Source organism: Elephas maximus, chromosome 8 (assembly GCF_024166365.1).
Source record: "Elephas maximus indicus isolate mEleMax1 chromosome 8, mEleMax1 primary haplotype, whole genome shotgun sequence".
Taxonomy (NCBI): Eukaryota; Metazoa; Chordata; class Mammalia; order Proboscidea; family Elephantidae; genus Elephas; species Elephas maximus.
In genome coordinates, this window is record NC_064826.1 from 132,172,075 (window position 1) to 132,316,253 (window position 144,179).

A 144,179-nucleotide genomic window follows, 5' to 3' on the forward strand; every position below is an offset into this window, starting at 1 on the left:
ATATATATATATATATATATATATATATATATATATATATATATATATATATATATATATATATGTGTGTGTGTGTATATATATATATATATATATGGAATATATATGGAAACCCTGATGGCATAGTGGTTAAGAGCTATGGCTGCTAACCAAAAGGTTGGCAGTTTGAATCCACCAGACACTCCTTGGAAACCCTAAGGGGCAGTTCTACTCTGTCCTTGAGGGTTGCTAATGGGTATATATATTATATATATATATATATTAACTCATTTAATTCTCATTAAACTTATAATGCAGATGCAGTTAATGTCAGATAAAGTAGAGGATCAACAAAAATGAGGGAAACCCTCAATGAGATGGATTGACATTATAGCCACAACAATGGACTTAAACATACCAATGATCATGAAGATGGCACTGGACTGGGCAACATTCCATTCTGTTATACAGAAAGTCACATGAGTCAGAGTCAATTTGATGGCAAATAACAACATTACTATCCCCAATTTAAAATAAGAATGTTGAGGCATATAGAGGTTAAAGTGACTTGCCCCAGATCACTCAGCTAGTTCATGGTAGAACAGGGTTATGAATGCAGGAAGTCATAGTCCAGAGACTGGGCTATTAACCACTAATATACTGCTGAACTTTAATATCAATTTTTAAATTGTATTTTTGCATCTGTGCTTATAAATTAGTTTTTCTAAGAGTTCTTACTTTTTATTCTGTCCTTATGCAATTCTGGTTTACACATTTACCTAATCCTTTAGCAAAATGCTTTTTTTTTTTTTTTTTTTGATACTTACAAACAATTTATTTAAGAGAGCAATTATCTCTTCTTTGAAGATTTGGTAAAACTCACCTTAATGACATTTTTGTTTTCCTTGATGAGGGGATGGTTAATAATTTTTGACTTCCATGTCTATCTTTCGTAATTACTGATATACTAACTGATACATCCATTCTTTCTGGACCGATTTAGGAGATTACAAATGGTCCTCTAATATTACCTATTTTATCTAGTTTTCAAATGTATTGATATAAAATCAATTGCATGTAGCATATTTTATAATACTAACACCTTCTATATCCCTGGTGGTGTAGTGGTTAAGTGTTCAGCTGCTAACCAAAAGGTGGGCCATTTGAATCCACCAGGGGCTCCTTGGAAACACTATGAAGCAATACTACTCTGTTGTATAGGGTTGCTATGAGTTGGAATTGACTCAACGACAACAGGTACTTTTTTTTTTTTTTTTTAATGTTAGCATAATATTCCTTTTTGCTTCCTGATATTATTTATTTCTTAAACCTTTTCTATTAGTCATTGATAATTGTATCAGTCAGGCAATGACACAATAATTCTCTACCTCAGTGCATACAACAATTTTTTTATTTCCCTTCATGTCTGCGCACTGTCACGTGCTCAAGCCAAATATCAGAGGGATAGAGCTGCTTACTCTGCATTTTCCATTGGGAGGCTCTGCAAAATCTTATGGCAAAGGCTTTGATCATATAATTCTATACAAAAGAGGGAGTAAAAAGTTGGGAACAATAATCCAAACTACTGCAGTCAGTTTTACCAAAATTATACTGTTTGCAAAGAACCAGTTTTTAATTTTATTACTAGTTCTATAGATGTTTCCTTATTCCAGTTCATTAATTTTATCATTTGCTTTTTATTTATTCCTTAATTATACTGTCTTTTTGTTTGTTTGGTACCAGTTTACCTGTTGTGTGGAGTCAGCAGCCCGTGGAAGTTTATTTCTGAGGCTTGTTCTTTCAGTCAACTCTCACTCTGCTGATCTCTTACTCTGTTTGGTAATTTTACAAGGTGAGCTCAAATTTGCCTGATCTCCACTGAGAAAATCCTGAGGGGCTTGGGTGAAGGGCGAGGTGCTTTCTGTCCCAATGGTGCCCTAGGTTGTGATGAGCAGGGATATTTGGAACAGAATTTTTCATTTTGGCTTTTCCTAGATCACATAGAAGATCCTAGATATATGAGAGGACTTTTGGTTAGACATTCTCAAGGGAGGATCATTTCCCCGACTGGAGCCAAGATTTTCTTATTGTCCCTTTGTTCACAGGTGCCCCCCTCCCCTCCCCAATCCACCCTTTCTCTAAGTCTGTAGGATATGTTGTTGTTGTTGTTAGCTGCCTTCAAGTTGGCCCTAACTCATGGCAACCCCATGCACTACAAAAGGAAATGCTGTCCGGTTCTGGCCATCCCCATGATCAGCTGGGGATCGGACCATTGTGATCCATAAGGTTTTCATTGGCTGATTTTCCAAAGTAGATAGCCAGGCCCTTCTTCCTAGTCCCACGTAGTCTGGAGGCTCTGCTTCATCTTCATCATAAACACACAAACCTCCCCTGACAGAGGTGTTGTGGCTGCACATGAGGTGTACTGGCTGGTAATCGAACCCAGGCCTCTGGCATGGAAGGAGAGGATTCTATCACTAAACTATAGACTTCTGATTTTATGAAATTCTCTCAGTTCCAAAAACCCACTTTTCTGAGAGACTCGTCCATTTGTTGTATGAGTTGAATGTCCTTTGTCCTCTGAACCTTTGGGCTCTTTAAAATTGAGTACATGGAATCAGGAAACAGTCCTCAGAGGGATTTTTTTTTTACCAGGGAGCTCCTCTTAGTGCCTGGCAGGCTCCTCGTAACAGGAATCTGGAAGAGCTGCTCAATGGGGCATGGGGACCTGAGTACACAGGGCCAATGACCCTTGGAGAAGCTAAAACACCAATCACAAGGCAGAGTCAAAGGGAGGTAGCCAGTCCCCACGCCACACCAGGGAAAAAGCAAACCTCTCGAGTTTTTTGGTGAGACTAAATGTTTCAAAGTGTGAGTATGCATTTGGGGGAGGGCAGAAATCAAAGGCCACAGCACGTACTTGAAAAAGGCCACTTGATCAGACTCTGGTGATAAGAACTGGACATCCTGGAGACCCAGGCCTGGGAGGAACAATGAGCAGGTCTAGTATTGGTCCCATTCATAATCCTGCTTCTCTCCTCACCCTTTCTGGGTCTTCCTGTGTGTCCAGCCTTGGGTTGCACCCTAGGAACAAGGAGGTGAATCAAACACAGCTTCTGCCCTCGAAAAGTCCAAACACTGGGAAGTGGGCACAGCGTGAGCTTGATCCCGCGAGAAGTCAAGGGAGCACTCTGAGGGCATGATGCTGGAGGATTAACTTGCTCCTTAAATGTTTATAAAGACTCAGCTCTGCTTCCAGGCACTCTCCTGGTGGGGATAAAACAGTCAGAGAACAAGACTCCTGTCCTGATGAAGTTCACATTCTAATGGGGTGGGATGGTCAGTAAATAAGCAACCTGATAAATAGGACAATTTCACATAGACCTAAATAATAGACAGAGAATGAAAACAGGAAAATCATCATTTAGTAATGGACTGGCGACAAAATTGAGTGGTTAGGAAAGCCCTTTCTCTAGAGATGATATTTAAGCTGAAATCTGGATAACAGACAGCTCCGCAAACATAGAAGGAAGTGTGTTCCAGGCAGAGGGAGCAGTGGCGTAAACAAGTCCAAACTCAGCTTTGAGTCTAAGCTGTCTACAAATACTCCTCCCTTTGTGCCCAGGCCTGTGACTTGCCCAAAGGAGGTATTGAATAAGGCATTCTCGTTCCTTTAAAGAAACGAACAAGAAGAGGAGGAATGCAGTGACTCAAGGTTTAGGCCTTTAAGTCATCTTTTTCCGTGTGATTCTGTGGAGCAGTAGAGGGAGAGCTGCGAGGAGGAGTTTGGGGCATTACAGTGGAGGCAGCAGCATTGTGCTGGAGCACCCGCCAGCAGCCCTGGGGAGCTTCCCGGCCTACACAAGTCCTAACAACAGTTGTTTATTAATCTGAAGTTAAAGGCCAGGCCAGCACTGTCACTGATCATCAGGTCTGACATCGCTGCTGCATCTGTCTGTTGCCTGGGCTGGACAGTCACTTCCCGGCCACTGCCTCCATGCCCTGCGGGAGCTCCAGTAAGCCATTTCTGGAGGACAGAACTCTGGGCTGGGCCAGGAGTCTGGCTACCTGACCTGGTAAGGTCTGAGCAGGGGCTTTAGTGGGCTGTCAGCCTCTCCTTCCAGGACCTCAGCTGGTCTCTGACCTGGGATATTGGTGTCCTTTCTGGATCCACTTGACCATCACAAACTGAAGTGCTATCTTTTTAGTCGAAGGAAAAAAAGAAGGGGGGTGTGCCAGCAACATGTTCAGGCCCTGGCCTTAGCCTCCAACACCATGAGGAGAGGGAAAAGAAAGAGGACAGGAAGGTAGGAAGAGGAAGAGTGTAGGAGGATGTGTTCCAGAAAGTTCCCTTCCAGCTGGCCACCATTCCTGGAGCCCTGGAGGTAGGGAAGGGCTAAGGTTGCTGGCAGACTAGGGGAGGTGAATGTATATGCAGTAGTTATGCTGCCAAGGCAGCTTGGATAAAAAGCCAGAGTGGGGTATGGGGAGAGGTCCATGGGGGTGGGCTGCCAAAATTCCCTGGAAGAGGAGGCAGTCGAGCAAAGGCTGGATGGGGATGGACAAATGGACAGGGGCACAGAGCTTGGAGGTAGCTGTGCAGCACACAGAGAATCCTTCCAGGGGAAGGAGAGTGAGCTGGCACCCTGCCAGGCCAGGGCGAACAGAAATTTTGAGAGCCCCATTCTACACGGCAGAAATGGCCTCTCTTGGAAAATCTCAAACCAAGGGAGAGAAGCAAAGCCAAGATTCATCTGGCCAAGTCCAGTGACGGAGGGAAGGGTCCATTCTGGGGGTCAGAATGCTGCCTCAGGGAACCTTGGGTTCTGGGCTCCAGCAAGTGCCTGCTACCAAATGATGAACTGATAAAAGGTAGTTGACTGTCTGCTGGGGAAATAGCCAGGTTTTGGAGGTGGTTTGGGTCCTGCATGGAAAACAGCAATTGTTGTTTGAAATGAGGAAGTGTGTGTTGTAGACCAGGTCCAGCCAAGGAAGGGAGCCTTGTGGGACCTGTGCTGGCCTGCTACAGTTTGAGGCAGACCCAACGGTAAGGGAAGAAGAGGGAAACAGGCTCCCTTGGCCAACAAGAAGGAGGTCAAGAAAGGGAGGGGCCAAAGCTCACACAGGCAGTGGGGTCTGTTTTCCTTCTGTGCCAGGCCACCAAAGACAGGCTCGTTTGTAATTTCTAGACCCTGTGGGCTAACCCATAAAACCTGTCCTAACAGGTATGCTGGAGCCCAAGGGAGAATGGGCCCCCACTGCTCTTGCGTCTACCTGGGTTTTAGTACTGATCTAATGTTTACTTGCCTGTCTCCCAAGTAGCCTGAGGATAACTCAGAGTGAAGGGTTGTGTTTCCTGTCCTGAGCACAGCACCAGCACACCAAGGTGGTAGCAAATGTTTGTTGACTGAACAAGATGAGATGGCATTATTTTCCCTTTCTCCACTCTGAGGTAAGGACAACATTCCTGTTTCCATGGCTCCCTCTCCTCCTCCTGTGTGTGGTGACAGCATCCTGCTCAGGAAAAAAAGCCTGTGAGGATGCCCAGAAGACCTGCTAGGCAGTTGCCTGAGGCATCCCTGTCACCAATGGCACCCCGGGCACAGATGGGCGAGATGGGCCCAAGGGACAGAAAGGAGAACCAGGTACAGGGTGGGCTTCTCTATCCCCCTAAATCTTTATGTCCCCTACCAGGGCTCGAGCATGGAGACAGGGAAGCTGGCCTTTATTGTGTGGCCGATGATGGTTCCCTCCACAACAGTGATGCTTCTCTGGCTCTCCAGGACCCACATTTACACACAGGAACTGATGGTGTGGGCTGTACATCGAGAGGGTTTGTCCTGCCTGCTCAGGGAGCTGGTCATGATGGCCTTCCCCTGGTTGCAGGAGGACTTTCTTCTTTGGGCCACCAAAGCTCACTGGAAGCTACGACCCAGAAAATGGGCCCAGGGCTGCCAATTCCTGGGGTCAATATAAATTGAATATCGAGTTTTTGGAGGAAGAGAATGAATGTTTGGGTCATGTCTCCTTTGCCTTTCAACAGGCCAACGGCTCAAAGGCTTGCAGGGCCCTCCTGGGAAATTGGGGCCTCCAGGAAATACAGGGCTCCCTGGGGTTCCAGGCCCAAAAGGAGATCGTGGAGACAGATCAGGTAAGGAACCTACCCCAGCAGTCAGGGCTAAGGAGACACAGGGCCCCGGGAACTTGGGTACTGGTGGGAGAAGCCCCTTCTCCTCCTTCAAATGCTGGATTCTGCTTCCAGACCCTCACCTTTGGCCTCTCAGCACTATTTGGGGCTACAGAGAATTCCCACTCGTGCTTGCTTACAGACTTCCAAACCTCAGGGCCACTCCCTCACCAGGCCTCTGGCAGAGATGGCTGTTCTTCAGCTGAAACAGGCCAGTGTGGCTCCAGGCTGGGAGGTGCAAACGGGCCCTCCCGGGTGCTGGGTTTATGTCTGTTGTCACAGGGAGGTAGGAGAACGGTCTGTCTCTTAGGACCCTGGATAATGGGGAACTATCATAGCAGCAACTTAATTCAGAGTAAATTGAGCAACAACGGCCCCCTTGATAAAAAAAAAAAAAAAAGTAACCTCCTTATTAGTATTCACCCACCGGCCCATCATAATAATAAAAGTATTTAAAAAGTTTACCTGGGATGAGACATTAAGGACAATCACAAAGAAAAATTTTCAAAAAGGAGACTAATGAGCTAGGTCTTTCTTTGTAAATTATTATAATACTGCAATATTTAAGCAGTATGTAAAAAAAAAATTTTTTTTTTTATGTAAAGAAAAGGGTCCAGAACACTAGTTTTCAAGTTTTTTAAAGTTACTGGGAATACAGGAATACAGTTATTTTCTTTCCTTTTGCTTTGCATTTTCTTGAATAACCATACTTTTTGTTAAGCATGAATAAATAGCAAAATACTTTCCAATTTAGGGTCTCCTCAATAAATACCTTTCTCCCTGTTGCTTTGTAGTTGCTGAGGACAAACTGGTGGTCTTAGAGAGACAGATAAGGAGCCTGAAATCAGAACAGGACCACACCAAAAAGCGTAAGCTTTTTCTCTGCTCCTGATGTCTTCTTGGTTCTCATTTCTTTTTTCAGGATGTTCCAGATTTTTAGGAGAGTGGGAAAGAGCTAACATTCCTGAACACTTATTATATACCAGTGGCTATGGTAGGTCTGCATTTCCTCATACTATGGTTTTGTTCAATCTTCTCACCAACCCTATTCATGGGTGCCTGCCATTTTGTTTATAGGCGAGGAAAGCGGTCCAGGAGGTGAAGGTAAGTACATCATTCAAGGTCACACAGCCAAGAAGTAGCAGAGGAAGTACTGGATGGAGGTCTGTCATCTCCAGAGTCTTGACTTCTTCCTCAGCAGCCATTTTTCTCAGATCACTGTCCAAGCTTCTTTCTAATCTGGTGCCCAGGCTTGGTGGTGAGGCCCCAGTGTGTTTCTCTGTGTCCATCTGTGCGGTGGTGGGTTTTAATAGATGTTTGTCTCCAGGCTGGAATATCCTAGAAGAGTCCAGGCTGTCTGCCAAGAGCTGGGTATCCCTCCCTGGCCCTATGACTAAGGCCTATTTCCTTACTGGCTCTGACATGACCTGGTTGGGCATGGGGACTATCTTTCAGAGTTCTAACTCAAGCTGACCTTAGCCTTTGTGCCAGAAAGTTTCTCCTGAGGAGCCCTGTCCAGGGAAAGACTTTTTCATCCACTCTTCTGGGCTGGGCTCCAACATTAGTCAACCTCACCCACCCTTTGTGATTTCAGTGCAAATCTTCTCCTTGGGCAAAAAGTCTAGGAAGAAGTTCTATGTGACCAATGGTGAAAAGATGACCTTTTCCAAAGTGAAGACTCTGTGTACCTTGCTCCTGGCCACCAGGGCCACCTCCAAGAGTGCTGAGGAAAACAAGGCCATCCAGAATGTAGCCAATGACAACGCCTTCCTTGGCATCACAGATGAGGTGACCGAAGGCCAGTTTACGTAACAGGAGGAAGGCTGGCCTACAGCAACTGGAAGGATGATGAGCCTAATAACTATGGCTCAGGGGAGGACTGTGTGATCCTGCTGAAGAATGGGTCCTGGAATGACATCTCCTGCTCCTCCTCCTTCCTGGTGGTCTGTGAGTTCCCAGCCTGAGGGGTACATCCCTCAGCTCCTGCTGGGCTTCCTGCTAAGCTCTCTGTAGCTTTGGAAGGTAATTCAAAGCCAGTTTTTCCATACTCAGTGTTGGGTCATTCCTTTGTGGTGGTGGAGGAAAAGGCAGGGGACGCATTTGATGATGGGATGAAGAAGTAAGAAGAGACTGACACTGGGGAATGAGAGTTTCTGGTCCCATCCCTGGCAAATGATATCTTCCACTCCCACTCAAGAGCACAGGATTGAATCAGAGTCAGCCATGGAAACAGCCACATCAAACCCTCTCCTGTACAATGAGGACACTGCAGCCCACAGAGGGACCCACTGTGGGCCATACCTGTGTCAGTGTTGTCACTAGAGCTCAGTCTATTCCTTTGTCTCCAAGGGTTGCCACTACTGATGCTAAAGTCTCCTGCCCTAAGCATCTTCCCAGGGCTAGTTCAGCTCTCTCCATCATATGGGTATTATTTTCAGCTATTCACAAGCTGCCTCAGGAAGCCTCTTACCACCTGACTACAACATGCAACAATGTCTCACCTGACTAACAATGACTAGTCCCAGTTGAACTTGAGGACTGTCATAGTCAGATTTTCTGAGAAACAGAACCAGTATGACATATATATATATATGTATATATATATATATATATATATATATATATATATATATATATATATATATATATATATATATATATATATATATATATATATCTAGGAATTGGCTTATGCAATTGTGAGAGTGGGCAAGTCCAACATCTGTAGGTGGGGTGACAGGCTGGAAACTCTGGCATTCTTGTGCCTGAAACCAGAAGGTCAGGTGGTGGGAGGGAGAGAGGAATTCTGGCAGAATGTCTATTTATAGTCTGGAGGTAGAGTCCTCCCTGAGGAAACATATTCAGGCCTTCAGCTGATAGGATAAGGACCACCCACATTAGAGGGGAGGAGGGTGGTGGGTAATCTGCTATACTTCAGGTCAATTGATTTAAATGCTAATCACATGTAAATAACTTCATAGCAACATCTAGACAAATGTCTGGCCTAATAACTGGACACCATAGCTTAACCATGTTGACACATAAAATTATCCATTACAAGGACAAAGAGCAGCCTTTCTTTCCTGTATAATTTTAGAGACTGGTTAGATATCATGGTGCCTGCCAGCATCATGGGATGCTAGGCTAGGCTTCTATCCACAGGACATCATCTGTCTCAGCATCCCTTCCCTTTACCATAAGATCCTCATCCCACTATAAGCTCAATGGTTCTGTTATCAGTAGAGACAAGAGAAAAAAAACTCTGCAAAAGTGAGATTCACAACCTGTGGGGCCAGTCATGCAGCACCAGCCAGTGAGCAAATGGAATCCCCTTCTAAGCAGCATCTGGTGTTGACTCAGACTCAGTACTGTCATGGCCACAGGTATTTCTCAGTAAGCTTAGGGTGGGGCTAAGATGACATAGAGCCAGTGCAACAAACTAGGAGAAGAGAATGACTTCCAGGACCGAATGCCATTCACAGGGGAGCACTGGTGTTTCAGTGATAAAATTCTTGCATTCCACACTGGGGACCCATGTTTTATTTCAGGCCAGTGTACCTCATGCATAGCCACCACTCATCTGTCAATGGAGGTTTGCATGTTGCTATGATGTTGACCATGGAGGCCTGGTGGTGCAGTGGTTAAGAGTTCAGCAGCTAACCAAAAGATCGGCAGTTCTAATCCAACAGACACTACTTGGAAACCCTATGGGACAGGTCTACTCTGTCCTATAGGGTTGCTACAAGTTGGAATTGACTAGACAGCAAAGGGTTTTTATTTTATTTTTTTGTATGATGTTGAACAGGTTTCAGTGGAGCGTTCAGACTAAGACAGACTAAGAAGAAAGGCCTGGTGATCACTTCTGAAAATCAGCCAATAAAAACTCTACAGTTGTTCATCAAAAGATTTTACCAAAAGAGTGGAAAGATAACCTATATATTCGGAGAAAATTTTGGGGAACCATATAACTTATAAGGGTCTAATACCCAAAATATAGAAAAACTTCCACAACTTAACAACAAAAAGATAAACACACCAATCCAAAAATGGTCAAAGGACTTGAGCAGCATTTCACCAAATATGATATACAAATGGCCAACAGGCACATGAAAAGATAGATGTTCAACATCATTGACCATTGAAAACCAGAAAAAACAAACCTGTTGTTGAGTTGATTCTGACTCATAGCGGCCCTACAGGACAGAGTAGAACTGTCCCATAGGGTTTTCAAGGCTATAAATCTTTGTAGAAGCAGACTGTCAACATCTTTTTCCCTTGGAGTTGCTGGTGGGTTTGAACCATAGACATTTAGGTTAGCAGCCGAGCACTTAATCACTGCATCACCAGTGCTCCTCATTAGCCACTAAGGAGATGCAATCATAACCACAATGAGATACCATCTCACACTGATTAGAATGACAAAGATTAAAAAAAAGAAAAGCAATAGGTATTGGATAGGTTGTGGAGAAACTGGAACCCCCATGCATTGCTGGTGGTCACTGTGAAAAACTGTGGTTCCTCAAAAAGTTGAACATGGTACTACCATATGACCCAGCAATCTCAATCCTAGGTGTACACTCAAAAGAAGTGAAAGCAGAAATACAAATAAACATGTACACCAAGGTTCACTGCAGCACTTTTCACAATAGATAAAATGTGGAAACCACTGAAATGTCCATCAACAGATAAATGGATAAATAAAATATGGTATATATTTTTTTATATACACATAGTGGAATACTACTCAGCTACAAAGAGAAATGAAGTCCTGATGCATGCTGTAGCATGGATGAACCTTGAAAACATCATGCTGAGTGAATTAAGTCAGTGACAAAAGGACACATACTGTGTGATCTCACTTTATATGAAACAAGCAAATACCTAGAAATCAAAATTATTAGTGGTTACCAGGGGTGGGAGGGAGAGAAAAAAAGGGGAGTTTTTGCTAAGGGGGAATTGAGTTTAAGTTAATGATGCTGGAATAATTTGAAGGGAAAAAGAGCTCTATGGATCACAACAGTCCTATCCACAATTGATTATGGGGGATGGTGCAGGACTGGACAGCAGTTCCTTCTGTTGTGCATAGGGTTTCCATGAGTTGGGGGCCAACTTGACAGTAGCTTACAACAACATTCACAAAATGAGACTGGAAATATCTCATGAATGGGCCAAGAGCCACTTTAACTTAGTGAAATGCTTTTATTAAAATTATTTTTCCATCTTATTTCTCTTTGTATATGAACTGCCAGGGAAAGCCACTCACGCTTGGTAAGTGTTGATGAACATTTGCTGAATGGGTACACTAAAGAACTACCAAATGGAGAAGTGGGCTGGACACTGAGAAATGAATGTTGGGCAGCTGCTGTCCCTGACGTCTGCTTCTTCTGCAGGATAGGCAGGTAGAGGTGGGGGTCTGGCTGGGATGTGCTGAAGGCTGTGGGACTAGCAAGGTAAGGGTGGCAGGATCTGTGTCCTAGGACTCTAGCACACCTAGACTGTCTGTGACATCACTGAACTGTCAATCCCACCAGCCTTTTCTCTAAGAACCACACTTGCAGCCAATGAAAGGACAATTTTAATGATGCAGAGTGGAGCAGTTCACTATTTTCAATTCAAATCCAGACTGCTTGCCAAAGGAAGAGGAGATAACTTAAAATATAGAAACACATGTGAAACAGTCAGCTATGGCAAGGAGAAAAAAAGACCAGAAGCTGTTTAGGAGGAAGAAAGACATACATCTACCACCAACTGTACTGAGAGAATGACTGTAATCAAGCATCAAAATTGTCTGAATTTTCTCATAGCCAAGACAAAAATGAGAAATCTGACAGGCAGCCCTTAACTCTATTTGAGAAAAGGGCTAGAGTCCTAGTCTACTCTGAGATGAAAGCCCTTTTGTGTACACCATGCATACTTTCATCTTCAGTTGTAAAGCTGTAGAAGATGCGGGTCTGTGCTTTACTTGGGTCATTTCCAGCATGTGATGATTGCCGCTCAATCAGGGCACCTCAATAAGGACCTCTAGAACAAGCTCAAATTCTTCCATTCCCCTTTCAGCTTTCTTCTTTTAGTTCTTTCTCTGGTACTTCCTTCCCGCTATGTTTCTCAATCACTAGATCCTTCTTTGAGAGTTTTCTATGCCACCCAAGACCCCATTCTTCTCCCTTGCCTATGAGCCAACCCCTTTGAAGAACCTTGCTGATTCTCTCTTCTCTCTGCCCACCTTGCAGGATATGCAGGCACCTCCCCAGGCTCCTGGATGGGCAAGGCTTGCTTTTCCCTGATCCAACACCTGAAAATCTTTTCAGAACTCCTCTCTCTAACTGAGCCTCTCTGCCACCATTCTGCCCCTCAACCTAGAATTGAGAGAGATCACTTCCCAATATTCGTGTCCCAATTTTCATCCGCAAGCAGTTCATTTCTCAGTGCCTGACATTCATTTCTCAGTGTCCAGCCCACTCATTCATTTGGTAGTTCTTTGGTGTACCCATTCAGCAAATATTCGTAAACACCAAGCAGGAGGGGCTCTCCCTGGTAGTTCAGATACAAAGAAAAATAAGATGGAAAAATAATTTTAACAAAGGCATTTCAGTAAGTTAAAATGGCTCTTGGCCCGTTCATAAACACAGGTTATCTCAAGAGAAATTTCAGTTAATCTAAAGATACAAGATTCTCATGACAGTCCAAAGACAGAAACTGTAGTTCCTCCAGATCGCTCAGGACCTGGAACAAGAGGGTAACAGTCACTTTCTCTCTATCTATCTCAAGGACTGTGAGCAGGAAGTTTCCTTTACTCAGGGACCTACAATAATTGACATCTCTTGCATGGGAAACCCAACAAACCCAGGCTGGGGACTCCAGGGATGGACCCCAGGGTCCTTGGAACCTCAGGAATGGTGATGACTCTGAGAAACCTCTTGAGTCCTTTGTTCTGATGAAACAGGAATCTCTGCCATATCATTCCATGCTGAAATTGTCCTGGTTTTGGGGCTAGAAACTGGAAAACACCTCTGACCTAGTCTTCCTTAGCTGCCTCTTAAACATGACGGCCTTGCCTCAGAGCATGCCTGGAGAGGAAGCTTGTGTTCAGACCTCTGTGGAGCTTGGACTGTGCCTCTGGGGCCATGCCAGAGGAAGAAGAAGGTCTGGCCTCCGTGTGCCACATCAGGGCTGAAGGAGAGGCAGCTGAGTTGGTGGGAAGTTCAGGATTTGGAAGCAGGAAACTACACTTTGAGGCCAACTCCCTGACAAAAACCCAGTGGCAATGGAGAAGGCACGTTGGCTCCCTAGGCCTCAGTTTCCCTGTCTATAAGTTGGTCTCTAAAAAAAGTTGGCCTCAAAGTGTAGTTTCCTGCTTCCAAATCCTGAACTTCCCACCAACTCAGCTGCCTCTCCTTCAGCCCTGATGTGGCACACGGAGGCCAGACCTTCTTCTTCCTCTGGCATGGCCCCAGAGGCACAGTCCAAGCTCCACAGAGGTCTGAACACAAGCTTCCTCTCCAGGCATGCTCTGAGGCAAGGCCGTCATGTTTAAGAGGCAGCTAAGGAAGACTAGGTCAGAGGTGTTTTCCAGTTTCTACAGATTACGACTTAATTGTCACATGGAATCAGACCTGCAGAGCCCATTTCAGGAGCAAGGCTGCAGAATCTGAGCATAATTTTCAGTGTGTTACCTGCCTACGCTGGTCAAACTAATCATGGTTTGAGCACTTACCAGCTATTTCTGAATTGTATAGAAAGCCACTCAGGGTAAGTTAGCATGGCCAATACACCTTGCCCTTGGGATGAGGATTAGGTTTAAATTATGTGTGTAAATCAATGTACCCCTGCAAAGTGCAGACACAGCCAGAGTTATCGTTGCTTGCTTCCTCCACCAGAATGAGAACTCATGACATTTGGGGTGAGGCTCCAGCTAAGGTTCTGGATCCTGGAGTTGTGGGGCCTTGTCTCTGCAGGACACTCTCTCTTTGTAGTCATAGCTCGTACTGTCTGTGTGAAAGTAGTAATTGCTGTTACTGTGGGCTATGCCCAGGCCAGAGGATGGTGCTAGGGTACCAGCTGAAGGCTCAGCAGTCACATTTCTCAAACCTCCGTCTTGCCCATACCAGCCTGTATACCCTCTCTGTGGCTGTCAGAGCTCTAGCCAACACACAGGGTCTCCATCAGAGCCAGGGATCCATAGTCCCTAGAACAGCCTCCTTGGTAAGTGTGTCATGGTGGAGCCTCTGGACCAGGAAGCTGTTTGCTCGTTATTGTGTAACTGGTCTGTGCTTTGAAGCCTGCCAGGAATCGGGGATTTTTTTTCAATAGTCAGGAAGGGATCTTATGTCATCATGGGGATGTTGGGAAGTGGACTTCTTTAAGCAGAGTGGCTGCTGGGTTGCTTGGAAGATGGGAGGAGCCTAGGGTGGGGCTTCCTGGGGGAAACAGCACTCCCAGCCCTGGCAGCAGAGGGTTGTGGTGAGTGCCTGTGTGAGGAAGGATGGTGTCTCCAACTATGAACTAAGGGTTTGTTCAGGCAAATGCAAGTGCCATACTCACAAGAAGTGGCATATAAGCATTCATTTATGAGCTAAGCAAAGCCTCAGTCTAGGCTCATCATGACAACTCAGAGTACATGTACTCCTCGCATGTTCTGCAGAGTGGTCATCCCAGCACCATGTGACCAGCAACATTGCTTGTGCTGCTTGGCAAAATCCCAGGGTCGTGGCCACACTGAATCAAAATTTCAGACATCTGTTCTATCAGCGAGGTCCCCAAGTATTGGTTGATTGGCAGGTTTGAAACCACTGCCGGAGCAGCACATTGACCATAGCCACATTCTGCCGGCTTCTCACCATAACAGGAGCCCCTGCACCCAGGAAGCTAGGGCTTTTCCACACCTTGTAGGCCACACGTGAGGTGAAGGGGGCCTTGTTTAACTCTATAGTGCCAGACCCCAAGTAATCCCCTCAACTGATCCACACTACTGAAAACAAACCTCTGACCGAAATCCTTCCGTATGCATGTTCAGGGCCTTACTGCTGTCTCAGGCACTGAGAAGCGAGCAGCAGTTGGAATAGCTCTGGCGAGTAGCAGGACATGTGAGGTAGCAGGCGAGACCCTGAGTGGGGAATTGTGTGTATTCGGGCTTGGGAGTGTTTGTATGTGAGCAGTATTGTGCACGTGTGAGTGTTCATCGAGTGTCTGTATGGAGACCAACAGATCTCAGTGTCCTGGTGTTGGGAGACTCAGCTTCTCCTCCCCCAGCCTATGTCCAGGCCTCTGTGCACGCCCCTCACAGAGGTGCATTGGCTCTGGTGGTTTCCCAGGCTGGAGTTTCTCCTCCTGCAGCCTGTGTCCAGGCCTCTCTCTGCACAGCTCATGGAGGAGCATTGGCTCTGGAGGTTGCCCAGGCTGGAATTCCAGAGGCTTTGGGTGAGACCTGTAGGTGTCTGGTCATGGACAAGAGGGTTAGAGGGGCCACAAGTGGTCCCAAATGTGTGCTGGGACATCTGGATGCTAACATGATCCTCCACCCCTGCCAGGTCTTAGATCTTATGTCATCATCAGCTCCCACTCCCACCCCAAAGTCCTCCACCGACCACTGAGTCTAAGGTGCCCCAACTCCAGTGTATCAGTCGTGGTTCTTCAGAGAAATGGAATCTGTTGATTTAAAGAACTGACTCATGCAATTGTGGGGGCTGGCAAGTCCAAAATCCATAGTATAGGCTGATAGGCTGGAAACTCAGGTAGGAGTTGATGCTGCAGTCTTGAGTCTGAAATCTATAGGACAGGCTGTAGGCTGGAAACTCAGTAGAATTTCTATGTGACACCCTTGAGGCAGACTTTCTTCTTCCTGCGAAACCTCAGTTTTTGTTCTTAAAACACACTTAAAACTGATTGGGTAAGCCCCCCCCGCCCCCATTATCAAGGATAATCTCTTTTACTTAAAGTCAACTGATTGTAGATGTTATCCACATGTACAAAACTCCTTCAACGCAACATTTAGACTAGTGGTTGATTAAATATCCTACCCAAGTTGACACAAAATTAGCCATCACACTCAGTCACCATAGCATTGCCCCATTTTACTTTCTTCTTAGCAATTACTATCATCTGAAATCATCTTGGCCATTTTCTGGTTTACCTGTTCAAGCCATGTCAATACAGCAAAGTCATTAAGAGTGAGGCTCTGGAGTCAGACAGCCTGGGTTCAAATCCTGGCTCCACAACTTTCCAGCTGAGTGACCCTGGGCAAGACACCAGCCCTCTCTGTGTTTTAGTCCCCTTTTTGGTAAAATGGGGATCATCTCAGTGCATACGTCCCAGGGCTGTTGTGAGAAAGAAGTGCGCTGATACATGTAAAGCAGTGAGGGCAGTACTGGCCTACCACAAGACTACATCATTCACGTCTGCTGTTCCAGTGCCTACCAAAGGGCTGGGAGCCACACAGACACTCAGTAATGAATGAATAAGCAAATGAATGAATGAATGAATCTGAGTCCTCCCACAAATGTATCATTTAACTCCCTTCTCTGGCGCTTGGCTCAGTCCCAAGCTGGATCCCAGGGAGGAAGCAGCAAACTCACTTTGGAGTAAGGTCAAACAGTCAGAAACCCTGCATGTCGCACAGCCTCCTTTATGGGCAGTCCTCATGGATGGTGCTGGGTTTCCTTTGCCAGGCAGCTGTGGCCTGGTGAAACAGGGCTATGGCTTGGTGCTGCCTTCTGCTGGATGCCTTCTATTGGCTGGCCAGCAAACCCAGAAAGACAACAGTGGGCCAGGTGAGCGTCGGGGTCCCATGAGCCCCTTGTTTGCAACTTTGGGTGCTCCTGCTAGTCTCCTTGGCACATTTCCCTGGTTTCTATACCCACTTGGAATGCCTTTCCCTAAATACCGCTTCCTCAGAGCAGACCCAGATGCATGTTTCCACAGGATGACCACAGGTCTGACATGCTGGGCTCTAGCAGTCCTCACTGTCCAGCAAGCCCTCAGTGCTGGCAGAATTCCTGCCTGTGCGTCTGTCTGCTTTCCACACTTAGACTGTGAGCTCCTTAGCTCAGGACCCACGCCTTCAACCACACTGTCCTCCTTGTCTATTCTCTCTCGGATCTGGATTCAGGGCAATTTCAGAACCCACTCTGGGGCATAACTTCACTGCTATGCTTGCCTGGGCCCTGTGGAGGCTGGATCTGTGGGCTTGTCACCTGGTCCCTCTGGGACTTTTGGGGTATTTCTCTGAAGCAAGTCAGAACCAGTCTGTGGGCACCTTTTTCGCAGAATCGGTAGGGAGAGAATCTAGACATTTCTCTAAATCAGGTTCTTTTGGAGAATGCTACTGTTTCCTTATTTAGTGGGTGACCCCACATTCTCAAAAGTACAGAGGAGTTCATGTTGGGACCTGTAACTAAGAAAACCGTGCAGACTCTGCCTTGGGGTGCACAGAGGGCTGGTAGGGTCTCCTACACGTCTTAAAAGAGATGACGTTATTGTTCCACTGGCCAAAAACACTGCCCTTGTTTCTTGTGCTTGGGCTTCTGAAAGCCCCACTGAATGGAAGCAACAGGATTCTTACAGAAGTCCCAGAAGGTTCCTTCACTCAGGTTATTGATGAGGCTCGGGGCTATCCCCTGATCAGGTTCTCTCAGGTCCTGCAGAGCAGCGCCCACTTAAGCCAAGAATGGCAAACAGTAGCACCCACACTGCCCCTTTCTTACCCATGTCTTATTTGCAGTAAGACCTTCCTAGGCCCCCTGAGGAATGTGCCTCGTGGGCCTCTACTGGAGAGTTGTTTGTTCATCATTGTGTAACTAGCTTGAATGTCAGAAGCTGCCAGGAACTGGGGATTGTTTCAGTAACAAGAGAAAGATTTCAGCCAAGTGTTTGGCACATGTTGTTGGGAAGTGCAGTTTCTTTTTAGAAATGCTGCCCTAGGTATGAGGTGTGGCTGCAAGAGTACTGGGAAGAGGGGTGGGGCTTGGGGGTTTCAAACAAAAAGGGCCAGAAAGGGCAGCCCCTGGTCCCCAGGAACAATGGAGACAGTTGTTGGTTTCCTGTTTGGAGGGGAGGGATTTGTTGCTCCTTCCAATGGGCCTGTGGAAACCTGGCGGTGTAGTGGTTAAGAGCTACAGCTGCTAACCAGAAGCCCAGCAGTTCGAATCCACCAGCCGCTCCTTGGAAACTGTAGGGGGCAGTTCTATTCTGTCCTATAGTGTTGCTATGAGTTGGAATTGACTCAATGGTAATGCATTTGGTTTTTCAGTTTTATGGGCCTGTGGTTCATCCAGGCAAGTGCAGGGGTGATTCGAGTTTCATAAATCATTTTTGCAACAGGGTGTCAATGACATCAACTGAATATATAGGAATCTTAGACCTGTACATTTATAGACCAAAAGCACAGGCTTTGGGCTCAGTGACCTTGTTCATGACGCAGCTCTACCACTGACACTCCCTGTGACCCAGTCCTCTCCCTTCTCTGCACCTTGGTTTTCATATTGGTAACATGAGAAGGGAGATCAGGTTATCTCAGAGTCAGAGTGCGGAAAGAACATTCCTGGACTTTCCAGGCAAGGGGAGGATTAGGGGTGAATTTGAGTATTAGATAGACACCATCTGCTCCAAATGTCATGAGATTTCAGATTGATTTAAGATTATGCAGCTGGTACTTCCTCCCAGGAGCCAAGAAACAACCATATTAATGCAGACGGAGAGAGTACCTGGTCAGTGCCAGGAGGAGAAGGGGTCCCCATGGTGCCGGGCAGACCACTTCCCGCTCCCCTATCCGATCCTCACAAAGCTACCCAGTGATACTGTGCCACCTCCTGGGCTCAGCCTTGAAGAGAGGCAGCCACAGGGGCTCCAGCCTGCATTTAATGGAAGAGTTCTGACTTAGCAGGATATACTTTGGGAAGGGTGCCAGTAGAAGGAATCTGAAGCCCTGAAACAGGATGAGATCACCCTGGGAGTGACTGCAAGCAGAGATGAGAATGAAGAATTGTGCCTCTGGCACTCCACCACTAAGTAAGTGCTCAAGGAGAGGAAGAGGAACCAGCAAAGAAGACCGATAAGAAGCAGCTAGCAGGATCAGAGTAAAAGGTAGGAGTGGAGTCCTGGAAGCCAAGAGGTGGCCTTGAGTGGGAAGGAAGTAGTCAGTTGGATCAAATGCAGCTGATAGTTCAGGGACAGTGAGAGCTGAGGAAGACTCACTGGATTTTGGGACAGAAAAAAAAAAAAAGAAGTCCCAAAATCTTATCCCTTGCAACTGGGAAAGCAGGCTGACCCATCTCTCCCTTGGCAGGTCTTCAGTACGTGAAACCAAAAAACCAAACCAGTTGCCACAGAATCAGTTTTGACTCATAGTGACTCCATGTGTTGCAGAGTGGAACTGCTCCATAGTTGTGACCTTTTGGAAGCAGATTGCCAAGCCTTTCTTCTAAGTTGCCTCTGGGTGGGTTTGAACCACCAACTTTTTGGTTAGTAGCTGAGTGCTTACCAGTTTGTGTCACCCAGTGTGTGAAGCTGGCCTCTTTCTTTAATCTGACAAAGTTGTCCGCAGTAGCCCTGCCTTCTGGGGTTACTACGTGGCTCTGTGGAAAAGCCCTGGTGGGAGAGGCAGTCAGTCACTTTTTTATTGGGATGTAGGCAGCACAGAGATCTGGGCCCTAACTCTCTGGCCAGGCTGTGGAGCCAGGCATCGCCCACCAGCCGGCAGCTCAGAACTCGCAGACCACCAGGCGCTGCTCTCCGCAGGACTTGTCGTTCCACTTGCCGTTGGTAAGGATCTCCACGCAGTTCTCTGCATCACCGTTGTTGTTGGGCTCTCCTGGGGCCCAGTTGGAGTAGGCCAGAGGCTCCCCTGTAGGGTAGGTGAAGCTGCCTTCTGTCTTGGTGTCAGTCATGCCCAGGAAGGCTGCCTTGTTGTAGGCCATGACCAGCTGCTGCACAGCAGCATTCTCAGCCGCAGAGCGTGGAGAAGCCACCTGCCCACCTGCCTGTGTGCACATCTGCTGCACATCTTTGAAGGACTTCTCAAAGCCGCCTGTCTTGAAGATCTTCTCACTGACACCCCGGCCATTGGGGAAGAGCTCCACTAGGAGGACAGGGGAGCAGGTTGGGGCTGTGGCAGCCCCTGGCCAGGGCTCAGGAGCTCTAAGACTCTAAGGTGAGACACATGGTTCCAGAGCAGCCCCATGGCACAACACACCCTGCATCCTCACAGCAGCCTTGGGAGGTGGTACAGTGGCCCCCCATTTCCAGAGAACACTGGAACTCAGAGAGGTTAAATAAGAGGCCCAGCATCACACAGCTGTCTAACGTGGAGTTAGGTCGTTCTAACCCCAAAGTTCAGATGTGCTATCTCCAGTTCACCCCGTGTTGTATGCCAGAATTAGTATTTTGATTACTGTGTAGAACTGGGGAAACATGGTCCAGAGAAATGACACCAGGCAGCACAGGCCAGTCTCTGAGCACACAGCAAACCCATGCAGCCAGCCCTCTCTCACCCCCATAGGTCAGAGAGGCTCTGTGCCCTGGGATGTGGTGGAGGGAGAGGAGAGGGCAGGGTTGGATCGCTGAATGCTGTGATGTGCTAATCTGTGGTCTGCGTGTGGGTGATGCCCCAGCCAGCCAACCTCACCCCAAAGCAGTGGGTGAGGGGATGAGGGCTTCCGAGAGGTGTGTGTGTTTGTGCATCAAAGAAGGGATGGGGCAATGCTGAAGTGATCCCTAGCTGAGAGTCAGAAGGCAGATCTATCCAAGTGCTCGCTTCCCTTTTCAGAGTTTCTCATTCCTCACCTCTGAATTGGGGGCTCACTGCACAGTGACTTGTGTGACATGTCCAATAATCTTTTTATCCCCCGTTCTAACCCTGTGGCTTCTGGGCCCCAGCGTGGTAATCCTCGGCAGAGGCCACCCTGACCTCACGGGGCTGGCCAGAGTCCAGGCTGCACACTGACCCACTGTCCTTCTCTGAGTGGCTTCAACAAGGGCTCAAGGGCAGGTCCTCCACAGGCTCAGGATGGCGCCCGGAGCAGTCCTGGACAAGGTCAGAGCAGGAGTGTGTGTGCTGCTCCTGGGTGTGTGATCTGTGTCTATGGTGAGTATGCACGTGCACCAAGGAGTGTGCCCACACACTTATCTGAAGGTGCAACAGCACGCTGCGGTCCACCCAGATGCATGTGCACATCTGCATGTGCAACATACGTGTGTGTGCTCACATATGTACCAGTACGTGCAGTGATTATGCTTAAGTACACACGTGTTTGCATTATTGTGTGTGTGTGTGTCTGTGTGTGTGTGAGTGTATGTCTGAATGTGTTCACGGAGCAGGGGAGGGTGAAGCACCGGATCTTGAAGTTCCTATCCATGAGCATGAATACTTAGGAGCTAATCCTACAACCCAGATTCAGGGCTCCCTTGGGCTATGCAGCAATACCTTAGGGCTCTCCCCAACCTGGCCCCACAGAAGGAAGAAAGGCACCCTGGGCTGGGTGTCCCCTTGCCTTTGTGCTCAGGTTCTATCACAGGGACCAGTACGGCAGACGTAGCAGAGAAGGTCTGTCCAACTGAACAGAGCTCGGCGCTAATCCGGCTTGGGGCACGGGTGGAATGATGCTGCGGGGGTTCAAGAGTCTGAGAGCCTTAGGGTCCATGCTTCTGCCAGCTCTGTGAACTGATAACATAGTTCTCATCCCTCTCACTTGTCCCATGGACCTACCTCCAGCTCCTGAAGCGTGCAGCTGCCTTGTTTTACCCTGCCTTAGCCCTCTCCCTGCCCCAGCCCCGGGTCCAGCCGGAAACGTGGTTCAGCCGCATTCCCACTCTAGACCCACGCCCAGGCCTGCCTCAGGCCAGCCAAAGGTCTAGCCCAGCCCAGGGCCAGGCCAAGGCCCAGGTCTGGTCTGGGGCCAAGCCTGACCCTGGTTCAGGAGCAGGAGCTCACCTTTCTTATACTGCAAGAAGCTGGACTGGAGGTGCCGCACCTGTCCCTGCAAGGCCTCCACTTGCTGCCGCAGAGCAGCCACATCTGCAGCAGAGAGGGCGCTGAGTGAAGACTCGTCCAGGACAGCCGGGAAGGGCTCAAAGCTGGGCCTCAGAGAAGGTGCCCAGTTGCAGGCGCATATTGGGGGGGAAGGCACAGCTGGCCCCCGCTGCCCCCAGGATTTCCTGTGGTCTACTGTGAAGTAACTGGTAGGGCGCCCCTGAGCAGGTCCCTGTCCATTATTGACATCACACCAGATAACGTTTCGACTCCAAATTCTGGGAATAGGATTGCACCTTCCTGTTGTTTATCAGTAATACACATTCCCTAAGTACTCCCATTCATTGGGTTATTTGATGCTCAAAGCAGTCCTATGAATTTGAAAGGCAGCTACGGTTTTCCTATTGGTCAGATGGAAAAAATACCCAAGTTTGGCTTCCAGCTAGTACTAGGGGCTAAGACCAGAGCTTTGTTCTCCTGCCTTCCAGCCTGTCAGCCTTTGCTGCATTCATCCACCCCCTGTAATCCACAGGACAGACAGCCAGGAAGAGGGGGTATGCCCTCCCACGGGCGCCCTAGTGGCGGCTCTCAGAGACAGGGGGTTACCTTACCTGGAAGACCACTGTCTCCCTTGGCACCTCTGTCTCCAGGAACGCCTTTGTCCCCCTTTAGTCCTGGGGGACCCCTGGCACCTGGAGGTCCCTGTGGACCCACAGCTCCAGCAGGCCCTGGACTCAGAGGAGAAGAGCTATGTGAGCTGGATACCCATTTCCCAGCTTTGCACCCTCCTTGTACACTGTCCTTACTGCCTAGGAACACATCCTCCCCATGCACAAACTGTCCTCAGAACCCAGCCATGCCCTCTCCCTACAAACCGACTATCACCCCGTCACCCAGCAATCCACCTTCCCAGCACACTGACAGTCCCTGTCACCCAGCTGTACACCTCACCAGCACTGTCTCCGTCACCCAGCAGTCTATCTCCCCTGCACACTGGCTGTCCCCATCACCCAGCAGTCCACCTCCCTAGTACACTGACTGTCCTCAACACACAGTGGTCTACCTCCCAGCACAATAACTGTCCCCATCACCAAGCAGTCCACCACCCCAGCACACTGACTGTCACCGTCACCCAGCAGTCCACCTCCCCAGCACACTGACTGTCACCATCACCCAGCAGTCCACCTCCCCAGCATGCTTACTGTTCCTATCACCCAGGAGCCTACCTCCCCTGCACACTGACTGTCCCTGTCACCAGCAGTCTACCTTCCCAGCACACTGACTATCCCTATCACCCAGTAGTCCACCTCCCCAGCACACTGACTGTCCATCACCCAGCAGTCCACCTCCCCAGCACACTGACTGTCCCAGCAGTCCACTTCCACAGCACACTGACTGTCCCTGCCATCTAGCAGCTCACCTCCCTGTACTGAGTGTCCTCACTGCTCAGCACTGCACTGTCTGTGGCTACAAAGTCTTAGAGCCCAATGGTGCATCCTCCTTGAGTATAAATCCTCCCCGTTACCCAACAATGCTGCCTCTGACTTTGGTGGTTTTAGTGGTGGTGGAAAAGGAGGCAGTGACAGCTCCATGTGAGCACATGGGAACAGGGGCCCGGTCCCAGCTCACCTGCTGCCCCAGCATTTCCAGTGGCTCCACGCTCACCAGGGGCTCCTCTCTCTCCTTTAGAACCTGTAGGGCCTCTAGTTCCTGCCAAGCCCTGCATGCCTTGGGCTCCTGCTTCTCCTGAGTAAGGGACAAATAGGGACAAATACTCCTGAGAATGTGTTTGGCACGTATCATTTCCTTAGCAGTGGAGATTTTCTCCCACAGGCCAGGGTGAGAGAGAACTGGAGAGATTGTGCTCCTTGCTGTCCAGAGTCCTCTGTGGAGGGTAAGAAAGTATTGTCAATGTGGGTTTGTGGGGAGACACAAGCTCAGGGATCAGCCGATCTGTCCCTTCATGAGCCGGCAGGAGCCCACAGCAAGGCCTTTCCTGTGCTAATGGTTTGGGCTGTTCTTGGCACTTCGAGCATGCCATAGGGCCCAGCAGGGACTTCCACTAACACTCCTCCCTTCTCCCTCAGACCCACGACCTACCCACTACCTACCTTTGGGCCCAGCATCTCCTTTTGGGCCTGGTTTGCCTTGAGGTCCTATGTTCCCCTGACTCCCCGAGGGGCCCTCTTTTCCAGCTGGACCAGGCACACCTGGGGGTCCTGGAGGTCCTGGAGAAGAGGGCCAGTCTACTCAGTGACACGGAGTCATCTTGGAAGTGAAAGTGCACGATGAGAGCAATAATAGAGGTCAGACAGGCAACATCATCCTAAAAGAGTGCCACCCAACAGTAGCCCCAGTCTGCCCTGAAATCAGCTAGTGCTCCCTTCAGAATGACTTTCTTCCTTTTTTCTGGGCTGTTCTCTGCTGGCATGTCCCTGGAACATGAGAGTTCGCCCTCTACTGGCAGAGAGTAGCACCACCTGGAGCCACCTGTATTCCCTACCCAGTTGCTCACCACGTGATCCAGAGTCTCCCTTTGGTCCAGGTTCTCCTGTGGAGCCATTATCCCCTTTGGGCCCAATTGGGCCAGTTGGTCCAGGCATCCCTGTTTGTCCTACAGCTCCTGGCAAGCCTGTAGCAGTGGGAAAAAAAAAAAAAAAAAGGATATAAACCTGGCCCTAGGCCCAGGAGGAGCCAGCTGCATTCCTTTAGCAGCTGCAGGACATAGACATTACATCTCCACCTCCACACACCTTGTGGAATGGGTATGGGCACCCTCATTTTATAGGTGAGAAAATAGGCTTTCCTGGGGTCAGACTAGTGGGCTGGATTCAAGCTCAGGCCTGTCCCACTTGCTGTGCGGTGCTCCTTCCCCTGCCCCAAGACCATGGCATTGACCACAGGCAATCTGCCAGCATTTACCCTCGGGTATTGGCTCCTTGCTCTCCCCTTCCCAGAACCAGCGTTCATATCAGAAATGGCACCTGACAGGTGGTGCTAACTTGTTCATTCGGTTGTTTGTCCATTTGCTCATTGTGTGGTTCTTTTGTTCATTAAGAAACCATCCATGGAGCACCTACTTTATGCTTACCACTGAACAAGATGCAGAGATTAGCGCCAGGACCTGATCTGCAACAGGTTTGTAGCAGAATTTTAAGCCGCGAGACAAGGGTAATAAGTGAGGAAAACCATGCATGAAACCACCCCCCCCCAAAAAAAACCTGTTGCCGTGGAGTCAATTCCAACTCACAGCAACCCTATATGACAGAGTAAAACTGCCCCATAGGGTTTCCAAGGAGTGCTTAGTGGATTCAAACTGCTGACCTTTTGGTTAGCAGCTGTACCTCTTAACCACTATGCTACCAGGGTTGTAGTTGGTGCTAATCCCTCACAGCCCTCATCCTGCCCAGCCCCAGCACACTCCCATCATATAGATCTGTCTTTCTGAAGGAAGAAATACCACTTAAGGGCAAGAGAATGTAGAGATTTGTGCAGAGGGAAGGTGACATTTCAGACTTGGAATCTGTGCTCCTGTGGCAGAAGAGAGTGTGTGGTGGGAGGGGCCACTGTGCTGCTGGTGATGAAAGGCTCTGTTGGGCATTGTGTCCAGCTTTCTGTACAAATCCGCACTTGGGATGAAGTAGGCAGATTGAATGAACTACTGAATTTAGCTCTGAAGTACAGAGCTGGACAAAGAAATGCAAGCTTCTTAATGTATTAGGGAAAATCCATTTGATCAGGCGTAAGTATGGGGTCTCATCCTTTCCCACCCTTCATGTGGAAGGGTGATATTCAAAATCTCTACCTACACAGGAACTGTTCAATCAGAATGAACAACTGCTGAATGCTGGAGCCAGTTTGGGAGAGCCCAGCTACCTGCTCTGCTAGTTCTTGGGGTGGGGGAGATCCGGGGGATTCTTGGGAAGAGTCAACGCAGCTGGGGTGATGGAGGGAGGCACTTGAAGGCTCAGGGCAGCAGTCCTTTGCCAACCGGTCAAGAAGTGTTTATGTGGACTTCATGTTTGCAGGAAATCCATCTCCTTGGAAAGGAGGAAGTCTATCTGCAAGATTTCCATAACAGAGTATCCAAAGCTCCTGGGTTGGTTACAATTCCAATGCCTACCCTCTCCCTGCCAGGAAAGCCCAAGGTCCCAGCTCTACCTGGATCCCCCTTCTCGCCCCGGGGGCCCTCTCTTCCATCCCGTCCATCACGACCAGGCAGGCCACTCTCCAAGGGGCTACACATGACCAGGGTGCAGGCGTTAGACACTGTTTTCTGGGAATAGATCTTCACTTCTGCTCCCGGTATCCCTGAGAGCTGTGTGAGCAGTAACAACGTAGAGAGAGGCAGGAGCAGCATGGCCTGGGGAGATGAATAGGAAGACAATGGACATTTTCTTGGGAAAAGGATATGGGTTGGGCTTGGCCCAGCTCCTGGAGGCCAGGAGAAGCCTGCCATGCCTCCTCTTCCTTGCCATCAGGGTTCCAAAAGCAGCTTAGGGACAAGGTAGGCACACAGTTTGGCCTTGGAGGGTATGAGTCATCCAGCTGGAGCTCTGACATGGTCCCAGCAGTCTCCACCTGTTCTCAAGCATCGGGTGCCATCCATTCTTGTGCCTTCTCTTGGGCACTGCCATCAGACAGTAGCCAGGCTGGAGCATACTTCTGTCACAGCAGAAAGGATCCACTGAGTGCCTTTGGGTAGAGTGCTTCCCCTCCCAGGAACTACTTCTCCCTAAATGTACAATCAAGGCAGCTGGCTTAGCTCAGAGAAGGCAGCTTCCTCTCACTAACTGCCTTGGATGGAGTAGCGCTGGTACCCACAGCTCTGTCCTGAGAAGGAGCCAGAATCCTGATGGTTTATGATGTTCATCCCCAGCACAGGCTGAGGGTATGGCTGTGCATTTGCCAAGAGATGTGCCATTCCTGGCCTCAATGCTGTCTCCACAAGGGAATTCCTAGGGGGAACCCAGTGAAAGTTTTCAGAGGTACAAATTAGGTACTCTAAAGACCCTGGGACACCTGGAGTTGTGCCCAGACCACCTTAGAGGGAGGGGGCAGGTGAGGTTGGCAAAACAGTCAGGTGAAAGGCAAGTTTGGGTTGGGAGCTAGGGGGGTGTGGGGCAGCTGTCCAACAGGGCATCCAGGTATCACCTGAGAGGGTCTTAGGAACCTGGCTACAAGTAGAATCTGGATGGGGGCCAGAACCTGGATCATTCCCGATGTTGGGCATCATTTGTCTCCCAGGGTGAACCTGGAATGTTAGGAGAGTGAAAGAGTCATGAGGGTGGGGGGTGGGGGTGGGGAGCAGAGTCTGGGAGCAAGGCCTCAGGGACCTTGGTGTGAGGGGGATGTCTAAAGAAAACGGGGTCATCAGGTAGGCTGGGTGGAAGCAAGGGAGAGGCTTCCTGGCCAGAGAAGTGCTACCTTCCATGGCTACTGGTGATTTGGGGCTATAATGACCCCTGTTTTGGGCTAGCCTCCCTCAATTTTGACTTCGAAATTACTTGGGTGTCCTAGGAGTCTCTAGAAACCTGTGAGCTGCCCAGCAAGCTCAGAGGACCGGCAGCAGCTGCCTTGCAGTACTCTTTTGACAAAGGCTCAGTCATGAGCACCAGGGCCAAGTCCAGGCCAGAGGGAGGGCAGTGTCCCCTGGCCCGCAGCCGCCTTGGATCTAGGGAAGAATGAAAGGCATCCTGCAACCTGTCCACTAGCTCAGGATGATGCAGAAAGCACACAGCCCATCTTAGCAGGACGGGGTGTGGAAGAGAGTTGAGAGGTTTTCTGACCTGAGATTCGCAGAGGTGACTTAGCTGGGGCTGCGGAGGGAGTGGGCAGAGCCATGGGCCCCTTTAATACAAGCAGTGTTCAGTTTACACTAAGCTTTCAGAGAAATATTTTATGTAAAAAAAAAAAGATATATTTTATAAGATTTTATATAAAAAAGATATTATTTGTCTGAAAATTGGACCAGAGATCTAGTCCAAGAAGCGTATTTTATAGGTAACGATTTGAGGCTAAGAGAAGCACGTTTATCTCCCACAGGCACCCAGGTGGGCTTAGCAGCCAGGTCTGTGAATACCTATTTTTTTCCCTCATGCTGCCCTTCTTTCTGAAGAAATCAGGGACAGAGAAGGAACCAAGAGGGATGTTGAAATTGTAGTTTCCACTTGAGGCCTCCCTATGGTGGCATCAGAGTCTGGGTGGGCACCACATCCTACCCACCTATCTGTCCCAGCACAGGAAGCAAACCTCCCACAAAGACAAGGCACCCAAGTGGGAGGCAGAAGAGCCCCTTATTATCCCACTTTGCCCTGCCTTCCACATCCACAGGCTGTACACCAGAACAGGTGCACAGACCCTCCCTTCTTCACACCTGTAAGATGAATGGCCCAGTTGGGCAAGAGCATATCACAGGATATGGGAAAAATAAAATGGACAGCAGGCACAGGGACACTCACGAGTTGCTTCCTCCAGGGTTTCAGGATCTCCAGGCGAATTAGCCTTTTCTTGGCAGACTATTTATGGTTTGTAACCTGAGCCTCCCAGCCCTGGCTTCTGAGAACCCCCTTCAAGAGGTAAGTTAATTTTCTTCCTTGTTGCCTCACTTGCTCTCACCTCCACGTGGGTTCTGGAAACCTGCCACTCACATTTATCACTAATCACATACCATCCTAGAGTTTGTAAAGCACTCTCAGCCATGATCTCATCTGCGCCCTCTATAGCCCTGTGAGTGAGGGTCTCATCAGTGTCTGTATTTCACACAAGTCCAGGAGTCCGAGGGCCAGAGATGACTGAGTTTCACAATGACCTACAACAATTGCAAAAGCAACTTTCAGCTGCTGCTCCCAAGAGCCAGGACTTGCTGTGCCCACTTCTCTTCCTCCTTCACCTTAACAGCACTACCCAGATACTGGGAAAGAGCTGGGAGATTCTTGGCATAGAGGGCAGGGGTGGTAGCCTATTGGGGGCAGGGCTTGGGGAAGCTGCCACCTGGAAGAGGTCACTTTTGTTCTTCCTGTTCTAGGCCTCTTGTCTCTTGTAGGACAGGCTTCCCTTAGCAGGCCTGTTTTGCCCTGCCTAAGGCATGATTCGCTCCATCTTCTCAGCTGGTGTTTTTTTCTTTTTAAGGCATGATTCTCTCTATCTTCTCAGCTGGTGTTTACCCTATGCATCACTCTAAGGGCACTTTGGACCCCTACCCCTGAACCCTGATTCCCTGTTGCAGCCACCCTCAGGGCAGCTCTTCTTGGGTGCATCTAGATTCCTCTGACTTTATTTCCACCTTCATCAGCCTTTGCCTAGGTCATATATCAGCCAACTTACGTCTCCAACCCTTTCCTTTGGCCACCCCAATGGTGCCACTGCTTTGTTCCCAGTTTTTGATGCTCCTTGAGGATCTCCTTGCATATTTTAGACTACAATGGTCTCTCCAGTTGATACAGAAATGTCTACTGCAACTTTTTGAAGCAGGGTCCCATAGCAGAGTCACCTGGGCCCCTACTGGTAGAGCTCTTTCACTGTCAACACCCAGCGCTCTCCATTCTAGGGTATACATGTACTTCCTGGAGGCCAGCATGGGGCCTGCACTGAATCACTGCACCCTTCTTACAAAGACTAGTTGTCAAATCTTATCTTGATGGCTGGGTACCTTCCTTGTTTATGGTTATTCTTATTTCTGGATCCCTATACTCTTCTTGTAATCTGGCTTCTATTACCGGCCATCTCCTAGCCAGTCAAATATGTCTCTCACAACACCCTGGAGCCCCATTAAAACAAATCGTGTGGTGTTTCCATTGTCTAACACCACTCTCCAGCAAAGTCTAGTTTTATTTCTGATACAACTCAGATCCTTATGTTACAGTGATAGACTTTGCTTCCCTGAGCTACACCAACATGGGTGAGAAGAACGGGGTTTTGAATGGTGATCACAATGGCCTTCACCCAGAGGACTTCTGGAGCACCCTCTCTTTCCAAGAGAAGATCTGTTGTTGTTGTTGTTAGTTGCTATCAAGTCGATGCCTACTTATAGCAACTTTATGTACAACAAAATGAAACCTTGCCAGGTCCTGCACCATATTCACAGTCACTGGTATGCCTGAGTCCGTTGTTGTGGCTACTATGTATTTTGAGTGCCTTCCAACCTAGGGGGCTTATCTTTTGGCATTATATCAAAAAATACGTGTTGTGGTCCATAGGGTTTTTATTGGCTAATTTTTGGACGTAGGTTGCCAGGCCTTTCTTCCTGCAGCCTTAGTCTGGAAGTTACACTGAAAAACTGTCCACCATGGGTGATCCTGCTAGTATTTGGAATACCAGTGGCATAGTTTCCAGCTTCATGGCAACAAAAAAGCCACCCCAGTAGGACAAACTGACAGACGTGTGGGGGAAGACAGGGTCCAGGACGACCGTACGGTCTCTTCAGTAGCTCGCCACTGGCGCTGTCCTGCGGTTTCATCAGTATCTGCAGCCTGTAGTGAATTTCATCGGCTGCATTTTTTTGTTGTTGGAGCTAAGCTGTGGCCTCTGATATTTGCTTACCAGCTGCTTATGCACATCACTGTGAAACTCTCAGCTCAGGGAGCCCATTACACACTTTTTCACTGCTATCCCATAAGGGCAACTTCAGACACTAGTTGTCATTCAAGACAGCAGTTCTGGACTCCCTACCTTAGCTTGATATGCTTTTGTTTGATCTGGGTCCCTGGCTCCAAACTCTTGGCCTTGTGGCCCTGTTATCAGTCCTCACCCCTGGGTACTGCAGGATCTGTGTTCTCACTTGCCGTCCCTGGTATTTGGACCTTGATTCTTCCACATTTCTGGCTTGACACTCTTCTCTAGCCTCTAACCTTATTTTCTTGAAGACTTTCTGGGCTCCATGCCTGGGCTGGGCTCTATCGATTAGAGTCCCACCAAGGCCTTTGACTATTTCTGAGCTGAGCCAGCACACCTTAGCTGTGTATTCAGTGATTGGGGAAGAAGGTGGGAACAGATGTCTAGCATGATGGGTACTGGCCCAGCCTGACTTCTGGAGATGAAAATGCATTAACACTGACTGACCCGTTCCCTTATAATTCCCTTGAAGTGTCATCCTATCCCCTTCCATGAAAGAGTTCCAACAATTCCAGCCCAGTGAACATGCCCACTTGTTTTAGCCATCCTATGCTGTCTTCCTTTGTGATTTGTGTTTTCATGTTCTTTTCCTATTAGCTCAGTGAGACTGCAAGGGTTTGAAGAGTTGGGTCACATATTTTTGTTTTGTTAATTTTATTTATTTTGTTGTTGAGAATACACACAGCAAGACATACACCAATTTAGTTTCTACATGTACAAGTGAGTGATATTGATTACATTCTTTAAGTTGTGCAACCATTCTCACTCTCCTTTTCTGAGTTGTTCCTCCCCCATTAACATAAATTCACTGCCCTCTAAAGTTCCTGTCTAATCTTTCAAGTTGCTGTTGTCAATTTGATTCCATATAGTTTCTAAAAGAGCATAATGCTCAAGGCAGACATTTTTACTAGTTAAGCTAAATGATTGTTTGCTTTTAAAAAGACTTCTGGGGATATTTCGGTTTAAGGTTTAAAGATTATCTCAGGGCAGTAGTTTCAGGGGTTCATCCGGCCTCCACGGCTCCAGAAAGTCTAGAGTCCATGAGAATTTAAAATTCTGTTCTGCATGTTCCCCTCTTGCTGAGGATTCATCTATGGAATCTTTGATCAAAATATTCCGATGGTAGCCGGGCACCATCCAATTCTTCTGGTCTCATGGCAAAGGAGGCAGTTGTTTATGGAGGCAGTTAACCACACATTTCATATCCTCCTCTTCCGGACTCTCCTTCTTCCTCTGTTGCTCCAGATGAAGATACCAATTGTTCTGCCTTGGATGGCTGCTTGCAAGCCTTCAAGACCCCAGGCACTACACAATGAGCTAGTAGGCAGAACGGAAGAACTAAACTTCCATTGTATGTATGTATGTAACATATTTTGTTTATCCATTCATCTGCTGATGAGCATTTAGGCTGTTTCTACCTTTTGGCTATTGTGAATACAGCTGCGATGAACATCAGTGTAAAAGCCTCTATTTAAGTCTCTGCTTTCAAATCTTTTGGGTACATACCTACAAGTGGAATTTCTGGGCCATATGGTAGTTCTATTTTTAATTTTTTGAAGAACCACCACACTTTTTTCCACAATGGCTATGCCATTTTACATTCCCACCAGCAATGAATAAGAGCTCTAATTTCCCACAACTTTACCAACATTTGTTATTTTCTGTTTGTTTGTTTGTTTTTTTTAATCTTAGCCTTCCTAAACAACAACAACAAAGAAAACCCAAACCCATTGCCACTGAGTTGATTCCAATTCATAGAGACTATAGGACAGGCTAGAACTGCCCCGTAGTGTTTCCAAGGAACAGCTGGTGGATTCAAACTGCTGACCTTTGGATTAGCAGTTGTAGCTCTCAACCACTGAGCCACCAGGGCTCCTAGCCATCCTAGTGGGAGTGAAATTGTATCTCATTGTAGTTTTGATTTGCATCTCTGTAATGGCTAATGATGTCGACCATCTTTTCATGTGTTTGTTGGCTATTTGGATGTGCTCTTTGGCTAAATATGATTGGGTTGTCCTTTTGTTGTTGTCAAAGTTTTACATATATTTTGGTTATTAGATTCTGATTGGATATATGGTTTCCAAAGATGAGTTGAGTCACACCTTAAAACATTCCTTGCCATAGCTTGCAACTAGATTGCAAGGAGAAACAGAGTATTAAAAAAAAAAAAAATTCAATTCCAACTCATAGTGACCCTATAGGAAAGAGTAGAACTGCCCCTAGAGTTTCCAAAGAGCAGCTGTGGTTTGAATTGCCAACCTTTTGGTTAGCAGCCAAGCTGTTAAGCACAGCGCCATCAGGACAGAGTATAGGAATCCTGAAATAAGAATCACTATATCTCATGTTCTGCACATTCTAGAGGCTGAATAGAATAAACTTGTAATCCCCTGTTTCCCTTCCCCACCTACCACACAAGAAAGACAGATTTACTTACTTTCAGGCACTGTCTACTGATTCCATCCAATCTGGTCAGCAGACTTTGCTACAATTGTCACTGGGCTCCACCTTATCCATGTGTGTGTTCTATGAATGTTGTTGTTGTGTGCCATCGAGTTGATTCCAACACATAGGGACCCTACATGACAGAGTAGAACTGCATTATCAGGTTTTCAATGCTGTAATTTTTACAGGAGCTGATTTCCAGGTCTTTTCTCCTGTCGAGCTGCTGATGGGTTCTTACCACCAACCTTTCGGTAGCAGCCGAATACTTACCCGTGCGCCACCAGGGCTCCTTGTTCTATGAATATCTGACCTTATAAAGACAACAAAGAGAGAGTGCCTGAACTCAGTTTTAGGATGAGAATCCAGGACATGTTACTCTTGTTTCCTTAAATGTGAACACATTCACTAAAGGAAAACACTTTATGGTATGGCTCTGGATTCTTCATCTAGCTCTTTCAACCAGACAAAGAAAGGTTAAAGGGAAACATCTCTGTCCACATCCTGCCTGGCATCCTTTAGTCTATCCTGACTCATCTCAAACTATTCAAAACTCTGTCTTTTAATATACCTATTAATATTGATCATTGAATCAAAAACAGAAAAAGAAATACTAAATGAATGTTAGCAGGAAGTAAAGAGAAGCAACTATATTCATTTCACACAAAATAGAATCAAATTTAAAAGCATGACTTGAAAACGTGGTTTTGTGAGTCCTTCTAATTTCATATAAAAATAATCTATATACTTACTTGTGAAAGTTTTGGATGAAAATTATGGGAAAAAATTAAAAATCACCAGCAACTCCATCTCCTCCTCAAAGGTAACAAATTTTAATATTCTGGTGATCATGCTTTCACAAATCATTCTGTTTTTGTGTGTGTGTCCTGGGTATGTGTGTCTGTGTGAACAAACAAATAAACACATAAACATTCTTATACATATATTTCCAAAAAAAAACCCCAAACCCATTGCCGTTGAGTAGATTCCGACTCTTAGCGACCCTGTAGGACTGAGTAGAACTGCCACATAGGGTTTTCAAAGAGCGCCTGGTGGATTCAAACTGCCGACCTTCTGGTTAGCAGCCATAGCTCTTAACCACTACACCATCAGGCTTTCCATATATATATATACTTACATACAGCAATATTCATTACATCATAAGAATTATATAACACATGCCTTTCTAATTTTCTACAGTTATTTTTGAGTGATCACCTCATTTTCCTATCCCCTATCCATGTGTCCTGTGTCCCATCTCATTTTTAACTCTACCATCTCCAACAACAAAATAAGTAAAGTTTTTCAGGTGGGACTCCTCTCATTCATTTCTCTATGCTTCTACAATCATTCACTGTATGTACATATAAAAACATGTCTGTGTTAGGAAGTGTCATTTTAATGGGTCATATTAAACTCACTTCTATTTAATTTTTCTTTAAATTTTTTTTTATTTTGGTGAAAGTATACACAGTATATACAACACATCGACTATTGCTACATGTACAATTCAGTGACATTGATTATATTCAAATTGTGGTACCATTCTCGCTATCCTTTTCCAAATTATCCCACCACCATTATCTTAAACTCACTGCCCCCTAAGCTTCCCATCCAACCTTTCAAGTTGGCATTGTCAATTGGATCCCACACAGATAATTCTTTAAAACAGAATGGTGTTCAAAGCAACATAGTTTACTAATTAAGACAAGCTTTTTTTTTTTTTTTTTTTTGATTCATGGGATAGTTTTGGCTGACAGTTTAGAGTTTAAAGATTATCTCAGGGTAATTATTTTGAGGATTTATCCAGTCTCAATAGCTCCAGAAAATCTGTATTCCATGGAGAATTTAAAATTCTGTGCTGCATCCCCCCCCCCCCCCTTGGATCAAGGTTCTTCTACAGAAACTTTGATCAAAATGTTCAGTACTAGTAGCTGGGCACCATCAAGTTTTTCCAGTCTTGTGGCAAAGAAGGCAGGTGTTCATGGAGACAACCAGACACACATTCAATTTCCTCCTTCTATTCTTGACTCACCTTCTTTCTCTGTTGCTTCAGGTGAATAAAAATCACTGTTAAAAGCTTGGAGCACTGAGTCTCTGTTTACAGTGATGGAAAAATTGCATTGATTTGGGTGTCGCTCAGCTGATTAATATAACTGATATCAATAAGTTGTACACTTGTAAAAAGTTGAATTGGCAAATATTGTGTGATAGATATATTTACAACAACAACAACAAAAACATAATAGAGCAGCTGCTGAACCTGCTTATGTACAACCAAATAATTCACGGGACTTGGTTACTTGGTTTGGAGACTTAGGGTCATGGTTTCATGAGACATCCCAGTTAATTGGCCTAAATCATATTTAGTGCTTCTGTTCTATTTCCTAGTTCATTGCATAGTGTCTGGATTCTTAAAACTTTGCAAGCAGCCATCCAAGGTCTCTATTTGCCTGGAGCAACAGAGGAAGAAGGAGAGTCAAGAATAGGAGGAGCAGGTGGAATGTGTGGCCTATTGCCTCCATGAACAATTTCTTCCTTTGCCATGGGAGCAGAAGAGCTGGATAACGCCAGGCTATCATTACTGAACATTTTGTACAAAGATTCCACAGAAGAATCCTGATTGAAAGGGGGAAAATGTGGAACAGAAATTCAAGTGTCATGGAATCCAGACTTTATGGATCCAGTGAGGCTGGATGAACCTCTGGAACTACAGTAAAACCTGAGAAAGCTGGACGCTGTGTGAGGCAGAAACCTCTCAAAGAAGGAAAACTCAAATATTTTCCACTAAAACAAGTGATATAAAAGTGCTGTTAGAATTTGTTTTGTCTATTTTAGAACCCTGTCACTGGGTGCATAGATGTTTATTAAGGTTATGTCTTCTTCCAATTACATGCAAGTTATTCTTCTTGATAGTGTCCCACATAATTCTTAGGGTTGCTTCATTTTTTAAATTCTTTTATCTGATTTTTCTTCAAATATATTGGTGTCAATACCCTTATCCTCCATCTCCCCAGCTCTGCATTCCAATTCCTCGATTCTGTTCCTCTGACTTCCTGTTGATTTGTCTTGTGGACTTGTTCTAATTTTCTTCAGTTTCAATTTGAACTGGCATATGAGTAATTAATGGTCTGTTTCACAGTTGGCGCTTGGCCTTGTTCTGACTGATGATATTGAGCTTTTCCATTGTCTCTTTCCACAGATGTAGTTGATTTGATTCCAGTGTATTCCATCTGGCGAGGTCCACATGTACAGTCACTGTTTATATTGTTGAAAAAGGTATTTGCAATGAAGAAGTTGTTGGTCTTGCCAAATTCTATCATGTGATCTCCGATGTCGTTTCTATCACCAAGGCCATATTTTCTGACTACAAATCCTTGTTTGTGACTTTCACGTTCCAATGACCAGTAATTATCAATGCATCTCGATTGCATGTTTGATGGATTTCAGATTGTAGAAGTTGGTAACATTCTTCAATTTCTTTATCTTTGCCCTTAGTAGTTGGTGGATAAATCTGAATAATATTTGTATTTACTGGTCTTCCTTGTAGGTGTATGGATGTTAGCCTATCACTGACAGCATTGTACTTCAGGATAGATCTTGAAATGTTCTTTTTGACAATGAATGTAAAGCCATTCCTCTTCATGTTGTCATTCCTGGCGTAATCAGCCATATGATTGATTCAAAATGGCCAATATCAGTCCATTTCAGCTCACACTAATGTCTAAGATATCAATGTTTATGCATTCCATTTCATTTTTGACAATTTCCAATTTTCCTAGATTCATACTTCATGCATTCCATGTTCTGATTATTAATGAATGTTTGCAGCTGTTTCTTTTCATTTTGAGTCATGCCTCATCAGAGTTGACCTAAGTGACAGGGGAGCGAAAAGCCTCTCCCTGAAGCAGAGACCACTTCTGGAACTGGAGTCCCGTGCACAGCCTTGAGTCCTTGCGGTTCCCTGGTGCCGAGTGGTGGGGCTGATTGAGGCTTACTGAGAAAGGGCAAGCACGGGACACAGCCCTAACCCCTAACCCCCGGGGTAACCTAGATAGAGACTCAGCCAGTGCAAGTAGGCTGCACACTGACATGCTGACAAGAGAACAAGCAACCAGGGGGAAGCAGCTATTGTTTTCGGAGGCTGGAGCCAGCGTCGCAGTCAGAAAACCTTGGCACCAATATCTGCACTAATTGCAGAGGAGCTAAGCACAGATTCCTGAGAGGGCCCAAGCACAGAACGCAGCCCTAGCCCTCTGAAGTAGCCTCGGGGAAAACCCAGCCAGCACATGCAGGCAGCACAATGATGCGGCTGACAGGAGGAGAAATCACTGGGAAGCAGTGACTGCTTTTGGAGCCTGGAGTGCAGCATCCCAGCCAGAAAATCATGGTGCTGGGCTTTGGACTAGGAGCGGGGGAGCTGACCACGGCTTCTGAGACAGTGCAAGCACTGGACACAGGCCTGACCCACGGGGGCAAACTTGACCCAGCCAGCACAGACAGGCTAAAAGCCCCTCGAGAATCTCAGATAAAACAGTCATCACCAAGCAAGATAAGTAACTTTGTATATATTGCTGGGTGCTACTCTCGCCTATCTATCTGATCCCTCCCCTCCCTGCCCCAGGAGGCTTCATTAACATTGGAATTTCCTAAGCCAGGGAGTGAAGTGCTCTGAGGTTTGTTTGTTTGTTTTCCTAACCCATTCTCCTGGCCTGAAAGAAGCAGCTACTAACAACCCAGGGGGAAAAAATCCTTCCCTGACTTCCCGAAATTGGAATAAAAATACAGAACCAGCTCCAGCCAAGGATATGAGATCCACAGTATTTGGCTTTCATCCGTACAGAGAACAAGGTGCTATTACAATGCAAAGCAATTCTGATAGAGATCTGACTGTAATTGTTTTAGCAGAGCAGTGGAAAGACAAGTTTTCCAGGTCTGATATCTCTACCTATTAAACAGAGCCCTCACTGATCCACAGCGGGGAACTGAGTCCTGAAGCTCCACACAAACCACCTAGCCACCTGCCAAAGGGGTCTGAGGATAGTGACGCCTACCAACCTTTAGAGGTACAAGCATTCGGTGCCTAAGGTACAGCTGCAGAGCCCAACCAACAAAGTGCTTTAGGAATAGAGACACATCTACCTCACTGGCACTTGGGGGAAGGCTGTCAGCATACTACACTCCTTGGAGTGTGACCCCCTGCCGATACTAGAATCCGGCACACACAACTATCACCACTACTCCTTTAAGTTAATAGGTGACAGTCTACACCGCACACTTGGTGACCCAAAATCAGAACACCTAAGCTGATTCTACTCAAGAATAGTGAATGAACTCTTGGGCTTATATATCTGGTAACAGCCCAAACCAGCTGGTAATATGACATAAGTGATTCACAGGCTATGACAATAAAGACAGCGCAATCTAGTAGCCCATCTGGGTATACTGAAACAAACAAACAAACAAAAAACAAGAGGATAAGACTCAGTGAGAAAACATAAAATAATTCATTACAATATCTTATAGATGGCTTGGAGACAGCAGTTGATATCAAACCACATAAAGAAGCAGACCATGATTGCTTCTACAGATCCCCAAATTAAAGAATCAAAATCTTTCCCAATTGAAGATACAATCCTGGAATTGCCAGATACAGAATATAAAAAACTAATATACAGAATGTTTCAAGGCATCAGGGATGACCTCAGAAAAGAAATAAGGCAATCTACGAAAACAGCCAAAGAACACACTGATAAAGCAGTTGAATAAATCAAAAAGATTACTCAAGAACATAGTGGAAAAATGAATAAGCTGCAAGAATCCATAGAGAGACAGCATTCAGAAATCCAAAAGATTAACAGTAAAATTACAGAATTAGACAACTCAATAGGAAGTCAGAGGAGCAGAATCGAGCAACTGGAATGGAGAGTGGGGGAGTTGGAGGATAAGGCAATTGACACCAATTAGTTGAAGAAAATTCAGATAAAAGAATTTGAAAAAATGAAGAAACCCTCAGAATCATGTGAAACTCTATCAAGAAGAATAACTTGCGTGTGATTGGAGTTCCAGAACAGGGAGGGATAACAGAAAATACAGAGAGAATAGTTGAAGATCTGTTGGCAGCAAACTTCCCTGGCATCATGAAAGACGAAAGGATATCTATACAAGATGGTCATCGAACCCCATATAAGATTGATCCAAAAAGAAAATCACCAAGGCATATTATCATCACACTTGCCAAAACCAAAGATAAAGAGAAAATTTTAAAAGCAGCCAGGAAAAAACGAAAATTCACCTACAAAGGAGAACCAGTAAGAATAAGTCCCGACTACTTGGCAGAAACCATGCAGGCAAAAAGGCGATGGGATGACATATGGAGCACTGAAGGAGAAAAAATGCCAGCCAAGAATTATATATCCAGCAAAACCCTCTCTCAAATATACAGGTGAAATTAAAACATTTACAGATAAACACAAGCTTAGAGAATTTGCAAAAACCAAACCAAAGCTACAAGAATTACTAAAGGAAATTGGTCAGAAAATCAATAATATCAGATACCAACACAACACAAGGTCACAGAATAGAACATCCTGATATCAACTCAAATAGGGAAATCACAAAAACAAATTAAGATTTATTTTAAATAGAAAAAAATTCTCAAAACAGGGAATCATTGAAGTCATTATATAAAAGATCACAATAATCAAAAAAGAGCGACTAAATACAAGAGTCATGGATCTTCCATATGGAGAGGAAAACAGGCAATATAGGACGATACAAGTTAGGTTTTTACTTAGAAAAATAGGGTAAATATTAAGGTAACCACAAAGCGGTCTAACAATTTCATAATTCAAAATAAAAACCAAGAAAAACATAACTCGGCAAACATAAATTCAACTACTATGAAAATGAGGACCACACAATTTAAAAAGAAAAACTTCTCAGCACAAAAATGTAAATGGAAAAATGAAACTGTCAACAACACAAAAAAAGGCATCAAAATGACAGCACTAAACACATACTTTTCTGTAATTATGCTGAATGTAAACTCACTAAATGCACCAATAAAGAGAAAGAGAGCCTCAGGCTAGATGAAAAAACACGATCTGTCTATATGCTCCCTACAAGAGACACAGCTTAGACTTAGAGACACAAAAAACTAAAACCCAAAGGATGGAAAAATATATATCAAGCAAACAACAATCAAAAAGAGCAGGAGTGGCAACATTAATTTCTGACAAAAAGACTTTAAAGTTAAATCCACGACAAAGGATAAACAAGGACACTACATAATAATTAGAGGGACAATTTAACAGGAAGATATAACCATATTAAATATTTATGCACCCAGTGACAAAGCTGCAAGATACATAAAACAAATTTTAACAGAATTGAGAAGTGAGATAGACACCTCCATAATTACAGTAGGAGACTTCAACACACCACTTTCAGAGAAGGATAGGACTTCCAGTAAGAAGCTCAATACACACATGGAAGATCTAATTGCTACAATCAACCATCTTGACCTCATAGACTTATACAGAACACTTCACCCAACAGCTACAAAGTATACTTTTTATTCTAGTGCACATGGGACACCTCTAGAATAGGTCACATCTTAGGTCATAAAACAAACCTTTGCAGAATCCAAAACATCGAAATATTAAAAAGCATCTTCTCAGACCATAAGGCCATAAAAGTAGAAATCAATAACAGAAAAATAAGGGAAAAGGAATCAAATACTTGGAAACTGAACAATACCCTGCTCAAAAAAGACTGGGTTATAGAAGACATTAAGGATGGAATAAAGAAATTCATAGAACGCAATGAGAATGAAAACACTTCCTATCAAAACCTCTAGGACACAGCAAAAGCAGTGCTCAGAGGTAAATTTATATCGATAAATGCACACATACAAAAAGAAGAAAGAGCCAAAATCAGACAACTGTCCCTACAACTAAACAAGTAGAAAGCGAGCAACAGAAAAATCTTTTCATCAGGCACCAGAAGAAAACAAATAATAAAAATTAGAGCAGAATTAAATGAATTAGACCAAAAAAAAAAAAAAAAACAACTGAAAGAATTAACAAAGCCAAAAGCTGGTTCTTTGAAAAAATTAACAAAACTGATAAACCATTGGCCAGACTGACTACAGAAATACAGGAAAGGAAAACAAATAACCTGAATAAGAAATGATATGGGCCATATCACAACAGACCCAACTGAAATTAAAAGAATCCTATCAGATTATTACAAAAAATTGTACTCTAACAAATTTGCAAACCTAGAAGAAATGGATGAATTCCAAGAAAAACACTACCTACCTAAACTAAGACAATCAGAAGTAGAACAACTAAATAGACCCATAACAAAAAAAGAAATACACAAGGTAACCAAAAACTCCCAACAAAAAAGCCCTGGCCTGGATGGCTTCACTGCAGAGTTCTATCAAACTTTCAGAGAAGAGTTAACACCACTACTACTAAAGGTATTTCAAAGCTTGGAAAAGGATGGAATACTACCTAACTCGTTCTATGAATCCAGCATATCCCTGATACCAAAAATAGGTTTCAAAGCTTGGAAAAGGATGGAATACTACCTAACTCGTTCTATGAATCCAGCATATCCCTGATACCAAAAACAGGTAAAGACACCAAAAAAAAAGAAAATTAGAGACCTATATCTCTCATGAACATAGATGCAAAAATCCTCAACAAAATTCTAGCTAATAGAATTCAACAACATATCAAAAAAATAATCCACCACGCCCAAGTGGGATTTATACCAGGTATGCAAGTTTGGTTCAATATTAGAAAAACCATTACTGTAATCCACCATATAAATAAAACAAAAGACAAAAACCACATGATCTTATCAATTGATGCAGAAAAGGCATTTGACAAAGTCCAACTCCCATTCATGATAAAAACTCTCAGCAAAATAGGAATTGAAGGAAAATTCCTCAACATAATAAAAGGCATTTATACAAAGCCAATAGCCAACATCATTCTAAATAGAGAAAGCCTGAAAGCATTTCCCTTGAGAATGGGAACTAGACAAGGATGCACTTTATCACTGCTCTTATTCAACATTGTGTTGGAGGTCCTAGCCAGAGCAATTAGGCTCGACAAAGAAAAAAGGGCATCGGGATTGGCAAGGAAGAAGTAAAATTATCTCTATTTGCAGATGACATGATCTTACACACAGAAAACCCTAAGGAATCCTCCAGAAAACTACTGAAACTAATAGAAATGTTCGGCAGAGTTTCAGGTTAGAAGATAAAAATACAAAAATCACTTGGATGCCTCTACATGAACAAAAAGAACATTGAAGAGGAAGTCACCAAATCAATACCATTCATAGTAGTCCCCATGAAGATAAAATACTTAGGAATAAATCTTGCCAAAGATGTAAAGGACCTATACAAAGAAAGCTACAAAGTACTACTGCCAGAAACTAAAAGGGACCTACATAAGTGGAAAAACATACCTTGCTCATGGATAGGAAGACTTAACATAGTAAAAATGTCTATTCTACCAAAAGCCATCTATACATGCAATGCACTTCCGATCCAAATTCCAATGACATTTTTTAATGTGATGGAGAAATAAATCACCAACTTCATATGGACGGGAAAGAAGCCCCGGATAGGTAAAGCATTACTGAAAAAGAAGAAGTGGGAGGCCTCACTCTACCTGATTTTAGAACCTATTATACAGCCACAGTAGTCAAAACAGCCTGGTACTGGTACAACAACAGGCACATAGACCGATGGAACAGAATTGAGAACTCAGATATAAATCCATCCCCATATGAGCAGCTGATATTTGACAAAGGCCCAGTGTCAGTTAATTGGGGAATAGGTAGTCTTTTTCACAAGTGGTGCTGGCATAACTGGATATCCACTTGCAAAATATGAAAGAGGACCCATACCTCACACCATGCACAAAAACTAACTCCAAATGGATCAAAGACCTATACATAAAGACTAAAACGATAAAGATCATGGAAGAAAAAATAGGGACAATGTTAGGAGCCCTAATACAAGGCATAAACAGAATACAAAACATTACTAAAAATGATGAAGAGAAACCAGATAACTGGGAGCTCCTAAAATAAAAGACCTATGCTCATTTAAAGACTTCGCCAAAAGAATAAATAGACCACCTACAGATTGGGAAAAAATCTTCAGCTGTGACATCTCCAACCAGCACCTGATCTCTAAAATCTATATGATTCTGTTAAAAGTTCACCACAAAAAGACAAACAACCCAATTAAAAATTGGGCAAAGGATATGAACACACACTTCACTACAAAGATATTCAGGCAGCTAACAGATACATGAGGAAATGCTCTCAATCATTAGCCATTAGAGAAATGCAAATTAAAACTACGATGAGATTCCATCTCAATCCAACGAGGCTGGCATTAATCCAAAAAACGCAAAATAATAAATGTTGGAGAGGCTGCAGAGAGATTCGAGCTCTTATGCACTGCTGGTGGGCATGTAAAATGGTACAACCACTTTGGAAATCGATCTGGCATTTCCTTAAAAAGTTAGAACTAGAACTACCATACAAACCAGAAATCCCACTCCTCGGAATATATCCTAGAGAAATAAGAGGCTTTACACAAACAGGTATATGCACACCCATGTTTACCGCAGCACTGTTTACAATAGCAAAAAGCTGGAAGCAACCAAGGTGTCCATCAACAGAAGAATGGATAAATAAATTATGGTGTATTCACACAATGGAATACTACGCATTGATAAAGAACAATGATGAATCTGTGAAACATTTTATAACATGGAGGAACCTGGAAGGCATTATGCTGAGTGAAATTAGTCAGATGCAAAAGGACAGATATTGTATAAGACCACTATTATAAGATCTTGTGAAATAGTTTAAACTGAGAAGAACACATTCTTTTCTGGTTAGGAGAGGGGGGAGGGAGGCAGGGTGGGAGAGTGTTATTTACTGATTAGATAGTAGATAAGAACTACTTTAGTCGAAGGGAAGGACAACACTTAATACAGGGAAGGTCAGCTCAACTGGACTGGACCAAAAGCAAAGAAGTTTCCTGAACAAACTGAATGCTTCTAAGGTCAGTGGAGCAAGGGCGGGGGTTTGGGGACTATGGCTTCAGCGGACACCTAAGTCAATTGGCAAAATACATTCTATTAAGAAAACATTCTGCATCCCACTTTGAAAAGTGGTGTCTGGGGTCTTAAATGCTAACAAGTGGCCATCTAAGATGCATCAATTGGTCTCAACCCACCTGGATCAAAGGAGAATGAGGAACACCAAGGTCACAAGGTAATTATGAGCCCAAGAGACAGAAAGGGCCACATGAACTAGAGACTTACATCATCCTGAGACCAGTAGAACTAGATGGTGCCTCGCCACAACCGATGACTGCCCTGACAGGGAGCACAACAGAGAATCCCTGAGAGAGCAAGAGATCAGTGGGATGCAGACCCCACATTCTCATAAAAAGACCAGACTTAATGGTCTGACTGAGACGAGAACATTGTCCCCAAACCTTCTGTTGGCCCAGGACAGGAACCATTCCCGAAGACAACTCATCAGATATGGATTGGACTGGACAATGCGTTGGAGAGAGATGCTGATGAGGAGTGAGCTACTTGTTTTAGGTGGACACTTGAGACTATGTTGGCATCTCCTTTCTAGAGGGGAGATGGGATGGTACGGGAGGTTAGAAACTGGCAAAACAGTCACAAAAGGAGAGACTGAAAGGAGGGAGCGGGCTTACTCATTAGGGGGAGAGTAAGTGGGAGTATGCAGTCAGGTGTATATAAGTTTACATGTGAGAGACTGACTTGATTTGTAAACTTTCACTCAAAGCACAATAAAAATTATTAAAAAAAAATTCCTAGAATCAACAGAGAATGAAAACACATCATACCAAACCTTTGGGACACAGCGAAGGCAGTGCTCAGAGGTCAACTTATAGCAACAAACACACATCAAAAAAGAATGGGGTAAAATCAAAGTGTTAGTCCTACAACTCAAACAATTAGAAAGAGAACAGCAAAGGAATTCCAGAGGCACCAGAAGAAAGAAAATACTAAAGATGAAAGAAGAAACTAATGAAATAGAGAACAGAAAAACAATAGAAAGAAGAAGACCAAAACTTGGTTCTTTGTCAAGATCAACAAAACTGACAAGCCATTTGCCAAAGAAGAGGAATCAAATAACCAACATAAGAAATAAGAAGGGGGACATTACCACAGACCCAACTGAAATAAATAGGCTCATAACAGCATAGCATCAAAAATTGTACTACAACAAATTTGAGAACATAAAGGAAATGGAAAAATTTCTAGAAACACACCACCTACCTAAACTAACACAAACTGAAATAGAAAATCTGAACAGACCCATAACAAGAAAAGAAATTGAAGAGGTAACTAAAAAAAAAAAATCTTCCAACAACAACAAAAAAAGCTCTGGCCCTGATGGCTTCACTGGAGAATTCTACCAAACATTCAGAGAAGAGTTCACACTAGTACTACTCAAACTATTTAAGAGCATAGAAAAAGAAGGAATATTCCTAAATTCATTCTGTGGACCCAATATAACCCTGACACAAAGCCAAGAAAAGACACCAAGAAAAAAGAAATATTACAGACCAAAATTTCTTATGAATATAGATGTAAAAATTCTCAAAAAAATTCTAGCCAACAGAATTCAGCATCATACCAAAAAAATAATACACCACACCAAGCAGAATTCATACCAGGTATACAAGGATTGTTCAACATTAGAAAATCAATGTAATACACCACATAAATAGAAGAAAAGAAAGGGATCATATGATTATCTCAATCAGTGCAGAAAAAGTATTTGATAAAGTCCAACACCCATTTCTGAAAAAACTCTCAGTATAATAGTAATAGAAGTGAAATTACCCAACATAATAAAGAATATCTACACAAAACCAAAAGCCAGCATCATTCTCAATGGAGAAAGGCTGAAAGCATTCCCCCTGACAACAGGAACATGACAAGGATGCCCTTTATCATGATTCCTATTTAACATTGTTCTGGAAGTCACACCTAGAGCAATAAAGCAAGAAAAAGAAATAGAGTATCTGAAGTGGAAAGTAAGAAGTAAAAGTATTGCTTTTCACAGGTGATATGATCCTACCCATTGTAAGGTTACTGTTAGGTGCTGTTGAGTCGATTCCAACTCACAACATCCCTATATACAACAGAATAAAACACTGCACTGTCCTGCACCATCCTCACAATCATTTTTATGCTTGAGCACATTGTTGCAGCTACTGTGTCAATTCATCTCGTTGAGGGTCTTCCTCTTTCACTGACACTCTACTTTACCAAGCATGATGTCGCTCTGCAGGGACTGGTCCCTCCCGATAACATGTCCAAAGAACATGAGACAGTCTGGCCATCCTTGCTTCTAAGGAGCATTCTAGCTGTACTTCTGGAAGTCCATGGCATATTTGATATTCTTCACCCATGCAATAATTCAAAGCATCCTTTGGTCTTTCTTATTCATAGTCTGGCTTTCTCATGTACATGAAAAAAAATAAAGCCTGTTGTTGTCAAGTCAATTCCAACTCATAACGACCCTAAAGGACAGAGTACAACTGCCCCATACAGTTTCCAAGGAGCACCTGGTGGTTCCAAATTGCTGACCTTTTGGTTAGCAGCCATATCTCTTAACCACCATGCCACCAGGGTTTCCTCATACATGTGAGGCAATTGAAAATACCATGGTTTGGGTAAGGTGCACCTTAGTCCTTTAAAGAGGTCTTTTGCAGCAGATTTGCAAATGAAATGTGTCATTCAATTTCTTGACTACTGCTTCCATGGGGGTTGATTGTGAATCCAACAAAAATGAAATCCTTGACAACTTCAATCTTTTCTCTGTTTATCATGATGTTGCTTATTGGTCCAGTCGTGAGGATTTTTGTTTTCTTTATGTTGAGGTGTAATCCATACTGAAGGCTGTGGTCTTTGATCTTCCTCAGTAAATGCTTATGTCCTCACTTTCAGCAAGCAAAGTTCTGTCATCTGCATATCACAGGTTGTCAGTGAGTCTTCTTTCAATTCTGATGCCCTGTTCTTCTTCATATAGACCAGCTTCTTGGATTATTTGCTCAGCATACAGATTGAATAAGTATGATGAAAGGATACAACCCTGACACGCACCTTTCCTGACTTTAAACCACACAGTATCCCCTTGTTCTATTCAAACAACGGCCCCTTGGTCTATGTACAGTTTCCTCACGAGCACAATTAAGCGTTCTGGAATTCCTATTCTTCAAAATTGTATTCATAATTTGTTATGATCCACACAGTAGAATGCCTTTGCATAGTTAAAAATACAGGTAAACATCTTTCTGGTATTCTCTGCTTTCAGCCAAGTTCCATCTGACATCAGCAATGATATCCCTCGTTCCAAGCCCTCTTCTGAATCTGGCTTGAATTTCTGGACTTCCCTGTTGATGTACTACTACAACTGCTTTTGAATGATCTTCAACAAAATTTTACTTGTGTGTAATATTAATGATACTGTTTGATAATATCTGCATCTGTTGGATCATGTTTCTTTGCAATGGGCATAGATATGGATCTATTCCAGTTGGTTGGCCAAGTAGCTGTCTTCCAAATTTCTTGGTATAGATGAATGAGCACCTCCAGTGCTGCATCTCAATTGGTATTCTGTCAATTCTTGGAGCCTCTTTTTTCACCAATGCCTTCAGTACAGCTTGAACTTCTTCCTTCAATACCACTGGTTCTTGATCATATGCTACCTTCTGAAATGGCTGAACATCAACCAATTCTTTTTGCTATAGTGACCCCGTGTATTCCTTTCATCATTTTTGATGCCTCTGGCATCATTCAATATTTTGCCCATAGAATCTTTCAATATTGCAACTCGAGGCTTGAATTTTTTCTTCATTTCTTCCAGCTTGAGAAATTCCTAGCATATTCTTCCCTTTTGGTTTTCTAACTCTAGGTCTTTGCATGTTTCATTATAATACTTTGTCTTCGGTTCTTTTACTTCATCATTTCTTCCTTTCGCTTTAGCTACACAACATCCAGGAGCAAGTTTCAGGCTCTTCTGACATTCATTTTGGTCTTTTCTTTCTTTCCTGTCTTTTCAATGACTTCTTGCTTTCTTCGTGTATGATGTCCTTGCACAGCTCGTCTGGTCTTGTCACGGGAGAGAACCCATATACTGTTTTCTCAGTCAAAGAATGAGGTGGTATTTTCCTCTTTCTTATCATACACCTTGTACTTTAAAAATCTGAAAAGTTCTCTTGACTTCATGTGCTTGTATTTAACAATCTATGTCATGTTTTCCGAGTCAAAGAATGTATTGGAAACTTTCACGGCCTTGTTGTCTATATAGTGTTTTATCAATTAAATAACGTAATTAGCAGTTTTTCTTGTTTGTAGCACACTGGGTTCTGGTAAAACCTGAAAAACTGTCTTTGATTTATCCAGTTGAAAGGCAGATTCTATGTAGTGTGTGCTCTGTCAAATAATGTCTTAGTACTTTTTTGTTTGCAGCACACTATCTACTGGTGAAACCTCAAACACTGGTTTCAACTCATGTAATTGTGAGGGAAATGCCACATGGTGTTTTTTTGTCTGTTTTGTTCTCGTAATGTGCTAAACCACTTTTTGTGCTTGTCACAAATATTTTGCTGATAATAACTCTATTTAACTCACCTAGTTTCACAGTACAATCAGTACAGTACTTTCTCACCCACACAATATGTTTAGCATTTTTCACTTTTCATCCTGAAACACACTGCATCCTAGGATAAGTGAAAAAGCTGACTTTAGCTCATTTGTTACAAGGAAGACTCGGCATAGAGTTTTCTCATTAAAATGTTTTTTTTTTTTTGCACTTATAACACAGTATACACTAGGAAAACCTGAAATACTGTCTTAATCTCACTGAGTTCCAAGGGAGAATCCTTACAGTGTTTTTCTCATTGAATGCATTTAGTAGTTTTTCATGCTTGTAACACCATGTACTGGTTAAAAGTGACAAACCATCTTCAAATATCCTATCGCAAGAGAGATTCCATGTAGTGCCTTCTTACTCAAATAATGTGCACAGCAGTTTTTGTGGTAGTAACACATTTCGTACTGGTAAATTCTGGAAGACTATCATTAACCCACCTATTTCCAAAGGAGAATCCAAATGGTGTTTTCTCAGTCAAATAATCACTTAGCTGCAAGTGAAGCTCCATATAGTTTATTCTCCTCACATAATTCATGCCTGCAACACACTTCGTCCTGGTAAATATGAAAAACTGCCTTCACTCACCTAGTTTTAAGGGAGAGTCCATGTAGTGTTTTCTGGGTCAAACAATGTGCTGAACAGTTTTTCTTGCTTGTAACAAATTTTGTGCTGGTAAAATCTGAAAAACACTCTTTAACTCACCAAGTTGCATGGGATGTTCTGTATAATATTTTCTCATTCAAACAATATGAATAGCAGCTTTTCCGCTTATAAGCACTATACATACTGAGAAAAACTGAAAAGCTGACTTTAACATGCAGTGCTGCAAGAGAGAATCAGTATAGGGTTTTCTCATTCAAATAATACGTTTTGCAGTTTTTCAACCTTGTGACACACTATGCTGGGAAAACCTAAATAATTGACTTCAACACTTTGAGTTGCAAGGGAGAACTGATATAAGATTTTCTCATTCAAATAATGTGTTTAGTAGTTTTTCCTGCTGGTAGTACACTATGTATTAGTTAACATGAAAACCTGGCTTTAACTCACTCTGTTGAAAGTGGTACTCCATATACATCATTCTCACTCAAATAATATGTGTAGTAGTTTCTTGTGCCAGTATTATACTTTGTCCTAGTAAACCTAAAAAACTGTTTTTAACTCATTTTTTAGTTTTAAGTTGACACCTCAACGTAAAGAAAACAAAAATCCTCACAACTGGACCAATAAGCACTATCAAGATAAATGGAGAAAATATTCATGTTGTTATGGATTTCATTTTACTTGGGTCCACAATCAACACCCATGGAAGTGGAGTAGCAGTCAGGAAATCAAACAATGCATTGCCTTGGACAAATTTGCTGCAAAAGACCTCTTTAAAGTGTTAAAAAGCCATGGTGTTTTCAACCACCTCATATGCATATGAAAGCTGGACAATGAATAAGGAAGACCAGAGAAGAATTGATGCTTTGAATTATGGTGTTGGGTGAAGAATATTGAACATACCATGGACTGTCAAGAGAATAAACAAATCTGTTTTAGAAGAAATACAGCCAGAATGTTCCTTAGAAGCAAGGATGGCGAGACTTTGTCTCATGTACTTCGGACATGTTATCAGGAGGGATCACCCCGTGGAGAAAGACATCATGCTTGGTAAAGTAGAGGGTCAGTGAAAAAGAGGAAGACCCTCAACGAGATGAATTGACACAGTGGCTGCAACAATGGGCTCGAGCTTTGAAACAATTGTGAGGATGGCTCAGGGCTGGGCAATGTTTCATTCTGTGGTATATAGGGTCGCTATGAGTTAGAACCAACTCGACGGCACCTAGCAAGAACAAGTTTTAAGAAAGATTCCATGTATGTAATGTATTTATCACATTTTCATGCTTGCAGCACACTATCATATGGTAAAACTTGAAAAACTGGTTTTAACATGCCCCAGTGCTGCAGCAGTTAAGCATTGGCCTGCTAACCAAAAGGTCAGTAGTTCAATTCCAGCACCTACTCCTTGGAAACCCCATGGGGCAGTTCTACTCTGTCCTGTAGGGTCGCTATGGGTCAGAATGGAATTGACAGCAATAGATTTAGTTTTTTCGTAGTTGCAAGGGAGGGGCCCTGGTGGTACAGTGGTTAAGCACTTGACTGCTAACTGAAAGGTCAGCCGTTGGAACCCACCAGCCACTCCGTGGGAGAAAAGACCTGATGATCTTCTTCCATAAAGGTTACAGCCTAGGAAACACTATGGGGAATTTCTACTCTGTCATATAGGGTTGCTATGCATTGGAATAGACTCGACGGCACACAACAACAGTTACAAGGGAAATTCTATGATGTGTTTTCAGGGCTAAATAGTGTGCTTAACAGTTTTTCCTGCTTGTAACAAACTTTCTACCAGTAAATCCTGAAAATATGTCTTTGACATACATAGATGCATGACACAACCAGTGTAGTGTTTTCTCATTTAAACAATATGTTTAGCTGGTTTTTTTTTTTTTTTTTGCAATTGTAGCAACTACTCACTGGGGATACCATACCTGAAACCAAACCAAACCAAACACATTCCCAACGAGTTGATTCTGGCTCATAGCGACCCTATAGGACAGAGTAGAACTGCCTCATAGGGTTTCCAAGGAGCAGTTGGTGGATTCAAACTGCCAACCTTTTGGTTAGCAGTCGTAGCTCTTAACCACTGCACCACGAAACACTGTCTTTAATTCACCGGATTCCAAAGGAGAATCTACATATTGTTTTCTTAGTCATATAAGTTGTTTAAGCGTTTTTTGTGCTCATAACACACCATGTGCTGGTAAAATGTGAAAAACTTTTAACTCATCTAGTTGCAAGGAAAATGCCACATAGAGCTTTCTGGATAAAACACTGTGCTAAACAGTTTTTTGTGCTTGTAACAAATTTTCCAAGGAGCCCTGGTGACTTGGTAGTTAAGAGCTCAGCTGCTAACCAAAAGGTCTGCACTTGGAACTCACCAGCCACTTCACCAGAGAAAGATGTGGCAGTCTGCTTCCGTAAAGATTACAGCCTTGGAAACCCTACGGGGCAGGCAGTTCTACTCTGTCCTGTAGGGTCCTTATGAGTCGGAACCATTCAATGGCAATTAGTGCTTTGGGTTAACAAATTTTCTATGGGTAAAATCTGAAAAACTCTTTAGCTCACCTAGCTGTGTGGGAGAAATCAGTACAGTGTTTTCTCAGTCTTCAGCAGTTTTTCATGCTTTTGTCACACTGCATTCTGGGAAACCTCAAAAACTGATTTTAACTCATTGAGTTGCAAGGGAGACTTGTATAGTTCTCTCAGTTCAATACTGTAGTCCATTGATTTTTTTTTTCAGGTTTGTAACACACTATCTCTTGGTAAAACCTAAAAAAGTGTTGTTAGCTCATGTAGTTATAAGGAAGATTACCTGTTGTGTTTTCCCAAATAATGTGTTTAGCAGTTTTTTGTGGTTTTAACACAGTATGTACTGAAAAAACCTGGCTTTAGCTCATGTAGTTGCAAGTGCTCTTTCTTGTAGTATGTGGCATTTTTTGTGCCTGTAACATAATTTGTACTGGTAAAACTTGAAAACCTTTGTTTAATTCGACTAGTTGCAAGGGAGATTTTATGCAGTGTTTTCCCAGCTAAATAACGTATTTAGTAGTTTGTTAACACATATCAACTCGTCAAATTTGAAAAAGTGTTTTCAGCTTCCCCGGTTGCAAGGGAAATTTCATGTAGGGTTTTCTGAATCAATGTACTGGATAGTTTTTTGGGCTGGTAAGAAAAGTGTTTCATATTTTTTTAGGTTTGTTGCAAAACCGTATTTGCAACACGTATTTTTTTTTTTTTTTATCTCTTGAAAAAAACCTGAAAAACTGTGTTTAACCAAACCAAACTAGCTGTAAGGAATTTCCCTTGCAACTAGGTGAGCTGAAACAAGTTTTTAGGTTTTACCCTTACATAATGTGCTACAAGCAGTAAAAACTCCTACTCACATTATTTGAATGAGAAGGCACTGCATGGAATCTCCTTTGCAGCTAGGTGGGTTAAAGACTGTTTTAGCAGGTTTTACCAAAGGATAATAGTTTTGAACCCAAAGAAAATATGAAACACACTATGTGACTGAGAAAACATTGCACCGATTCCATCTTGAGCATCGATGAGTTAAAGCCAGATTTTCAGGTTTTCTTAGCATACAGCATGTTACGTGCACGAAAACTGCTGAACACTATACTGATTCTCTCAGGCATCTATGAATGTCAAAGACAGGTTTTGAGGTTTACCAGAACAGAGTGTGGCAAAGGCAGGAAAAACTAGTGCACACATTGTTTGATGAGAATAAACTACACAGAATCTCACTTGCAAGTACATGAGTTAAAGCCGGTTTTTCAGTTTTACCAGTACAAACTGTGCTACAACCTTGGGAAACTGCTAAACACATTATTTGACCAGGAAAAACAACAGGTAATATCCCTTACAATTTCGTGAGTTAAAGACATTTTTCAAAGTTTTGCCAAGAGATAGTGTGTTACAAACCTGAAAAAGCATGAAACACATTATTTCATCAAGGAAACACTGTAAGGATCCTCCCTTGCAACTCAGTGAGTTCAACAGTTTTTCAACTTTTGCCTTTAGGTATGCTGGTGCGAGAGTGAAAAAGTTCTAAACACAGTATATGGTCAAACACTCTATGTAATTTCCCTTGAATCTAGATTATTTAGAGACAGCTTTGCAGGATTTACCAACACATAGTTTGTTACAAGCAAGAAAAATGATTCTGTACATTCATTCATTCAACTAGGTGAACTGAAGCCAGTTTTTCATGTTTTCTCAGTACATAGTGTGTTACAACCTTGAAAAACTGCTAAACATATTATTTGAATGAGAACACCCCATACCGATTTTCCTATTCAACAGCATGCTAAGGTCAGTTTTTCAGGTTTTCCCAGGTTGTAGTGTGTTATGAGCTTAAAAAACTGCTAAAAGTACTGTGTGAATGAGAAAACAGTACACTGATTGTCCCATGCAACTAGGTGAGCTAAAGGGGGTTTTTCAGGTTTTACCAATACAATTTTTTTTTGCAAGCATAAGACACTGTTCAGCACATTATTTGACTCAAAAACACTGCATGGAATTTCCTTGCAGCTAGGTGACTTGAAACCAGCTTTTCAGGTGTTACCAGCAGATAATTTGCTACAAGCAAAAAAACTGCTAAACACATTATTTGACTTGAGAAAACACTATATAGATTCTTTCTTGCAAATAGGTGAGTTAATGACAGCTTTTAGGTTTTACCATTACATAGTGTATATCATCCATGAGGAAACCCTGGCAGCATAGCGGTTAAGAGTTAAGGCTGCTAACCAGAAGGTCGGCAGTTTGAATTCACCAGGCACTTCCTGGAAACCCTATGAGGCAGTTCTACTCTGTCCTATAGGGTTGCTATGAGTCAGAATTGACTCAATGGCAATGAGTTTGGGTTTTGGTTTGGTTTATCATGAAAACCTGCTGAATATATTTGAATGACAAAACACTGCATTGAATCTCCCTTGAAGGTACGTGTCTTAAAGAGTTTTTCAACTTTTGCCATTATATAATGTTACAAGTGCAAAAACTTAATAAAATCATATTTGACTGACAAAACACTATACAGATTCTTCTGTGCAACCCAGTGAGTTCAATGAAGATTTTAAACTTTTCCATTTAGACATGGTGTTACAAGAGTGAAAAGTTCCAATCCGTTATATGGACATGAAAACACTATATTGAATCTCCCTTGTAATTACATTAGTTAAAGGCTCTTGTGGCAGGTTTTACAAGTCAAGTCCCCTACAAGCAGAAAAAAAAAAAAAAACTGCTGGATGCGGAGCCAGCATGGTGCTATAGATAGAAGCTCTACCTCTACAGCAAAGACCTGAAAAACTAAGTAAAACAGATACAAACATCAATCCTAGAACCCTAAGTATCAAATAAAGGAACAAAGAACTCGATCAAGCTGGAATAGAATAAGAAACTGACAGAGAACAGAATGAGGGAAGCTATGGAATGGAGGTCCCATACCAGCTAAACTGGCAGGATTTGCCATATTGCGCTACAGCCACCAAAGAACTTAGACAGGGAGTACAGGAAGGCAACTTCATGGGGCTTCCAACAGGAGACTGAGCACCCGGTAACCAGGGATGCATGTTTTCCCACCCCACACCCTTGTTTCCTGTATGAGGCCTCTGCCACTTCCCAACAGGCCATGGTCGCTTGGCTGGAGAGATTTCAGCTCACTACCACCCAGATTTGCCATCTTGGACCTCAGCCACCAAGGACTGAGGACAGGGAGTATGGGAAGGCAACTCCACGGAGCTCCCAACAGGAGACAGAGCGCCAGGTAACCAGGGATACATACTTTCCCACCCCCATCCTTCTTCCCTCTATGCAGCCTCCACTGCTTGCCAATGGGCCACAGTCGCTTGACCAGAGAGATACTAGCTCACTACTGCCAGGGTCTGCCCCGACCCCACCAGCTGCCCCTTTCAGCACCATTTTTTGCCTGTTTTGCTTTGTATTTTTGTTTATATACATGTCTGTATATATATATACACACACACACACACACACATATATATGCTTTTTCTTTTTTGTTGCTTCTTTCTCTCTCCCTTCCTTCCTTTCCTTTTTCCCACCCAGCTAGCCCTGTGTGCCTTCCCTCCTCTTGACAGGTTGTGATTTTTGGATTCTTTATTTTGTTTTTTTTTGTGTGTGTGTGGTTTGGTTTTTGTTTGTTTATTTACTTGTTTTTTTGATCTGTTTGTTTGGTTTTGGCTTTTTTGTTGCCTTTCTCTCTCCTTTCCTTTTCTTTTCCCCAACCAGCTAGCCCCCTGTGTCATCACCTGCCCTTTTGACAGGTGGTGATTTTTTCGTTTGTTTGTTTTGTCCTTTTTTTTTTTTTTTTTGGTTTGTTTGTTTTTCAACATTGTTTTTTGGCCTTTTTTGTTGATTCTATCTCTCTTCCTTCCTTCTTACTCCTAGCACCAGCTACCCCTCTTCTTGACTGGCTGTGATTTTTTTGGTTTGTTTGCTTTTTTTTTTTTTTTCTATTTCTTCTCTCCCTCCCCTTTCCTTGCCTTCCTTTCTCCTGCCCACCCAACCCTGTTCACCACCCCTGCCCCTTCAGGAGGAGCCATGCTGTCACCAACCGGCTCCCTCAGTACCATTTTATTTCTTTATTTATTGTTTGGGTTTTTTAAATTTCCTTTTTGTTTTTTTGTGTGGTTTTTTCTTTTTTGTTATTTTTTCTCTCTCTCTCCTTTCCTTTCTCCCATCCACCCGGCCCCATGCAGTGCTCCCAATTTATTGGTGAGTTGTACTGTACCTCTTGGCTGGAGAGCCTCTGGCACATGGCCTCCCTGGATCTCTATTGCCCCACACGCCAGCTCAATAAGTGCCATATTTTTTATTTTTATCTTGCCACTTCTCCTTTTCCTTCTCCCTCCCACCTAGGCCCTGTGCTGCATCCGCCCCTCCTTGATGGGCTGTGCTGTGCCACCAAGCAAGAGAGACATCAGCTCATGGTCACCCTAATCCCCCCCCCCCAAGGCTGGCAAACACCATATTTTTTTGTAATTCTTGTTTTTAGTTTTATTATTTTTACCTATTTATTTTTCCTTTATTTCTTTGACTGTTGGATTCTTCTCTCTCTTTCCCCTCTTTCCCTTCCTTTCTCTTGCCCACCTAGCCCCATGAACCACCCATGATGCTTCTCGACAGACTAGAGAGCCACCAGCACATGACCTCGCCTGGTCTGCTTCACTCTCACTGACTGAATCCTACCACACCACCATTTTTCTTTCTATTTTATATAATTTTTATCTTTTGTTACTTCATTTTTGCTTTTTTGCATTAGTTTCTCTCTCGTCTTTCTCTTCTTTTCACCCACCCACTTAGCTCTGTACATCACATCCTCTCCTTTCCCTCCTGCCTATCTGCACCATGTTCTGAGTGTCACACCCCTGATCAGTACTGACATGGTCTCCCCTGCACTACCTCCACCCCCACCATGTTGCCCCCAGTTTATGCTGCAAACTACACATCCCCGCCCCTCCACCTGCACTGGACCCACCCTGCTGTACCATAGCTGAGTGACTGGCTCTGCTCACCTGGAAAGGTGATGAGAAGTATTGTGCCCACAGGCAAGGAAGCAAGAAAACACACCAAGTCTGCATGCCCAGACATAACAAAATAAAACAGAAAAGCTGGACAAAACAATCAAATTTACAATTAATGAAGAAAATAATTCCTAAATGTCACAGAGACAGCAGACAATATCAAAACATATATTAAAAAAAAAAAAAAAAAGGACAGGACGGCTCCAGAAAGCAACCAAAATAAAACACCAGATGGCCTTCTGCTAGAAGAAAAGGCACTGGAACTACCTGATAGTGAATTCAGAACTTTAATATGCAGGGTTCTCCAAAAGATGAAGGAAAATGCAGACAAAAATAAGGAAAAAATTGACAAAATCATGGAAAAGACAGGCAAAACACTGGAGGGATTCAGGAAAATAATACAGGAACAAAATGTCAAAATAAATAAACAACTAGAATCTGTACAAAAACAGCAATTAGAAATCCAAAAGATAACAAGATTTCAGAAATGGACAATGCCATGGAAGGTGTTAGGAGAAAATTTGAAACAATGAAAGACAGGATCAGTGAAATTAAAAACAAATCCTTGGATACCACTTTGTTTCTGGAAAAATCAGAGAAAAGAACAAAGAAAAATGAAGAAACCCTGAGAACGACATGGGATACAATCAAAAGCAAAAATTTTGTGATCAGAGGTCCAGAACAGGGGGAGAAAACATAACACGCAGAGAGGATCACTGAAGATTTGCTGACAGAAAACTTCCCTAGTATAATGAAAGAAAAAAAGCTGACTATCCAAGAAGCTCAACAAACCCCATACAGAACAGATTCCAAAAGAAAAACACTAAGACACATCATAATCACATTTGCTAAAACCAAAGACAAAGAAAGAATCATGAGAGCAGCTCAAGGAAAATGAAAAATCACATACAAAGGAGAAACAATAAGACTAAGCTCTTATTACTTGGCAGAAACTATGCAGACACCAAGGCAATGGGATGGCATATATAAAATCTTGAAAGAAAAAAACAACCAAGAATAATATGCCCTGCAAAAGTATCTCAAATATGATGATGAAATTAGGACATTTCCAGACAAACAGAAATTAAGCAAATATGTAAAAACCAAACCAAACTTACAGGAGTTATTAAAGGAAGTCTTTGGTTAGAGAACCAACAACATCAGACAACAACCTGAATCTAGCACATAAGACAGCATTAGCTAGATATCAACCTAGATTATCAACTCTCAAGGATAAAACAAAACTAAAAAATCTACAGCAAGGAACCAGAGACATCAATCTGTAAACGACAACATCAGAACAATAAAAGAGAAAATGAATGGTGTAGGACAGAATTTTCAAATGGAGAGGAATCCAAGGTGATATCAAGTAATAAAAGACTGGTTTAAACTTAGGAAGATGGGATAAATTTCAAAGTAACCACAAAGAAAGTTAACAAACCTATTCACCAAAATAAAGAAGAAAAATGTAAAGTCTCAGTAAACACAAAATCTACAAAAATAAAAGAAACAAAAAAATACACAAACAGAAGGAATTCAGCACAGAAGAGTAAGAGGAACAAAGAAAATGTTAGCACCGCAGAAAAAAGCACTACAAAATAACAATAAACTCACACATATCAATAATCACACTGAATGTAAATGGTTTGAATACACTCATAAAGAGACAGAGAGTGACAGAATGGATTAAAAAAAAAAAACAGGACCCATCAATAGGCTGTCTACAAGAGACACACCTTAGAAACAAAGACATAAATTTATTAAAAATCAAAGGATGGAAAAAAAAAAAGTCAAGCAAACAGCTACCAAAAAAGAGCAGAAGTGGCAATACCAATCTCAGACAAAATAGACTTTAAAACAAAATCCATCATAAAAGACAAAGAAGGGCATTACATTATGATTACAGGGACAATCCACCATGAAGACATGACCATAACACATATCTACGCACCCAACAGCAGGGCTCCAAAATACATAAAACAAACTCTAACAGCACTGAAAAGAGAAACTGGTAGTTTCACAAAAAGAGTAGGAGACTTCAACACACCACTCTTGGTAAAGGACAAGACATCTAGAAAGAAACTCAATAAAGATATAGAAGATCTAAAGGCCACAACCAACCTCACAGACATATTGAACACTCCACCCAACAGCAGCAAGATAGGCGTTATTTTCCAACATACTTGGAACATTCTTCAGAATAAACCACAGCTTAGGCCACAAAGCAACCCTCAGCAAAATCCAAAACACTGAGATAATGCAAAGTATCTCCTCTGATCACAATGCCATCAAAGTAGAAATTAAAAAGAGAAAGAGCAAGGGAAAAAAAAATCAAATACATGGAAACTGAATAACACCCTGCTTAAAATCTTTGAGTAATAGTGAAAATCAAAGATGGAATCCAAAAATTCCTAAAATTAAAGGAGAATGAAAACACATCATACCAAAACCTTTGGGACAGAGCAAAGGCAACCCTCAGAGGACAATTTATAGCAATAGATGCACACATCAAAACAGAAGAAAGGGACAAACTACACAACTCCAACAAATAGAAAGAGAACAGCAATAAAACGCCCACAGCCACCAGAAGAAAAGGAATAATAAAGATGAGAGCAGAAATAAATGAAATAGAGGATAGAAAAACAATAGAAAGAATCAACAAAACCAAAAGTTGGTTCTTTGAAAGGATCCAAAAAATCCACAAACCATTGGCCCAATTGACAAAAACAGGAGAGGACTCAAATAACCCAAATAAGAAATGAAATGGGGACATTTAACAGACTCAACTGAAATAAAAAAGGATCATAACAGAGTACTATTAAAAACTATACTCCAGGAGGGCGGAGCCAAGATGGCGGACTAGGCAGACGCTACCTCAGATCCCTCTTACAACAAAGACACGGAAAAACAAGTGAATCGATCACATACATAACAATCTACGAACCCTGAACAACAAACACAGATTTAGAGACGGAGAACGAACTAATACGGGGAAGCAGCGATTGTTTCCAGAGCCTGGAGCCAGCGTACCAGTCAGGTACGGCACAAGCACAGAGAGCTGCTCCACCCCCCTGAACTAACCCCAGGAGGGGGACCAGCCGGTTCCACGGGCGGTGTGGGACGCAGCCGGTAGGAGAAGTCCCCGGGAGGCAGTGACTGGTCTTGGAGCAGAAAGAGCAGCGTCCGAGCCGGGGAACCGTCCCGCAGGGATTTGGACTGGACGCAGGTACGGCATAAACACGGAGAGTTGCTCCACCCCCCTGAACTAACCCCGGGAAGGGGACCAGCCGGGTCGCCCGGGCAGCATGGGACGCAGCCGGTAGGAGAAGTCCCCGGGAGGCAGCGACTGGTATTGGAGCGGGGAGAACAGCGTCCCAGCCGGGACACTCGGTCACGGCACAAGCACGGGGAGCTGCTCCACCCATCTGAACTAACCCCGGGAGGAAGCCCAACTAGTTCTCGGGGGCGGCACGACCACGCGGCTGGAGGGACGATAAGTCCCCGGGAGGCAGCGACTGATTTTGGAGTCGAGAGTGCACCGTCCCAGTAGGGGAGCCTTGACGCTGGGCATGGGGCTGGAAGTGGAGGATCTGACCGTGACTCCAGCGGGCCAGACCCCCCGGGGGCAATCTCCACACAGCCAGTGCACATAGGCGACGCGCCCGCAGGAATCTTAGATATAATAGTCATTCCAAGCAAGACAAGCAACTCTGGCTATATTCTGAGGTGCTACTCTCCTATCTCTCTGTTCCCTCCCCCACCCTCCCCAGGCGGCTTCATTAACATCCGAATAGCCTGAGCCAGAGGGAGAACTCTGATAGGGATCTGACTGCATTTTTTTTTTTAGCGGATTTTCTGGAAAAACTAGTTTCCCAGTGATGGCTCGGAGACAACAATCCATATCAAACCACTTAAAGAAGCAGACCGTGACAGCTTCTCCAACCCCCCAAACAAAAGAATCAAAATCTTTCCCAAATGAATATACAATCTTGGAATTCTCAGATACAGAATATAAAAAACTAATTTACAGAATGCTTAATGATATCATAAATGAAATTAGGATAACTGCAGAAAAAGCCAAGGAACACACTGATAAAACTGTTGAAGAACTCAAAAAGATTATTCAAGAACATACTGGAAAAATTAATAAGTTGCAAGAATCCATAGAGAGACAACATGTAGAAATCCAAAAGATTAACAATAAAATAACAGAATTAGACAATGCACTAGGAAGTCAGAGGAGCAGACTCGAGCAATTAGAATGCAGACTGGGACATTTGGAGGACCAGGGAATCAACACCAAAATAGTTGAAAAAAAATCAGATGAATTTAAAAAAATGAAGAAACCCTAAGAATTATGTGGGACTCTATCAAGAAGGATAACCTGCGGGTGATTGGAGTCCCAGAACAGGGAGGGAGGACAGAAAACACAGAGAAAATAGTTGAAGAACTCCTGACACAAAACTTCCCTGACATCATGAAAGACGAAAGGATATCTATCCAAGATGCTCATCGAACCCCATTTAAGATTGATCCAAAAAGAAAAACACCAAGACATATTATCATCAAACTCACCAAAACCAAAGATAAACAGAAAATTTTAAAAGCAGCCAGGGAGAAAAGAAAGGTTTCCTTCAAGGGAGAATCAATAAGAATATGTTCTGACTACTCAGCAGAAACCATGCAGGCAAGAAGGTAATGGGACGACATATACAGAACACTGAAGGAGAAAAACTGCCAGCCAAGGATCATATATCCAGCAAAACTCTCTCTGAAATATGAAGGCGAAATTAAGATATTTACAGACAAACACAAGTTTAGAGAATTTGCAAAAACCAAACCAAAGCTACAAGAAATACTAAAGGATATTGTTTGGTCAGAGAACCAATAATATCAGATATCAGCACAACACAAGGTCACAAAACAGAACGTCCTGATATCAACTCAAATAGGGAAATCACAAAAACAAACAAATTAAGATTAATTAAAAAAAAAATACACATAACAGAGAATCATGGAAGTCAATAGGTAAAAGATCACAATAATCAAAAAGAGGGACTAAATACAGGAGGCATTGAACTGCTATATGGAGAGTGATACAAGGCGATCTAGGAAAATACAAGTCAGGTTTTTACTTAGAAAAATAGGGGTAAATAATAAGGTAACCACAAAAAGGTATAACAACTCTATAACTCAAGATAAAAACCAAGAAAAACGTAACGACTCAACTAACATAAAGTCAAGCACTATGAAATGAGCATATCACAATTTACTAAGAAAAACGCCTCAGCACAAAAAAGTATGTGGAAAAATGAAATTGTCAACAACACACATAAAAAGGCATCAAAATGACAGCACTAAAAACTTATTTATCTATAATTACCCTGAATGTAAATGGACTAAATGCACTAATAAAGAGACAGAGAGTCACAGACTGGATAAAGAAACACGATCCATCTATATGCTGCCTACAAGAGACACACCTTAGACTTAGAGACACAAACAAACTAAAACTCAAAGGATGGAAAAAAGTATATCAAGCAAACAATAAGCAAAAAAAGAAGAGGAGTAGCAATATTAATTTCTGACAAAATAGACTTTAAACTTAAATCCACCACAAAGGATAAAGAAGGACACTATATAATGATAAAAGGGACAATTGATCAGGAAGACATAACCATATTAAATATTCATGCACCCAATGACAGGGCTGCAAGATACATAAATCAAATTTTAACAGAATTGAAAAGCGAGATAGATACCTCCACAATTATAGTAGGAGACTTCAACACACCACTTTCGGAGAAGGACAGGACATCCAGTAAGAAGCTCAACAGAGACACGGAAGATCTAATTACAACAATCAACCAACTTGACCTCATGGACTTCTACAGAACTCTCCACCCAACTGCTGCAAAGTATACTTTTTTTTCTAGCGCACATGGAACATTCTCTAGAATAGACCACATATTAGGTCATAAAACAAACCTTTGCAGAGTCCAAAACATCGAAATATTACAAAGCATCTTCTCAGACCACAAGGCAATAAAACTAGAGATTAATAACAGAAAAACTAGGGAAAAGAAATCAAATACTTGGAAACTGAACAATACCCTCCTGAAAAAAGACTGGGTTATAGAAGACATCAAGGAGGGAATAAGGAAATTCATAGAAAGCAATGAGAATGAAAATACTTCCTATCAAAACCTCTGGGACACAGCAAAAGCAGTGCTCAGAGGCCAATTTATATCAATAAATGCACACATACAAAAAGAAGAAAGAGCCAAAATCAGAGAACTGTCCCTACAACTTGAACAAATAGAAACTGAGCAACAAAAGAATCCATCAGGCACCAGAAGAAAACAAATAATAAAAATTAGAGCTGAACTAAATGAATTAGAGAACAGAAAAACCATTGAAAGAATTAACAAAGCCAAAAGCTGGTTCTTTGAAAAAATTAACAAAATTGATAAACCATTGGCTAGACTGACTAAAGAAATACAGGAAAGGAAACAAATAACCCAAATAAGAAATGAGAAGGACCACATCACAACAGAACCAAATGAAATTAAAAGAATCATTTCAGATTATTATGAAAAATTGTACTCTAACAAATTTGAAAACCTAGAAGAAATGGATGAATTCCTGGAAAAACACTACCTACCTAAACTAACACATTCAGAAGCAGAACAACTAAATAGACCCATAACAAAAAAAGAGATTGAAACAGTAATCAAAAAACTTCCAACAAAAAAAAGCCCTGGCCCGGAAGGCTTCACTGCAGAGTTCTACCAAACCTTCAGAGAAGACTTAACACCACTACTACTGAAGGTATTTCAAAGCATAGAAAATGATGGAATACTACCCAACTCATTCTATGAAGCCACCATCTCCCTGATACCAAAACCAGGTAAAGACATTACAGAAAAAGAAAATTATAGACGTATATCCCTCATGAACATTGATGCAAAAATCCTCAACAAAATTCTAGCCAATAGAATCCAACAACACATCAAAAAAATAATTCACCCTGATCAAGTGGGATTTATACCAGGTATGCAAGGCTGGTTTAATAGCAGAAAAACCATTAATGTAATCCATCACATAAATAAAACAAAAGATAAAAACCACATGGTCTTATCAATTGATGCAGAAAAGGCATTTGACAAAGTCCAACACCCATTCATGATAAAAACTCTTACCAAAATAGGAATTGAAAGAAAATTCCTCAGCATAATAAAGGGCATCTGTGTAAAGCCAACAGCCAATATCACTCTAAATGGAGAGAACCTGAAAGCATTTCCCTTGAGAACGGGAACCAGACAAGGATGCCCTTTATCACCGCTCTTATTCAACATCGTGTTGGAAGTCTTAGCCAGGGCAATTAGGCTAGACAAAGAAATAAAAGTTATCCGGATTGGCAAGGAAGAAGTAAAGTCATCACTATTTGCAGATGACATGATTATATACACAGAAAACCCTAAGGAATCCTCCAGAAAACTACTGAAACTAATAGAAGAGTTTGGCAGAGTCTCAGGTTATAAAATAAACATACAAAAATCACTTGGATTCCTCTACATCAACAAAAAGAACACCGAAGAGGAAATAACCAAATCAATACCATTCACAGTAGCCCCCAAGAAGATAAGATACTTAGGAATAAATCTTACCAAGGATGTAAAAGACCTATACAAAGAAAACTACAAAGCTCTACTACAAGAAATTCAAAAGGACATACTTAAGTGGAAAAACATACCCTGCTCATGGATAGGAAGACTTAACATAGTAAAAATGTCTATTCCACCAAAAGCCATCTATACATTTAACGCACTTCCGATCCAAATTCCAATGTCATATTTTAAGGGGATAGAGAAACAAATCACCAATTTCATATGGAAGGGAAAGAAGCCCCGGATAAGCAAAGCACTACTGAAAAAGAAGAAGAAAGTGGGAGGCCTCACTTTACCTGACTTCAGAACCTATTATACAGCCACAGTAGTCAAAACAGCTTGGTATTGGTACAACAACAGACACATAGACCAATGGAACAGAATTGAGAACCCAGACATAGATCCATCCACGTATGAGCAGCTGATATTTGACAAAGGACCAGTGTCAATTAACTGGGGAAAAGATAGCCTTTTAAACAAATGGTGCTGGCATAACTGGATATACATTTGCAAAAAAATGAAACAGGACCCATACCTCACACCATGCACAAAAACTAACTCCAAGTGGATCAAAGACCTAAACATAAAGACTATAACGATAAAGATCATGGAAGAAAAAATTGGGACAACCCTAGGAGCCCTAATACAAGGTATAAACAGAATACAAAACATTACCAAAAATGATGAAGAGAAACCTGATAACTGGGAGCTCCTAAAAATCAAACACCTATGCTCATCTAAAGACTTCTCCAAAAGAGTAAAAAGACCACCTATAGACTGGGAAAGAATTTTCAGCTATGACATCTCCGACCAGCGCCTGATCTCTAAAATCTACATGATTCTGTCAAAACTCAACCACAAAAAGACAAACAACCCAATCAGGAAGTGGGCAAAGGATATGAACACACATTTCACTAAAGAAGATATTCAGGCAGCCAACAGATACATGAGAAAATGCTCTCGATCATTAGCCATTAGAGAAATGCAAATTAAAACTACGATGAGATTCCATCTCACACCAGCAAGGCTGGCATTAATCCAAAAAACACAAAATAATAAATGTTGGAGAGGCTGCGGAGAGATTGGAACTCTCATACACTGCTGGTGGGAATGTAAAATGGTACAACCACTTTGGAAATCCGTCTGGCGTTATCTTAAACAGTTAGAAATAGAACTACCATACAACCCAGAAATCCCACTCCTCGGAATATAACCTAGAGATACAAGAGCCTTCATACAAACAGATATATGCACACCCATGTTTATTGCAGCTCTGTTTACAATAGCAAAAAGTTGGAAGCAACCAAGGTGTCCATCAACGGATGAATGGGTAAATAAATTGTGGTATATTCACACAATGGAATACTACGCATCGATAAAGCACAGTGACGAATCTCTGAAACATTTCATAACATGGAGGAACCTGGAAGGCATTATGCTGAGCGAAATGAGTCAGAGGCAAAAGGACAAATATTGTATAAGACCACTATTATAAGATCTTGAGAAATAGTAAACCTGAGAAGAACACATACTTTTGTGGTTACGAGGGGGGGAGGGAGGGAGGGTGGGAGAGGGTTTTTTATTGATTAATCAGTAGATAAGAACTGCTTTAGGTGAAGGGAAAGACAACACGCAATACATGGAAGGTCAGCTCAATTGGACTGGACCAAAAGCAAAGAAGTTTCCGGGATAAAATGAATGCTTCAAAGGTCAGCGGAGCAAGTGCAGGGGTCTGGGGAACATGGTTTGCGGGGACTTCTAAGTCAATTGGCAAAATAATTCTATTATGAAATCATTCTGCATCCCACTTTGAAATGTGGCGTCTGGGGTCTTAAATGCTAACAAGCGGCCATCTAAGATGCATCAATTGGTCTCAACCCACCTGGAGCAAAGGAAAAGGAAGAACACCAAGGCCACACGACAACTAAGAGCCCAAGAGACAGAAAGGGCCACATGAACCAGAGACCTACATCATCCTGAGACCAGAAGAACTAGTTGGTGCCCGGCCACAATCGATGACTGCCCTGACAGGGAGCACAGCAGAGGACCCCTGAGGGAGCAGGAGATCAGTGGGATACAGACCCCAAATTCTCATAAAAAGTCCAAACTTAATGGTCTGACTGAGACTGGAGGAATCCCGGCGGCCATGCTCCCCAGACCTTCAGTCGACACAGGACAGGAACCATCCCCGAAGACAACTCATCAGAAATGAAAGGGACTGGTCAGCGGGTGGGAGAGAGACGCTGATGAAGAGTGAGCTAATTATATCAGGTGGACACTTGAGATTGTGTTGGCAACTCTTGTCTGGAGGGGGGATGGGAGGATAGAGAGAGAGGGAAGCCGGCAAAATTGTCAAGAAAGGAGAGACTGAAAGGGCTGACTCAAGAGGGGGAGAGCAAGTGGGAGTAGGGAGTGAGATGTATGTAAACTTATATGTGACAGACTGATTGGATTTGTAAACGTTCACTTGAAGCTTAATAAAAGTTATTTAAAAAAAAAACTATACTCCAACAAATTTAAAAACCTAGAGGAAATGGACAAACTTCTAGAAACACACTACCTACACAATCTAACACAAACCAAAGCTGGAAATCTCAACAGACCCATAACAACAGAACAGATTGAAAAGTTAAACTTCCAACAGCAACAACAACAACAAAAGCTGTGGCCCAGATAGCTTCATGGGAGAATTCTACCATTTACAGAAGAGCTTACAGCAGTACTACTCAAACTATTTCAGAACATAGAAATGGAAGAGATACTTCCAAATGCATTCTATGAAGCCACCATAACCCTGATACCAAAACCAGGCAAAGACATCACAAAAAAAGGAAATTACGGACCAATATCTCTCACGAATATAGATGCAAAATCTCTCAACAAAACTCTAGCCAATAGAATGCAGCATCATATAAAAATAATAATAATACACCATGACCAAGTGGAATTTAAAAAAAAAAAATTTTTTCTTTATGCAAGGATGGTTCAACACTAGAAAATCAATCAATGTAATCCATCACATAAACAAAAGAAAAGAATCACATGACCATCTCAGTCGGTGCAGAAAAGACATTCAACAGAGTCCAGCACCATTCCTGATAAAAACTCTCAATAAATAGCTATAGAAAGGAAATTCCTCAATGTAATAAAATCAGGAAACCCGGTGGCATAGTGGTTAAGTGCTATGGCTGCTAACCAAAGGGTCGGCAGTTCGAATATGCCAGGTGCTCCTTGGAAACTCTATAGGGCAGTTCTACTCTGTCCTATAGGGTCGCTATGAGTCGGAATCAACTCAACAGCACTGGGTTTGGTTTTTGGTTTTATACAAAATCAACAGTAAACATCATTCTTAATGGAGAGAGGCTAAAAACATTCCCCTTGAGAACAGGAAAAAGACAAGGATGCCCTTCATCACCACTCCTATTTAACATCGTGCCCTAAGTCATAGCTAGAGCAATAAGGCAAGAAAAAGAAATAAAGGGCATCCAAATTGGTAAGGAAGAAGTAAAACTGTCCCTATTTGCAGATGATATGATACCATACATAGAAAACCCAAAAGACTCCATGAGAAAACTACCGGAACTAGTAGAAAGATTCAGCAACGTATCAGGATACAAGATAAACATACAAAAATGAGTTGGAGAATAAATAAAGAGAACTAGGAAAAGGAAATCAGGAAAACAATACCTTTTATAATCCCCCTAAAAAATAAAATACTTAAGAATAAATTTAACCAGGGATGTAAAAGACGTATACAAAGAAACTACAAAACACTACTGCAAGAAACCAAAAAAGATCTACATAAATGGAAAAACATACCATGCTCATGGTTAGTTAGACTTACTATTGTCAAAATGTCAATTCCACCCAAAGCAATCTACAGATACAATGCAATCCCGATTCAAATCCAACAGCATTCTTTAAAGAGATGGAAAAAATAATCATCAACTTTATATAGAAAGAAAAGAGGCCCTGGATAAGTAAAGCATGATTGAAGAAGAATAAAGTAGAAGAATTTGCACCACCTGACCTACTATACAGCTGCAGTAGTCAAAACAGCCTGGTACTGGTACGACAGACACACTGACCAATGGAACAGAATTGAGAACCCAGATGTAAATCCATCCGCCTACGGTCACCTAATCTTCGACAAAGACTCAAAGTCCATCAAATGGGGAAAAGACAGTATTTTTAACAAATGGTGCTGGCAAAACTGGATGTTCATATGAAAAAAAAAAATGAAACAGGACCCATACCTCACACCATACACAGAAACTAATTTGAAATCAATCAAAGGCTTAGATATAAAACCCAGAACCAAAAAGATCATAGAAGAAAAAATAGGGTCAATGCTGGAGACCCTAATACATGGCATTAACAGAATACAAACCATAATTAACAATACACAAACACCAGAAGATAAGCTAGATAACTGGGATCTTCTCAAATTAAAGACTTATGCTCGTCAAAAGAGTAAAAAGAGAACCTACAGACTGGGAAAAATTTGTGGCTATTACAAATCAGATAAAGGTCTAATTTCTAAAATCTACAGGAAAATGCAACACCTCTACAACAAAAATACAAATAATTCAATTTAAAAATGGGCAAAGGATATGAACAGACACTTCACTAAGGAAGACATTCAAGTGGCTAACAGATCCATGAGTAAATGCTCCCAATCGATACCAATTAGAGAAATGCAGAGCAAAACCACAATCAGATACCATCTCACCCAAACATTACTGGCATGAATAAAAAAAAAAAGAAAAGAAAAGAAACGGAGAGGTTGCAGGGAGATTGGAACTCTTATACAGCTGATGGGAATGCAAAATGATACAATGATTTTGGATAACGATATGGCACTTTCTTAAAAAGCTAGAAAAAGAAATACCATGTTGTTGTTTTCAGATGCATTGAGTTGAATCTGACTCATAGCAAGCAACGCTATGCACAACAGAACAAACACTGCCTGGTCCTGCACTATCCTTTCCTTCAGTTTCAACTTGAACTTGCATACGAGTAACTGATGGTCTGATCAGCAGTTGGCCCCTAGCCTTGTTCTGACTGATGATACTGAGCTTCTCCATCATCTCAGTTGTAGTCGATTTGATTTCTGTGTATTTCACCTGGCGAGGTCCATGTGTACAGTTACCATTTATGTTGGTGGAAAACGGTATTTGCAATGAAGTTCTTGGCCATGCAAAATTCAATCATGCCATCTCTGTCATTGTTTCTATCACCAAGGCCATATTTTCCAACTACCAATCCTTCTTTGTTTCTGACTTTTGCATTCCAATCACCCGTAATTATCAGTGCATTCCAATTGCATGTTTGATCAATTTCAGGCTGCAGAAGTTGGTAAAAACCTTCAATTTCTTCATCTTTGGCCTTAGTGGTTGGTGCATAAATTTGAATAATAGTCGTATTAACTGGTCTTCCTTGTAACTGTATGGATATTATCCTATCACTGGCAGCATTGTACTTATGGATAGATCTGGAAATGTTCTTTTTGACGATAAATGAATGCCATTCCTCTTCAAGTTGTCATACCCAGCAAAGGAGACCATGTATTATACATACGTTACGTAACACATACTAGTCCGATTCAAAATGACCAATATCAGTGCATCTCAACTCACCTAGGATATCGATGTTTATGCATTCCATTTCATTTTTGATGATTTCCAATTCTCCTAGATTCATACTTTGTACATTCTAGGTTCTGATTATTAACGGATGTTTGCAGTTGTTTCTAATTTTGAGTCATGCCACATAAGCAAATTAAGGTCCTGAAAGCTTGACTCCATCCACATCATTAAGGTCAACTCTGAGGAGGCAGCTCTTCCCCAGTTGTATTTTAGTAGTTTCCAACCTGAGGGGCTCATCTTCTGGCTCTATATCAGACAATGTTTCACTGCTATTCATAAGGTTTTCACTGGCTAGTTCTTTTCAGAAGTAGACTACTGGGGTCCTTCTTCCTAGTCTGTCTTAGTCTGGAAGCCCAGCTGAAACCTGTCAGAAATGGGTGACCCTGATGATATTTGAATACCATTGACATAGCTTCCAGCATCACAGCAACACACAGGCCACCACAGTATGACAGACTGATAGATGCGCAGGGGAGAAATACCATACAATCCAGCAATACTACTCCTAGGAATATATCCTAGAGAAATAAGAGCTGTCACATGACTAGACATATGCACAACAATGTTCATTTCAGCATTATTCACAATTGCAAAAAATGGAAACAACCTAAGTGCCCATCAACAGATGAATGGATAAACAAACTATGGAACATACACACAATGAAACACTAAGCAACAATAAAGAACAATGATGAATCTGCGTAGTATCTCACAACATGGATGAATCTGGAGGGCATTATACTGATTGATATAAGTCAATCACAAAAGGATAAATACTGTATGAGACCACTATTATAAAACTCATGAAAAGGTTTACATACGATAAAAATCTTTGGAGGCGGGGCCAAGATGGAGGACTAGGTAGATGCCACCTCGGATCCCTCGCTCAACAAAGACTCGGAAAAACAAGTGAATCGATCACGTACATAAAAATCTACGAACCCTGAACAACACACACAGATTTAGAGACGGAAAACGAACAAATACGGGGAAGCAGCGATTGTTTTCAGAGCCTGGAGCCAGCGTCCAGTCAGGTAACCTTGGTGCCCGATTTAGGGCAGGGCCCAGGGGAGCTGACAGCGCAAACAAGGGGCGCAGCCCTACCCCCCTGAACTCACCCCAGGAGGGGGCCCAGCCAGTCCGCACAGGACGTGTGGCGACGCAGCCGGTGGGAAAAGTCCCCGGGAGGCAGTGACTGGTCTTGGAGCTGGGAGAGCAGCGTCCCAGCCAGGGAATCTTGCCCTCGAGCATTTGACTGGGTGCTGTCACAGCACAAGCACGGGGAGCTGCTCCACTCCCCTGAACTAACCCCGGGAGGGGGCCCAGCCGGATCGCGGAGGCGGCGCGGCGCGGCGACGCGGCTGGCGGGACGAGAAGTCCCCGGGAGGCAGCGACTGATTTTGGAGTCAGGAGTGCACCATCCCAGCAGGGGAACCTTGACGCTGGGTGTGGGACTGGCAGCGGAGGATCTGACTGCGGCTTCAGTGGGCCAGATCCCCGGGAGCAATCTCCACACAGCCAGCACACATAGGTGACAGGCCCCTCGGGAATCTCAGATAAAATAGTCATTCCAAGCAAGACAAGCAACTCTGGCTATATTCTGAGGTGCTACTCTCCTATCTCTCTGATCCCTCCCCCACCCTCCCCAGGCGGCTTCATTAACATTGGAATTTCCTGAGCCAGAGGGAGAAAGGCTCCGGCTTTGCAGCGGCTTTGCTTCCCCCCACACTTTTTTTTTTTCTTTTGGTCTTTTCCTAACCCACTCTTCCGGCCTGAGAGAAGGAAACACAAAAAACCCAGGGACCAAAAATCCACCCCTAATTGGACTAAAAACACAGAACCAGCCACAGCCAAGCATATATGATCCAAATCTCAGACTTTCATCCTTACAGGGAACAAGGTGGAGGTTATAATCCAAAGGCAGTTCTGATAGAGATCTGACTGCATTTTTTTCTTTAGCGGATTTTCTGGAAAAACTAGTTTCCCAGTGATGGCTCGGAGACAGCAGTCCATATCAAACCACATAAAGAAGCAGACCATGACTGCTTCTCCAACCCCCCAAACAAAAGAATCAAAATCTTTCCCAAATGAAGATACAATCCTGGAATTATCAGATACAGAATATAAAAAACTAATTTACAGAATGCTTCAAGACATCACAAACGAAATAAGGCAAAATGCAGAAAAAGCCAAGGAACACACTGATAAAACTGTTGAAGAACTCAAAAAGATTATTCAAGAACATAGTGGAAAAATTAGTAAGTTGCAAGAATCCATAGAGAGACAGCATGTAGAAATCCAAAAGATTAACAATAAAATTACAGAATTAGACAATGCACTAGGAAGTCAGAGGAGCAGACTCGAGCAATTAGAATGCAGACTGGGACATCTGGAGGACCAGGGAATTAACACCAACATAGCTGAAAAAAACTCAGATAAAAGAACTAAAAAAAATGAAGAAACCCTAAGAATCATGTGGGACTCTATCAAGAAGGATAACTTGCGTGTGATTGGAGTCCCAGAACAGGGAGGGGGGACAGAAAACACAGAGAAAATAGTTGAAGAACTCCTGACACAAAACTTCCCTGACATCATGAAAGACGAAAGGATATCTATCCAAGATGCTCATCGAACCCCATTTAAGATTGATCCAAAAAGAAAAACACCAAGACATATTATCATCAAACTCACCAAAACCAAAGATAAACAGAAAATTTTAAAAGCAGCCAGGGAGAAAAGAAAGGTTTCCTTCAAGGGAGAGTCAATAAGAATAAGTTCAGACTACTCAGCAGAAACCATGCAGGCAAGAAGGGAATGGAATGACATATACAGAGCACTGAAGGAGAAAAACTGCCAGCCAAGGATCATATATCCAGCAAAACTCTCTCTGAAATATGAAGGCGAAATTAAGATATTTACAGATAAACACAAGTTTACAGAATTTGCAAAAACCAAACCAAAGCTACAAGAAATACTAAAGGATATTGTTTGGTCAGAAAACCAATAATATCAGATACCAGCACAACACGAGGTCACAAAACAGAACATCCTGATATCAACTCAAATAGGGAAATCACAAAAACAAATTAAGATTAATTTTAAAAAATGCTTATAACAGGGAATCACTGAAGTCAATATGTAAAAGATCACAATAATCAAAAAGAGGGACTAAATACAGGAGGCATAGAACTGCCAAATGGAGAGTGATACAAGGCGATATGGAACAATACAAGTTAGGTTTTTACTTAGAAATATAGGGGTAAATAATAAGGTAACCACAAAGAGGTATAACAACTCCATAACTCAAGAAAAAAGCCAAGAAAAACGTAACGACTCAACAAAAATAAAGTCAGACAATACGAAAATGAGGATCTCACAATTTAATAAGAAAAACGTCTCAGCACAAAAAAGTATGTGGAAAAATGAAATTGTCAACAACACACATAAAAAGGCATCAAAATGACAACACTAAACACTTATTTATCTATAATTACGCTGAATGTAAATGCACTAAATGCACCAATAAAGAGACAGAGAGTCTCGGACTGGATAAAGAAACACGATCCGTCTATATGCTGCCTACAAGAGACACACCTTAGACTCAGAGACACAAACAAACTAAAACTCAAAGGATGGAAAAAAATATATCAAGCAAACAATAAGCAAAAAAGAAGAGGAGTAGCAATATTAATTTCTGACAAAATAGACTTTAGACTTAAATCCACCACAAAGGATAAAGAAGGACACTACATAATGATAAAAGGGACAATTGATCAGGAAGACATAACCATATTAAATATTTATGCACCCAATGACAGGGCTGCAAGATACATAAATCAAATTTTAACAGAACTGAAAAGTGAGATAGACAACTCCACAATTATAGTAGGAGACTTCAACACACCACTTTCGGAGAAGGACAGGACATCCAGTAAGAAGCTCAATAGAGACACGGAAGACCTAATTACAACAATCAACCAACTTGACCTCATGGACTTCTACAGAACTCTCCACCCAACTGCTGCAAAGTATACTTTTTTTTTCTAGCGGACATGGAATATTCTCTAGAATAGACCACATATTAGGTCATAAAACAAACCTTTGCAGAATCCAAAACATCGAAATATTACAAAGCATGTTCTCAGACCACAAGGCAATAAAACTAGAAATCAATAACAGAAAAACTAGGGAAAAGAAATCAAATACTTGGAAACTGAACAATACCCTCCTGAAAAAAGACTGGGTTATAGAAGACATTAAGGAGGGAATAAGGAAATTCATAGAATGCAATGAGAATGAAAATACTTCCTATCAAAACCTCTGGGACACAGCAAAAGCAGTGCTCAGAGGCCAGTTTTTATCAATAAATGCACACATACAAAAAGAAGAAAGAGCCAAAATCAGAGAACTGTCCCTACAACTTGAACAAATAGAAACTGAGCAACAAAAGAATCCATCAGGCACCAGAAGAAAACAAACAATAAAAATTAGAGCTGAACTAAATGAATTAGAGAACAGAAAAACAATTGAAAGAATTAACAAAGCCAAAAGCTGGTTCTTTGAAAAAATTAACAAAATTGATAAACCATTGGCTAGACTGACTAAAGAAATACAGGAAAGGAAACAAATAACCCGAATAAGAAACGAGAAGTACCGCATCACAACAGAACCAAATGAAATTAAAAGAATCCTATCAGATTATTACAAAAAATTGTACTCTAACAAATTTGCAAACCTAGAAGAAATGGATGAATTCCTGGAAAAACACTACCTACCTAAACTAACACATTCAGAAGTAGAACAACTAAATGGACCCATAACAAAAAAAGAGATTGAAACGGTAATCAAAAAACTCCCAACAAAAAAAAGCCCTGGCCCGGACAGCTTCACTACAGAGTTCTACCAAAGTTTCAGAGAAGAGTTAACACCACTACTACTAAAGGTATTTCAAAGCATAGAAAATGACGGAATACTACCCAACTCATTCTTTGAAGCCACCATCTCCCTGATACCAACACCAGGTAAAGACATTACAAAAAAAGAAAATTACAGACCTATATCCCTCATGAACACAGATGCAAAAATCCTCAACAAAATCCTAGCCAATAGAATCCAACAACATATCAAAAAAATAATTCACCACGATCAAGTGGGATTTATACCAGGTATATATTATGCAAGGCTGGTTTAATATCAGAAAAACCATTAATGTAATCCACCACATAAATAAAACAAAAGACAAAAACCACATGATCTTATCAATTGATGCAGAAAAGGCATTTGACAAAGTCCAACACCCATTTATGATAAAAACTCTCATCAAGATAGGAATTGAAGGAAAATTCCTCAATATTATAAAGGGCATCTATGCAAAGCCAACAGCCAACATCACTCTAAATGGAGAGAACCGGAAAGCATTTCCCTTGAGAACGGGAACCAGACAAGGATGCCCTTTATCACCGCTCTTATTCAACATCGTGCTAGAAGTCCTAGCCAGGGCAATTAGGCTAGACAAAGAAATAAAAGGCATCCGGATTGGCAAGGAGGAAGTAAAATTATCTCTATTTGCAGATGACATGATCTTATACACAGAAAACCCTAAGGAACCCTCCAGAAAACTACTGAAATTAATAGAAGAGTTTGGCAGAGTCTCAGGTTATAAAATAAACATACAAAAATCACTTGGATTCCTCTACATCAACAAAAAGAACATCGAAGAGGAAATAACCAAATCAATACCATTCACAGTAGCCCCCAAGAAGATAAAATACTTAGGAATAAATCTTACCAAGGATGTAAAAGACCTATACAAAGAAAACTACAAAGCTCTACTACAAGAAATTCAAAAGGAAAAACATACCTTGCTCATGAATAGGAAGACTTAACATAGTAAAAATGTCTATTCTACCAAAAGCCACCTATACATACAATGCACTTCTGATCCAAATTCCAATGTCATATTTTAAGGTGATAGAGAAACAAATCACCAATTTCATATGGAAGGGAAAGAAGCCTCGGATAAGCAAAGCATTACTGAAAAAGAAGAAGAAAGTGGGAGGCCTCGCTCTACCTGATTTCAGAACCTATTATACAGCACAGTAGTCAAACAGCCTGGTACTGGTACAACAGGCACATAGACTAGTGGAACAGAATTGAGAACCCAGAGAGAAATCCATCCACATATGAGCAGCTGATATTTGACAAAGGACCAGTGTCAGTTAATTGGGGAAAAGATAGTCTTTTTAACAAATGGTGCTGGCATAACTGGATATCCATCTGCAAAAAAATGAAACACGACGCATAACTCACACCATGCACAAAAACTAACTCCAAGTGGATCAAAGACCTAAACATAAAGACTAAAACGATAAAGATCATGGAAGAAAAAATAGGGACAACCCTAGGAGCCCTAATACAAGGCATAAACAGAATACAAAACATTATCAAAAATGATGAAGAGAAACCAGATAACTGGGAGCTCCTAAAAATCAAACACCCATGCTTATCTAAAGACTTCACCAAAAGAGTAAAAAGACCACCTACAGACTGGGAAAGAATTTTCAGCTATGACATCTCCGACCAGCACCTGATCTCTAAAATCTATATGATTCTGTCAAAACTGAACCACAAAAGGACAAACAACCCAATCAAGAAGTGGGCAAAGGATATGAACACACACTTCACTAAAGAAGATATTCAGGCAGCTAACAGATACATGAGAAAATGCTCTCGATCATTAGCCATTAGAGAAATGCAAATTAAAACTACGATGTGATTCCATCTCACTCCAACAAGGCTGGCATTAATCCAAAAAACACAAAATAATAAATGTTGGAGAGGCTGCGGAGAGATTGGAACTCTCATACACTGCTGGTGGGAATGTAAAATTGTTCAACCACTTTGGAAATCTATCTGGCATTACCTTAAACAGTTAGAAATAGAACTACCATACAACCCAGAAATCCCACTCCTCGGAATATACCCTAGAGATACAAGAGCCTTCACACAAACAGATATATGCACACCCATGTTTATTGCAGCTCTGTTTACAATAGCAAAAGCCTGGAAGCAACCAAGGTGTCCATCAACGGATGAATGGGTAAATAAATTGTGGTATATTCACACAATGGAATACTACGCATCGATAAAGAACAGTGATGAATCTGTGAAACATTTCATAACATGGAGGAACCTGGAAGACATTATGCTGAGTGAAATTAGTCAGAGGCAAAAGGACAAATATTGTGTAAGACCACTATTATAAGATCTTGAGAAATACTATAAACTGAGAAGAACACATACTTTTGTGGTTACGAGGGGGGGAGGGAGGGTGGGTGCGAGAGGGTTATTTACTGATTTGGGAGGGAGGGTGGGAGAGGGTTATTTACTGATTATTTAGTAGATAAGAACTACTTTAGGTGAAGGGAAGGACAATACTCAATACACGGAAGGTCAGCTCAACTATACTGGACCAAAAGCAAAGAAATTTCCGGGATAAACTGAATGCTTCAAAGGTCAGCGGAGCAAGGGCGGGGTTTGGGGACTATGGCTTAAGGGGACTTCTAAGTCAATTGGTAAAATAATTCTATTATGAAAACATTCTGCATCCCACTTTGAAATGTGGCATCTGGGGTCTTAAATGCTAACAAGCATCCATCTAAGATGCATCAATTGGTCTCAACCCACCTGGATCAAAGAAGAATGAAGAACACCACGGTCACACGATAACTATGAGCCCAAGAGACAGAAAGGGCCACACGAACCAGAGACTTGCATCATCCTGAGACCAGAAGAACTAGATGGTGCCCGGCCACAACCAATGACTGCCCTGACAGGGAGCACAACAGAAAACCCCTGAGGGAAAAGGAGGTCAGTGGGATGCAGACCCCAAATTCTCATAAAAAGACCAGACTTAATGGTCTGACTGAGACTAGAGGAATCCCGGCGGCCATGGTCCCCAAACCTTCTGTTGGCCCAGGAAAGGAACCATTCCCGAAGACAACTCATCAGACATGGAAGGGACTGGACAATGGGTAGGAGAGAGATGCTGATGAAGAGTGAGCTACTTGTATCAGGTGGACACTTGAGACTATGTTGGCATCTCCTGTCTGGAGGGGAGATAGGAGGGTAGAGAGGGTTACAAACTGGCAAAATTGTCATGAAAGGAGATACTGGAAGGGCTGACTCATTAGGCGGAGAGTAAGTGGGAGTATGGAGTAAGGTGTATATAAGCTTATATGTGACAGACTGACTTGATTTGTAAACGTTCACTTAAAGCTCAATAAAAATTATTGAAAAAAACATGGAAGTAATACACAGAGTCACTACACCAAGAAGAACTCGTTGATGTTCACCAGTTCAGGAGGCAGCACGTGATCAAGAACTGATGGTACTGCAGGAAGAAGTCCAAGCTGCACTGAAGACATTGGCAAAAAAACAAGCCTCCAGGAATTGACGGAATACCAACTGAGATGTTTCAACAACGGATGCAGCATTGGAAGCACTCTCTCATCTTTGCCAAGAAATTTAGAAGACAGCTACCTGGACAGCAGGCTGGAAGAGATTCGTATTTATGCTTATTCCAAAGAAAAGCGATCCAACAGAATGTGGAAAATGTTGAACAATATCATTAACATCACACACAAGTAAAATTTTGCTGAAGATAATTCAAAAACTATTGCAGCAGTAGATCAAGAGGGAACTACCAGAAAATCAAACTGGATTCAGAAGAGGATTTGGGACAAGGGATATCATTGCTGATGTCAGATGGATCCTGTCTGAAAGCAGAGAATACCAGAAAGATGTTTACCTGTGTTTTATTAACTACGTAAAGACATTCAATTGTGTGAATCATAACAACTTATGGATAAGATTATGAAGAATGGAAATTCCAGAACATCAATTGTGCTCATGGGGAAACTGTACATAGATAGATCAAGAGGCAGTTGTTCAAACAGAAGAAATACCATATGGTGTAAAATCAGGAAAGGTGTGTGTTGGGGTTGTATCTTTACACCATAAATTATTTTTTTTTATATGCTGAGCAAATAATCAGAGAAGCTGGACTAAATGAAGAACTCTGGATCAGGATTGGAGGAAGACTCATGTAACAACCTGTGATATGCAGATGATGCAACCTTGCTTGCTGAAAGTGAAGAGGACTTGAAGCACTTACTGATGATCAAAGACTACAACCTTCAGTAAGGATTACAGTTCAACATAAAGAAAATAAAAATCCTCACAACTGGACCTATAAGCAACATCATGATAAATGGAGAAAAGATTGAAGTTGTCAAAGATTTCGTTTTACTTGGATCCACAATCAGTGGCCACAGAAGCAGAAGTCAAGAAATCAAATGACGCATTGCATCGGCCAAATCTGCTGCAAAAGACCTCTTTAAAGTGTTTAAAAAAAAAAATGAAGATGTGACTTTGAGGACTAAGGTGCACCTGAACCAAGCAGTGATGTTTTCAATTGCCTCATTTAAAAAAAAAAAAAAAAAAAACAACCCAGTGCTGTCAAGTTGATTCCGACTCAAAACAACCCTATAGGACAGAGTAGAACTGCCCCACAGAGTTTCCAGGAAGCACCTGGCGGATTCGAACTCCCAACCCTTTGGTTCGCAGCTGTCGCACTTAACCACTATGCCACCAGGATTTCCAATTGCCTCATATGCATGTGAAAACTAGACAGTGAATAAAGAAGACCCAAGAAGAACTGATGCCTTTAGATTATGGTGTTGGTGAAGAATTCTTGAATATACCATGAACTGCCAGAAGAACAAACAAATTTGTCTTGGAAGAAATAAAGCCAGAATGCTCCTTAGAAGCAAGGTTGGTGAGATTTCCTCTCCCAAATTTCAGTCGTGTTATCAGGAGGGACCAGGCCCTGGAGAAGGGAATCATGTTGGGTAGAGGGTCAGCAAAAATGAGGAAGACCCTCAATGAGATGGATTGACACAGGGCTGCAGCAATGGGCTGAAGCATAACAATTATTGTGAGGATGGTGCCAGGACCAGGCAGGGTTTCTTTCTGTTGTACATGGAGTCACTTTGAGTTGGAACCAACTGGATGGCACCTAACAACAACAACAACAACAGTTGTAATATGCCCGTTCTTTTTTTCTAATTTTGGATATTTTTATGTTCTGTTTTTCTTTGACACTCTAGCCGAAGGCTTGTTAGGTTTATTAATCTTTCAAGAAAACAACTTTGGGTTTCATTGATTCTATTTTTTTTAATTATTTATTTCTTTTCTGATCTTTATTAGTTTCTTTCTTTTGGTAGCTTTGGGGTTAGTTTGCTCTTCTGTTTCTTGTTCTTCAAGTTGTCAAGCTAGGCTATTAATTGTGTCCTTTCTTTTTTTTTAATGTAGGCATTTATTCATTTAAATTTCCCTTTGAGTACTACTTTTGCTGCATCCCATAGGTTCTGGGAAGTTGTGTTTTCATTATCATTCATCTTTATATATTATTTCTAGTTTGCTTTCTTCTTTGGCCCATTGGCTTTGTGTTGTTTAATTTCCACATACGTGTGTATTTTCCCATTTTCTTTGTGTAATTAATTTCCATTGTGATCAGGGAAGATACTCTGTATAAATTCAATCTTTATAAATTTTTGAGATTTGTTTGTGTCCTAAGATATGCTGTGTTATGGGGAAGGCCCATATGCACTAGGGAAAACTGCTTATTGTGCTCTTGTTGAGTGGAGTGCTTCATGTCTGCTAGGTGTAGTTTGTTAATAGTATTGTTTAAGTCTTCTATTTTTTTAATTGATCTTCTTCCTGATGGTTCTATCTATTAACAAAAGTGGTATATTAAAGTCTCCCACTATTATTGTAGACCTGTCTTTTCCCCTTCAATTCTGCTCCATTTATAATTTTTGGGGCTCTGAGGTTAGATGCATATGTATTTTAATTGCTTTATCTTCCTGATGCTTTGACACTTTTATCATTATATACCGACTTTCATTGTCTCTTATAGATTTTGATTAAAATCTATATTTTGTCTGCTATTAAAATTGCCATGCGAGCTCTCCTTTGTTTACTGTTTGCATGGAATTTTTTTCCCCACACATTCACTTTCAATCTAATTATATCTTTGTCCCAAAAGTGTGTCTCTTATAGGCTTCATATAGTTCAGTCATATATATATATAGTCCTATCTGCCACTCGTGATTCCAGCATTTAATCCGTTTGTATTCACAATGATTATTAATAAGGGAGAATTTCTGTCATTTTTGAAATTTGTTTTTTGTTTGTCTTATGCCTTCTTTGTTCTTTTCCTCTGGTCTTGTCTTCTTTTGTGTGTAGTTTTTGTTCGTGCTTTTGTTTTTTGTTTGGCCATTTTGTTTCCCACCTTGACTTATTTTGTGTATATATATTTTTAACTTTCCTCCTGGTTACCATGAGTATTATGTTTAACATACTTATAACCATCTAGTTTGTATTGATATCAGCTTAACTTCATTAACATACAAAAACTCTATACTCTGGGGGGGGCAAGATGGCAGAATAGCCAGTTGCTTCCTGCAATCCCTCTTAAAACAAAGACCTGAAAAATCAAGTGAAACATTATATTTAGGACAACCTAGGAGCCCTGAACATCAAAGGCAAAGTCAGAAAATGGACTGAGTAGCAGGCGGAGAGACAGGAGGTTCAGAAGCAGAGAGGAGTTGCTGGACCTAAATCACCAGGATCCCTCAGACACCATTCCCGGGAGCAGGTGCAACTCACTCGTAGTAGCATTCAGCCGCAGTTTCTTCATGGAGAAGCAGCTGGCCGCACAGCCTACTCACACCTCTGGAACCAGAGAAGAATGGTGCTTTTGGCAAAAGCTAAATACCTGCATATATCTTACCGTGCCCCAGACCCGAAGCCTGCTTCAGTGGCTGTTGATTTCCCTGGGCCTGAGATATGCCCATTTGACTGCCCTGAGCCATGATCCCAGTCTTGCAGAAGGAATAAGTTCACATCAGGTGGAAAAGATAACTTGCCAGCCCCAGTAATTGCGGGAGGTTGGGAAAGAAACAGCTCCTGTCCAGGCATAAATGGTCCATGGACTTTGAATACCTTTCGCCCCTGCATGGACCTGTGTGGGCCTATTTCAGGAGAATAGGCCGTTGCTGGCAGACTGCAACTGTTTAATCTGTGCACTGGAGAGGTGGGTGTTTGATATTAGACACTGTTTAGCCTATTAAACAGGGTCCACACCTACCCACATAAGGGGCCTAAGGACTGAAGGCTCCATTCAGGTCACCCAGTCACCCATGACAGGCGTCCAAGGATAACTGGTATTTCCCGGTCCTTACAACCAGAAGCATTGGGGACCTATGGTTTGTCTGCAGAACCAACCCAACTGTACGCCCTAGGGAACAGGGACATGCTTTCTTCAGAGACACTCAGGGGACAGTTCTGAGCCTTGTTCAGAGCATGACCCCTTGCTACAACCAGATACCGGTACCTACAACAAACATCCCTGCCACTCTAAGACTGCACAGCAGAGATTGTACCACACACTTGATGACCAGCTACCTGGACACCTGAGCTGAATCCTCACAAGAAAAGTGAATGAACTCATAAGCTCATATACGTGATAACAGCTCTAGCCATCTGGTGACAGGACGTCAGAGCTCCAAAGGTGAAAATGTTCAAGCTACCTCACTCAAGCAACCCATTTGGGCAAGTCAAAACAAAACAAAGCAAGAAACTGGGATACAGTAAGCAAAAATAAAATAAACTAATACAATAACTAGTAGATGGCTCGAAGAAAACAGTCAATATCAAATCATATAAAGAAACAGACCATGAACACTTCAACAAGCTCTCAAAATAGAGAAACAAAGGATCTTCTGGATGAAGGTGCCTTCCTGAAATTACCGGATGCGGGATACAAAAGGATAATATACAGAACTCTTCAAGACATCAGGAAGGAGATCAGGCAATATGCAGAACAAGCCAAGGAAAACACAGATAAAACAGTTGAAGAAATTAAAAAGGTTATTCAAGCACATGAGAAAACATTCAATAAGCTGCAAGAATCTGTAGAGAGACAGCAATCAGAAATTCAGAAGATTAACAATATAATTACAAAATTAGACAATTCAGTAGAAAGTCAGAGGAGCAGAATTGAGCAAGTGGATGGCAGAATTAGTGATCTTGAAGATAAAGCACTTGGCACCAATATATTTAAAGAAAAATCAGATAAAAGAGTATAAAAAAATGAAGAAACCTTAAGAATCATGTGGGATTCTATCAAAAGAAATAACCGATGAGTGACTGGAATACCAGAGCACGGAGGGATAACAGAAAATACAGAGAATTTGTTGGCTGAAAACTTCCCCAATATCATGAAAGATGAGACGATATCTATCCAAGATGCTTATCGAACTCCACATAAGGTAGACTTTAAAAGAATGTCACCAAGACATATTATAATCAAACTTGCTAAAACCAAAGATAAAGAGAGAATTTTAAGAGCAGCTAGGGATAAACAAAAAGTCACCTACAGAGGAGAGTCAATAAGAATAAGCTCGGACTACTTGGCAGAAACCACGCAGGCAAGAACGCAATGGGATGATTTATATAAAGTATTGATGGAAAAACATTGCCAACCAAGAATCATATATCCAGCAAAACTGTCTCTCAAATATGAAGGTGAAATTAGGACATTTCCAGATAAACAGAAGCTTAAGGAATTCATACAAACCAAGCCAAAACTACAAGAAATACTAAAGGGGGTTCTTTGATTAAAAAGTCAATAATATCAGGTATCGACCCAAGACTAGAACACTGGACACAACAATCAGATGTCAGCCCAGACAGGTAAACCACAAAAATAAATCAAGATTAAAAAATGCTCAAAACAGGGGAACAGTGATGTCATTATGTAAAAAGAAGACAATATTAAAATAATAAAGAGGGACTAAGAGATGTAGTCATAGATCTCTCATATGGAGAGGAAGACAAGGCAATATAAAGAAATAAATTTAGGTTTAAACTTAGAAAAATAGTGGTAAATATTAAGATAACCACAAAGGAGACTAACTATCCTACTTTATCAAAATAAAATATAAGAAAAAAACAGAGACTCAGTAGAAACAAAATCAATAACAATGAATAAGAGGAAAAGACAATATATAAAGATACACTACTCAGCACAAAAAATTAAGTGGGAAAAAGAAACTGTCAACAACACACATAAAAAGACATCAAAATGACAGCATTAAACTCATACCTATCCATAATAACACTGAATGTAAATGGACTAAATGCACCGATAAAGAGACAGAGTGGCAGAATGGATAAAAAAAACATGATTCATCTACATGCTGCCTACAAGAGACACATCTTAGACTTGGAGACACAAACAAACTAAAACTCAAAGGATGGAAAAAAATATACCAAGCAATCAACACTTAAAAAAGAGCGGAAGTGGCAATATTAATTTCTGACAAAATAGACTTTAAAGTTAAATCCACCACCAAGGATAAGGAAGGACACTTTATAATGATTAAAGGGAAAATATACCTGGAGGATATAACCGTATTAAATATTTATGCACCCAATGACAGTGCTGCAAGATACGGAAAACAAACTCTAACAGCATTGAAAAGTGAAATAGACAGTTCCAAAATTATTGTAGGAAACTTCAACACAGCACTTTCGGCGAAGGACAGGACATACAGAAAGAAGCTCAATAAAGACACGGAAGATCTAAATGCCACAATCACCTACTTGACCTTATAGACATATACAGAACACTCCACCCAAGAGCAGCCAAGTACGCTTTCTTTTCCAACATTCTCCACATTCTTCCCAATCCATGTTGTTTTTTGTTTTTCTGAGCATAGTCATCCTATTGAGTGAGAGGTTGTATCTCACTGTGGTTTTGATTTGCATTTCCCTAATGAATTATGATGTTGAGCATTTTTTCATTGCTTATTGGCCACCTGTATATCTTCTTCGGTGAAATTCCCACTCAAGTCCTTTGCCCATTTTTTCATTGTCTTCTTGATATTGAGTTTAGGAGTATTAAACCATTATCACATGTGTGGTTCCCAAATATTTTCTCCTATTCTCTGGATTATTTCTTCACGTACTTAACAAAGTTCTTTGCTCCACCAATGTTTTTAATTTTTGTGAAATCCAGTTTATCTATTTTGTCTGTTGCTTGTGCGTTTAGTGTCATATCAAAGAAACCATTGTCAAAAACTAGTTCTCAAAGCATTGCCTGTATGTTTTTAGAGTTTTATTGTTTTAGTTATTATATTTAAATCATTGGTCCATTTTGAGTTAATTTTAGTATATGGTATGAGGTATCGGTCCAGCTTCAATTCTTTTAGATATGGAAATCCAGTTGTCCCAGAACATTTTATTGAAGAGACTGTTCTTTCCCCATTGAATGAACCTAAGCACCGTTGCTGAAAATAATTGACCAGAAGTAGACTCTCATTTGCTTTCTTTTGGTGCCTGAAGTTTTCTTTTGTTGCTCTTTCTTTCTATTTGTTCAAGTTATAGGGATAACTGGTTTTGGCTCTTTCTTCTTTTTGTATATGTGCATTTACTGATATAAGCTGACCTCTGAGCACTGCTTTAGCTGTGCCCCAAAGGTTCTGATAGGGAGTGTTTTCATTCTTATTGGATTCTATGAATCTCTTTATTCTGTCCTAAATTTCTACTATAATCCAATCATTTTTGAGCGAAGTGTTCTGTTTTCATGTGTTTGATTTTTTTCTCTGATTTTTCTGTTATTGACTGGTAATTTATGGCTTTATGGTCAGAGAAGATGCTTTGTAATATTTCGATGTTTTGGATTCTGTTAAGGCTTGCTTTATGGCCCATTTATGGTCTATTCTAGACAATGTTCCATGTGTGTTGGAAAAGAAAGTATACTTGGATGCTGTTGGGTGGAGTGTTCTGTATATGTCTACCAGGTCAAGTTGGTTAATTGTAGCATTTAGCTCTTCCATGTCTTTACTAAGCTTCTTTCTGGATGTTCTGTCCTTCACTGAAAGTGGTGTGTTGAAGTCTCTTGCTATTATTGTGGAGCTGTCTATCTCACTTTTCAATGGTGTGTTTGTTTTATGTATCTTGAAGCCCTGTCATTGGGTGCATAAATATTTAATACGGTAATATCCTCCTGGTATATTGTCCCTTTAATCATTATGTAATGCTCTTCCTTGCCCTTTGTGGTAGCTTTAAGTCTGAAGCCTGTTCTGTCAGAAAGTAGTATAGCTACTCCTGCTCTTTTTTGATTGTTGTTTGCTTGATATATTTTTTCCACCCTTTGAGTTTTAGTTTGTTTGTGTCTTTAAGTCTAAGGTGTGTCTCTTGTAGGCAGCATATAGACAGATTGTGTTTTTTATCCATTCTGCAACTCTCTGCCTCTTTATTGGCGCATTTAGTCCATTTACATTCAGCGTGATTATAGACAGGTATGAGTTTAGTGCTGTCATTTTGATGTCTTTTTTTGTGTGTTGTTGACAGTTTCATTTTTCTACTTATTTTTTGTGCTGAGTAGTTTTTCTTTGTAAATTGTGTGTTCCTCTTTTTCATTGCAGTTGATTTTGTTTTTGCTGAGTCTTTATGTTTTCCTTATTTTGATGTGTTGGATTGTTAGTCTCCTTTGGGGTTACCTTAATATTTACCCCTATTTTTCTAAGTTTAAACCTAACTTGTATCTCCCTATATGGCCTTGATTTCCTCTCCATATGGAAGATCTATGACTGCTTTATTTAGTCCCTCTTTATTGGTTTAATGTTGTCATCTGTTACATAATGATATCTCTGATTCCATTTTGAGCATTTTTTTAATCTTGATTTATTTTTGTGATTTCCCTATCTGGGGTGATATCTGGTTGCTCTGTCCCACGTTCTGGTGTTGAGTTGATATCTGATATTATTGATTTTCTACCCAGAGAATTCTCTTCAGTATTTCTTGTAGTTTTGGTTTGCTTTTTTCAAATTTCATAAGCTTCTATTTATCTAGAAATGTACTAATTTTGCCTTCATATTTGAGAGACAGTTTTGCTGGATATATCATTCTTGGCTGGCAATTTTTCTCCTTCAATGCTTTATATATGTCATCGCATTGCCTTCTTGCCTGCAGTTTCTGCTGAGTAGTCTGAACTTGTTCTTATTGATTCTCCTTTGTACATGACTTTTCGCTTAACCCTGGCCACTCTTGAAAATTTTCTCTTTACCTTTGGTTTTGGCAAGTTTGATTATAATATGTCTCGGTGACTCTCTTTTGGGACCTACCTTGTATGGGTTTTGATGAGCATCTTGGATAGATATCCTTTTATCTTTCATGATGTCAGGGAAGTTTTTTGCCAACAAATCTTCAACAATTCTCTCTGTATTTTCTGTTATCCCTCCTTGTTCTGATACTCCAGTCACTCGTCAGTTATTCTTCTTGAAAGAGTCCCACATGATTCTTAGGATTTCTTCATTTTTAAAAAATTCTTTTATCCGATTTTTCTTCGAATATATCATTGCCAAGTGTTTTATCTTCAATCTCACTAATTCTGACTTCCACTTCCTCAATTCTGCTCTGCTGACTTTCTACGGAGTTGTCTAATTCTGAAATTTTATTTTTAATCTTCTGAATTTCTGATTGCAGTCTTTCTATGGATTCTTGCAGCCTATTACATTTTTCATTATGTTCTTGAATAATCTTCTGAATTTACTCCACTGCTTTATCTCTGTGCTTGGTGGCTTATTCTGTGTTTTGCCTCATCTCCTTCCTGATGTCTTGAAGAGTTCTGTATATTAACCTTTTGTATTCCACATCTGGTAATTCCAGGCATACATCTTCATCTGGGAGAGACCTTGATTCTTTGTTTTGGGAGTTTGTTGAAGCAATCATGGTCTGCTTCTTTATGTGATTTGATACTGACTGTTGTCTCCGAGCCATCTATAAGTTATTGTATGAATTTACTTCATGTTTGATCACTGCATCCTAGCTTCTTGTTTTGTTTTGTTTTGATATACCCAAATGGGCTACTAGAGTGAGCTAACTTGATTACTGGAGCCTTTGAAGCACTTTTGCCCTGTTTCCAGATGGCTAGAGCTGTTACCAGGTATATGAGCCTAGGAGTCCACTCATGATTCCTGTATGGATTCAGCTCAGGTGTCCTGATAGTTAGTCACCTCGTGTGTAGAGCAAGCTCTCACCTATGATCTTAGAGGAGCAGTGGTGATTGGTGTATGCACAGGTCTCTGGTAGCAGCAGGGGGTCACACACTGATGAAGGCAGGGGGCTGACAACCTTCCCTCAAGTGTCTGTGAAGAAGGCATGTCCCTGTTCTCTACAGTGCTCTGGTGGGTGGGCTCTACAGCCGTACCATAGGCACCCAGTGCTTTTAATTGTAAGGACTGGTGGGCACCACTTATCCTTGGACACCTGTCCCAGGTGGCTAAGTGGTGTGGTTGGAGCCTCCAGTCCTCAGGCCCCTGCTTGGATAGGTGAGGCCCTGTTTAATAGGCAGAGTGGTATCAAACATCAAAAACCTGCCTCTCCACCACACAGCTGAAACAGTCACAGTCAGACCTCAAACAGATTCACCCTTGCAATATAACAGCCTGATTGTATCCAGTGTAATGGAGCCCCTGGATCCATGCACGGGTGAAAGACAAAGTCTGTGGATTGCTTGTGCCTGGACTGGAGCTACTTCTGCTCTGAGTTTCCAGATTAGGGAAGTTGGCAGAGTATTTTTTTCCCCATCAGTTAATTTGTTCCTTCTCCAAAGCCAGGAGAGTGGTACATGGAGTGCAGCAGGACTTATGGCAGGCCCAGGGAAATAAGCTGTTAATAAAGCCAGCTGCAGCAGAGGGAGGAGGGATCAGATAGATAGGAGAGAGTTCTTTCAAAAGGAGGAGCTATTAGATCCGCACATGGTAAATTAGACAATATCACTTATCTTGTGCCAAGAGCACTGTTTTATCTCAGATTCCAGAGGCCTGTGTAGATTGTGTGTGCTGGCTGGGTCCCCACCTCGATTGCCCCAGGGGGTCAGGACTGCATCCCCTGCCTGCCTTCTTTTGCTGAAGCAGTCGTGTCCTAAACTCTACTGCTGGCCCCCCCACCGTCATACCAGGGGGTCAGGGGTATAGCACTTCAGTTGTCTTCTTTTGCTGAAGCAACCACGTCCTAAACAGCATGGCCAGCCCTACTGCAGCCACACCACAGGGTCAGGGGTATGCCACTTTGCTTGCCTTCTTTCACTGAAACAGCCATGTCCCCGAAAACAACCATCAGCCCCACTGCAGTCACGCCAAGGAATCGAGCTGAGGTGCTGCCATGGGCTCAGCAACTCCTCACTGCTTCTGCACTGTCTCTCCCTCCCTTGTCACTCAGTTTGATTTCTTAATTTTGCCTTTGATGCTCAAGGTTCCCAGCTTGTCATATATATATAATCGATTCACTTGCTTTTTTGGGTCTTTGTTGTAATGTCTGACTACTCTGCCATCTTGGCCCTGCCTCAACAGGTTTGGTTTTGGTTGGGTTTTCTTGGCTGTAATCTTTATGGAAGCAGATCGCTAGGCCTTGACTATATAAATATTTAAAAGCACCCAAAGTAATACATGTCTTTCAATGATACAAATACTTGCATGTAGAAGTATTAAGAGTGAATTAGAAAAATAAATACGAGTATCTTGAGAATCTGCACATCAAGGCATAAAAAGGAACGGGGAAGAGTGGTCAAAGGGGATTTTATCTAAAATGCCTCATTTTCACTTTTAAAATGGAGATTTTTAAAAGTACATGTTCCGTTAGCTGCCATCAAATTGGCCCGACTCATGTCGAGCAGAACTGCTCCATAAAGTTCTCTTGGCTGTATTCTTTATGGAAGCAGGTTGCCAGGCCTCGTCTTCAACAGGGCCACTGGATGGGTTTGAAGCACCAACTTTTAGGTTAGCAGCCAATCTCAAACTGATTGTACCACCTAAGCTCCTAAAAAGTATATACATGGGGATAAAGTGACTGGAAGTAAATATAAAAAAATATTTACAGCTGTTAATTCAAGGAGGTGGAAAATAGTTATCAATTACCCTATTCTTTATTGATGTTATAGATTGAATTGTGTCCCCCAAAAATGCATGTCAACTTGGCTAAGCCATGATTCCCAGTATTGTGTGGTTGTCCACCATTTTGTGATCTGATGTGGTTTTCCCATGTGTTCTAAATCCTAACTTCTATGATGTTAATGAGGCAAGATTAGAGGCAGCTATGTTACTGAGGTAGGGCTCAATCTACAAGATTAGGTTATGTTTTAAGTCAATCTCTTTTGAGGTATAAAAGAGAGAAGTGAGCAGAGAGACAGAGGGACCTCATACCACCAAGAAAGTAGTGCCAGTCTTTTAGACCCATCATCCCCGCACTGAGAAGCTCCTAGACCAGGGAAAGATTCATGACAAGGACCTTCCTCCAGAGCCAACAGAGATAGAAAGCCTTCCCCTGGAGCCGACACCCTGAATTCAGACTTCTAGCCTACTAGACTGTGAGAGAATAAACTGTTTGGCAAAGCCATCCACTTGAGATATTTGTTATACCAGCACCAGATAACTAAGACAATTAACTTTCTATGTTTTTTTAATTTTTCTAAAATGTCATTGGAAAAGCATAAATTGAAATTTGCAAAAAAAAAAAAAAAAAAGTCAAATTGGCAAATTACTTTGGATCAACAATCAATGCCCAAGGAAGCAGTAGTCAAGAAATCAAATAACATATTGCATTGGGCAAATCTGCAGCAAAAGACCTCTTCAAAGATTTAAAAAGCAAAATATCACTTTGATGAGTAAGGTGCCTTGACCCAAGCCATGATCTTTTCAATCATCTCATATGTATGTGAAAGTTGGACAGTGAAAAAGGAAGACAGGAGAATTAATGCATTCAAACTGATTTTGGCAACAAAAAATATTAAATATACCATGGACTGTCAGAAGAATGAACAAATTAGTATTAGAAGAAATATAACCAGAAAGCTTCTTAGATGCTAGGATGGCAAAACTTCAACTTGTTTTTTTGGGCATATCATCAAGAAAGGCAAATCACTAGAAAAATCACATAATCACATTATGCTTGAAAACAAGGGAAACTCTCAAAGAGATGGACTAGCCGGAACAATGGTCTCAAACACATCAACGATCATGAAAATGGCTCAAGGCCGGGCAACTTTTTGTTCTGGTATACCTACGGTCATCATGACTCCTAGCCAACTCAATGGCAACTACCAACAACAACATGTCAGGAAAGTGTTAAATCTGTTAACATGTAAGAACCTTGTACAAGTCAGTAAGATAAAAGATTGGTTTACAGAAGGTGAAATAAATGGGACAGAAGTTGATCAATCCCATTCATTAAGAAATGAAACATTTATTTACAGGCTGTGAACCTGGTGTCAATCACAGAACCACATCTATGTCTGAGAAATAGACACCATTTGCCAGTAATACCCACAAAAAATTCTGAAGCCAAGCTGCTTAAAGTGTTATGATGTAGTTTAGCCTGCTCAGTCCACAAGCGTCCCAGACCAGCCACAAGGCGTGAGCACCAAAGTCAAGAGGAATTGTTTAGAAATGTTTACAGCAATTTCAGACTGCTTTTATGTCTCTTTAATCTTTTTTTAAATTAGTTTTTATTTCAAATACCTGATTTTTTAAATTATATGTCTAGTACTATATTTCATTGTATCATATTTTACTAGTAGGTTGAATAGAAAAAAAAGGACTGCTCTAGTAGGTTGGATAGAAAAAAAAAGGACCTTTCTCCTATAGAAAAAGAAAAAAAAAGGAGCTCTGACCTCCCTTTTATACTCTTCACACTTTTTGATAAAAAGCAACTTTTTAATCATGACTTTTCATATTTTTTTTAAAAAAAAAACTTGTTTTTTTCGTATACTATTTAATAGGACTCAACTCTCCACATTATAAATCCTAAATTCCTCATGCTAGCATCAAAGGCCCAGGATTTACCTCTACGCTATCTCTCATTACTTCCTGACAGAAAGCTGATCTAAGTAAAGACCCTTTCCAGGCCCTGCAGGTGCCTGGATCAGTCCATCAAGTGCTGCTCTCTCCAACTACAGTACCTTGCTAGGCTCTATAATGACTCAGATCCTGCGCAGTCACCAGGGCTATCACAGAGCACACCTCACCCATTCTACTAACCACTCGATTGCCCCATTCTACCTGCAGTCATACCTTCTTTGAATAACCTTGAGTCCTAAGCACAATTCATTTGAATTATTTAACCCCATACTTTCTTGTTATCTCTTAAGTTTTCCACTGGAATGGGCAAAAATTATTCACTTTATTCCTACCACTTCTTTACGTAACTGCAGGATTGTCACTGGAAGTTCACAACGTCACCTAATGAAGCCCATCATTATTTTTATTTTTTTTTATGTTCCAGTATCATAATTCAGTAAGACCATAAGATCTGCATTTACCTAATGACATCTTTGCCCTACTATTAATCTGCTGCTTTTTACCAGGAATCAGCAAACATTTTCTTTCTTTTTTTACTGTGCTTTAAGGGAAAGTTTACAGTTCACGTCAGTTCTCATACAAAAACTTATACACACATTGTTATGTAACCCTAGTTCCTCTCCCTATAATGTGACAGCATGCTCCTCTTCTCTACCCTGTATTTCCCATGTCCATTAAACCAGCTCCTGTTCCCCTCTACTTTCTCATCTTGCCTCTAGACAGAAGCTTCCCACTTAGTCTCCTGTGTCTACTTGAGTAAGAAGCTCACTCCTCACCAGTATCATTTTATATCTTATAATCGAGCCTAATTGTAACGGATTGAATTGTGTCCCCCAAACATACGTGTCAACTTGGATAGGCCATGTGTACTGTCCTCCATTTTGTGATTTTCCTATGTGTTATAAATCATAATCTCTGCCTGTGGTTAAAAGGATTACTCAGGTCACCTCCCTGATCCAAAAGGGAGTTTCCCTGGGGTATGGCCTGCGACACCTTTTATATCTGAATAGATAAAAGGGAAGCAAGCAGAGATTTGGGGACCTCATATCACCGAGAAAGCAGCACCAGGAGCAGAGCGTGTCCTTTGGGCCTGGGGTCCCTACACCTGAGAAGCTCCTTGACCGTGGAAGATTGAGGACAAGGACCTTCCTCCAGAGCCAACAGAGACAGAAAGCCTTCCCCTGGAGATGACATCCTGAACTTGGACTTATAACCTACTAGACTGAGAGAAAATAAATTTCTCTTTGTTAAAGCCACCCACTTGTGGTACTTCTGTCTTATGGCAACACTAGATGACTAAGACACTAATCTTTAGCAAACATTTTCTGTAAAGGGCCAAGTAGTATGAGTTGGAGTCAACTCAACAGCAACTAACATCAACAACAATAACAACAGTAAGCATTTTAGGCTTATGGGCCATGCAGTCTGTCTCAGCTACTCAACTCTGTCCTTGTAGTGAGAAAGTAGCCACAGACAATGCATAACGAATAAGCGTGGATGTGTCCCAGTATAAATTTACTAATAAAGAGTGAAATTTGAATTTTAGATCATTTTCACATCACAAAATATTGTTCTTGATTTTTTCCTCAATTATTTAAAAATGTAAAAAAAATTCTTAGTTTGTGGGCCATAAAAATAATAATAATAATAAAAAAAAGCAGTAGACTAGATTTGGCCCATAGGCTGTAATTTGTTTACCTCTGCTTTGTATTTTCTATGATGTTAACTTATATTTATTTCCATTATTTCAGAAGAATGTGTAGACATTTTATAAACCTCATATAAGCACCATTACGCAAAATGGTGAACAAACTGGACAGCCCACCTGGGATGTGATCATTTTTCCGCTGATCTTGGAAGAATGCAGAGAACAATGAAAGCACAGCCGGGAGAGAAGAAAACATCACGAGAGCTATCTTACAACTCCTTTACTCACCTGCCTACGCAGCTCCACAGAGCAGCTGGAAAAACGCCTCTGAATAGGAAATTCCTTCAGAAGGGGCAGAAGGGACGAGGGTGATGGCGGGGGCACCCACATGTCCATGTGTGACTCTGGTGTACTGCTCATGCGGTGCTTGGACATGTTCCTTTTCATTAGGCAAATAAGAACATTGTTTTCTACTGACTTAACAATTTACACTCTATGCTAACACAGAAAAATGTAAATCCACACACGAAACTAATCACATAAATTCAGGATAAGTCAAAGGATAGAACACACTGCATTCACTAAAAGTGACCCTGAGCAAAGTACTCAGTCTGCAACGTTTATTCTAAGCCGGGGACCCACAAAAGTTCTGAAAGGGGTGGGTGTTCTGAGGCCTGGACTTTTTTGGAAGGAAAAAAAAAAAGAGCTCTAAATCAAAAGTATCTTTGGATTTAAAAAAAAAAAAAAAAAACTTTTTTTTATCTACTGTCAAAGCAGAAAAGAGACTCAATGTCTGCTCTTGACTGCCACAAAATAAATAAATAAATAAAAAGTGTGCCCTTAACCAGTCACTTAACCTTTTAGGCCCATTTCCTTCCCTACCTCCTACCCCTCATCTTCTAAATAGAGCAGAAGCAGAAAAGACTTAGAGACTTTTCTTGCAGTACCATCCCTGAGTCTATAAGAGCAAGACAGAGGGGGTATCAGGTTACCTCCAGTTGTGCCATGGTGTACAAGAAGCTCAGAATCTAGAAAGAGCAAGTAAAGAATGAAGGGATGGAGTAGGTACTTTCCTTCTCTGTGGCTGGACAGCTCCCCATCTCCCCATGATGCCTTCACATCTCCTCAAGAAGGAGTATTTTCCATTCCCTCTGCTTTTCCCTCTTCCCCCAACCACAGCTCATGTCTCTTTCCTAAAAGTTGGTTCAAAGCCTCCACCATCACCCAGTGTGTGAGGGATTCTGGATGAGGCACCATCATGCAGCTCTCACTGGAGGACCCTGAATGGCTTCTGGCCAAGCATATCGAGGATCCTAGGACATTCTACTTCAGATCTGGATCTCTGCTGAGATGTCACGCCAGCTGGCTAGGTGTCTTTCTAGAAAGGATTCCTGCTTTAGAACCCTACTTCTCACCTCACAAGAGCTTTCTCATTCCAAAGGAGCTGGACCTAAGTCTTTTAGAATCCTTACTCAGGTTCTAAAGTTCTTGGATCTTCCTGAAATCACCAGCTAGATCTTCTGTAAATGTAAGCTGGTGTCTGTGAAGACACAGACAAGGCTGAGCAGTGTTGGAGGGATCTGGACACCTTCATTTATGTGACAGGACTGACAAGAAATTCCCCCAAACCAATGCCACATTCACTTCAAAATTATTTCCTTGAGGCATTAGAGTCATGACACTGCTGACTGCAGGAAGAGACCCATGCTTGCCTTTGAAAACCTGGTCAAATTCACAAAAAAAGACCAGACTTTGTGGTCTGATAGACTGGAGGAATCCCAAGACTATGGCCCCCGGAAACCCTTTGAACAGAGAACTGAAGCTGCTCCCAAAGTTTACCTGTCAGCCAAAGATAACAAAGGTCTACAAAACAAACAACACGTGTGAGGAACCTGCTTCTTAGCTCAATCATGGAAATGAGACCAAATGGGCAACACTTGCCTAAAAGCAAAGACGAGAAGGCAGGAAGGGATAGGAAAACCGGACGAATGGAAATGGGGGACCCGGGATGGAGAAGGGAGGATTGCAACCAATGTGGCAAAACAATTTGTGTATAAATTGTTGAATGAGAAAGTAATTTGCTCTGTAAAATTTCACATAAAGTACAAAAAAAAAAAAAAAACCTGGGATGCAGTGGAGTCAACTACTCAGGGCGCCCCCTGTGTGTCAGAGTAGGCCTGTGTGGCATAATGTTTTCAGAGGCTGATTTTTCGTAAGTAGATCACCAGACGGTTCTTCCGAGACACCTCTGGTTGGACACCAGTCTGCAACCTCAGGTAAACAGATGAGCACTGCTAACTGCGTGCACCACCCAGGGACTCCGTGCTCGCCCTCTGTTAAGGTTTTATGCGAGGCAGAGAATGAAATACACAATCTATCCTTGCTCCTTCATCTGCTACATTCACCACCCTGAATGTTTTGCCACCTCTCTGAGCCTCAGTCTCGTTGTTACAATGGGGACGCAACAGTAGCCACAGTTGGGCGATTTATGCCAGATCCTGAGATGAAAGAATAAAGCTCCCACGTTCCAGGAGAGAAGTGAGCATCTGAGCCTCGAGGCCGGTTTCCAGGAGCTCTCATCAAGGTTCCCCGGGGACCCTTCACCTTAGAGAGGAAATTTAACTTCCCCTGGCAGCAACCGCTCAGACCTGCCAGCTCCCATCAGGTGCATGAAAAGGAGCAGGACAAACCGAGGTCCAAGGGCTCCCCTCCCAGGAGCCGTGGGGAGCCCCCCATCCACCCACGCCCCAACCCTCCGGGACTCACCCTCCGCCTCCTCGTCGTCGCGTCCTTCTCGCCCGCGTCCAGGGAGGCTCCGAGCCGCCCCGAAGCAGGCCCAGGCCGGCGGACCGAGACTTACTGGAGGGGGCGGCCGCGCACATGCGCAAAAGGTCCGGGCGGCTCCACGTCCTGAGCCAGAAAGTGCGCACTGAATGTACCCAAAGTTCTTTCCAACCCCACTGGAAGAGGATCTGAGATTTCAGGCTCCTGGGGAAGTTGCCAAATTAGTAAATAAAGTGCAGCATAAGATATATTTATGCTACAGCTTTATTAGTTGCTTCTCTGAAATAAATTATAAGTATCAAAATTACATACCTCTTTCTTTAATTGTGGAGCCCTGGTGGCACAGTGGTTAAGAGCTCAGCTGCTAACCAAAAGGTCGTAAGCTCAAATCCACCAGCCACTCCTTGGAAACCCTGTGGTGCAGTTATACTCTGTATGAAGTAGAGAAAATGCATTTTCTTTAATGTTTTAATATTAGAGAGAATATATTTTCTCGTTTGTTTTAATATAGCTACATAGGCTGTGATTAATCTCTAGTCTTCGGAAAATGGCGCAGGCTCTGTTCAAAATGTAGCTGAGCAGCCCGTTCCACTCTTAAACATAACAAACAGCCTAATACCTTAGAACATGTTTTTCCCTATTCAAAATGCGTGATTGAGAGCTTGACATGACTAATGCCGTAATGGTGCTCTAAGTAATCTCTAAACATTTTTTTTTATTGCACCAGCTGCACCGGTCTCTTCCAAAGGGGTGCAGAGCGCTCTTAGCTCCTGTGGCCTTGGTCTGTCTTCTCTTTTTTGTTCTCTTGAGAAATGGCCTTCAGCCTGCAAAAGGACAGGAAGACTGGCATTTTTAATCTGCAACTTTCTTTCTTGCTCCCTGTCTCAGCCAGAGTGGACTTGGCAAAACAGTCCCAAGAGATTCGTAGGTGAGTTTTTTCAGCCTGTTACAAACATACAGATTAGAGTCCGGATGTCTGACATGCATGCCTTTTTTTTTTTAATTAATTTTTATTAAGCTTCAAGTGAACATTTACCATTCCAATCAGTCTGTCACATGTAGGTTTACATACATCTTACTCCCTTCTCCCACTTGCTCTCCCCCTATTGAGTCAGCCCTTACAGTCTCTCGTTTCGTGCCGATTTTGCCATCTTCCCTCTCTCTCTATCTTCCCATCCCCCCTCCAGTCAAGAGTTGCCAACACACTCTCCAGTGTCCACCTAATTTAATTAGCTCACTCTTCATCAGCATCTCTCTCCCCCCCACTGACCAGTCCTTTTCATGCCTGATGAGTTGTCTTCGGGGATGGTTCCTGTCCTGTGCCATCAGAAGTTCTGGGGAGCATTGTCTCTGGGATTCCTCTAGTCGCAGTCATACCATTAGGTACGGTCTTCTTATGAGAATTTGGGGTCTGTATCCCATTGGTCTCCTGCTCCCTCAGGAGTTGTCTGTTGTGCTCCCTGACAGGGCAGACATCGATTGTGGCCAGGCACCAACTAGTTCTTCTGGTCTCAGGATAATGTAGGTCTCTGGTTCATGTGGCCCTTTCTGTCTCTTGGGTTCTTAGTTGTCGTGTGACCTTGGTGTTCTTCTTTTGCCTTTGCTCCAGGTGGGTTGAGACCAACTGGTGTATCTTAAATGGCCGCTTGTTGGCATTTAGGACCCCAGGCGCCACAATTCAAAGTGGGATGCAGAATGTTTTCATAATAGAATTATTTTGCCCATTGACTTAGAAGTCCCCTCAAACCAAGTTCCCCAGACCCCAGCCCCTGCTCCGCTGACCTTTGAAGCTTTCATTTTATCCCGGAAACCTCTTTGCTTTTAGTCCAGTCCAATTAGGCTGACCTTCCTTGTATTGAGTGTTGTCTTTCCCTTCACGCAAAGCAGTTCTTATCTACTGATTGATCAATATAAAGCCCTTTCCCTTCCTCCTTCCCTCCCCGCTTTGTAACCACAAAAGTATGTGTTCTTCTCCGTTTCTTCTATTTCTCAAGATCTTATAATAGTGGTCTTATACAATATTTGTCCTTTTGCCTCTGATTCATTTCGCTCAGCATAATGCCTTCCAGTTTCCTCCATGTTATGAAATGTTTCAAAGATTCGACACTGTTCTTTATCGATGCGTAGTATTCCATTGTGTGAATATACCATAATTTATTTAACCATTCATCCGTTGACGGCCATCTTCGTTGCTTCCAGCTTTTTGCTATTGTAAACAGAGCTGCAATAAACATGGGTGTGCATATATCTGTTTGTGTGAAGACTCTTGTATCTCTAGGGTATATTCCGAGGAGTGGGATTTCTGGGTTGTATGGTAGTTCTATTTCTAACTGTTTAAGATAACGCCAGATGGATTTCCAAAGTGGTTGTACCATTTTACAATCCCACCAGCAGTGTATGAGAGTTCCAATCTCTCCGCAGCCTCTCCAACATTTATTCTTTTGTGTTTTTTGGATTAATGCCAGTCTAGTTGGTGTGAGATGGAATCTCATCGTAGTTTTAATTTGCATTTCTCTAATGGCTAATGATCGGAAGCATTTTCTCATGTATCTGTTGGCTGCCTGAATATCTTCTTTAGTGAAATGTGTGTTCATATCCTTTGCCCACTTCTTAATTGAGTTGTTTGTCTTTTTGTGGTTGAGTTTTGACAGAATCATGTAGATTTTAGAGATCAGTCACTGGTCTGAGATGTCATAGCTGGGTATTCTTTCCCAGTCTGTAGGTGGTCTTTTTACTCTTTTGGTGAAGTCTTTAGATGAGCATAGGTGTTTGATTTTTAGGAGCTCCCAGTTATCTGGTTTCTCTTCATCATTTTTGGTAATGTTTTGTATTCTGTTTAGGCCCTGTATTAGGGCTCCTAGGGTTGTCCCTATTTTTTCTTCCGTGATCTTTATCGTTTTAGTCTTTATGTTTAGGTCTTTGATCCATTTGGAGTTAGTTTTTGTGCATGGTGTGAGGTTGGGTCCTGTTTCATTCTTTTGCAAATGGATATCCAGTTATGCCAGCACCATTTGTTAAAAAGACTATCATTTCCCCAATTGACTGACACTGGTCCTTTGTCAAATATCAGCTGCTCATACGTGGATGGATTTATATCTGGGTTCACAATTCTGTTCCATTGGTCTATTTGCCTGTTGTTGTACCAGTACCAGGCTGTTTTGACTACTGTAGCTGTATAATAGGTTCTGAAATCAGGTAGAGTGAGGCCTCCCACTTTCTTCTTCTTTTTCAGTAGTGCTTTGCTTATCCGGGGGTTCCTTCCCTTCCATATGAAATTAGTGATTTGTTTCTCTATCCCCTTAAAATATGACATTGGTATTTGGATTGGAAGTGCATTATATGTATAGATGGCTTTTGGTAGAATAGACATTTTTACTATGTTAAGTCTTCCTATCCATGAGCAGGGTGTGTTTTTCCACTTAAGTATGTCCTTTTGAATTTCTTGTAGCAGAGTTTTATAGTTTTCTTTGTATAGGTCTTTTACATCCTTGGTAAGATTTATTCCAAAGTATTTTATCTTCTTGGGGGCTACTGTGAATGATATTGATTTGGTTATTTCCTCTTCGGTGTTCTTTTTGTTAATGTAGAGGAATCCAAGTGATTTTTGTATGTTTATTTTATAACCTGAGACTCTTCCAAACTCTTCTATTAGTTTCAGTAGTTTTCTGGAGGATTCCTTAGGGTTTTCCATGTATACGATCATGTCATCTGCAAATAGTGATAGCTTTACTTCCTCCTTGCCAGTCTGGATACCCTTTATTTCTTTGTCTAGCCTAATTGCCCTGGCTAGGACTTCAAGTACGATGTTGAATAAGAGCAGTGATAAAGGGCATCCTTGTCTGGTTCCCGTTCTCAAGGGAAATGCTTTCAGGTTCTCTCCATTTAGAGTGATATTGGCTGTTGGCTTTGCATAGATGCCCTTTATTATGTTGAGGAATTTTCCTTCAATTCCTATTTTGGTAAGAGTTTTTATCATAAATGGGTGTTGAACTTTGTCAAATGCCTTTTCTGCATCTATTGATAAGATCGTGTGTTTTTTATCTTTTGTTTTATTTATGTGATGGATTACATTAATGGTTTTTCTGATATTAAACCAGCCTTGCATACCTGGTATAAATCCCACTTGATCAGGGTGAATTATTTTTTTGAAGTGTTGTTGGATTCTATTGGCTAGAATTTTGTTGAGGATTTTTGCATCTATGTTCATGAGGGATATAGGTCTAAAATTTTCTTTTTTTGTAATGTCTTTACCTGGTTTTGGTATCAGGGAGATGGTAGCTTCATAGAATGAGTTGGGTAGTATTTCGTCTTTTTCTATGCTTTGAAATACCTTCAGTAGTAATGGTGTTAAGTCTTCTCTGAAGGTTTGGTAGAACTCTGCAGTGAAGCCGTCTGGGCCAGGATTTTTATTTGTTGAATGTTTTTTGATTACCGTCTCAATCTCTTTTTTTGTTATGGGTCTATTTAGTTGTTCTACTTCTGAATGTGTTAGTTTAGGTAGGTAGTATTTTTCCAAGAAATTATCCATTTCTTCTAGGTTTTCAAATTTGTTGAGTACAATTTTACGTAGTAATCTGAAATGATTCTTTTAATTTCATTTGGCTCTGTTGTGGTCCTTCTCATTTCTTATTCGGGTTATTTGTTTCCTTTCCTGTTTTTCTTTAGTCAGTCTAGCCAATGGTTTATCAATTTTGTTAATTTTTTCAAAGAACCAGCTTTTGGCTTTGTTAATTCTTTCAATTGTTTTTCTGTTCTCTAATTCATTTAGTTCAGCTCTAATTTTTATTATTTGTTTTCTTCTGGTGCCTGATGGGTTCTTTTGTTGCTCACTTTCTATTTGTTCAAGTTGTCGGGACAGTTCTCTGATTTTGGCTCTTTCTTCTTTTTGTATGTGTGCATTTATCGATATAAATTGGCCTCTGAGCACTGCTTTTGCTGTGTCCCAGAGGTTTTGATAGGAAGTATTTTCATTCTCGTTGCTTTCTAAGAATTTCCTTATTCCCTCCTTGATGTCTTCTATAACCCAGTCTTTTTTCAGGAGGGTATTGTTCATTTTCCAAGTATTTGATTTCTTTTCCCTAGTTTTTCTGTTATTGATTTCTAGTTTCATTGCTTTGTGGTCTGAGAAGATGCTTTGTAATATTTCGATGTTTTGGATTCTGCAAAGGTTTGTTTTATGACCTAATATGTGGTCTATTCTAGAGAATGTTCCATGTGCACTAGAAAAAAAAGTATATTTTGCAGCAGTTGGGTGGAGAGTTCTGTAGAAGTCAATGAGGTCAAGTTGGTTGATTGTTGTAATTAGGTCTTCCGTGTCTCTATTGAGCTTCTTACTGGATGTCCTGTCCTTCTCCGAAAGTGGTGTGTTGAAGTCTCCTACTATAAATGTGGAGGTGTCTATCTCACTTTTCAATTCTGTTAAAATTTGATTTATGTATCTTGCAGCCCTGTCATTGGGTGCGTAAATATTTAAGATGGTTATGTCTTCCTGATCAATTGTCCCTTTTATCATTATGTAGTGTCCTTCTTTATCCTTTGTGGTGGATTTAAGTTTAAAGTCTATTTTGTCAGAAATTAATATTGCTACTCCTCTTCTTTTTTACTTATTATTTGCTTGATATATTTTTTTCCATCCTTTGAGTTTTAGTTTGTTTGTGTCTCTAAGTCTAAGGTGTGTCTCTTGTAGGCAGCATATAGATGGATTGTGTTTCTTTATCCAGTCGGTGACTCTCTGTCTCTTTATTGGTGCATTTAGTCCATTTACATTCAGCGTAATTATAGATAAATAAGTTTTTAGTGCTGTCATTTTGATGCCTTTTCATGTGTGTTGTTGTCCATTTCATTTTTCCACATGCTTTTTTGTGCTGAGACGTTTTTCTTAGTAGCTTGTGAGATCCTCATTTTCATAATGTTTAACTTTATGTTTGTTGAGTCGTTACGTTTTTCTTGGCTTTTTTCTTGAGTTATGGAATTGATATTCCTTTTTGTGGTTACCTTATTATTTACCCCTATTTTTCTAAGTAAGAACCTAACTTGTATCATTCTATATCGCCTTGAATCACTCTCCATCTGGCAGTTCAATGCCTCCTATATTTAGTCCCTCTTTTTGATTATTGTGACCTTTTATCTATTGATTTCCATGATTTCGTGTTATGTGTATTATTTATTTATTTTTTAGAATTAATCTTAATTTGTTTGTTTTTGTGCTTTCCCTATTTGAGTTGCGTTGATATCAGGACGTTCTGTTTTGTGACCTTGTATTGTGCTCGTACTTGATATTATTGGTCATCAGGCCAAACAATCTCCTTTAGCATTTCTTGCAGTCTTGGTTTAGTTTTTGCAAATTCTCTAAACTTGTGTTTATCTGTAAGTATCTTAATTTCTCCTTCATATTTCAGAGAGAGTTTTGCTGGATATATGATCCTTGGTTGGCAGTTTTTCTCCTTCAGTGCTCTGTATATGTCGTCCCATTCCCTTCTTGCCTGCATGGTTTCTGCTGAGTAGTCTGAACTTATTCTTATTGACTTTCCCTTGAAGGAAATCTTTCTTTTCTCCCTGGCTGCTTTTAAAATTTTCTGTTTGTCTCTGGTTTTGGCAAGTTTGATGATAATATGTCTTGGTGTTTTTCTTTTTGGATCAATCTTAAATGGGGTTCGATGAGCATCTTGGATAGATATCCTTTCGTCTTTCATGATGTCAGGGAAGTTTTGTGTCAGGAGTTCTTCAACTATTTTCTCTGTGTTTTCTGTCCCCCCTCCCTGTTCTGGGACTCCAATCACTCGCAAGTTATCCTTCTTGATAGAGTGTCACATGATTCTTAGGGTTTCTTCATTTTTTTAAATTCTTTTATCTGACTTTTTTTCAGCTATGTTGGTGTTGATTCCCTGGTCCTCCAGAAGTCCCAGTCTACATTCTAATTGCTCGAGTCTGCTCCTCTGACTTTCTATTGCGTTGTCTAATTCTGTAATTTTATTGTTAATCTTTTGGATTTCTACATGCTGTCTCTCTATGGATTCTTACAACTTATTAATTTTTCCAGTATGTTCTTGAATAATCTTTTTGAGTTCTTCAACAGTTTTATCAGTGTGTTCCTTGGCTTTTTCTGCAGTTATCCTAATTTCATTTGTGATATCTTTAAGCATTCTGTAAATTAGTTTTTTATATTCTGTATCTGATAATTCCAGGATTGTATCTTCATTTGGGAAAGATTTTGATTCTTTTGTTTGGGGGGTTGGAGAAGCTGTCATGGTCTGTTTCTTTATGTGGTTTGATATGGACTGCTGTCTCCGAGCCATCACTGGGAAACTAGATTTTCCAGGTAATCAGCTAAAAAAAATGCAGTCAGATCCCTATCTGAATTCTCCCTCTGGCTCAGGGTATTCGGATGTTAATGGAGCCGCCTGGGGAGGGTGGGGGAGGGATCAGAGAGCTAGGAGTGTAGCACCACAGAATATAGAGCTGATCCCCGCGTTCACGCTCCACCCCCGTCCGCCAAAATCCCGGCAGGATTGCTCCCCAGCTGGGACGCTACTCTCCCCGCTCCTAGACCAGTTACTTCCTCCCGGGGACTTCTCCCTCCGGTGCGCGGCACCGCTCGCGTGAACTGGGTAGGTGTCTCCTGCACGAATGGGTGGGCCAGCCCCCAGGTTCAATTCAGGGGAATATAACTGATCTCCACAGTCACACCCCGCCCACTTTCGCGAAAATTGCAGCGGGACAGCTCCCCGGCTGGGACGCTGCTCTCCCCGCTCCAAGACCAATCACTTCCTCCCGGGGACTTCTCCCTGTGGTGCGCCGAGCCGCAGGCGCGAACTGTGTGGGCGTCCCCTACACGAACGTGTGGGCCCCGCCCAGGGGTCGCTTTAGGGAAATATAGCTGATCCCCCTGCTCCCGCCACGCCCACTTCCCACCAAACTCCCAGCGGGACGGCTCCCCAGCTGGGATGCTGCTCTCCCTGCTCCAAGATCAGTCACTGCCTCCCGGGTGCTTCTCCCTCTGGCTGCGCCGCTACGCCGCTGGCGCCAACCAGCTAGACTCCCTCCCGGCATGGGTTCGGGGGGGGGTAGGGCTGGGCCCCTTGTCTGTGCCGTCTGGCCCCCTGGGCTCTGCCCCAGATTGGGCTCCGAAGGTCACCTGCCTGGTACGCTGGCTCCTAGTTCTGAAAACGGTCGCTGTCTGCCCGTATTTGTTCGTTTTCCATCTCTAAGTCTGTGTTTGTTGTTCAGAGTTCGTAGATTGTTATGTATGTGATCGATCCACTTGTTTTTCTGAGTCTTTGTTGCAAGAGGGATCCGCGGTAGCGTCCACCTAGTCCGCCATCTTGGCCCCGCCTCGACATGCATATCTTTAGTAAAGAGTTTTGTGTTGTACAAGACTGTCTGTGGACTACATGCTCAAAACATTAGGTAACCCTGATCTTTGCCATATAAAACCCTCCCATCAGCCCTTAAGGGTAGACAGAATTTGGGAGAAATTTAACCCCCTCTGTCTCTTGGATACCGGTATTCAATAAAGCCCTCTTGCTGCTTACCTCCTCCTGTCTCAGTATTGGCTTTGTGGCAGGCAGCTCGAATCCGCGATTTGGGGTAACATGTATAGGATCGCTATGAGTCGGTGGCAGCTAACAACAACAACAGCATAAAGTTAGCGTTTAGAATTGTTCTTCAAATTTGATTTGTTAAACCACCTGATACCATAGTTCATGGCATAATTTGGCTTTACCATTCATCAGGATCTTCAAAAAAAAGCACTTCTTTAACAAGACAGGTCCCTGAGGGGCCCAAACTGTTTGCTATAGACAAGCAGCCTAAAGGTTGGCTGCTTAAACCGACCCAGCGGCAACTCAGAAGACAGGCCTGTAGATCTGCTTCCCTAAAGGTTACAGCCAACAAAATCCTGTGGAACAGTCCTATTCTGTAACACATGGGGTTGCCATGAGTCAGAATGGAATTATCATTTGTAGTATTAAAAAAGGAAGCCCTGGTGGCACAAAGGTTAAGCGCTGGGCTGCTAACTGAAGAGTTGGCAGTTCGAACTCATCCAATTCTTTAGGGGATGAAATTCATTAAAAAAAAAAAAAAAAAAAAAAAGACATGGCAAGTGCAATAATGATGACCCACTTCAAGTCAGAATTCACTACTGTCCCGTTTAGGAACAGCTCTGACAGTTACGAAATTTTCAATTCTTTCACATTCAACAGTGGAATGTTTCAATAAGACTGTTTGCCCTTCTTTCAATTTCATAATCCCACTGCTAAAGAGATATTGAAAACTGCAAACAAGAAATATGAGTAGGCTTCACTTAATGAGTTATTTAAAAAGTAAGCAGGAATTTGGGGGCTTTTCCTTCAGAATTAAAATATCATTTCAGAGCATTAAATAAACTGAGAGCTCCGTCAACTGCATTTGTAAAAAAAGAGCCAGTGGGTTTTTGAATGCAGAAGAAATGAAGGATACTGAATGCCAACAAAATTATTTAAAAAAAAAATTAAACTGCTGATTTCTCTTGTGTGAAACTCAAACAGTATAAATGCTGAAGTAAGAGAAATTTTATGACAATTACTTCGTTGTCAATAGAAGGAACATCAGGTGCTGTTTCAGCAGCATTATGCAAAACAAGGACAGGACAGACTGCACCTTCATGCTTTGTTTCAACTTGGAAAAAACATGTCTGCACGTTTACAAACATTCACCAAAATTTGTATCTCTCCATTAAAACCAGTACACTTTTCTTCATTAATTTCTAACTCAATAAGAGAGTGCAAACAGTTGCTATATTTATGAAGTCTTATCTAGAAAGGATTTTTACTCTCAATAGTCTTACAAGTAAGCATTTTTCACAACAAAAATACTGTGGAAGTGAAGGGAAAATATTTTCTGATTTGCGATTATCAGCTCTGCATTCATAGTTATGCTGAAAAAAAGGTGAGGCATTTAGATCATTGATGACATCTTTAACTGTGATTGGAGCTATTACTTTTTGTTGTTATTGCAATAGATTTCATGCAGGTAATTGAAAATTTGCTTTCAATTTTGGAGTCAGAAAATACTTCTGGAGAGACAATACAGTCATTTGAGCTGAAAGACTGAAGAGCATATACAGTATGGAAAGTTATTACAACCTCTGCTGGAATTATTATACCTCAACTTGAATTTCTCTTAAAATTTTTGGTTATTTTATCACTTTCTTTAAGGAACCCTGGTGGTGCATGATTAAAAGCTGTGCTGTTAACCGAAATGTTGGGAATTCGAATCCTCTCAGTGACCATTCGGACCTGGTAATCTGCTTCCTTAAAAATTACAGTCTAGAAACCCTGTGGAGCAATTTCACCCTGTCCTACAGGGTCTCTATGAGTCAAAAATTGACTCAGGAGTTCACCATTGGCGGGGCAAAGATGGCTGACTAGGCAGAACTACCACGGATCCCTCTTGCAACAAAGACTCAGAAAAACAAGTGAATCGATCACATGCATGACAATCTACGAAACCCTGACCATTAAACACAGAACTAAAGCATTGACCTGAGTGACGGGGAGTGAAAAGCCATGCCTGGAGCAGTGACCACTTCTGGAACCGGCATCCCGTGCCACAGCCTCGAGCCCTCGCAGTTCCCTGCTGCCAGAGAAGTGGGGCTGATTGCAGCTTACTGAAATGGGGCAAGCATGGGACACAGCCCTAACCCCTAATCCCCTGGAGTAACATCAGTAGAGACTCAGCCAGCACAAGCAGGCTGCACACTGATGCAGCTGACAAGAGAACAAGCAACCACGGGGAAGCAGCGACTCTTTTTGGAGCCTGGAGCCAGCGTCCTAGTCAGAAAACCTTGGCGCCGGGCTTTGGACTTAGCGCAGAGGAGCTGAGCATGGCTTCCTGAGACGGTGCAAGCACAGGATGCAGCCCTAGCCCCCTGAGGTAACCTCTGGGGAAACCCAGCCAGCACACAAGGTTACACAATGACACGGCTGACAGGAGGAGAAATCACTGAGAAGCAGCGACTGCTTTTGGAGCCTAGAGTGCAGCATCCCAGCCAGAAAGCCTTGGCGCTGGGCATTGGACTATGAGTGGAGTAGCTGATCACGGCTTCCTGAGACGGTGCAGGCTCTGGAATCTCAGATAAAACAATCATCACCAAGCAAGATAAGTAACTTTGTCTATATTGCTGGGTGCTACTCTCTCCTATCTAATTGATCCCTCACTCTCTGCCCCAGGGGGCTTCATTAACATTGGAATTTCCTGGGCCAGGGAGTGAAGTGCTCAACAGGGTTTTTTTTTTTTTTCTTCCCTAACCCATTCTCCTGGCCTGAGAGAAGCAGCAACTAACAACCCAGGGGAAAAAAATCCTTCCCTGACTACCCTAAACTGGAATGAAAATACTGAACCAGCTCCAGCCAAGTATATGAGATCCACAGTCTTTGGCTTCCATCCCTACAAGGAACAAGGTGGCTATTATAATGCAAAGGCAATTCTGATAGAGATCTGACTGTAATTGTTTTAGCAGAGCAGTGGAAAGACAAGTTTTGGAGGTCTGATACCTCTCTACCTATTAAACTGAACCCTCACTGATCAACAGTGGGGAACTAAGGGCTGAAGTTCCACCCACACCACCTAGCCACCTGCTAAAGAGGTCTGAGGATAGTGATGCCTACCAATCTTCAGAGGTAAAAGCATTGGGTGCCTAAGGTACAGCTGCAGAGCCCATCCACCAAAATGCTTTAGGAGTAGAGACACACCTACCCCACTGGCATGTGGGCGAATGCTGTCAGCATCCTGCTCTCCTTGGAGTGCAACTCTCTGATGCTATTAGAATCTGGTGCACACAACTATCACCACTACTCCTCTAAATTAATAGGTGACAGTCTACACCACACACTTGGTGACCCAAAATCAGAACACCTAAGCTGATTCTATTCAAGAATAGTGAACAGACTCTTAAGCTTATATATTTGGTAACAGCTCAAACCAGCTGGTAATAGGACATAAGTGATTCAAAGGCTACAACAACAAAGACAGCGCAATCTAGTAGCCCATCTGGGTATATTGAAACAAAACAAAACAAGAAGATAAGACTCAGTGAGCAAATATAAAATATCTTTACAATATCTTATAGATGGCTTGGAGACAGCAGTCGATATCAAATCACATAAAGAAGCAGACCATGATTGCTTCTACAGATCCCCAAATCAAAGAATCAAAATCTTTCCCAAATGAAGATACAATCCTGGAATTGCCAGATACAGAATATAAAAAACTAATTTACAGGATGCTTCAAGACATCAGGGATGACCTCAGAAATGAAATAAGGCAATCAACAGAAAAAACCAAGGAACACACTGATAAAACAGTTGAAGAAATCAAAAAAGGTTATTCAAGAACATAGTGGAAAATGAATAAGCTGCAAGAATCCATAGAGAGACAGCATTCAGAAATCCAAAAGATTAACAGTAAAATTACAGAATTAGACAACTCAATAGGAAGTCAGAGGAGCAGACACGAGCAATTGGAATGCAGAGTGAGAGAGGTGGAGGATAAGGCAATTGACACCAATTAGTTGAAGAAAAATCGGATAAAAGAATTAAAAGAAATGAAGAAACCCTCAGAATCATGTGGGACTCTATCAAGAAGAATGACTTGCGTGTGATTGGAGTTCCAGAACAGGGAGGGATAACAGAAAATACAGAGAGACTAGCTGAAGATCTGTTGGCAAAAACATCACTGGCATCGTGGAAGAAGAAAGGATATCTATCCACGAAGCTCATCGAACCCCATACAAGATTGATCCAAAAAGAAAATCACCAAGGCATATTATCATCAAACATGCCAAAACCAAAGATAAAGAGAAAATTTTAAAAGCAGCCAGGGAGGAAAGAAAGGTCTCCTACAAAGGAGAATCAATAAGATTAAGTTCAGACTACTCAGCAGAAACCATGCAGGCAAGAAGGCAATGGGATGACATATATAGAGCACTGAAGGAGAAAAATTGCCAGCCAAGGATCATATACCCAGCAAAACTCTCTCTCACATATGAAGGAGAAATTAAAACATTTACAGATAAACACAAGCTTAGAGAATTTGCAAAAACCAAACCAAAGCTACAAGAATTACTAAAGGAAATTCTTTGGACAGAAAATCAATAATATCAGAAACCACCACAACACAAGGTCCCAGAACAGAACATCCTGATATCGACTCAAATAGGGAAATCACAAAAACAAAATAAAATTAATTTAAAAAAGAAAAAAATGCTCAAAACAGGGAATTGTTCATATTAGTAAAAGATTACAATAATCAAAAGAGAGGGACTAAATTCGAGAGGCATAGATCTTCCATATGGAGAGGAAAACAAGGCTATATAGGATGATACAAGTTAGGTTTTTCCTTAGAAAAATAGGGGTAAATATTAAGGTAACCACCAAGAGGTCTAACAATTCCATACTTCGAAATAAAAAAAAAAGAAAAACATAATGACTCAGCAGAAATAAATTCAACTACTATGAAAATGAGGAACACACAAGTTACAAAGAAAAACTTCTCAGCACAAAAAACTAAGTGGAAAAATGGAATTGTCAACAACACACAAAAAAAGGCATCAAATGAAAGCACTAAACTCACACTTATCTATAATTACACTGAATGTAAATGGACTAAATGCACCAGTGAAGAGACAGAGAGCCTAAGACTGGATAAAAAATATGATCTGTCTATATGCTGCCTACAAGAGACACACCTTAGACTTAGAGACACAGAGAAACTAAAACCCAATGATGGAAAAAATATATCAAGCAAACAACAATCAAACAAGAGCAGGAGTGGCAATATTAGTTTCTGACAAAATAGACTTTAAAGTTACATCCACCACAAAGGATAAAGAAGGACGCTACATAATGATTAAACGGACAATTTACCAGGAAGATATAACCATATTAAATATTTATGCACCCAATGACAGGGCTGCAAGACACATAAAACAAACATTAACAGAATTGAAAAGTGAGATAGACACCTCCACAATTATAGTAGGAAATTTCAACACACCACTTTCAGAGAAAGATAGGACTTCCAGTAGGAAGCTCAATAGAGACATGGAAGATCCCATTGCTACAATCAACCAACTTGACCTCTACAATCATACAAAACACTCCACCCAATAGCTGCAAAGTATACTTTTTTTTTTCTAGTGCACATGGAACATTCTCAACAATAAATCACATATTAGGTCATAAAACAAACCTTTGCAGAATCCAAACACTGAAATATTACGGAAGCATCTTCTCACACCATAAGGCCATAAAAGTACAAATCAATAATAGAAAAATTAGGGAAAATAAATCAAACACTTGGAAACTGAACAATACCCTGATGAAAAAAGACTGGGTTACAGAAGACATTAAGGAGGGAATAAAGAAATTCATACAATGCAATGAGAATGAAGACAATTCCTACCAAAACCTCTGGGGCGCAGCAAAAGCAGTGCTCAGAGGTCAATTTATATCGATAAATGCACGCATACATAAAGAATAAAGAGCCAAAATCAGAGAACTGTCCCTACTACTTGAACAAATAGAAAGCAAGCAAGAAAAGAATCCATCAGGCACCAGAAGAAAACAAATAATAAAAATTTGAGCAGAATTAGAGAACAGAAAAACAATTGAAAGAATTAACAAAAACAAGAGCTGGTTCTTTGAAAAAATTAACAAAATTGTAAAACCATTGGCAAGACTGAATAAGAAATACAGGAAAGGAAACAATATAACCTGAAAAAGAAATAAGATGGGCCATATCACAACAGACCCAACTGAAATTAAAAGAATCATATCAAATTACTACGAAAAATTGTACTCTAACAAATTTGAAAACCTAGAAGAAATGGATGCATTCCTAGAACCACACTACCTACCTAAACTAACACAATCAGAAGTACAACAACTAAATAGACCCAAAACGAAAAAAGAGATTGAAAAGGTAATCAAAAAACTCCCAATAAAGAAAATCCCTGGCCTGGACGGCTTCACTGCAAAGTTCTACCAAACTTTCAGAGAAGAGTTAATGCCACTACTACTAAAGGTATTTCAAAGCATAGAAAAGGATGGAATACTACCTAACTCATTCTATGAAGCCAGCTTATTCTTGATAACAAAACCAGGTAAAGGCACCACAAAAAAAACTTACAGACCTATATCCCTCATGAACATAGATGCAAAAATTCTCAACAAAATTCTAGCCAATAGAATTCAACAACATATCAAAAAAATAATCCACCACGACCAAGTGGGATTTATACCAGGTATGCAAGGTTGGTTCGATATTAGAAAAACCATTAATGTAATCCACCATATAAATTTAAAAAAAGACAAAAACCACATGATCTTATCAATTGATGCAGAAAAGGCATTTGACAAAGCCCAACACCCATTTAGGATAAAAACTCTCAGCAAAATAGGAATTAGAGGAAAATTCCTCAATATAATAAAGGGCATTTATACAAAGCCAACAGCCAACATCATCCTAAATGGAGATAGCCTGAAAGCATTTCCCTTGAGAACGGGAACCACTCTTATTCGACATTGTACTGGAGGTCCTAGCCAGAGCAATTAGGCTAAACAATGAAATAAAGTGCATCCGGATTGGCAAGGAAGAAGTAAAATTATCTCTATTTGCAGATGACATGATCTTATACACAGAAAACCCTTAGGAATCCTCAAGAAAACTACTGAAACTAATAGAAGAGTTTGGAAGTGTTTCAGGTTACAAGATAAACATACAAAAATCAGTTGGATTCCTCTACATCAACAAAAAGAACATCGAAGAGGAAATCACCAAATCAATACCATTCACGGTAGCCCCCAAGAAGATAAAATACTTAGGAATAAATCCTATCTAAGATGTGTGTGTGTGTTGAAGATGTAAAAGACCTATACAAAGAAAACCACAAAGTAGTAGTACAAGAAAGTAAAAGGGACCTACTTAAGTGGAAAAACATACCTTGCTCATTCATGGATAGGAAGACTTAACATAGTGAAAATGTCTATTCTACCAAAAGCCATCTATACATGCAATGCACTTCCGATCCAAATTCCAACGACACTTTTTAATGTGACGGAGAAACAAATCACCAACTTCATATGGAAGGGAAAGAAGCGTCGGATAAGTAAAGCATTACTGAAAAAGAAGAAGAAAGTGGGAGGCCTCACTCTACCTGATTTTAGAACATATTATACACTCGCAGTAGTCAAAACAGCCTGGTACTGGTACAACAACAGGCACATAGACCAATGGAACAGAATTGAGAACACAGATATAAACCCATCCACGTATGAGCAGCTGATATTTGACAAAGGCCCAATGTCAGTTAGTTGGGGAAAAGATAGTCTTTTTAACAAATGGTGCTGGCATAATTGGATATGCACTTGCAAAAAAATGAAACAGGACCCATACCTCACACCATGCACAAAAACTAACTCCCAATGGATCAAAGACCTAAACATAAAGACTAAAACGATAAAGATCATGGAAGAAAAAAATAGGAACAACGTTAGGAGCCCTAATACAAGGCATAAACAGAACACAAAACATTACTAAAAATGCCGAAGAGAAACAAGATAACTGGGAGTTTCTAAAAATCAAACACCTATGCTCATCTAAAGACTTCACCAAAAGAGTAAAAAGACCATCTACAGACTGGGAAAGAATTTTCAGCTATGACATCTCCGACCAGCGCCTGATCTCTAAAATCTATATGATTCTGTTAAAACTCAACCACAAAAAGACAAGCCAATTAAAAATTGGGCAAAGGATATGAACACGCACTTCACTAAAGAAGATATTCAGGCGGCTAACAGATACATGAGGAAATGCTCTCTATCATTAGCCATTAGAGAAATGCAAATTAAAACTACAATGAGATTTCATCTCACTCCAACAAGGCTGGCATTAATCCAAAAACACAAAATAATAAATGTTGGAGAGGCTGTGGAGAGATTGGAACACTTAATACACTTCTGGTGGGAATGTAAAAGGATACAACCACTTTGGATATCGATCTGGTGTTTCCTTAAAAAACTAGAAACGACCCAGAAATACTCCTTGGAATACATCCTAGAGAAATAAGACCCTTTATACAAACAGATATATGTACACCCATGTTTATTACAGCACTGTTTACAACAGCTAAAAGCTGGAAGCAACCGAGGTGTCCATCAAAGGAGGAATGGATAAATAAATTGTGGTATATTCACACAATGGAATACTAGGCATTGATAAAGAACAATGATGTATCTGTGAAACATTTCAAAACATGGAGGAACCTGGAAGGCATTATGATGAGTGAAACTAGTGAGACGCAAAAGGACAAATATTGTATAAGACCACTATTATAAGATCTGGAGAAATACTATAAACTGACAAGAACATATTCTTTTGTGGTTACGAGAGGGGGGAGGGAGTGTGGGAGAGGGTTATTTACTGATTACATAGTACATAAGAACTACTTTAGTTGAAGGGAAGGTCAACACTCAATACAGAGGAAGTCAGCACAACCAGACTGGACCAAAAGCAAAGAATCTTCCTGAATAAACTGAATACTTAGAAGGTCAGAGGAGCAAGGGTGGGGGTTTGGGGACTATGGCTTCAGGGGACTTCTAAGTCAATTGGCAAAATAAAATCTATTAAGAAAACATTCTGCATCCAACTTTGAATTGTGGTGTCTGGGGTCTTAAACGCTAACGAGCAGCTATCTAAGATGCATCAGTTGGTCTGAACCCACCTGGATTAAAGGAGAATGAAGAACACCAAGGTCACAAGGTAATTATGAGCCCAAGAGACAGAAAGAGCTAGATGAACTAGAGACTACAACGTCCTGAGACCAGAAGAGCTAGATGGTGCCCAGCCACAATCGATGACTGCTATGACAGGGAGCACAACAGAGAACCCCTGAGGGAGCAGGAGAACAGTGGGATGCAGACTCCAAATTCTCATAAAAAGACCAGACTTAATGGTCTAAGATGACTGCTATGACAGGGAGCACAACAGAGAACCCCTGAGGGAGCAGGAGAACAGTGGGATGCAGACTCCAAATTCTCATAAAAAGACCAGACTTAATGGTCTAAGACTAGAATAATCCCAGTGGTCATGGTCCCCAAACCTTCTGTTGACCAAGGACAGGAAACATGTACGAAGCCAACTCAGCAGACAGGGATTGGACTGGACAATGGGTTGGAGAGAGATGCTGATGAGGAGTGAGCTACTTGCATCAGGTGGACACTAGAGACTATGTGGGCATCTCCTGTCTGGAGGGGAGATGGGAGGGTAGAGGGGTTAGAAACTGGTAAAGTGGTCACAAAAGAGAGACTGGAAGGAGGGAGAAGGTTGACTCATTGGGGGGAGAGTAACTGGGAGTATGTAGTAAGGTGTATATAAGTTTATATGTGAGAGACTGACTTGATTTGTAAACTTTCACTTAAAGCAAAATAAAAATTATTAAAAAAAAAAAAGAGTTCACCAAAAGCGTAAAAAGAGAACCTACAGCCTGGGAAAAGTTTTGGCTATCATGAATCAGAGAAAGGTCTAACCTCCTAAGATCAAGAAAATCCGGAGGCGGGGCCAAGATGGCTGACAAGGTAGAAGCTACCTCGGAGCCCTTTCAAAAAGGACTCGGAAAAACAAGTGAATCGATCACATACATGACAATCTACGAACGCTGACCAACAAACACAGATCTAAAGAGTTGACCTGAGTGACAGAGACTGAGAACAAACAACCACGGGGAAGCAGCGACTGTTTTCGGAGCCTGGAGCAAGCGTCCCAGTCAGGAAACCTTGGCACCGGGCTTTGGACTGGGCTCAGGGGAGCTGAGCACGGCATCCTGAGACAGCGCAAAATGGGGTACAGCCCTAGCCCCCTGAACTGACCTCGGGGGAAGCCCAGCCAGTGCACGCAGGCAGCGCAGCCATGCTGCTGACAGGAGGAGAAGTCACCGGGAGGCAGTGACTGGTTTTGGAGCTGGGAGTAAGGCATCCCAGCCAGGGAACCTTGGCGCTGGGCTTTGGACTGGGAGCGGAGTAGCTAACCGCAGCTTCTGAGACAGCGCAAGCACGGGAAGCGGGCCTAACCCTCGGGTGCAGTCTCTACCCAGCCAGCGCACACAGTCAATGCGCCCCTCGGGAATCTCAGATAAAACAGTCATGCCAAGCAAGATAAGTAACTTTGTCTATATTCCGGAGTGCTACTCTCTCCTATTTATCTGAACTCTCCCCTCCCCTTCCCAGGTGGCTTCATTAACATTGGAATTCCCTGAGCCAGAGGGTGAACAGCGCTGCCATTTTTCTTTCTTTGGTCTTTTCCTAACCCATTCTCCTGGCCTGAGAGAAGCAGCTACAAAAAACCCGGGGACCAAAAATCCTTCCCTAATTGGACTAAAAACACAGAACCAGCTCCAGCCAAGCATATGTGATCCACAGTCTTGGGCTTTCATCCCCACAGGGAACAAGGTGGCAATTATAATGCAAAGGCATTCCTGATAGAGATCTCACTGTAGTTGTTTTAGCAGATTACTGGAAAGACAAGTTTCCCAGGTCTGATATCTCTGCATAGTCAACAGAGCCCTCACTGACCTACTATGGGGAACTGAGGGCTGAAGCTCCCCTCAGACCACCTAGCCTCCTGCCTTAGGGGTTTAAGGAGGGTGACACCTACCAATCTGTACAGGTACTTCCATTGGGGACCTAAGGTACAGCTGCAGAGCCCACCCACCAAGGTGCTTGAGAAATAGAGACACACCTACCTCACTGACACTTGGGGGAAGCCTGTCAGCATCCTGCCCCCCCCCCCCCAGAGTGTGAACCCCTGCTGCTACTAGAATCTGGTGCACACAACTATCACCACTACTTCTCTAGGTGGATAGGTGACAGTCTGCACCACACACTTGATGACCCAATATCAGATTCTACTCAAGAATAGTGAATGGACTCAGGTTTATATATCTGGTAACAGCCCAAACCAACTGGTAATAGGAAATAAGTGAGTCAAGGGCTACAACAATCAAGACAGCACAATCTAGTAGCCCATCTACGTATATTAAAAGAAAACAAAACAAGTTAAGACTCAGTGAGCAAATATAAAATAAATCACTACAATATCTTGTAGATGGCTCAGAGACAGCAGTCGATATCAAACCACATAAAGAAGCAGACCATCATTGCTTCTACAACTCCCCAAACTAAAGAATCAAAATCTTTCCCAAATGAAGATACAATCCTGGAATTACCAGATACAGAATATAAAAAACTAATCTACAGAATGCTTCAAGACATCAGGGATGACCTCAGAAATGAAATAAGGCAATCTACAGAAAAAGCCAAGGAACACACTGATAAAGCAGTTGAAGAACTCAAAAAGATTATACAAGAACATAGTGGAAAAATGAATAAGCTGCAAGAATCCATAGAGAGACAGCATTCAGAAATCCAAAAGATTAACAATAAAATTACAGAATTAGACAACGCAATAGGAAGTCAGAGGAGCAGACTCGAGCATTGGAATGCAGAGTGGGAGATCCGGAGGACCAGGGAATTGACACCAATATAGCCGGAAAAAAATCAGATAAAAGAATTAAAAAAAATGAAGAATCCCTAAGAATCATGTGGGACTCTATCAAGAAGAATAACTTGAGTGTGACTGGAGTCCCAGAACAGGGAGGGATAACAGAAAACACACAGAAAACAGTTGAAGATCTCCTGACAGAAAACTTCCCTGACGTCATGAAAGACAAAAGGACATCTATACAAGATGCTCATCGAACCCCATTTAAGATTGATCCAAAAAGAAAATCACCAAGACATATTATCATCAAACTTGCCAAAACCAAAGATGAAGAGAAAATTTTAAAAGCAGCCAGGGAGAAAAGAAAGGTCTCCTTTAAGGGAGAGTCAATACGAATAAGTTCAGACTACTCAGCAGAAACCATGCAGGCGAGAAGGCAGTGCGATGACATATACAAAGCACTGAAGGAGAAAAACTGCCAGCCAAGAATTATATAACCAGCAAAACTCTCTCTGAAATACCAAGGCGAAATTAAGACTTTTTTTTTTTTTTACAGATAAACACAAGCTTAGAGAATTTGCAAAAACCAAACCAAAAAAAAAGCTACAAGAAATACTAAAGGAAATTGTTTGGTCAGACAACCAATAATATCAGATACCAGCACAACACAAGGTCACAAAACAGAACATCCTGATATCAACTCAAATAGGGAAATCACAAAAACAAATTAAGATTAATTAAAAAAAAATGCTCAAAAGAGGGAATCATTGAAGTCAATATGTAAAAGATCAAAATAATCAAAAAGAGGGACTAAATACAGGTGGCATAGAACTGCCATATGGAGAGGGATACAAGGCGATATAGGACAATACAAGTTAGGTTTTTACTTAGAAAAACAGGGGTAAATATTAAGGTAACCACAAAGAGGTCTAAAAACTCCATAACTCAAAATAAAACCAAGAAAAACAGAACGACTCAGCAAACATAAATTCAAATACTATGAAAATGAGGAACACACAATCTACAAAGATAAAAGTCTCAGCACAAAAAAGTAAGTGGAAAAATGAAATTGTCAACAATACACATAAAAAGGCATTAAAATGACAGCACTAAACACATACTTATCTATAATTACACTGAATGTAAATGGACTAAACGCACCAATAAAGAGACAGAGAGTCGCAGACTGGATAAAGAAACACGATCCGTCTATATGCTGCCTACAAGAGACACACCTTACACTTAGAGACACAAACAAACTAAATCTCAAAGGATGGAAAAAAAATATCAAGCAAACAATAAGCAAAAAAGAAGAGAAGTAGCAATATTAATTTCTGACAAAATAGGCTTTAAAGTTAAATCCACCACAAAGGATAAAGATGGACACTACATAGTGATAAAAGGGACAATTGACCAGGAAGATATAACCATTTTAAATATCTATGCACCCAATGACAGGGCTGCAAGATACATAAAACAAACTTTAAGAGAACTGAAAAGTGAGTTGGACACCTCCACAATTATAGTAGGAGACTTCAACACACCACTTTCAGAGAAGGACAGGACATCCAGTTAGAAGCTCAATAGGGACACGGAAGACCTAATTGCCACAATCAACCAAATTGACCTCATTGACTTCTACAGAATACTCCACCCAACAGCTGCAAAGTATACTTTTTTTTCTAGCGCACATAGAATAGACCACATATTAGGTCATAAAACAAACCTTTGCAGAATCCAAAACATCGAAATATTACAAAGCATCTTCTCAGACCACAAGGCCATAAATCAATAACAGAAAAATTAGGGAAAAGAAATCAAATGCTTGGAAACTGGACAATACCCTCCTGAAAAAAGACTGGGTTATAGAAGACATTAAGGAGGGAATAAAGAAATTCACAAAATGCAATGAGAATGAAAATACTTCCTATCAAAACCTCTGGGACACAGCAAAAGCAGTGCTCAGAGGTCAATTTATATCGATAAATGCACGCATACAAAAAGAAGAAAGAGCCAAAATTAGAGAACTGTCCCGACAACTTGAACAAATAGAAAGTGAGCAACAAAAGAATCCATCAGGCACCAGAAGAAAACAAATAATGAAAATTAGAGCTGAACTTAATGAATTAGAGAACAGAAAAACAATTGAAAGAAATAACAAAGCGAAAAGCTGGTTCTTTGAAAAAATTAACAAAATTGATAAACCATTGGCTAGACTGACTAAAGAAATACAGGAAAGGAAACAAATAACCCGAATAAGAAACGAGATGGGCCACGTCACAACAGACCCAACTGAAATTAAAAGAATCCTATCAGATTATTATGAAAAATTGTACTCTAACAAATTTGCAAACCTAGAAGAAATGGATGAATTCCGAGAAAAACACTACCTACCTAAACTAACACATTCAGAAGTAGAACACCTAAATAGACCCATAACAAAAAAAGAGATTGAAACGGTAATCAAAAAACTCACAACAAATAAAAGCCTTGGCCCGGACGGCTTCACTGCAGAGTTCTACCAAACTGTCAGAGAAGAGTTAACACCACTACTACTAAAGGTATTTCAAAGCATAGAAAATGACGGAATACTACCCAACTCATTCTTTGAAGCCACCATCTCCCTGATACCAAAACCAGGTAAAGACATCACAAAAAAAGAAAATTACAGACCTATATCCCTCATGAACATAGATGCCAAAATCCTCAACAAAATTCTAGCCAATAGAATTCAACAACATATCAAAAAAATAATTCACCACGATCAAGTGGGATTTATACCAGGTATGCAAGGCTGGTTTAATATTAGAAAAACCATTAATGTAATTCACCACATAAATACAACAAAAGACAGAAACTACATGATCTTATCAATTGATGCAGAAAAGGCATTTGACAAAGTCCAATACACCTTTATGATAAAAACTCTCAGCAAAATAGGAATTGAAGGAAAATTCCTCAACATAATAAAGGGCATCTACACAAAGCCAACAGCCAACATCACTCTAAGTGGAGAGAGCCTGAAAGCATTTCCATTGAGAACGGAAACCAGACAGGAATGCCCTTCATCACCGCTCTTATTCAACATTGTGCTAGAGGTCCTAGCCAGAGGAATTAGGCTAGACAAAGAAATAAAGGGCATCCAGATTGGCAAGGAGGAAGTAAAATTTTCACTATTTGCAGATGACATGATCTTATACACAGAAAACCCTAAGGAATCCTCCAGAAAACTACTGAAACTAATAGAAGAGTTTGGCAGAGTCTCAGGTTATAAGATAAACATACAAAAATCACTTGGATTCCTCTACATCAACAAAAGGAACATCGAAGAGGAAATAAACAAATCAATACCATTCACAGTAGCCCCCAAGAAGATAAAATACTTAGGAATAAATCTTACCGAAGATGTAAAAGACCTATATAAAGAAAACTACTAAGTACTACTAGAAGAAACTAAAAAGGACCTACTTAAGTGGAAAAACATACCTTGCTCATGGATAGGAAGACTTAACATAGTAAAAATGTCTATTCTACCAAAAGCCATCTATACATGCAATGCACTTCCGATCCAAATTCCAATGACATTTTTTAATATGATGTAGAAACAAATCACCAACTTCATATGGAAGGGAAAGAAGCGTCGGATAAGTAAAGCATTACTGAAAAAGAAGAAGAAAGTGGGAGGCCTCACTCTACCTGATTTTAGAACCTATTATACAGCCACAGTAGTCAAAAAAGCCTGGTACTGGTACAACAAGAGGCACATAGACCAATGGAACAGAATTGAGAACCCAGATATAAATCCATCCACATATGAGCAGCTGATATTTGACAAAGGCCCAATGTCAGTTAATTGGGGAAAAGATGGTCTTTTTAACAAACGGTGCTGGCATAACTGGATATCCATTTGCAAAAAAATGAAACAGGACCCATACCTCACACCATGCACAAAAACTAACTCCAAGTGGATCAAAGACCTAAACGTAAAGACTAAAACGATAAAGATCATGGAAGAAAAAATAGGGACAACGTTAGGAGCCCTAATACAAGGCATAAACAGAATACAAAACATTACCAAAAATGACAAAGAGAAACCAGATAACTGGGAGCTCCTAAAAATCCAACACCTATGCTCACCTAAAGACTTCACCAAAAGAGTAAAAAGACCACCTACAGGTTGGGAAAAAATTTTCAGCTATGACGTCTCTGACCAGTGCCTGATCTCTAAAATCTACATGATTCTGTCAAAACTCAACCACAAAAAGACAAACAACCCAATCAAGAAGTGAACAAAGGATATGAACACGCACTTCACTAAAGAAGATATTCAGGCAGCGAACAGATACATGAGGAAATGCTCTCAATCATTAGCCATTAGAGAAATGCAAATTAAAACTATGATGAGATTCCATCTCACTCCAACAAGACTGGCATTAATCCAAAAAACACAAAATAATAATTGTTGGAGAGGCTGCGGAGAGATTGGAACTCTTATCCACTGCTGGTGGGAATGTAAAATGGTACAACTACTTTGGAAATCTATCTGGCGTTTTCTTAAAAAGTTAGAAATAGATCTACCATACAACCCAGAAATCCCACTCCTCGGAGTATACCCTAGAGAAATAAGAGCCTTCACACAAACAGATATATGCACACCCATGTTTATTGCAGCTCTGTTTACAATAGCAAAAAGCTGGAAACAACCAAGGTGTCCATCAACGGATGAATGGTTAAATAAATTGTGGTATATTCACACAATGGAATACTACGCATCGATAAAGAACAGTGAGGAATCTGTGAAACATTTCATAACATGGAGGAAACTGGAAGGTATTATGCTGAGCGAAATTAGTCAGAGGCAAAAGGACAAATATTGTATAAGACCACTATTATAAGATCTTGAGAAATACTATAAACTGGGAAGAATACATACTTTTGTGGTTACAAGGTGGGGGAGGGAGAGAGGTGGGAGAGTTTTATTTACTGATTAGTAGATAAGAACTACTTTAGGTGAAGGGAAGGACAATACTCAATACATGGAAGGTCAGCTCAACTGGACAGGACCAAAAGCAAAGAAGTTTCCAGGATAAACTGAATGCTTCGAAGGTCAGTGGAGCAAGGGCGGGGGTTTGGGGACTATGGCTTCAGGGGACTTCTAAGTCAATTGGCAAAATAATTCTATTATGAAAACATTCTGCATCCCACTTTGAAATGTGGCGTCTGGGGTCTTAAATGCTAACAAGCGGCCATCTAAGATGCATCAATTGGTCTCAATCCACCTGGATCAAAGGAGAATGAAGAACACCAAGGTCACACGGTAACTATGAGCCCAAGAGACAGAAAGGGCCACATGAACCAGAGACTTACATCATCCTGAGACCAGAAGAACTAGATAGTGCCCGGCCACAACCGATGACTGCCCTGACAGGGAGCATAACAGAGAACCCCTGAGGGAGCAGGAGATCAGTGGGCTGCAGACCCCAAATTCTCATAAGAAGACCAGACTTAATGATCTGACTGAGACTAGAGGAATCCCGGGGGTCATGGTCCCCAAACCTTCTGTTGGCCCAGGACAGGAACCATTCCCGAAGACTCATCAGACATGGAAGGGACTGGACAATGGGTAGGAGAGAGATGCTGATGAAGAGTGAGCTACTTGTATCAGGTGGACACTTGAGACTGTGTTGGCATCTCCTGTCTGGAGGGGAGATAGGAGGGTAGAGAGGGTTAGAAACTGGCAAAATTGTCACGAAAGGAGAGACTGGAAGGGCTGTCTCATTAGGGGGAGAGTAAGTGGGAGTATGGAGTAAGGTGTATATAAGCTTATATGTGACAGACTGACTTGATTTGTAAACGTTCACTTAAAGCTCAATAAAAATTATTAAAAAAAATAAAGATCAAGAAAATCCAACACCTCTACAACAAAAAGACCAATAATCCAATTAATTAAAAAACGGACAAAGGAAATGAACAAACACTTCACCAAAGAAGTCATTCAAGCATCCAACAAATTCATGAGGAAATGCTCATGAGCACTAGCCATTGGAGAAATACTTATCGAAACCACAATGAGATACCATCTCACCCTGGCGTTACTAGCACAAACCCCAAAAACAGGAAATAACAAATGTTGGAGAGGCTGTGGGGAGAAAGGAACTCTTATGCACTGCTGGTGGGAATGCAAAATGATACAACCATTTTGGAAAACGATATGGTGCTTCCTTAGAAAGCTAGAAATAGAAATACCATATGATCCAGCAATCCCACTCCTAGAAATATATGCTAGGGAAAGAAGAGTCACCACATGAATAGACATATGTACACCCATGTTCATTGCAGCATTGTTCACAATAGCAAAAAGATGGAAACAACCTAGATGCCCATCAGCGGATGAATGAATAAACAAACTGTGGTATATACATACAACGGGGTATTATGCAATGGTAAAGAACAACGATGAATCTGTGAAGCATCTCATAACATCTCATAACATGGATGAATCTGGTGGGCATTATGCCAAGTGAAATAAGTCGATCACAAAAGGACAAATATTGTATGAGACCACTATTGTAAAAAGGTTTACATACAAAAAGAAACAATCTTTCATGGTTACGAGGGAGGGGAGGGTTGAGGATGGAAAAACAATAAATAGACAATAGATAAGTGAAAACTTTGGTGAAGGGTAAGACAGTACACAATACTGGGGAAGCCAGTACAAGGCAAGGTCATGGACGCTCCATAGACACATCCAAACTCCCTGAGGGACCGAATTGTTGGGCTGACGGCTGTGGAGACCATGGTCTTTGGGAACATCTAGCTCAATTGGTACAACACAGTTTATAAAGAAAATGTTCTACATTCTACTTTGGTGAGTAGCATCTGGGGTCTTAAAAGCCAGTGAGTGGCCATCTAGAATAACTGGTCTCACCCCCTTGGGTGCAAGGAAGAATGAAGAAAACTAAAGATACAAGGGAAAGATTAGTGCAAAAGACTAATGGATCACATCTACCATGGTCTCCACCAGACCAAGTCCAGTACAGCTAGATGGTGCCTGGCTACCACCACTCACTGCTCTGACAGGGGTCACAATAGAGGGGCCCAGACAGAACCGGAAAAAAAAGTAGAACAAAATTCTAACTTAAAAAGACCAGGCTTGCTGGCCCAACAGAGACTGGAGAAACCCTGAGAGTATGGCCCCCTGACACCCTTTCAGCTCAGTAATGATGTCACTTCTGAGGTTCACCCCTCAGTCAAAGATGGGACAGACCCATAAAACAAAATGAGATTAAAGGGGTACACCAGCCCAGGAGCAAGGACTAGAAGGCCGGAGGGGACAGGAAAGCTGGTGCTAGGGAACCCAAGGTTGAGAAAGGAGAATGTTGACATGTCGTGGGGTTGTTAACCAATGTCATAAAACAGTATGTGTACTGACTGTTTAATGAGAATCTAGTTTGTTCTGTTAAACTTCATCAAAAGTACAATGAAAAAATTCAATTAGAAAATGGAAAAAAAAAAGAGGTTGATTGGTTAAAAAAATTGACTCAACAGCACTTAACATCACTTTCTTTAGTACTAGTTGAAGAAATCATACATCTCTTATACTTAGCTGTAGTATATGTTGGTTTATATGTAATGTTCCATCATTTTCAATGTTGAACAAATGATTGCATGCGAAGAGCTTCAAAAAGACTTCTTCCTTGTTTAATCAATGTCCACTTTCTAGAAATTCATCAGAAATATACACTTGCATTTTGGCATTTTACTGTTAAAATATACAGAAATAAAAAATAAATAATAGCAACACAGCAAAAATTGAAAAGATTGACTTTGATAATTTCATGGCTGCATCAGTGCATCTGGCCCTCACAAGTCCAGACTTGTAACTAGCCATTGCCAAAAAGTAAAACAGGCTGCTGTGTAAAAGTAAAAGCAAATAGTTTTATTGAGGGCAAGAGATACAGTTGGAACCGGGAAACACAGGGTATGAAGTACCAAGTGTTCCAACATCCAAAAGGAGGGGTGAGCTTTTATACAGAAAAGTGGGGAAGGAAGTACGTGACCACAATCATAGGGGATTGGGTTTACACATGGGTACAAGACAATAGGAAGTTAAAATCTTACAAGTTTAGCTGATCTATTTTCTAACACAGACTTTCTGAGGTCAACCTAATAAATGATTTTCTACATATTTACCTATACATTTTTTCTGGAGCATGCTAAGCAAGGATCTCCCCAAGACCATCTTGATGAACATTTACTGACAAGCATTTCTTCACAACCTACATTTTAGCCCCTTCTATTGTTTTCTGGAAACCCTGGTGGTGTAGTGGTTATGTGCTACAGCTGCTAACCAAAAGGTCAGCAGCTCAAATCCACCAGGTGATCCTTGGAAACACTATGGGGCAGTTCTATTCTGTCCTGTGGAGTCGCTGTGAGTTGGAATCAACTCGACGGTAATAGGTATTGCTTGCTGTGGGTGACTGAAGTTTTACAAGAGGCTGCATGTCACAGCTTCTATTCTTAGGAAGGCAAAAGGGAGGGCTTAGGATTGTTGTTTTTAGGTGCCTTCAAGCCGATTTCAACTCATAGCAACCCCATGTACAATAGAACAAAGCACTGCCCAGTCCTGTGCCATCCTCACAATCATTATCCTTGAGCCCATTGTTGCAACCACTGTGTCAATACATCTCATTGAGGGTCTTCCTCTTTTTCTCTAACCCTCTACTTTACCAAGCATGATATCTTTCTCCAGGGACTGGTCCATCCTGATAACGTGTACAAAGTACATGAGATGAAGTCTCGCCATCTTTGCTTCCAAGAAGCACTCCAGCTGTACTTCTTCCAAGACAAGATTTGTTCATTCTTTTGCAATATTCTTTGCCAACACCATAATTCAAAGGCATTAATTCTTCTTTGGCCCTTGTAACTGAACATGGGTTCTTGTTCTGTCCTATCAGCTGATCGAAATAAGACGGACAGCACACCACCAGTTGCAAGGGAAACAGAAAATGGCAATTTATTGTTTGCACAAACAGGGAGCAAGGTGGGACCTAGCAGCCAAAAGACTGCACGCACCCCATCTGAGGGGATTGGGTTTGGTGCCTGGAACTCTTCGCCCTTAACCCTCCCATTTCCACATTTGCAGGTCTGGGTGCTGAATCATGTTGGTGAAGCTCAGGTCCAAAGACAGATGGAGGACACAGCTCTTCAGGTCCTGCGCGTGCGCCAAAATCCTTGTTCGCACATGTGCGGGATTCTGGTGCCAAATTCAATCTGCGGTTAGGGCTGAGCCAAACCACAGTTACCAACTGGGGCTTGGAGGGCCCTGGCAGGGCAGGGAGACTGCAGCAGAGCAGGGGAAGTCTTGGTGGAGGCATGAATCCCCCCTCTAACAGGTTCCTTTTAATACTAAAAGGGGTTAAGGCAGAAGGTCTTATCTTCTGTAGCTTCTTTCTGCTGGCTAGGGGTGCTGGCATAGAACTGGACTCTAGCCAGAACCTGCTCAGGGGAGATGGGGTGATATCCTCTTCACATTGTCAAGTGCAGGTGGAACTTCTGAAGCCTGGAAGACACAAACTTTACTAAAATGTTAAATATACCACGTCCAAATACAAGTAGCAGAATACGAGGGTCTTAGAAGAGGAAGAAATCATGTCGGGCAGAGTATTGCTGTCTTTACTATATCCCAGATATCCTGTGAAGTTGGGCATTGGCTGAACTTGTGTAGCCATTTACTACAGAGGGAGTGGAACCCTCCCCAAGGGGTCAGGAGCCCTATTACTGTACCTACCCCAGTTAGGATTAAACCCAGTGCCCTCTTTTATCTATAACCTGGGGCTGGGGGCCCAGTACATGCAGATACTGGTGCCTGAGGGGAACAAAAATCATAGGGAGCATTGACCGGTAGTAGCAACAGGGCCGATGTAAGGAGCCACCCATCCACAGCCAGGACAACAACAAAGCTGGGCTGCAGTCACCCAGGCACAAGCCAGACCCACACCCTCAGACACATTCACCAGGGACACACAAAGATTCAGTGATGGCACAGCCACTGACGGCAGTGCTAGCCTGCTGCTCGAGCCAACTGCCGCTCCACAAGGGACCACACAGCCCAGGTAGGCACACATGGCATGTGGGGCTTTGACATTCTTTCCTGTGGCATTGTCAAATGTGCTTTGGAGGTAATTGTGTATGCCTGGGGATGTCAGCCCCATGTGATTGCGCAAGCAATAGTTGAGGAGCAAATAAAAAGTTCTTGGGAAATTCCTGGATATCTTCTTTCAGCAACAGACTTGGTTGGCCAGATTAGTCTGGAGATAAGTTGTCTCATTCCAATTGTCTGGGGTTTTACCAGTGGGACCCCAGATAATCTGTTGGACAAAGTCCCTATTGTTATTAATGAATGATGGGCCTGGGGGAGACTCATTACATGGGGAATCTAATGGTGATTTTAGTAGGTTGGGGGCGCCTGGGTGTAACTGGTGACTGGGACTGCCTCTGCAGGGTCTTTAGTTTGGGTAGGAAGTTGTGGGGTGAAGCAGACCCAGTGATCTTTAAAGTGGAGAGCATTTGAGGTTAGTTACCCTGCCATTTTGGGGGCCCTGCCTCTCTCCCAGAGAGACATAGAAGATTTAAAAAAAAAGAACAGGAGATAAGGTCGCATGTGGGTGGCAAATGTGAACAGAGCTATGAACAGAGCTAGCTAATAGTCAGCCATGGAGCTCAGTGGGAAACAAGCATCAGGAAGAAAACAACTATTTATAAGATTAAAAGAACTTGCAGTCACCAGGGGATGACAATCAACTGGCATAACTGTCTATCAGTTTAAATCCTCTGAAACTTGAGGCTCTTAGTTATCACTGTCCTGCCAATTCTTAATGTTTTGCAGGGTTTGTTAGTAAATATGGGGAGTAGGAGCTGGTTTCTTGCGAGGACGGTGGATCCACGCTCTCTTTCCAGCGATCTCCACTGCAGTCGGGTTAATGCCAGAACCTCACAAGGTCTCTTTTATCTTCCTGCCAGATCTGTGGTGTTCCAGGCCTTGATTCGGAGAGAGGCTTCAGGTTGTGAAAGAATCTGCCACATCGTGTACCTGTGAAGAGAGACAAGCACCCCTGCCACAGGATACAAATATTGGTTATTACTGAGGTAGATTTTTGTATGTCTTTAGCCTCCAAGGTGTTTTCAGGACCCAAAGTACATAAGCCCTCTCAAAAGTTACAGAGGAGAGGATGCCCATACATAAGTTCAAAAGGGCTTACCTTAATTTTGGTGTGAGGTGCAACCTGAATCCTGAACAGAGCCAAGGGAAGGGCCTTAACCCATGTTAATTAGGTCTTCTGGCAATGTTTGGCCAGATGGACTTCAGTAGTCCGGTTCACCGTTTTTTCCTTGTAATCTTCTCCTGGAACATATTCCTGGTTATTTGTTTCCCTCTGACACTGCAGAGAATATCTCGTTCCTTTTTTTTTTTTTTTTTTGCAAGTAGTGGTCTTTAATATTGAGAGAGACCATACAGAGTGACAGGTGGTGCAGAGCCAGCTACCTTCAGGACTCTAAAATCTGATCCAGTACCAGAATAAATCAATATATCTACATGTAGGTTTTTTCCTGGAAACACAAGAAAGTCCATTCTGGACCCTTCCCTCCCTTTTTTTCCTACTTTCCTGCTTATATCGCACCAATCTTTAACTTCCTTATTTTTTTCTCCCTTTCTCTGGCTATTCTACTTTTCCTTCTCTGCCTTTACTTTTTTTTTTTTTTTTCAATTTTGGTTTAGTTTAAGTTAAAGTTTACAAATCAAGTCAGTCTCTCATACAAAAATTTATATACGCCTTGCTATATACTCCTAGCTGCTCTCCGCCTAATGAGACAGCACACTCTTCCTCACCACCCTGTATTTCCATGTCCATTCAGCCAGCTTCTGTCCCCCTCTGCCTTCTCATCTCCCCTCCCCTCAGGAGCTGCACACATACTGTCATGTAAATACTTGATCCAAGAAGCTCACACCTCACCAGTATCATTTTCTATTTTATAGTCCAGTCCGACCCCTCTCTGAAGAGTTGGATTTGGGAATGTTTCCTGTCTTGGGCTAACAGAAGGTCTGAGGACCATGACCTCCAGGGTGCTTCTAGTCTCAGTCAGACCATTAAGCCTGGTCTTTTTATGAGAATTTGAAGTCTGCATCCCTCTGCTCTCCTGCTCCCTCAGGGATTCTCGCTTGTATTCCCTGTCAGGGCAGTCCTTAGCTGTAGCTGGGCACCATCTACTTCTACTGGTCTCAGGATGGTGTAGTCTCTGGTTTATGTGGCTGTATCTGTCTCGTGGGTTCATAGGTACCTTGTGTCTTTGGTTTTCTTCATTCTTCTTTGATCCAGGTGGGTTGAGACCAAATGATGCATCTTAGATGGCCACTTGCTGATGTTTAAGACCCCAGACACTACTCTCCAAAGTGGGATGCAGAAAGTTTTAATAGATTTTATTGTGTTAATTGACCTAGGTGTCCCCTGAAACCATGGTCCCCAACCATGGTCCCCAAACCACCGCCCCTGCTACACTGGCCTTTGAAGCATTCAGTTTATTCAGGAAACTTCTTTGCTTTTGGTTTAGTCCATTTGTGGTGACCTCTCCTGTATTGTGTATTCTTTCCCTTCACCTAAAATAGTTCTTGTCTATTGTCTAATTAGCGAATAACCATCTCCCATCCTCCCTCCCTCCCTTCTCTCGTAACGATCAAAGAATATTTTCTTCTGTTTAAACTATTTCTTGAGTTCTTATAATAGTGGTCTCATACAATATTTGTCCTTTTGCAACTGACTAATTTCACTCAGCATAATGCCTTCCAGATTCCTCCATGTTATGAAATGTTCACAGATTCATCATTGTTCTTGAACGATGCATAGTTTTCATTGTGTGGACACACCATAATTTATTTATTCATTCATCTGTTGATGGGCACCTTGGTTGCTTCCATCTTTTTGCTATTGTAAATAGTGCTTCAATGAACATGGGTTACATCTGTTCATGTAAAGGCCCTTGTTTCTCTAGGATATATTCCAAGGAGTGGGATTGCTAGATCGTATGATAGTTCTATTTCTAGTATTTTAAGGAGGCAACAAATCAATTTTCAGAGTGGTTCTACCATTTTACATTCCCACTAGCAGTGTATAAGTGTTCCAGTCTCTCCACAACATTTCCAAAATTTAATGTTTTGTGTCTTTTAGAGGTCAGATGCTGATCAGAATTGTCATAGCAAAAAACTTTTCCCCAGCCTGGAGGTAATCTTTTTATCCTTTTGGTGAAGTCTTTGGATGAGCATAGGTGTTTGATTTTTAGGAGCTCCCAGTTACCTAGTTTCTCTTCTGGTGTTTATGCATTGTTAGTAATGTTTTGTATACTGCTTATGCCATGTATTAGGGCTCCTAGCATTGTTCCTATTTTTTCTTTCATGATCTTCATGGTTTTAGATTTTATATTTAGGTCTTTGATCCATTTTGAGTTAGTTTTTGTGCATGGTGTGAAGTATGGGTCTTGCTTCATTTTTTGCAGATTGATATCAGTTATGCCAGCACCATTTGTTAAAAAGACTGTGTTTTCCCCCATTTAACCAACTTTGGGCCTTTGTCAAACAGCAGCTGCTTATATGTGGCTGGATTTATGTCTGGATTCTCAATTCTGTTCCAGTGGTATGTATCTGTTGTACCAATACCAGGCTGTTTTGACTATGTGGCTGAATAAACAGGTTCTAAAGTCAGGTAGTGTGTTCTTTTTAAGTAATGCTTTACTTATCTGGAGTCTCTTTCCCTTTCATGTGAAGCTGAGATTTTTCATTAAAAAATTTAATTTTTCGTTAAAAAATGTCACTGGTTTGGATTGGAGTTGCTATGTATATATAGCAAGCTTTGTGTAGAATGGACATTTTTACAATGTTGAGTCTTCCTATCCATAAGCAAGGTATGTTTTCCATTTACGTAGGTCTCTTTAGGTTTCTTGTGGTAGTGTCTTATAGTTTCTTTGTATAGGTCTCTTACATCCCTGGTAAGATTTATTCCTAGGTATTTTATCTTCTTGGGAGCTACTGTAAATGGTATTGATTTGGTGATTTCCTCTTCTACATTCGCTGTGTTGGTGTAGAGGAATCCAACTGATTTTTGTATGTTTATCTTGTATCCCGATACTCTGCTAACCCTTCTATTAGTTTCAGTAGTTTTCTTGAGGATTCTTAGGGTTTTCCGTGTATAAGATCATGTCATCTGCAAATAGAGATACTTTTACTTCTTCCAATCTGGATGTCCTTCATTTCTTTATGTAGCCTAATTGCTCTGGCTCGGACTTCCAGCACAATGTTGAATAAGAGTGGTGATAAAGGGCATCCTTCTCTGGTTCCCATTCTCAAGGGGAATGCTTTCAGACTCTCTCCATTTAGGATGATGTTGGCTTTGTATAAATACCCTTTATTTTGTTGAAAAATTTTCCTTCTCTTCCTCTTTTGCTGAGAGTTTTTATCATGAATGGGTGCTGGACTTTGTCAAATGCCTTTCTGCATCAATTGATAAGATCATGTGGTTCTTGTCTAATGTTTCATTCATATGATGGATTACATTAATTGTTTTTCTAATGTTGAACCATCCCTGCATGCCTGGTATGAATCCCACTTGGTCGTGGTGAAGTACTTTTTTGATATGTTTTTGAATTCTATTGGCTAGGATTTTGTTGAGGGTTTTTGAATCTAAGTCTTTACCTGTTTTGGTATCAGGAGTATTTATGGTGGCTTCAGAGAATAAGTTTGGGAGTATTCCATCCTTTTCTCTGCTCTGAAATACTTTTAGTAGTGGTGGTGTTAACTCTTCTCTGAAAGTTTGGTGGAACTCTACAGCGAAGCCATCCTGGCCAAGGCTTTTTTTTGTTGTGAGTTTTTTAATTGCCTTTTCAATCTCTTCTTTTGCTATGGGTTTATTTAGTTGTTTTACCTCAGTTTGTGTTAGTTTAGGTAGGTAGTCTGTTTCTAGAAATTCATCCATTTCTTCTGGGTTTTCAAATTTGTTTGAGCACAATTTTTCATAGTAATCTGTATGATTCTTTTAATTTCAGTTGGGTCTGTGGTGATATCGCCTATCTCATTTCTTATTTGGGTTATTTGCTTCTTCTCCTGTTTTTCTTTTGTCAGTTTGGCCAATGGTTTATCAATTTTGTTAGCTTTTTCAAAGAACCAGCTTTTGGTCTTGCTCACTCTTTCAATTGTTTTTCTGTTCATCTAAGTCAATTGGCATAATAAAATCTATGAAAACATTCTGCATCCCACTTTGGAGAGTGGGATCTGGGGTCTTAAACACTAGCAAGCAGTCATCTAAGTTGCATCAATTGGTCTCAACCCACCTGGACCAAAGGAGAATGAAGAACACCAAAGAACCAAGGTAATTATGAGCCCAAGAGACAGAAAGAGCCACATAAACCAGAGACTACACCAGCTTGAGACCAGAAGAACTAGATGGTACCCAGCTACAACTGAGGACTGCCCTGACAGGGAATACAAGAGAGAACCCCTGAGGGAGCAGGAGAGCAGCGGGATGCAGACTTCAAATTCTCATAAAAAGACTAGACTTAATGGTCTGACTGAGACTAGAAGGACCCCGGAGGTCATAGTCCCCAGGCCTTCTGTTAGCCCAAGACAGGACCATTCCCAAAGCCAACTCTTCAGACAGGGTTTGGACTGGACTGTAGGATAGGAAATGATACTGGTGAGGAGTGAGCTTCTTGGATCAAATAGACACATGAGACTATGTGGGCAGCTCCTGTGTGGAGGGGAGATAAGAGGGCAAGGGGGTCAGAAGCTGGCAGAATGAACATGAAAACAGAGAGTGAAGAGGAGTGTGCTGTCTCATTAGGCAGAGAGCAACTAGAAGTATATAGCAATGTATATATAAATTCTTGTATGAGAGGCTGACTTGATTTGTAAACTTTCACTTAAAGCACAATAAAATTTAAAACAATACCCCTATTTTTCTAAATTTAAACCTAACTTTTACTTCTTTATATCACCTTGACTTCCTCTCCATATGAAAGATCTATGACTACATTTCTTAGTCCCTCTTTATTGTTTTAATGTTGTCTTCTTTTACATAAGGACATCACTGTTTCCCTGTTTCGAGCATTTCTTTATCTTGATTTATTTTTGTGACTTCCTATCTGGGTTGACATCTGGTTGCTCTGTCCTGTGTTCTAGTCTTAGGTTGATATTTGATATTATCGATTTTCTAACCAGAGAGCTCCCTTTAGTATTTCTTGTGGCTTTGATTTGGTTTTTGCAAATTATCTGAACTTCAATTTATCTGGAAATGTCCTAATTTTGCCTTCATATTTGAGAGACAGTTTTGCTGGATATAAGATTCTTGGCTGGCAATTTTTTTCCTTCAGTGCTTTATATAAGCCATCCCATTGCTTTCTTGCCTGCATGTTTTCTGCCAAGTAGTCCGAGCTTATTCTTTTTGACTCTCCTTTGTAGGTGATTTTTCGTTTATCCCTAGCTGCTCTTAAAATTCTCTCTTTATCTTTGGTTGGCAGGATTGATTATAGTATGTCTTGGTGACTCTCTTTTGAGATCTACCTTATGTGGAGCTCAATGAGCAGCTTGGATAGATATCTTCTCATCTTTCATGATATCAGGGAAGTTTTCTGCCAACAAATCTTCAACAATTCTATCCGTATTTTCTGTTATCCCTCCCTGTTCTGGTATTCCAATCACTTGTAGGTTATTCCTCTTGATAGAGTCCCACGTGATTCTTAGGGTTTCTTCATTTTTTTAAATTCTTTTATCTGATTTTTCTTCACATATATTAGTGCTAAGTGTTTTATCTTCAATCTCACTAATTCTGCACTCCACATTCTCAATTTTGCTCCTCTGACTTTCTACTGAGTTGTCTAATTCTGTAACTTTATTGTTAATCTTCTGAATTTCTGATTGCTGTCTCTCTGTGGGGAAACCCTGGTGGCGTAGTGCTTAAGTGCTGCATCTGCTAACCAAGAGGTCAGCAGTTCAAATCTGCCAGGTGCTCCTTGGAAACTCTATGGGACAGTTCTACTCTGTCCTATAGGGTCACTATGAGTTGGAATCGACTCGACGGCAGTGGGTTTGGTTTTGGTTTTGGTGGCCTCTCTGTGGATTCTTGCAGCTTATTAAATTTTTCATTATGTTCTTGAATAACCTTTTTAATGTCCTCAACTGCATTATCTGTGTGTTCCTTGGCTTGTTCTGAGTTTTGTCTGATCTCGTTCCTCATGTCTTGAAGAGTTCTGTATATTAATCTTTTGTGTTCTACACCTGGTAATTCCAGGAATGTTCCTTCATCTGGAAGATTCCTTGATTCTTTGTTCTGAGAACCCGTTGAAGTGATTCTGGTCTGCTTCTTCGTGTGATTTGATATCGATTGTTTTTTTTTTTTTTGAGCCATAAGTTACTGTATTAGTTTATTTTATGTTTGCTTACTGTATCTTAGCTTCTTGTTTTGTTTTGTTTGATATGCCTAAATAGGCTGCTTGAGTGAGCTAGCTTGATTTTTCTTGCCTTTGGAGCACCAACATCCTGTCACCAGATGGTTGGAGCTGTTACCTGGTATATGACCCTAGGAGTCCATTCAATTTTCTTGTATGGATTCAGCTCAGGTGTCCAGGTAGTCGGTCATCAAGTGTGTCGTACAGGCTCTATCCTATAGTCTTGGTGGAGCAGGGGTGTAGGTACAGGTATATGGTTGCAGCAGGGGGTCATGCACTGAGCAAGGCAGGGGCCTGAAAATCATCCCCTGAGTGCCTGTGAGGAAAGTGCATCCCTGTTCCCTAGAGCGCACAGTTGGGTAGGTTCTGCAGCCGGACCATGGGCACCCACTGCTTTTGGTTATAAGGACTGGGAGGTACCACTTATCCTTGGACTCCTCTCATGGGTGCCTAGGTGACTGGAGCCACCAGTCATTAGGTCCCTGACATGGGTAGATGAGGACCCTGTTTAATAGGCAAAGCGGTGTGAAACATCAGAGACTCATCTCTCCACTACACAGCTGAAACAGTTGCAGTCTCCCAACAAGGGCCTATTCTCCTGAAATGGGCCCACATAGGTCCATGCAGGGGTGAAAGGTGTTCAAAGCCCACAGACCATTTGTGCCTGGACAGGAGCCACTTCTGTCCTGAGCTCCCTACCTTAGTGGAGCCGGCAGACTATCTTTTCCCCCAGTAGTTAATTTATTCCTTCTCCAAGGCTGGAAGAATGGCTCAGGGTGCATAGCTAGTCCTATCTCAGACCCAGTGAAATCGATGGCCACCGAAGCCAGCTTGGGGGCTGGGAGCGTGGCAAAATAGACTCAAGTACTTAGCTTTTGCCAAGAGCACAGTTCTTCTCTGGTTCCAGAGGTGTGAGTAGGCTGTGTGGCTCACTGTCTCTCCCTGAGGAAACTGCATCCAGGATGCTACTTCAAGCCCCACCACAGTCAATCCAGGGAATGGTGCCTGAGGGTTACCAGCAATTCAGATCTGGCAATTCCTCACTGCTTCTGAACTGCCTCTCCCTTCCTCTGCTGTTTGGTCTGTTTTCTAGCTTTGCCTTAGACGTTCAGGGCTCCTAGCTTGTCATATATACAATCGTTTCACTTTTCTGGGGGGGGGTTCTTTGTTGTAAGAGGGATCACTGGAAACATTGGACTACTCCACCGTTTTGGCCCCGCCTCTGCCTTTTCTTTGCCTCTCTCTGCTTTCTTTTCACTCTTCTTGCTTTCTACTCTTTTACTCTTCTAAGCCTCATCAGCTGTTTCTTCCCTGTCCGGCCCCTATTTTTGCAACTATAATGAATGGTCCACATGAAGATTTTCTTTAACTTGTGGCAAGTTAGAATCAGTCACTACTACTGGGGTCACAGTTCTAACCATCTGTTTGGCCTCTAAATCAGCCTGTTGTTGGCCTTGAGCCACTACCGTATCTTCCTGTTGATGTCCTTTGTAGTGTACCACTGCTTGAGCAATGGGGATTGACATTGCCTCAGGGAGTTGTAAAGCCTGTTGATGTGTTTAATTTCTTTACTGGCCCAATTTAAAAGCCTGGATCACCACAACCTACTTGGCTTTTATGGTCATTGTTCTGTTTGGGAGAGCATTTGCCTCAAGGACCTCGGTATGACTGACGACTTCGTAGCCCACCCTCTGTTGGCCACTCTTGAGGAAGCTACTCCCACCTATGAAGATCTCTAAACCAGTATCTGCTAAAGGTTGTTCATGTGGGTCTGGACTGCTGGCATGGACCAGGCCCACCATCTGGCACATCCATGGCGGATGGAGTCGCTCAGGGTTAGAGTGGGAAGAGGGGTGGCCAGACCTGGAGCAGCAACAGATTGGGCCAATGTGCTGGGATTATTGACCAGAGAGGCCTGGTACTGAGTTATTCAGTGCTTGCTCTTTCTTTTAGGACACTCTATCTTCCAGTGGCCCTCTTGCTTACAATAAACACACTGGCTGTTTCCCAGAGGGGTTCTGGGTCAGACCTTGCTAGGGCCCGCAGATCTTCTCCTCTCAGGGGGCCCATTCTGTACTGCTGTTTGTGGCAAGGTAACCTGGCATTTCCTGACTTTGTTTCATTATTGTTATAGGCCTTGAATGCCATCTCGACTATGATACTCATAGTTACTCCCCCCTCTATTTTAAGAAGTTTTTTTTCCAAGGTCCAAGTCATACTGTCTTATGAAAAAATACTATTGACAATTTGAGCATTTGCTGGATTCTCTGAATCCTGATCAGTATATTGTCTAAAGGCTCTATAAATCTCTTTGAGAAAAGCCAAAGGATTCTCATCCTTATGCTGGTTAATTTCATAAACCTTGTGTCATGGATTGAATTATGTCCCTGCAAAAACGTGCGTATCAGTTGGGCTGGGACATGATTCCCAGTGTTGTGTGATTTTCCTATATGTTTTAAATTCTGCCTCTATAATGTTAATGAGGGCAGATGGGCAGCAGTTGTGTTAATGAGGCAGGACTCCACCTACAGGATTGGATTATGTCTTGAGGCAATCTCTTGAGATAGAAAAGAGAGATGCAATCAGAAAGATAGGGGGACCTCATACTATCAAGAAAGCAGTGCCAGGAGCAGAGCATGCCCTTTGGACTCAGGGTCCCTGCACAGGGAAGCTCTTAGTCTGGGGAAAGACTGATGAGAAGGCCAATAGAGAGAGAAAATCTTCCCCTGGAGCCGATGCCCTGAATTTGGACATTTAGCCTACTTTACTGTGAGGAAATAAACTGCTCTTTGTTAAAGCCATCCACTTGTGGTATTTCTAGTATAACAGCACTAGATAACTAAGACATCTTTCCCCAGTCTAAGAGCTTAGGCACTGCACATTTAAGGCCCACTAAAAGACAATCCCATTAGCAGATAAGCCTACTGTACTCTGCTGTGTGATCTTGATTCTAGCGAGGTCTTGAAGGGGAAAGACATCGTGGACTGCATCTCCAGTCTCCTAAGTGACATGTTGCTTCTGGACTTCCTCTCGGGCCTTGTCTAGAACCATCCACCTCTCTTCTGGGGGGAGGAATGTGCTTAAGAGAGATTGACAGTCTGTCCAGGTGGGATCAAAAGAGTTAAAGATGGCAGTAAACAGTTTGTACATTTTCTTTGGTTTCTCTCAACATCCTGAGGTGTTATTCTTCTAGTTCATCAGGTCCACTGTACTAAAGGGAACCTGAACACAAACCAGGTCTCTGTCCACTGCTGGGGTTGTTTGGTGGAGGGGATACTGGCCAGAGGCTGGCCCTTGCTGTTGGCTCTGTTCTGGCTTTATAGCACCCTGGGCCACATTATTCCTTCGATGGAGTGTTGCCCCCTCATATAAGGTGACAGCAAGGGAAGATTCCCCGGGACGTTTGAACTGCCTTCCCTGGTTAATTCTCCACTCTTTACCCCCCAGCACCGATCCAGGAGGCAAGCTGCAAGTGCTGCTGGAATTGTAAGGGCTGTTCATCACTAACCCTAGCAGTGGCAAGGTGGACTTTCCCTTTTCCCACAATCACAATTGAATTTATCCCAATTCTTTGAATTTCAGCTTTAAGGTGAATGCTTTGGAATGTTTTTAGTATTATCCCTGTTCCTACACCTACACACTCATGAGAAGACACATAGGCAGAAAAACAGAGAACACCAGTTCCAAACGCGTTCAGGCAGGAAGCCACTCCCCCCCAACCTAGAGGAGCGCCCACCAGACAGACCAAGAATACCAATGCAAAAAGGACATCTCCTAAGCCAAAGCCAAAATCAGGACTTAACCAAAATCAGTGACCATAAACTTAATTACCTCTTTTCTGCTGTCGGATAGCAGAGATAGAAAGGGAAAGACAGAGAAGAGTGTTCCAAAGAAAGATTGTTGTGATAGCAGGGTGACCTCTGAGGGACTTAAATACCCTCTATCAACTACTGATTAACCTTGGGTAATCACAGATGGACAAAGATTGTCACTGATGGTAGGGCAACTTCTGGCATGCTGAGGATAATCTTAGCAGAGCTTCAACCCCCTAAATGGGATGTTTCAGTCCTGCCTCAATCCTACCAAGATTGTCACTGATGGTGGGGCAACTGGGACTGAAATACCCTTGGTCACCAATGGGGAGTAGGGGTAGGCCCCAGGGGCCACGACCTCCCACTTCCCTTGTTTTGCAATCCTTGGTGTTGGGTCTTAGGACTGTGCTGTTGCCATGCTTTTTTTTTTGCCTAGCCCCCCAGGGAGAGGGCCCCCTGTCCCTTTCTCCCAGACCAGTGGAACGACCTTACCTTACCTGAATTTAGAGGCATTTCCCATCCAGTTTCTGTTCCCAAGCTAAGGTGGGGACCTGAGGCTGGGCTCATGGTAATCACCTGAAACTCCTTCCTGACCAAAGTCAGGACGGGACTTAAGGGGTTTCAGGGGTCTGAATACTCACCACCCAGGTTTCAGAGTCCACAAGTCCCAGTAGAGTTGCCACAATTTGTAGCCAAACAAGTGTTCTTGTCCCATCCTATTAGCTGATCTAAATAAGACGGCCAGCATACCACCAGTTGCAAGGGAAACAGAAAGTGGCAATTTATTGTTTGTGCAAACAAGGAGCAACGTGGGACCTAGCAGCCAAAGACCATGAGCTCCCCTTCTGAGGGGTTTGGGTTTGGTGCCTGGAACTCTCCGCCCTTAGACCTCCTGTGTCCACATTTGTAGGTCTGCATGCTGAGTCACGTCAGTGATGCTCAGGTCCAAGGACAGATTGAGGATACAGCTCTTCAGGTCCTGTGCATGCTCAAGATTCTGGAGCCAAATTCAAACTGCAGTTAGAGCCACAGAGTGGTCAGGCCAATTTGCTGTTAGAAGCTGGGGCTTGGTGGGCTATGGGGGGTGGAACTGCAACAGAGCGGGGGAAGTCTCCGTGGAGGGTTCACATGCATTTGAGGCATTTGAAAATACCATGGCTTGGGTCAGGCACACCTTAGTCCTCAAAGTGACATCTTTGCTTTTTAACACTTTAAAGAGGTCATTTGCAGCAGGTTTGCCCAATGCAAATCTTAACTTTTTTTACTGCTACTTGTGAATCCAAGTAAAACGAAGTCCTTGACAACTTCAATATTTTCTCCATTTATCATGATGTTGTTTATTGGCCCAGTTGCAAGGATTTTTGTTTTCTTTATGTTGTGGTGCAATCCATACTGAAGGTAGCAGTCTTTGACCTTCATCAGTAAGTGCTTCAAATCCTCTTCACTTTCAGTAAGCACGGTTGTGTCATCTGCATATCATAGGTTGTTAATGATTCCTCCTCCAATCCTGCTGCATTCTTCTTCATATAGTCCAGCTTCTGGAATGATTTGCTCAGCACACAGATTGAATAAGTATGGTGAAATGATACAACCCTGACATCCATATTTTCTGGTTTTAAACCATGCAGAATCCCCTTGTTCTGTTCAAATGACTGTCTGTTTGTCCATGTACAGGTTTCTTATGAGCACAATTAAGTGTTCTGGAATTCCCATTCTTCCTAATGTTACCCATAATTTGTTATGATCCACAGAGTCAAATGCCTTTTCATAGCAATAAAACACGGGTAAACATCTTTCTGGTATTCTGTACTTTCAGCCAGGATCCATCTGACATCAGCATGATAATTTGGTTACACGTCCTCCTCTGAATCCACCTTGAATTTCTTGCAGCTCCCTGTCAATGTACTGCTGCAACTATTTTTGAATGATTTTCAGCAAAATTTTACTTGCACATAATATTAATTATATAGTTCAATAATTTCTGCGTTCTGTTGGATCACCTTTCTTTGGAATGGACACAAATATGGGTTTCTTCCAGTTGGCCAGGCAACTGTCCTCCAAATTTCTTGGCATAGACGAGTGAGGACCTCTAGGGCTGCATCTGTTCACTGAAACACCTCAATTGTATTCCGTCAACTGCTGAAACCTTGTTTTTCGCCAATGCCTTCAATGCAGTTTGGGCTTCTTCCTTCAGAACCATCGGTTCTTGATCATATGCTATCTCCTAAAATGGTTGAACATCGAATGATTCTTGGTACAGTGACTCTGTGTATTCCTTCCATCTGCTTTTGATGCATCATGCATCGTACAATATTTTCCAAAAGAACCCTTTAATATTGCAACTTGAGGCTTGAATTTTTTCTTCAGGTCTTCCATCTTGAAAAATTCTGAGTATGTTTTTCCCTTTTGGTTGTCTAACTCCAGGTCTTTGCACGTCTCATTATGATACTTTACTTTTTCTTCTCGAGCTGCCCTTCGAAATCTTCTCAGCTCTTTTACTTTACCATTTCTTCCTTCACTTTATCTATTCTAGGTTCAAGAGCAAGCTTCAGAGTCTCTTCTGATGTCTATTCTGGTCTTTTCTTTCTTTCCTGTTTTTTTAATGACCTCTTGCTTTCTTCGTGTATGATGTCCTTGATGTCATTACAAAACTCATCTGGTCTTCAGTCATTAGTGTTCAATGCATCAAATGTATTCCTGAGAAGGTCTCTAAATTTAGGTGGGTATACTGAAGGTAGTATTTTGGCTCTCGTGGGCTTGCTCTAATTTTCTCCAGCTTTAACTTGAGTTTGCACATGAGTAAATGATGATCTGTTCCACAGTCAGCCCCTGGCCTTGTTCTGATTGACAATATTGAGCTTCTCCATTATCTCTTTCCGCAGATGTAGTTGATTTGATTTCTGTATATTCCATCTGGAGAGATCCACATGTATAAGCATCATTTAAGTTGTTAAAAGTTGGCATATGCAGTGAAGAAATTGTTGGTCTTGCAAAATTCTATCATGCAGTCTCTGGTGTCACTTGTATCCATGGTTTCCAACATTCTTTATTTCCAACTTTCTCATTTCAATCACAAGTAATTATCAATGCATCCTGATTGCACTTTCAATCAATTTCAGGCTGCAGAACTTGGTAAAAATCGTCAATTTCTTCCTCTTTGGCCTTAGTGGTTGGTGCATAAATTTGAATAATAGTCCTATCAACTGGCCTTCCTTGTAGGCGTGTGGATATTGTCCTATCACTGACAGTGTTGTACTTCAGAATAGATCTTAAAATACTCTTTTTGACAAGAATGTGATCTCATTCCTCTTCAATTTGTCATTCCTGGCATAGTAGGTCATATAAATGTCTGATTCAAAATAACCAACACCTGTCTATTTCAGCCCACTAATGCCTAGGATATCAATGTTTATGTGTTCGATTTCATTTTTGACAATTTTCCTAGATTCATACTTCATACATTCCACATTCCAATTATTTATGGATGTTTGCAGCTGTTTCTTCTCATTTTGAGTCATGGCATGTCAGCAAACAAAGGTCCCGAAACCATGACTCCAACCATGCCATTAATGTCAGCTCTACTTTGAGGGCACAGCTCTTCCCTAGTCATATTTTGAGTGCCTTCCAACCCGAGGGCCTATTTTCCAGCACTGTATCAGACAATGTTCCACTCCTATTCACAAGGTATTCACTGGCCAACTCCTGCAGAAATAGGCCACTAAGTCCTTCTTCCTAGTCTGTCTGGGTCCAGAAACTCTGCTGAGACCTGTCCAACAAGCGTGACCCTGCTGGTGTTTGAAATTCTGATGGGAAAGCTTCCAGTATCACAGCAACAAGCAAACCACCAGAGTACAACAAACTGGCAGGTATGTGGTAGGACTTAGGATGGCTGAAGTTTAATTTAGAAACGGAGCTTTGATGCAAACCTAGGTCAGTCATTTTTAATCAATTTTAACTCAGGTTTAGAGTGCCCTCGCACACCATTAACAGGAGTGGAGTCACTGAAAAAGTTGCAAACTCCCAAACTAACAATAAACTGAAGTAATGTGGCCATTTAAGTGATTTAAGTGCCAATTTCTGTGGTAGAAGAATAGTTTTAACTGCTGAATTTTGTAATTTATTTTATAAAGCTGAATACAGGACATGTAGGATGTCCTAACAAAGTCAATACAGGATTCAGGAAAAAATTACTAAATAAAAATGTGTGCACTGTTAAAAAATAATCAGAACTCACCGATATTTGAACATAAGGTTTATTCTGAGCAGTTATTCTATGTGCATATGGGAAGGTCATTTTGATTCCAGAAAAACCAAATGACTCAAAGAAGCCAGGTACAATTGGGCTGATAAAAAGAAGAGGAGGGAGAAATATAGAAGATTAACCATTGGTTAATCTTAATGTGATTGATCAAACCCTGGTTTCCCCCTTTACTAAGATCTGTTAAAATCAGGTTACTTCTGGCCAAAAAAAAAAAAAAAAAAAAATTTCACCGAGTCAATTCCTACTCATAGTGACCTTATAGGATCGAGTAGAGCTGACCCACATGGTTTTCAAGCAGTGGCTGGTGGATTCAAACTGCTGACCTTTTGGTTAGCAGCCAAGCTCTTAACCATTGTGCCACCAGGGAGTTTGCCGCTAATAATTTAGCCCTCCACCAGCCTGCAGCCATGAGGCTTTTTCAGATTTAAATTAGGTGGTAATAATTTGATGACTATCCTCTTTTAGCAGGAAAAAACAAATTTACATTGCCAAAGAGCAGTTTCTGGCAGGCTTTTGCAGTTGGGTCAGGCTTTTTATGGTTAATATTTGATTTCATGCATAAGAAAATCCTTAAAATCAAAATAAGAAGTGTGTTATTAATTTTTCTATTCAACAGCATCACCTGCCTAATGGATTTTCCAGGTAGACAATATTTCACATATTTTGTCACAACTCTGCTGGAGGAATTAAGTGCATTGTAACTGACTCCAATGGAAGAAGACCCTTGGAACTGTGAAAAATAATCAAAACACAAAGAAATGAAAACAAGGTTTACTCTGGAATATAAAACCAAAAGAGGCATCTGACTTAAAATGGCTAAACATAACCTTTCACACACGTTAAAACTCTGTTGCTTAGGAACCAACCCCATCATTAAGGAACTGATTTTGTTTGTGGTCAGGCTAAGAATGTTGATACTACCTGTCCTGGGTCTGTAACCTTATCAAAACTCTTTGTTTCAGGTCTCTTCAGGAGATGGCCTGCTCTGGGTGCGGTAATGTTTAACAACCTGTCCCTGACATCATACTAGTGTTTCGTGACAGCCATGAGACCCTGTCTGCAAACACATATTTTAAGTCTTTTAGCCAATCCAGGTATCCCAGTGGTATTAATGTAACCAATAATGTTAAAAATCACGCTTCGCTTTGTCCCGCCTCTGATTGACCTCAATCACGGTAAACCTATCAGAATATTGTGCTTCATAGTTCCTCCTACACACTATAACTATGTGTTTTGCACCCCCTCCCTTGCATTCCGTGAGCTTCA

At 41.8% G+C, this 144,179-nt stretch overlaps 2 protein-coding genes across 7 annotated transcripts; one reads left to right on the top strand and one right to left on the bottom strand.

Annotated features, from left to right (window-relative positions):
* Positions 1 to 5,567: 5,567 nt before the first annotated feature.
* On the top strand, positions 5,568 to 8,256 carry LOC126081620 (mannose-binding protein A-like). Its single transcript, XM_049893569.1, is given in 5 exon segments — positions 5,568 to 5,624; positions 6,023 to 6,130; positions 7,244 to 7,270; positions 7,658 to 7,970; positions 7,973 to 8,256. Coding segments are annotated over 5 exon segments (663 nt in total). The 3' UTR covers positions 8,131 to 8,256.
* A 2,646-nt stretch (positions 8,257 to 10,902) lies between these two features.
* On the bottom strand, positions 10,903 to 96,893 carry SFTPD (surfactant protein D). 6 transcript variants are annotated; one of them, XM_049894716.1, is made up of 10 exons: positions 96,804 to 96,893; positions 33,932 to 34,080; positions 33,175 to 33,315; positions 26,289 to 26,490; positions 24,643 to 24,759; positions 24,239 to 24,355; positions 23,757 to 23,873; positions 22,739 to 22,855; positions 22,089 to 22,172; positions 13,709 to 20,237 (listed from the first exon to the last, which is right to left on the bottom strand). In XM_049894716.1, exons 4-10 carry the CDS (start codon positions 26,485 to 26,487, stop codon positions 19,861 to 19,863), a joined length of 1,128 nt encoding a protein of 375 aa, XP_049750673.1. In that variant the 5' UTR covers positions 26,488 to 26,490; positions 33,175 to 33,315; positions 33,932 to 34,080; positions 96,804 to 96,893; the 3' UTR covers positions 13,709 to 19,860. The 6 variants fall into 6 exon arrangements, with proteins under 6 accessions (XP_049750676.1, XP_049750673.1, XP_049750674.1 ...); XM_049894717.1 differs by lacking the exons at positions 33,932 to 34,080; positions 96,804 to 96,893 and having other exon boundaries at positions 33,175 to 33,755; XM_049894715.1 differs by lacking the exons at positions 33,175 to 33,315; positions 33,932 to 34,080; positions 96,804 to 96,893 and adding an exon at positions 28,589 to 28,694.
* Positions 96,894 to 144,179: the final 47,286 nt, after the last annotated feature.

What these genes read in the sequence shown, in the direction of transcription:
- SFTPD (XM_049894714.1), bottom strand. Translation starts at nt 26,586, where the DNA reads ATGGCAGGCTTCTCCTGGCCTCCAGGAGCTGGGCCAAGCCCAACCCAT. An exon ending in GGGCGAGAAGGGGGATCCAG is followed by an intron (nt 24,760 to 26,288) that starts GTAGAGCTGGGA and finishes CCACTGCTACAG; the next exon opens with GCTTGCCAGGAGCTGTAGGA. An exon ending in GGGAGACAGTGGTCTTCCAG is followed by an intron (nt 22,173 to 22,738) that starts GTAAGGTAACCC and finishes TCTCTGCTGCAG; the next exon opens with ATGTGGCTGCTCTGCGGCAG.